Source organism: Diuraphis noxia, unplaced genomic scaffold, assembly GCF_037042655.1.
Source record: "Diuraphis noxia isolate RWA-SAM2 unplaced genomic scaffold, SU_Dnox_SAM2 contig0003, whole genome shotgun sequence".
NCBI classification, from domain to species: Eukaryota; Metazoa; Arthropoda; class Insecta; order Hemiptera; family Aphididae; genus Diuraphis; species Diuraphis noxia.
In genome coordinates, this window is record NW_028301713.1 from 48,076,482 (window position 1) to 48,220,660 (window position 144,179).

At 32.7% G+C, this 144,179-nt stretch overlaps 1 protein-coding gene across 2 annotated transcripts; it reads right to left on the bottom strand.

Annotated features, from left to right (window-relative positions):
- Positions 1-6,791: 6,791 nt before the first annotated feature.
- On the bottom strand, positions 6,792-87,922 carry LOC107164809 (zinc finger protein basonuclin-2-like). Of its 2 annotated transcripts, none has more exons than XM_015512768.2 (6): positions 87,126-87,922; positions 79,049-79,137; positions 65,220-65,369; positions 48,913-49,015; positions 12,005-12,243; positions 6,792-11,242 (listed from the first exon to the last, which is right to left on the bottom strand). In XM_015512768.2, exons 1-6 carry the CDS (start codon positions 87,199-87,201, stop codon positions 8,228-8,230), a joined length of 3,672 nt encoding a protein of 1,223 aa, XP_015368254.2. In that variant the 5' UTR covers positions 87,202-87,922; the 3' UTR covers positions 6,792-8,227. The 2 variants fall into 2 exon arrangements, with proteins under 2 accessions (XP_015368254.2, XP_015368253.2); XM_015512767.2 differs by having other exon boundaries at positions 79,046-79,137.
- Between the last annotated feature and the right edge of the window lie 56,257 nt (positions 87,923-144,179).

A 144,179-nucleotide genomic window follows, 5' to 3' on the forward strand; every position in this document is an offset into this window, starting at 1 on the left:
AACATGTGTTATATTTAGTATCAAACAGGACCAATACATAGCGACATATTTTTCAATATTTCACTTATCATACTATAGACGACTATATAGACGATTGTTTTCTATTCATATCGTAACTACTTCGATTAACGACACACTATTTAAGGTTATGGTTAAATTTCTATTGCGCGTGTTTTATTAAAATATAAGTTATATTCAACAAATAGTTTGAGATGTACGCACATGTAGACAACAGAAAATGACAATAATTTGAGTGTGATTAACTGATCCGACTTTTTAATTAGCGAAATATTAACAATACTTATACCTATATCTGTATATAATACAATCACTCGGTTTGAAAGGAATTGATTATTATAATTATGATTTAAATTAAAAAAACTTGATCATAGCAATAAATAATAGTGATGTATTGTGTGCATGCATATCGCAGTGTATAATATTTATAATTGTTGACAATTTGAAAAAAATGATTCCCTACTGTGTTAAACATTATATATGCATTACACACATCTTATGTGGTATGATGTGTTTTAGAGTCTTTATAAAACCATTTATACACTTCAAATGATTTTGTTTGCTAATGCGATTACATATATATATATATATATATCTTATATGTTTGTGCCATAATATTACGACGGTTTCAACATAATTCATAATTTTTTATTAGGTAGATATAGTGATTATTCTAGTACCTGATTGTATGTTAAAAAACGTTGTGCTAATATTTGCAATTTTTCGATTAACCATACATTTATATTAATTATTAGGTATTAAATATTGAGTGCCTTTTATACTTTATGCACAACATAAATAGTTTTAATTCAATCAGTAGGTATATGATAAAAATATAAATTAAAATAAAATATGAAAAATATTTGATTGTGCCGATTATGGTATAAAAATCTCAACTATGACGTCTATTATAGTTCTATATAATATTTTAATAGTATAATAAAAATTTATGTGATGATGAGACATAACACGAGAAAAACAATTGCATGCAGAGACTATATTTTTAGGTACAAAAACGCATCATTTAAACACTTATAATTTAAATTTGATTTATATGTTTTTACTTATCATCTGTTTATTTATTTTGTTAGAAATCGTTTAGGTATATCTTTAATTTACGATGTGTCAATTTATTATTTTATTAGCATCTGTATACCTAAAGAAACCTGTTGTATAAAAACTATAACTATAAGATGTATTATTATTTCTAAAATTTTTATTTTTTTATCGATTTCCTATTATTTGACATTACAATTTAAAAACAAAATTTTCGGTGATTAGTGAATGAGGAAAAATGAATAAATTTATTACTAGGTCATTATTGTTTATAAGTGATATTAATATCATTTATAGGCATATAGCCTACTCATATACTACCATTATATATAGGCGTAGGTAGGTACTTGAAAAAAAAATTACTAACCCGTCATTGCTTGAGTCGATTAATGTGTTCAAATTTACAATCACTGAATAATTAATGATAATCAATAGTGCGAGGAAATAGTCCTTTAAACATGATTTGCTATTCAATTTTTGTGAAATTGATAATATAATAAAAATTTATTTAATTTTTTGGTTGGAAGAAGATTTAAATATGTTGAGGGGGCTAAGGTTTCTCAAGCACCTCCTAATCACCATCTATGCCTATTGTTAAGGTATAAGATACGACAATTTATGATACCTCACATAGTTTACCTATAGATACAAAAAAGTTTTATATATTATGATTTTACATATTTTTAGCAACTTGTAATGTTTTTTATAAATATTACCATTGCATTTAGGTTGGGTTTTAACTGTTGGCTGGTAATTGTCTGAATGATTAGAAAAAATAATTTATCCTTTTAATAAAACTCTCAATCAAATACGTTAATACGTTGAAGTTTTTCACACCAAATTTATAGTTAACCATTAAAATCTGATAACATAATTGTCTAATAGCTGATGGATAATTGTATAAAATAATGTTTACTTATATTAAATTAGTGGTAAAATACTAAAATACGAATATACGTTCTACGGTAAATTTATAGAAATAAAAGAGATTTATTTTTTGCATCAAGTTTTATTATGCTTGTGTATATTTATTTTAAATTTTGATTTACACGACATGTCAATGAAAAAAATTAATTATTATGGTAATCGTTCATCAAAATTATATTAAAGTTTGAGACGTTTATTTAGTCCTGTTTTTTGATTATGTTCCAATTATACCCACTCGATATACTTGATGTACCTGTATACATTTCTCATTTGGACACAGATTAAAGAAATTTAATTAAAGAAATCGAACGATCAACGTGTAGCTCATCGGCAACTATAATTTAATAATAATATTAAAAATAGGTATTTATTTATTAATATTCCACACAGACACATTATTGACTGTTTATTTTTTAGAAGGTTTAAGTTCTAAGAGTATGGAAAAAATTCAAAATTAATTTAATGGTGGCAGAAAAAGTGAGTGAGAATAATAGTTCCCGGATTGACGAAATAATACATAATAAAATTGTAACACACGAGACACGACATATTATGACGTATTATGTTGTATGTGTACTTATTAGACGAATCTTTCAAAAAAGTGGCTTGTGCGCCGTATATACTTAGGCATATTATATTTTATATGTAAACCTATACTTATATGCTAGTTTACTTCCAAACGTCAACTAATCAATTTTATCAATCAACAGCGGTTATTAAAATACACGCAGGTACCCTACTTGTTATTTATTATTAGGGCTCGGATTTTAAAGGAAATGCTTCTTTTTATATATTCAAGATAGAAATCTAATTTTTATGCATAAATTCGTTTCACGTCAATCTGATTCCAAATAAAAGAATCTAGTTTTGCTGTTTTTTGTGTAAATGCTTTTTTTGCTTTTTATTGCTTTTTTCAGTTATTCTAACTGTGGCATTTTTATATGTCTGTTATGCTATAAAAATAAAAATAAGTTAAATAAATTTACTTAATGAGAAATGTGAAAACCCGCAATAATTACCGTGACCGTGCCATTAGTGCGAAACGTCCTTAAACGTATTATAGATTATCGATCAACAGATAGCTTATGGATCGATAGCTTATTATCGGTTATTGCATATAGTCTGTAGAACCAATAAACGCTCAGTACTCGTATAACATCGATATCGACATGTTCAAAATTTAAGTTTTATAGTGCTTTATAGTGTTGTAATTTATTAAAATGCCAAAAGTTAAAACGAATGCATTTTTAAAAAAAATTAGTGTTAGAATTTGGTGAAGAATTTTTTCAAACAGATGGATCGATTTTATATTGCAAACTTTGTGAACCAAAAGTGTCACATAAAAAAAAATATAATATACAACAGCATGTACGTGGAGAAAAACATGTTCAAGCTGTTAAAAGACACGAAAATGAAAAGTCTGCATTACTTTAACCATTTTTACAACAGTTCAACATTGGTAGCTACAAATATTCCAATGAATAAACTAAATAATAAAAATTTTCACGAATTTTTAACAAAATATTGCAAAAAAAATATTGCTGACGAGTCGACATTACGTAAAGGATATTTTAATTCATGCTATGAAAATACATTGGCAACAATTCGTGATACAATAACAGATCAAAAAATATGGGTGTCTATTGATGAAACCATACGGACTCTGTACGTCGTCGTAATGTTGCAAATGTAATAGTGGGCACTTTACAACCACAAAATCCAAGTAATATGTTTGTTATTCACACAGAATACTTGGAGAAAGTGAATCATAGTACAATATTCCAACTATTCGATAAAGCTATGCATATTTGGTGGGGAAATGGTGTAAAACATAACGATGTTTTGCTATTTGTCTCCGATGCGGCACCTTATATGAAAAAAGCTGGTGATTGTATAAAAGCGCTTTACCCAAAGCTCATACATGTGACTTGCTTGGCACATGCATTACACAATGTTTGCGAAGAAGTACGTGCACACTACCAATATGTAAGTAGGTCGGTTGATTGGAGGAATGAAAAAAACGTTTTTAAAATGTCCCAAACGTACAGCAATCTTTAATGAGAAATGCCCAGAATTGCCAAATCTACCAAGACCAATAACGACCAGATGGGGTACATGGATCAAATCTGTCCAGTGTTACTGCAAACATTTTAATGAATTAAAAAGTGTAATTGAAGACTTCGAAGAAGAATCCTCAATGTGTTAAAGTAGTGAAACAACTATTTCAAAATGTATCGCTTCAATCAAATAGGTATTGTGTATATTAGACATTAAAGGTAACTTTTAACAAAGTATTTAAACAATTTAACATCATAATACTAAATTATATGTATAATTTTAGGCGAATCGTTGACAACATGTATAAATATTGTCTTAGATGCAGAAAAAAAGTTAAATGAAGCTAATGGAGATATTGCAACTGTTATTTCGGGTAAGCTAAATCGTGTTCTTTTGAAAAACAAAGGCTGGAAACAATTACTGGACATTAATAATTTACTGTTTCATCAGACGAAATTAATTATCATGGGTTTGATTTAAACGAAACCTCTTGCATGAAGTATGCATCACCGATCACTTATCAGCTAGTGGATGTAGAGCGTTCGTTTTCTATGTATAAAAACATCATGTCAGACAACAGAGTCAGTTTCACTTCTGAAAATCTTGCTAAATACATGGTAGTAAATTCTTTTTTTTAATTTAAATTAATTTTTCAATTTTTTTTATTCAGTTTTATATAAAATTATAACTAATTTATGTTAATTTTTAGTATATGCTTTTTTCAAAAATAAATATTTTTCATTTTTGCTTTTTTTGTTATTTATTATGCTTTAAAATCTATTTATTATGTATAAAGAGATGTACATTGTGCATACAGGCGGTATGTAGGTACATAGCGCATATAGGTGTGTTGTACTATATACACGCGGCAAAAATATTGAAGGTATTATTATAATATAAATGATCGAAATTTCGAGTGGGTGATATTATGGTGTCGATAGTGACATTTATCAGACATTCGATTTTTTGTATGCGTGAAACTGTTATGTATATGCCTATAATATTGTAAATAATTTCAATACACATTTAGTATTATACCTTCACGTCATTGCATGCAAAATATGAGATACTACAGTGGTCTGCAGTGGCGTGTCCAGAACTTTTTTTGTGGATGGGCCACAAATATTATGTTCTGAATGGTTTTACCCCCTCCTCATACTAAAATTTCATTGAGCATCGGACTTACATACTAGTCTAGTACTTATATAAAAATGTGGGTGGGCACGTGCCCACCGGGCCCCCCTCCCCCTAAACACGCCACTGACAGTGGTATGATTACCACCTGTAATCATACACTTACCTGCAGTTGGCAAGTAAAGCAAATTTAGGATGCTTAGATTATATTTATGTATATTACTATAGTAAGTTATAGTGTAATAATACAAAGCCTGAATTATTAGATACCCTAAACAAATTTTGAAAAATTTATGATTCATTAGATCATTAATCTAATTTTTGTATAGAACTAGAAATCATACACATTGAACCGTAGGTATGATATTATATTACAAGCTGAGAGCATCTTTTATGTGGTATAATAGATACCAGTTTACATACTAATAATATATAGATATAAATATTAGCTCTGTAGTGTCTGAAGTCTTGAGTTCGGAAAAATAAATAATATTTTTACTGCAGTAATCATAAAAATATACATTGTATTTGAAATGTACGTAGTTTTCATCGTGTTCAATAAGATTAATATACATATATAAAAAGTTTCTATAAAAAATTTCAAAAATTTCAAAATGTCTAGTTTCATCTTATTTTTAGTAATGGTACGTAGAATAAAATACGTTGCTATAATATATAAGAGTCTTGCAAATTTTCGAGATGCGGATGATTTTATGATTTGTTTTCGTTGTTCGCGTACAGCAAATATAATATAATAATAATAGTAATTATTATTATATAGGTAGGTATATACTGGTTGTAAACCTTTATCCTTATTGGAAGATTTACATGTATCGTTATGATATTGCTCATTTATAGTGATATTACCTGTACGGCTGATATAATATTATACAGACACATATTTATTATTATAACATTATTTATAGGTAATATTATATAGTGTTAGTTGTGCGCATTTACGACGGTCAGCCGCGGCGGCATAAAGAGATAGGTACCTAGGTATAGGTAATTCGCGTTCGCCGAATCGTCTTTAATGGACTTCGCATATTATATAGTCGTCAGTCGGTCGCTGCTGCGACTATATATTATATAGGTAACCACTCCGGTCGTCATCACACACGCAGCTTATAAAATTATTATGTGAATATTATTACAAGTACCTACGTAGGTATATAATGTATATGCAGCTGTTGTGTACCAACATAGTTGCATATATTTTTTATCTATAAAACGAGTTTTTCTCCGCCCAAAACGTCCGTTGAGTTTTTGCGGGAATAAATCATAGTAGGTACGCAGTGGTATAGTATGATATTCGAACAATAAACCTGTTACGTGCAAAGTGACGAGACTCATCATCCGTTTGCCGGGCAATGTAATATAATAATATTACACAATAATTATATTATGTGACTTGCACTTGAAATGCACTCGAATCGATAATATAAGCAACAACTCTCAAGCATACATTTTGTAAGCAGGTTATATAGGCACCGATATAAAAATAGTATCATCGATATGTATATACCGATACGACAATAAATTATGTTATTGGTTTATGGAGTTTTAAAGGATAAAAAATAAACACTTGTATATAATAGTAATAATAATAATAATAATAATAATATATATTTTTGTCAATTACACTGCACAAAAACGTACGCACAATATATAAAATAATATATTGTCAAACGTACAAAGTAATTATTATTACAATAATATTGCCGTACCTACAAAATACACTCTAAAAGATAAGGACTAGTAAATATTATCAAATTTCTTATATCAGATATTTTTTTTGCATTTTTTTTTTGTTTTTGTTTTTGATTAAGTCGAGAGAGAAATGCTTACGCGTATCATAATTATATATACACACACGCGTGTATATTTATAACTTACAATGTTTGTATAATATGCCTATGACGTATTATATAATATAATATATAATATTTACACATATGCACGGCGACTGCAATGACGAATAACGCGTATCACGTGTAAAAACGAAACATATTTTATACACAATAATATAATAATTAAAAACTCACTATCAATTGTTGTTATATTGCGTAGTACAAGATAATAACGTATCTAAAAAAAAAAACTACTCATACCTATTTACAAAAGGATATTTCACTAGATTTATATGATATATATAAATATATTCAAACACAACCTTTAATATGTAAAAACAATGTACACAGTAGGTATATATTAAAATTAATAGTCGTATATTGTTTACGCGAACTTTTCTCTACTTTTTTCTAAATAATATTATATTATAATAATGAATTGTATTCTACGATAAAAAAAAAAATAATAATAATAACGTTCTAAGTAGAACAGCCACGACGATATATTAATCGTTTACAATAATATATAAATCGTAATAATAATAATAGTAAATATTATAATAAATATACATTAACAAAAATGAATCACATATTTTCATACATCGTATACATATATGCAATAATAATAATAATATAATAAAGTTTATATAATAAAAATTCGCTTCGTAAAACTGTAGGGGGGTTGAGGGTGGCGGGGACACGTTACATAATTAGTCAGATCGTTTAATAATATAGTATATGAGTATAGGATAAAAACATACCAGATACACACACACACACATCTATGATTATATCGTACACCACAGACGACGATGAGGTCAATCGTTTGACTTGAGCACCACAACGAAAATAAAAATGATTTAAGTAAAATGTGTGCGGCGGGGTTACGTGGCTTAACATGGAATATATATTATCATATGCGTACAGATAGCTCTAGAACCAAAAATTAAAAAAACATTTTATGACAGACTATCGAGTATGATATTACGTCATGATAATAAAATATGTTATACATAAATTAGTAGGCGGGAGACGAGCGACACATCGACAGGTTGGGAGCAATATAAGAGTATCGTATAATAAATATAATATTATATTATTATATATAGTTTACCGCGCCCGTGCGGCGTCTACCACCACCAGGGCGGCGGCACGGGAAAACGCTGGTGCGGCGAGGGTCGAGGTCACGACGTGGCGGCCTGCGCCCCGGCGGACAGAGACGGCTGCTGCTGTTGGTGGCTGTTCTCCACGTGAGCGTTCCGCCGGGTCCGCGAGCTGAACACCATACCGCACCCGGGCACCTTGCACCGGTGCATTTCGTGCATGTGCAGCTGTTCGTAGTGCTCGCGCATGCCGTTCTTGTCGGGGAACGATTTGCTGCAGAACCGGCACGCGTACATGCTGCCGTTCTCTTTGTCGGGCGCCGGAGGCAGGTCCTCGTCGGCCGAGTACACCAGCCGTGCGGCGGATGGCGGTGACGTGCTGCAGCCGTTGGCCGCGGCCGCCATGGCCATCGCTGCCGCCGCGGCGGGCAAGTGCCTGAACGGTGAACCGACGGGCGCGCCGCCGGCAAACTGCGGTGGCACCTGCATCAGGCCGTTGCCACCCGCGAACGCCTGGAACTGTTGTTGCGAATCGGCGTACAACCGGGCCAGGAACTCGGCGTGCATGCCGTACGGGTTGTCGGCCGCAGCGGCCATGATGTTGGCCGCCGTGGCGGCGGCGCTGCTGCTGGTGACTGCAGGTGCCGGCTGGGCCTGCGGGTGTTGCTGCGACGGTGCAGGCGGTGCCGGCGCCAGTGGGGCCTGAGGCTGATGTGGTTGTTTCTGGATCGGCAGCGGTGCCGGCTGACGGTGACGGGACTGTTGCCGAGGTGGTTCCGTCGACGAGCATGGCGACGACGTGGACAGCAGTTTCCGGTGTAGGTTCAGATTGGAGCTGTGTCGGTCCCGGCTCCGCTTAGACGGGAACGCTGCATTGCAGCCGTCCACCACGCACTTGTGCATGAGTTTCAGGTGCACACGCTGGTAATGGGACTTGACTCCAAAGTGGTTAGGGAACGTTTTACCGCACGCCGTACACGCACGCGGGTTGTCCTTGTCCACGGGCACGTCGTCTGTGGCCACGAACCTGCCGTTCTCAAACACGCCGTACACCCGGTGGTTACCATCACTGTCAGAGTCGCAGTCGTCCAAGTCGTCCCCGTCTTCGTCGTCGTCGTCCAAATCCAAGTCGTCGTCAACGTCGTCATCCAAGTCCTCGTCGTCTTCCAACAGACCATCGTCTTCTTCGGACAGCAGTGAATCCCTTGAGCCACCACCAACTCCTCCCGACGCTGATCTCCTGCCACTTGCATCACCGTCGACACCACCATCCCCCGCCGTCACTGGGCTGGGTGATGATGGTTTTCTGCTCAGGTTCAAGCAACCGTCGTCATCGTCGGTCAGATTGGATTCTAGCTTGCAAGCGACAGGCTTCACGTCGTTGTTGTTGTCCTTTGGAGACGGGACCGAACCGTAATCGTCCGTGCAAGACATACCTTCGTCGCTGAGGTCGGCCGCGGCTGCGAACCTCGTCGGGTTCATGCTCTTTCGCTTGTGAACGTTCTTAATGGCTACTATGGGTGGCCGATCATTGTTGTTGTCGTTGTTTATGTTGTTGTTGTTGTGGTGATGGTGGTTGTTCTGCGGTTCAGCGGCCGTGCTGCCGCCGTCATCTTCGGATTCTTCAGACATCCGCTTGCAGCTCCTGTCGCTCCGGTGCTCCGAGTCGTCTTCGTCGTCGTCAACGGCATTGCCGTCCACAACGATGCCATCTTCCTCGTCGTCCATGTACTCATCCATGTTGTCTGACGAAAATTCAGCCGAGCGGCGGAGTTCTTCGGCCAGGTGCAGGCCCGACGCGGAACTGTGTTTGGATCCGGTGGCTCTTAAGTCAGCACCACCGGCCAACAGTGGAAATGCCCCAAACGCCAGTTGGTTCATAGCAGATGCCTGTAGCGGAGTTATAACCATTGGGTGGTGAGCTTGTGAGCTGCGTCCGTCGTGTGGTGAGATTTTTCGACGTAAATGTGGCGAGTGGAGTTTGGGATTAGGGTTGGCGCTATGCCGGTTTCGAGAACGTCTTGAGCTGAACATCATGTTGCACCCGTCTACAGTGCACTTGTGCATCTCGCGTAAATGAACAGCGGAAAAGTGAATTTTCAGTGCTCCTTTGTCGCAAAAGGTCTTCAGGCAAACGTTGCATTGCACGCGTTTTTTGCCCGTAGCTGGGTTGATGAGTTGAGTGCCTAAATTCAAGGGCAGTCCCGCCGAACCCCACTGTCTCTTTAATGGTTGCGGAGTCTTGCGAATGTGGCCCCGGTGAGGACGTAATGCTTTCAGAGGAGTGTCTTTGCTGAGGTTCAATGCGCTCTGTGAATTTTCTTCCTCTTCATCACCGTCTTCGGAGCCGAAATCACTACTGCCGGCCAAACTGTCAGGTGGTCCGTACTTGTTGTTAAAGTCATTTTGTTGTGGTTGCTGCTGCTGTTGCTGCTGATGTTGTTGCTGCTGCTGTTGTTGCTGCTGGCTTGGGCGTGGGGGCGGTGGTAATAAGTCAGCCGATGAGTTGTTTGACCTTCGGCCAGAGGGGATCTGCACAGGCTTTCCACTGCCAAACCCAGATGCAGCTGACTGCATCTTCCGGAAGTCAAAGGGCTGCATATTTTGCAGCTTGTTGAGTGGTGACACGCTGCTGGTAGGGCTACCGGCGGGTGGTGAACCAGCTCCATTACACGCATTATTGGCGACTGGTGGGGGCTGTAACATCGGTAGTCCACCGGGTGGCTTGGCGAACCCGAACGCTGGTTTTGGTGGTGATGGTGGTGAACTTCCTAGTTGAAGTCGTGGTGGAAGCTGTGGTAGTGGCAGCGGCAGCATTGGTATTGATTGCGGAGGAGGTGTCCGTGTCCGGAACTTATTAATGTCAAATCCAGACTTGTGATCATTATTCAATTGTTGTTTCTGGCGTTCCATTAATCGTTTCATGTCAGTCTCCAGGGCTGGTAGAGCCCGAAAATCCGCACCTAAGCCATGCAACAATAATTGCTGTGTAACTGCTCGAGTTTCACCGAATCTCAAAAACTGTTGCAGCACAAGCGGCTCTTCTTCCGGGCTACATATATTCCAACGTTCCAAAATTCCACCGCCGAGTGGTTCCTATAACGATAAAATTAAAATAACATTAAAAAACCGCAATATACCTAATTATTATTAAATAGCCAACATCTATTGGCAACATATTTATAATATTAACATACAGTGTGCATCAAAAAGTTGATCGAATAATAACCTAAGTATATTCTATGTATAAAGGTATCGAGTAAAACGTGAAATTGTTTTTATATTTCGTGCCAATTGTCAATCCCCGGAGTCTGATTCTTGAGTTTAACGCCTGCCTGAGGCACATAGCGTAATGACCGTCAGTGGCCATGGTGAAAACAATAGTTAACGAAATAACATGCTTAGCCCCGTATATTCGCAAGACAGCTAGCCCCAGGGACTTTTAAATGTACGCTCATGTGTGCGTGTGTGTATGTAATTCAATCATCCATTACTATAAGTAACACATTATATATATATATATAACAGAGGGAGAGAGAGAGAAAGTCAACTTACGGATACGAGTCATGTATTACATAAAATTACTACAACCCTTTCGGGTCGGTTTGTTTATCCCAAGCCCTTCACACGACGTTCACGTCACGTATCCACCAACGCCACGGACGACCCCAAAAACAAACAGTGATATAGGGTCGTTTTGGTCGTTCATTAGGAACCTATCGATGCGTTTTTGTGTGTTTAACCCTTTTACCGTCCAGACCATACACACAAGCTTATATATATATAAGCACACGCACGCTGTAAATGTTTTATATATATTATAACTATGTGTATTAGTTATTATGACCATCACATTACCTGAAGTATATAACCTCTGGCGTAGTCTTCGTGCGTCCAACCGAACCCTCTGAGAACGGCGGACACTTCGTCTTGACGGAGAACGCTGAACAATCGATCTAACAAGATCTTAAGTCTTATCGGCAGGGCCTGACAGCCATATAACACTAAACTGGCGATGTCGAAAGCCACGTTTGGTTGAATGGGTTCCACAGCTCCGTTTCCCAAGGAAGCTCCACCAAATCCCAACTTGTCAAGAGCTGTTGAACAAAAAAATAAACATATATTCGTTAAAAATATTTATTTGATACATTTTGACTTTTACAAGTTATAATAACTTATATAAACGTTATAATAATATATTATAGGTAGGCACACAGGAAATAGTCATTATTATATATTACATCATCAAATTAATTATTAGTAAAGAGGCGGTTGCAGTTTGCACCATCTACACATATGGGTCTCAACGACATATACATATATATATGATATCAAACCTATATATACGATGACGGCAACAAAGATGATGACGGTAAGGATCCCTCTATATAGATCTTTTTCGATCATTACCCTGAAGTATCTACACAATATAATAATAAATGAAACACCCGTGGGATTGATGATGATGAACGCTGTTCAATGTGGTACAGATATTCTCCCGTGGCTTATATATATATATATATATATATATATATATATATTTATATAAAAAAAGGGACTAGACATCATTTTCTACCTGACCTATTCACCGCATACACAATGGGCTCCAGTTATTAAATATAATATTATTATATTATATAAATAATACATTTTTCAGCGGCACGGTGGCGTTTCGACGAACGCTAACAATAGATTTTTTTTTTAATTTGACAACCGATCATATTATATGTATTGCGTATTTCGGTTCGTTCGACCGTTAGATTGCGTTTGGTCCCAAAATCAATCCAACTGGAATGAAGCGCCGCAGTATCAGTTAACTAATAATAATGAGAAAAAACTTATCAATTGAAATATTCTGATCGTATTTCCTGTTGTTATATATATAATATATATTATATATTATGTATAATATGTATACAATATAATGTAGCCGTATACTGGTATATATATATAGGTACCTACTGTTATTGTTAAAACACAAAAAGATCAAGCCTCGACTTATTTATATCTTATATCGTTACATATAATACATTTTTTTCGTATACTGCACCACGGAAAATCCCCCCTCCTACTGTCAACATATATATATATATATACTTATAAGTGCCGAATCATAGAATTTGATTTCAAAATGGCTGTCGTCATGACTGCAGCAGGACTTACACTAAATACAGATTGTGTAGGCATGCACATATATTGTACATAATATAATATAATATATTGTTTATTATATACGGACGACAAGACACGAAGACATGAATCAACGAATGATTGTAATGTATTATAGGTACCTGATGCTATATATTATATATTATGTGGGATAATTTTAGCATTATTGTCAAGAATATATTATTTTTATATACAAAGACATTTATAATATATTCGTCGAATACAACATTTGTCCAATATCGTAGTTATATACTTATACTATAGTAATCTATACATAATATGTATAGATATTATATATTATACCTATGAGGAATGTATGTGCATACTTTATATAACATATACTATATATACCTATGTTTTATAGGTAGATATTTGTGTGTTAGAAAACGATCGGATGGCACATATGATTATTAATAACGATTGCCAGCCCTAGAGTACCTATATATATATATATATATATATGTATATATAGGTATATATAGGTATATATATGAACTGCAATTACTATACACAGTACACACATATACATATCTACGTATATAGTCAATACAACGAAGATGTACCTACATGTCTATAATTTAAAAACCGACTACTCGTCTACTCGTCGTCATATAGCGGTCGGTGATGGAGTGCAGCAGACCGCCAGAAGCAGCGAGCGCAGTGATTAAATGCGTATTTTTCTGATATTATGAAACCTGTCAACCGTATATATTACGTGCGCGGCTCATATCCATCGTTTATATACACATCATCATGCACATATATATAGTTTTTTTTATACAAAATATAGTCGAGCGCGAAGAGATTGAAAACTTCTGGGCTGATTCCCGGTGCGTATATTATTATATATTAATAGCGCGCATTGTGCTCGTCAGCCGCGATTGCGGCGTAATACACATATACTGCTGCAGCATAGTGGGTCCTGCACTCCGTGAGAGTGGTAGGGTGGGGGTGTAGTCATTATATTCGTCTCGTCATTGTTGAAAACGTATATAATAATCTACCGAGTGGTGCGTATATCGTATATATGTAAGTATATATATGTACATATATAATAATAATATGCACTTTAAGGTTTTCGACGATGCACGCGCAATGACGCGACGACTACATCGCGCACGTACACATGAGTACTCGGATATATATGTACCATGATGTGTATTTATATATATATACATCGGTCTCACAATGTGCTAATGGCGACCAGACTGTGATCGGTGGATGAGAGGGGGGTCCGAGGGAGAGCGCTTATATATAGAATATAATATACATGTAGGTACGATATTATATATCTCGCGATCGCGAAGGGACTGGAACATAATACGGGCCATGCACAAGTACACTGCCACGCACATCACACGCATTTAACAAGCGACCCCCTTTGGGAATAATAATAAAAACGCGTTTTCTATATTATTATTATTATATTATTATATCTATACATACGACGTCGATCCATTTTCGTATTATTATCATAAAATATAAATAATAATCCGTGGCGCGAGGACGATGATATTATAATGTACGAACGTCGGATAATGATAATAATAAAAAAAAAAAATAATAATAAAGTGTGCAGCTGCTACACAGCGTTTGCGACGACGAGGATTGCTCTGCCACCGTATTTGTTATTGGTTGGGGCCGAGGGGTCCCCGATATCGACTATATTATATTCTATAATATTGTATCGTATAATATTATTGTCGTGCGCCGTTTGTCTCCGAACGGTCCCCCGGGCACTGTAGTCGACCGTCGGCGGCGTCGCGTCTCATTGGTCGGCCGGCCGTGTCATACGCTGTGTCAACCACCGGCCGGCGCTCCGCCCACCGAGCTGCGACAAATCTCCTCCCACCGACCGGCGACGACGACGACGACGACAGTGACACACACGACGCACCGCACCGTATCATCCGAAGACTACATAATATTATACAAATACATAATGACGAATACACGTAGACGCGGTACAAAGGAAAACATTCGGTCCGATTGTGCCGGAAAAAATGGCGATTTGTTCGTATTCACGAAACATCTTGTAACAGGGCCATTATATATATACCTGAGATATTGCGTGTTTATGTATATAGACCGGTATGACGTATATCAACATATAGATATGAGATTATGTTATATGACGAGAGTATATTACCTAAGTTTTAAAAAAAAAAATTGTATTTTTCTTTTTACACAACTGCAAACGATCGTCATTTTTCCCATCGGTATACGGACGGTGTCGGTATATATAAGAGGACGCGCCAAACATCTGCTGCTCCTGTCATATACAACAAAAAAGACGCCGCGAACGATATTTCATAAAAGAAAAATTACGTTATTACAACGACCGTTTTTTGATTGCGTCGGTACACAGTGCTGTATTTTACTATGTATAGAATAGGTATATAAAGGTAGATACCCACCATATACATACATATATATATATATATATATATATATATATATACATCACTTACGTTAGTTACATTATTAAGTATTTTTATATGCAGTGATGGTATATATACATATATATAGGTAATTATAGGAAGCTGGAACGCCTCGTAGATCTTTTAGTATACCTATATATATATAGGTATATAACTTAAATAATATTTCGCGCTTTAATAATCCATATTATATACAAATATTTCTGTGTCAGCATAAGTTTATTATATTATACCTATATAGTATTAGATAATTTTCTCTTAGCTTGGAAATATACCTTTATATCAATTATATAAATACCTATCTATAGGAATACGATAATCACAAATATATATGCATATATAGTTGCAGTTGTGTTTCCTTTAGCGATCACAAATCGTACATTATATATAACCCACTAATATACATGCAGGTACCTATATAGATTTAGGCATATAGAAGAGAAACGTATCGATCCTTATAGGTATACAATATACATGTATATATTTATGTGACCACAACACCTATAATATTATCATTATCATAATATATCTATATATGAATATATATATAGGTTATATTATTTGTGATATAATATTATGTGTGAAGCGACGAACGATATATGTATATATATATATATACCTAGTGTCCTGTAGACTGCAGTTCACAGCCCTCATCGAGGCTGTTTTCCTAGCTAACTATATAAATATAGTTCGAAATTATAAAACCGGTCACATATACGCGTATTATATGCTTGTACCTATATTTACGCCTCGTTTTCTCACGGACAAAAATTACACACACGACGTATTATTACAATTACGACATTACGCGCCCATATAGAATGTCTACTGATATATACCAAGTCGGATTGTCGGATTGCTGCGGTCCGCTTGCGAACCGCAAGAGAACCGCAAATGAGGTGCGTGCTTTAGCGGTGGAGGCGGCGTTTTTCCCATCGTCCACGGAGAGACGCCCAATTTGCGTTTTATTTTAAAGTACCTATAGACATTATAATATTATATTAGGTATATGTGTACCTAATATATATATATATATATATATATACTTATTATATAATAATATATACTCAGCTATTTTTCGAGTTGATATATTACAAAAAAAAATCAAAGGTATTTTGTACGTCACCATATACAGGCAGTATATATCATAATATATAATCGAAATATATAATATAGATACATTATATACCTATTACCTATAATATTACATATATTGTAATCTATATAATATTACCTATAAATATAACCATAATTATGTTGCACAATGCACCAAACTATAGAATGTCATCACACCCTATACTATATGACCGCGCGTCTCTGTGCTGTGTCTGCATCATTGCAGTATCTACACCTATAGCTATGTAATATGTGTTTGTTTTTATTCGCATTTCTGAGAGTTTCACATAAGTTTTAGATTGCTATAGGTATATATTAAAACATCACGAAGGGCAACAAAATTGTGCAGGTGTACCTATATATATATATAATGGTAACGATGATAATGATGGTGCTGATGTGCAGGAATATTATTCAGAGGATTATTATTATTGTATTATATTATTATATATGATATGCAATGCCACTGCGTCATGACTGAGTGAAAATTTATTATTATTTTACATTGGACACAGAATGTCAATGCGCTGGCCTGAAGGCATCATCCACTGCATCTGCAGACGCGTAAAACGACCATCGTGACCCGGAGGCGACAGTGGATATAATAATGTATGCAAATTTAGTCGTTTTGATTCTGTGTGTGTGTGTGTATAAGAGTAAAATAGTAAATATATATATAGGTATATAGTATGCCGCCACTGAAGTCATGTAAATTATCAAACTATTGTATATATACTATGTTATATATATTAAATGTATATGTTTCATATAATATTATAGTTATAGGTACCTATTATATTTATAAACTTTATACATAGTCAAAACGACGCGGTTAAAACGGGATAACGGCCGATAAACGCGCCCTCGTTAGACGTAACTATATATATATATATGATGAGTATAGGTACGTATGGATACATATCTAGTCTCTATGTGTATCATTATAATATGAGGTATATATATGCAGACTACACACGTTGCTATATGATGATGGAGAAATCGTTGAAGAAGCGCGCGCGAGCAAAAATAATTGAAATACAACCGAAACAATAATAATAATAATAATAAGTCGCGTATATAATATATGTACATATAGGTACATACCGTATAGGTTATACGTTTCTATATAGATGTATATACATCGGTGTTGTAAAAAAAAAATAAAAAATGATTGTTTCATACGTACATGCGTATATAGCAGCTATATATATATATATATATATAATTACGATGTGTATGTTTATTAACTATACGTGATGGCGTCGGTCAACGGTCAAGTAGTATAAGTATGGGTACACCTATATATATCGCCAAGGTCGAACAAAGATTAAAATAATATATACCATCTCCTGGCGACGACAAAGCAGAGTTGCGATTTGAAAAACATGCGAATTTAATATGCTAGTAACTATTATAGTAAAGTACCTGCTATATCATCACAAGTATAAGTACTCGTGTAATTTTTTTATAGATCACTCGACACACATAAGCTGCCGGTCGTAAAATAATATGCAATACATGCATATTATTATACTTGAGCCGTTTGATATATATTATCTACCAGCAAACGATATATATATATATATTATACCTATAGGTTATATTATATAGATATACCTATATACCAATATACCTCGAAGTATTTGCTTGTCACTATGTACTTATAATAGGTCTATATTCGTAATAAGTATAATACAGTTATACATTTATTACGACAAATATGCACTAGCTATATAATATATAGAACATTTTCAAATAAATGGTTCAATATCTATTATGTCACGCGAATTACACACAAAAAATAATATATATCACAATAATAATAATATAATATTGTACAGATGTTTAAGTATTTTCAACCCACGGTCGTGCAGCGCTTAAAGTTCGTTGTCGACTTATGTATGTACTGCAGTACTAGCTCATACCTGATCTGTCATAACCTTGTATACGAGTGATGCTGCGGTAGCATTATTTTAATAATAACCTATATATAACTGCACAGTGCACATATATATTATGTCATTATTATGTATATATGTTAATACACTATATAAGCATTATACTTAAGTATGGTTAATAATTGGTTTTCATGGATAATTGGCTGGTGGCCCTCTGACAAATTTAGTTTGCGAGGGTCGACGAGGGTAAATGACAGAAAAAAACTTAACACAAATGTATAATATAATAATCGAAAACATAATATGTGCGGTTCGAACTTATTTTATATATAAATATATATATAATATTATGTATAATGGTATTTGAAAAGTGGCGTCTTGGGTTCGTTAATAATAATTGAAAATGTAAATTCCAAAGGGCCTTATATAAACGGCGACGATGAGCTCCATAACAAAGGTCTCTTTGCTGATGACAATGCTGGCCCGAGGGCAATTGAAGTAATTTAAAATGACACCCCTTCGCGTCCGTTGCTCATCGACGTTTCTAAACCGGGGGCTCGTCGTTGTCACCGCCGCGGGGGTTGTATTTTCAGCCACATCAAAGGGCAAACCCAACGTTTTGTACACCAGCCGTCGTACATAATCGTCGAAACATCGTGGAAACCTAATATAATATGTTATATGTAACGCGCAAGTTCACATACAACGCCTTTTTTTAGAGCAAAAAGAATATTTTAAATTTTCATCATATATATATGTGTGTGTGTATATAATATGTGTACATGTAGATAAATTTTAGTTATTATAATACACACAGGAAAAAGATCTTTTGGGAATTGCCGTCGTGACGGGCCAAGGACGTGCGATCCCCCACTCCGTGAATAAATCGAGCGTCGTCGCCCTTGAGATGCGAATTTAACTATATAATATAATAAGTACGCGAAAACATTTTCTATCCCGCGACGTTTTACATTTTATACACATTACACATATACTTCCGGTTATTCGCCAGCGAAGAATATCAAATTCGTTGTTTTCTTTTTTTTTTGTCGTTTCCGATTAAATTGCCGCCGACGTTTAATAGTATATAATGTATACCTATATATATATATATACATATATATATAATATTATAATGCTGCACAGATGGTTGATGGCCGGCGTGAGAACGACTTATCGCGGCTGTAGCAACGACCAACGACGACTGCATCAATTAGCAACACGAAATTATACACAAATGAAAATCGGTTAGCCGGAAGGGTAAACAACGAAAAAAAAAAAGCAAAAAACCACGTTTGTAATAATAATATGCATTGTGTCCGCAGCGGTAACAGAGACAGAGAAAAAGACGGTGACTGGTTTGTGTTCCGCGTATATAAATTATATATATTACTTATACATATGTATATATTTATTATTTATAGTATATATACGTTTATCCATCTCACTTGTGTATTTTATATGGCTTATTCCGACAGTCTGTTCGGCGGCGGAGTGTGTGCAGTGTATATAATAGTCGTCATGTATATATAATTTACGCCTATTATACATAGGTATATAGGATATTATCATTATGTGTTTATAAGAACGTGTAAATGTGTGCGGCGCGGTCATCGAGCGGCGGTGGACGCGGTCGCCTAATAAACCGTGACCGGCAGCGGTTCCGCACGATTTCGTAAACAAATGAACCTTCAAATGGCCGTCTAAAAGCGATCAATTAATCGATTGACGAACTATACGCCGCCGCGCCGACGACGATATAATAATAATAATAATGTACTGCAATGGTCTGTTTTTCTTTGATATTATTATTATTTTTATTATTATTATTTACCTATACCGTCGCCGCGTGTGACGAGTCCCGTTGTCCAGATATTTTTTTGTGATTTTTTTCATTTTAGTATATATATGCGTGTACCTAAGTACAAGCGTCGAAGAGCATTTTCCACCGCGTTATTTTAATTTGATTTTTTTAAGGACAAGAGAGACTGTTTACCCGATGACGACCGCAGTGCGACATCGCGTGAAACCGAAGCGGAATTTTTCACGCCCGTCCCGAAACGGATCTGCAATATATACATCAAGCACGCACGCCTACGCTCTTAAAAAAAAAATCTACGATCTGTAAACGCAACATTTTATTATATTATATACATAACACTAAGATAAAAATATGTCGTGTGTAGAAAAAATCGAATTTACGATCACGCCGACAATATATCTACTGTTACTTGACAATAACAAAAAAAGGGGCTTAAAAATAAGTTGTACCTATAAGCATTAATCATATAGGTAATAATAATACACTATTATAACTAATCGAACATAATATGAACCGTAATTAGCTTATTAAGGTAGGTAAAATTAAATTTATTGACAATAATGAGATCATGGATTTAACATGGATTTATACACGCTAAAATGAAAAAAAAACAGATTTATTTAATTGAATTTATATCATATATATAGGATAAAAAGAAAATCGTGTAACAAATTATACGTGTGTGTGTATAGTTCTGTAGATTGTTGTGATTGTACGATAACAATTCAATTTGTAGTTATTAATAGAAGTATATATATATAGAACATAATATTTTATGGAAATATTTCTAATAATCCCTAAATTAATTTTTAGCTCGTGACATAATCTCGAATGCGAATATTTTTTATACAATAAAATTGAAGAATATCAGTGGTAAAAATCGATTGATTTTATTCGTATGCAGCGACTTTTTTCGATGGTTTTCGAGAATTGATTAGACTAGTCAAATAATTATACGCTTTATATTTGAAAAAATATAAATATTAGGTATATGCTATATTACGAGCTGCAATTACCCATATTATTAGGTACATGCTTTTCTTTAACTCACAATGTTTCACTCATTTTTGTTGTCATCAAATCTGGCGAGTTCAATTTAAATCACTTCTACATGACCTAGGAGGCTCAAATTTTGTATGGAGGTCTAGGGTCGGTGACAATACATGACCCCGTTGTCAATTCTTGAAAACATTTTTTAAATAATTTAATTACATGTCTCTAAGTGAAATACCCGCTAAGTTATACTTGGTCAAAAAAAAGTTAAGGGGGGGGGGGGAGTGTCGCTTCTATATTATTCTATAATCTATTCAAAATAAGATCAGGCTATACGGAAATGGAAAGAATGAGAAAAATTAAATAATTTTAATATAGGTAGTCTTACATATTTACTTACTATGAAAACAAAAAATTTAATAAGCTAATTTATACTAATTTATAATATGCATATTAGAATGTACCGTAAATAAAAAAAAATTATGCTTTCAAAAAATCCTTTGCTTCTAATTTATTGTTATCACTAAAAAGTAGAAAAAAAAATTTTTTAAAAACATGCTTTTCTTAATTTTACTCAATGCATGAACTAAAAAAAATAAACTTACTTTTAAAACAATTTCTTAATGAAATTTCAAGGTTATCAAGATATTACTAAAAGTGTATCTAAAATGTATTTGTTGCAAAATTTTTAAAACTTGTGAATTACAAAAAACGAAAAGCATGGGGCTCCTATGAGTCAAGAATATATCTTACAAAATTGGAAGTATGATCAATAATTTTTAAAATACTTATCATAAAGTTTATCTAATGATTCAGTTGTAGAGTGACTTTACATAGGAGTTATCATAAGTGCCCCATGCTTTTCGTTTTTTGTAATTCAAAAGTTTTAAAAATTTTGCAACAAATACATTTTAGATACACTTTTAGTAATATCTTAATAACCTTGAAGTTTCATTAAGAAATTGTTTTAAAAGTAAGTTTATTTTCAACTTTTTAGTTCATGTATTAAGTAGAATTAAGAAAAGCATGTTTTAAAAAAAAAAAAATTTTATTTTTTTTATATATATATACATGTTATATTATCATGAAATCGTTTCGGCCAATATATCCTCAAGTACAAACAGTACAATGTCAGAAGCTGCGGCGGCGTGGTGTAGAGGTCAAAGTGGGCGCACACACGGGTATTCCTATATACTATACAGTCGTGGAGTTATTATTTTTGGATCCTACTTCACGGTTTTGGCCCTTAATGTAACTTTAACGAGGAAGATATATATGGTATAATATATACATATACACTGCACACATCGAGAAATACACATCACTCGGCGGTATATTGTCCAAAGCGCTCAAAAACTTATACACACACGTCGCGTATATTACGAGTATATATATTATATTATTATATGTGTTGTGCGTAAGCGCCATTGATCACAAAAACCCGAGGGGGGTCTAGCGTGCACGCGGTGATGGTATATATATATATATATATATATATATATATATATATATATATATATAGACTGAACGGATACGCTCGCGTTATATTATTATATATACACACAATCGTGTATGTCAATAACGCATTACCGCGACCGTGGTTTATGTAAGGTCGTTTATGAAAAGTATAATATATAGGTACCTCTGAGTCGCCGCGAACGTACAACTGATGAGAAGCATTTGTCAATTTTTTTTTTTTTGAACCAGTCGCGCAGTCATTAATATCTATATAAATAACAATATGTATATAATACGTACCGTACATATATTTGTTTATAATTTTTATTATTTATTAGTAGGTGCATATAGTATTGTATAATAAAATATTATATTATTTGTAGGTAAACGAATGTAAAAGGTTGCTCGCGGTTATAAAACTCATGATAATATGATCCGCCACGTTCACTGGTTATTATAACATTGAGACAAGACCCTTTATCGTCTCCGCTGCGTCGTCATGTATATACCTAATATATTGTATAAATGTAGTTGCAGCAGCAAAAGATCGCAGGTATAACATTTTATATTACAAGAACGGAAACATTAGTCGGCGGGGGGAAAGACCAGTGGAAGATTAGACGTGTAAGTGTCAAAATAATAAAAAGAGAAAAGGAAATCTTCTTTTTATCGGCCTAGGGGAAAATCGCGCGTTGTAAACGTTTCCCTCGGACGGATTTACCCTCTTTTTTATGTTCTTTTATTGACTTTTTTTGTACCGCGTGGTGGTTGTCGCTTGTATATACGAGGGGAAATAAAGTGGTTGACATTGCCGCTCACAATGGGGCACTTTTACCGTTTATAACTATATATAATGTAGAAGTACACTCACACACATTTTAAGAACACTTGTTGATACACCGCTTTAGAATAAAAAAAAAAACAACGACAACAATTATTACGCGCTTGTTTACTGTAAATGCAGCGCGTTATAGGAACGCGTGGCGTCAATTAGTCGTCGTTGTCACGCGTTAAAAACCATTTGTCCGGTATTAGATTTAGGGAGGATCGTAGAAACTTTCAGCAGATTTGAATAGGTACTAGTAATTTTGTTTGTTAACTATTTTGTTTGTTTGTTATATAGGCAACTATTATCAATTGCCATTACCATTTTGTAGGAGGGTGGTTGCAGGGATAATATACATATGACTAAGAAATAAATATATAATAAATAATACTAAAGGTTTATTATAGTGTTTCGAAATCCAATGAGCGACAACGACGACCTTTTAGCGATGCCTATAGAATAATATGTCTAATGTAATAAACAAAACAATATTTTCATCTTTCGTCGGATGGATAGTGCGTATTATATATATATACCATACACATATTATAATATTCATTATATTTACAAGAATAAGTATATAATATTATGTATGTATATCACGCAGGTCGATGCGAAATCGATTTGTTCTCCGCACCGCTACATTATAACGTTAGGTTCCACGCGCGCCATTTATTATATACACCACCACCGTCGATATGTGTGTACGTAAATTTCGTATGTAGGAAAAAACCACTTATAGATTAAAAATCGTTTATTTTTTAATCAACCTTCGCCTGGCGAGGATGAAGAGAGGCTATTTCGTTGGGTTTTTTTTTTAATAGCCCGACGAGCGGCGGCGGCGGCGCGTATTGTGTACGCGCTTATAGTGACACCACCGCCGCCGCCGCTGCTTTATTATATTATACGAGACGCGACGACCGTCTGCAGCGAGCAGGTAACGCCCAGCAATACGTGCGCGCCCGCAGACCGAAACGACACAATATTATTAATATTATTTTATTTTTTATTTTCCGTCGTCTCTCATCTCTCCCATGGTCCCTCCGCGCGCAGTCTCCCGCAACAACACCAACTGCATATATATATATACAGGTAGGTAGGAAGGTAGGTACACTCGCGCCGAGTCCTATTAATGCGGTTTCGAAACAATAAATAAACAGCGGGAATGACATGATTCCAATTTAAAAAGAAAATAGGTGCGGTCTCTTTGACGGCGGCGGCGGCGTCGGCGACCAACGGGCGCCCCCCGCGGGGTGGTGTGTCGCGCTGTTCGCCGCGGGAAGTCCTATCGTCGTCGTCGTCTTCGTCGTTGTCGTTGTCGCCCCCGCACACCCTTTCTGCTACACCGGTGCAGCCACGCCGGTGTGTGACAAGTTTGCCGCCGTCGACCGTGAGAGACCCGCAAAGACACGTCGTGACTATTCTATACATTATTATTATTGCTATATGTGGGTATGATATACGCACGGACGTTTTTTATTTTAAATGTTTATTTCGCGACCCGTCGCCGCCGACAATTATTATTATACGACGAAACGTAAATCAATACATAAATATTATACACCAATATACGCAGGTATACACGCCGAACGGCGTAAATGCGTGCGTATTGCACACTCGGCCCGATAGTGTGTAATAAAACCCACGTGCGTGTGCGTGTGCGCGCGCACAGATTGGATTTTTTTCTCGTGTGCGCGCGCGCAATTAAAACGCGCTTTTAGGAGGCCGCTGCGGGACATATTGTACGTATATAATATATATGTGTGCATACCGCGCGCGGTAATTACCGCAGCAAAGGCGGTGGGCAAACGGAGAGACACACACACACACACACACAGAACGACACGACTAGTTTTCTTTAATCTATATTAAGCATACACATAACACATATATATATATTATATGCGTGTGCTTGCGTAGGTATTATATATATTATTATAAAATACATAGTGACTTTTTCTTATATTATTATTATATGTATTATATAGGTACGCGAGTAATGATGACGGTCACAATCACGGCCGCGCGAGTGTGTGTGATTTTGATGTGTCCGGATCGTAAAAAATAAAAAATAAAAATAAAAACCGACTTCATATAATACCTATATGTATATATATATATAGATACGTGGTCACACGCGCGAGCTCGTGTGTGTGTGTATGTGCTGCCGGGACCTGCGGCCGCCGCATTCCGAGTAACGCGAGACCATTATTATTATTTGTCAAAGTCATAACGTTAATTACACGACGACTCGCCTCCGGGGTCGTACTCACACGCACGCACACGCACCAGCACACGTATATTATGTGTATAGGTACCACAGGTCGCCGTATGTGTGTGTGTGTGTGTTATTATTATACACGGACGGTGCCAGCGGTGGTATTAAAATACATAATATTATATACATGTGCGGTGCGACGACGACGACGGTGACGACGACGATGACGGCGATGATGATGATGATGATGATGATGACGGTCGGGCCAGCGGTCATCATCACGAACGGACCGGACCGGACTACGGGGCGCGACGAGAAGACCCGATAGTTCGCGGCGAAGGCGCGACGGCGGGCGTAATAATATCATGCTATCATACAACAGGTACGGCGGCGGCGGAGGCTGTGTCACGATCGGACGATTTTCTGCGGTCGGTTGTTATTATATTATTACTATTATTGTGATTACGTTTTACCGGCACCCATCATACCACCACCACAACGTCTACTATTCGCCACCTATGCTCGCAGACGATTACCGACGATCACGCGATTATTACAATTATTATTATTATTATCATCGTTATCATCGTTATCATCGTTCACGCGTATACCCATATCGCACGACAACGATTTCACGATGCATTTTAAACACGTTAGATTTTTCCATCAAATATTATATTATATGTATTTAATATCATATTCATGTGTACTATAATAGTTATAGAATTTTAAATTCAAACTAAAAAATTGATTTTATGAAAATCTCAATAAATACCTCGCAGTGTTGAACAATTTTTGGTCATATATAATATCTGAAACCTGTATGAATCTCGCCTATCAATATGTCAACATTTAATTGTATATCTACTATAAATATTTTTATAATTAAAAAATAAACACATAATATTAATTATATTAAACGGTGCGGTAAATCCACGTGAATCGCCCTGGTTTCATCATGTTTATTACTTAAAAATAACAACGGTACCTCTACAATATTTGTGAAGCGTTTATAGTATTTAGGTGTTTTATAACGAAAAAAAGGTGAATATAATACGGAATAGTTTACTACACGTATATTTATCTATTAGATGTCGGGATGAATGCTAACGACAATTATTTTTTGACAACTGAGGTTGATGAGGTAAACAGAAAATTAAAAACAATAACATGGTATCATCGGTCTGCACGGTAATTATATTCTGACGGTTTGTTAGGACTGCGGAAAGCGGCGTGATAAATGGAAACGTTACGAGTTTAGCGATTTTTTAACTGAAAACGGAGTGTCGGCTGCATTGGCGAAGTCCGTGTTTGAACTATTCCGGGCCGAGAAAAGACCAGCCAATCCGATAGAGTAGGTACCTCTAGCCTACCCATATACCTATTACCTAAGCAGTGTTGGTTTAAATAAAACCTTTTTCAATATTTAATATCAGATAGGTAACTGTAAATTGTATATATTTCATAACTATTATAGATTGTGCATTTTAAAAAATCAGCTTTATCCCCTCTTTGAAAAAACAAAATCATTTGACAGCCATTTTATCTACGATAGGATGATTTAATAGTAATAAATGGACATTTTCGCAATTTATTATAGGTACTTAATTTTTCGCTATAAATTATATGATACACCTATACAATATATATACAATATTACATTATATTATAATATGTTTCATAACACCGATATAATATTATAATATATATGTATATATATATATATATTATATATATATAAAAACGTAACGATTACAGGTTTATCCGCCTCCGCATACGACCGGACAACGAGGACTTGACAGAAATCCGGTCATACCACCGGAAGATCGAAGATTTAGGGACGAGAGTTGACGAATTACGGATGGAAAGGGAACGACTTCTAGAATCAAAGCGTCGGATACAATCGGAATACGCCCGCCAACGATGTGACGATGTCCAAGATTCGGACACGACTGACGACGAAACGTCTGATTGAAGCGTTTTCGTTTTATTATATTTCGTGCGATACACTCAGATATTATAATACGTTCATATAAGAAATGGTTTGGAAAAAAAAAATGATCACAGAAGCGTACATGCAAAAAAAAAACGGATTATGATGAATTCGGTTTTTTTTCTATACGTATATATAATATAGTATGATATATATTTTAGTCACATTATATTATAATGTATAACGTTATGAAGATTTTCACTTCGGGACCGAAACAAACGGTTTAACAAGCACGTCGAAAGATCATTGACAAAACACTACACCGCGCGGATCAATTTGACAGCGGCGGCGGCGGGGGCAGACAAGTAGACCGACAAAAGTAGTCCTCTCTTCTAATAATCTTATCGTATCAGCGCGTTGGTATATAATATTCGCTTCGGCCAATTACACGGTGTACGTATACACATATATATACATAATGTGTAAGGAATGAATCTATATTATATTTTACGTGTGCACCGCATCATAATATAATATACAATCTACACATGGGCGATCATCACGCGAGATAATCCGTCGCAATCTGCAATTTGCGCTCGTCCGATCAATTTTCTTTATTTCCATATACGTTCTGTTTTTTTCCCTTTGGTTTTGTTTCGTGATAAGTTCGTTTCCCTCGTCGGCCGTAAAAAAAAGACATTTCGCTCTGACGTCTGGTAATTTCTAAGAAGACGAAAAAAAAACCCTAACCATCATATTATAACAATGTATTGTATATTTGTCCAAACTTCGTCGACACACTAGCGCGCACGCTATTGTGTGACAATTAATATATATATTATATTATATATATAAAAGTACGCGTATCATAAAAAACGACGTGAACATATATATTGTTGTACCGTTGTAAATAAACGGATTCGGGTTAGCCGTATAGGTCGTTATAATATTATATATATGTACCAAATGTATCTATATAATATTATTTAGGTATTATTATAGTATTAAGTACAGACGCGTCGTCCATTCGCCTTTGAACACAATTTGTTTTTAATTTTTAACTGCGTAAAATTACATTTTATGCGTTGAGCCGTAAATCGTTGCGGCGCGCACTTAATAATATTTACATGCAATGTGTGTGCTAGCTGCAGTAAACGAGTTGTCAACCCCGAGACCAAAGCCATTAATAACGAAACAATAGATCTCGGGGGCCGTTAAAATACGACGACTGCGATGTATATATACATAGTAATAATGATGATGATAATAATAATAATAATTCATAATATATAGGTACAATGATAATATGACCCGCGGTGTACAAGTCGTCGTCGTCTTCTCGGCATTTGTCCGCTGGCGCCGGGCGCTTAATTAAAAAATATATATATTATATATATATATCCCGCATGTTGTAATATATATAGGTACCTTTATGTATATATGTGCCGAGATCGCTTTTGTTTCGGCGGCTCATACAGCATATTATAAAACATTACAATATATATATATATTATATTGGTAGGATATATGCGTAGTTGGAGTCTACACGACAAATGAAAATATTGTGCGCTTTTATGTGATGCGAGTGGCGCACCCGCCCGCCGTCACTCTGTCTTCGGCGTGACCGCGTCTCGCTCTATCTATCTGCGTGTATATAATACGCGTCTCTGTCGTAAGGTAAACACACACACACACACGGAGACCTTGAGGAATGACACTTCATTAATAATATTTGATATATTTTTTTTCATCGTTCTTTCTTTCCTCGACTTCCACTGAGCTCGCGCGTTATAATACTTTATACGCCTGTACACGGCACGTTTTAAAAAATATATTACATTACTATAGTGTGACTTGGTCGTCTTGGCGTGTACAATAAAATAATAATACTAATACATACTTACAACGTCATCTAATGACCGTGCGTGGAGGCGGCGGTGACAAATCGAGTCCCGAAAAGCCTCTGGTTCGCGGAGTACTTTTTATCCCCCCCCCCCACCCCCACACATGGCAGAGACCCTTCGGCGTCGATCATCACGCGACGTCCGTCGTCGATCAGAAATAGATTTCGTGACCGCAAACCGGTTTGTCCTGCAGGGAAACGAAGACGACGAAGACGTTATTATTATTACTTCACGAACCGTCGTCGTAAACTTACGACGTAGGTATATAATATATACATTTATATTATGTATGTATGTATATTATTATTATTATACACGTTTTACAATAATGACGACGATACCAGTAATAATAACAATAATAATAATAATAATAATACTAATAATAATAATCGCCCCGCGGGGTGTTTTTGACGACGAAACGTTGCCGCCGCCGCACGACTAAAAGCGCGACACGATCACGGCGTTTCTCTGCTCATCGTCTGTGATATTTTAAAACCGTAAACACAAAAAATACAGAAGATAATATTATTATAATGATATCGTAATTATTAGTATGATAATATTATTGGTATATTATGTCGAAAAGTATAGACACGCAGAGTCGTCAATTTTTACACGCCGCGCAGATCGTTCACTTTTACTTTTCCCGCGTGAATTTGGGCGCACGTCGTCACGACCACATGCGAAATAAATGATCGTAACAATGCGGTGTACACAGACATCGATCGTATTATAATAAACATTCGAACCGTATACCTCAAACCTCTATACTCGTGTAATAATAATAATAATAATATTATATTATTATACACCCTGCAGTCGCCTGCATGTTCTCTCGTCGGCAATATAATATAAGTGTGACACCGCCGTAACACCGGTTTGTTTTATTATTATTATTATAAGCTCGTCCCGACCACATTTCTCGGTTAACGACAACGCCTGAGGCCGATATTCGTGTGCTGCAGCCGCGCGCCGGACAACGGAATGTTATAAGCATAATATATTATTATAGGTAACGTCGATATGACCGTGCCGGATTCGAACCCAGTAATATGTTATTATCATGATGATGTAGTGTATGATGTGTGCGACGATGAATAAAATAATAAAATATCATCACAACCACGGTTGCAGTGGCCTATGACAAAATACATAATTGTTGCGAATTTCGTTATACGGAATGCAACAATGCAATTTAGGCATTATGTGTATGTACTCGCGTAATATATATGTTGACTAAAAAAAAATTAAATACTCCGTTAACGTTGGGTGGTGGCAGAAAGTTTCGAAGAGCCTTTGATCGACGACCTGTGAACACGGGCACCCGCCCTCAACGATAATATTAACATTCCACCGATGAGAGACACGTGGCACCGGACCTTTGTCCGTTTATGTATGTATAATTAATTTGTTGTGTTTATGCCTACATTATACGCGCAAACATTGCGAGTCAGAAGCGGAATTAAAGTATCTCTATTTTGCTCGATTCCCGGTTAAATAATTTTTTCTTCTTGTTTTTTGCTCCCAAGCAGCTCCTTTGACTCGAGCAAATTCTTTAACGAAAGTAATAATAACAGCAACAACGTTGTCGACGACGACGTCGAAGTTCGAGGGTGACCGACTAACCGGCCGGAAACACATTGCCTATATACGCGACGGCCGACGATATCATATTATAACATAATATGCATTGTTTAATAATAAAATTATATATGCGACTATTCGCACAGTTCGTTGCGTACCACTATGTATAAATATATGTATACATATTTTACAAAACATATTGCGATGATATAATATATTAATATAGAAATAATGTTTCGCAAGAATCCGGTGTATTAATCGTGTCGTGTATAGCACAGCAGGTTATTGTGTTATAAATCTGAGTACGAGATTAATATAAAATGTTTTCAAACTGTTTAAATTGAACAAATGTTACCCACATAACTGTTGGTACACTGCTCTGTGCAAATCAATTTTCTAATATGGTATAATATGTATAGCTTGTGTGGGGTAGCAATGTAGATAATGCTCTGCTAAGACTAATTGAAATACCTACAACAAAATCTCGCGAAAAGATCATGTCTTAAAAAACGTTGGATTGAATTATAAATCAGCAAATAACTTAAATTTCTACAGTTGAGGTATCTGCAGTACAAATAGTTCGTCATTTTACTTCAAATCGGTAAATTTAGGCTCGTCGCTCGTGCAAGTCAAAAATAATTTTGGAATCAAGCAATATATATTACATTTGTGTAACAGTGAGTATACACAATAAGAATATATATATAAGTTCAGGTATAAAGTTATTGGACTATTTGGGTCCACTATGATTGTTAACTGTGGTCTGTGATACCATTACCCATATATATCTTTATTAAAAATCTATTTTAAATAATGTAAATAGTAAAAAATAATCATTAATCATATATCAAATAAGATATTGTTATTGTAAACCGGTTGTTATATTATTTTAAATGTAATTAATATGTATTTATTTAATAGTATTTTAGATTTATTGCTAAACATTTAACTTTATAAATATATATTAATAACTCATTTATCCAACTATACAATCATATTATAACAACTATACTTATATTATTATTGGGATAAATTAACTGAAATGCATTGATATTTAATCTGTAATAGCGTATATCGATATACGTATTTGATTTCAATAAGTAAAAAAAAAAAAAAAACACATAATATATGGACGATAGTATTAGTATTATGTGATGATAATTTCGTGTATACGCGGCGGCGGCGGCGGTGTTTTCATCGGTTTTTCTTCTCGCGCAGCAGTTGCAGCTCATTCGATCTCCTTATAGCTCGCGCGAATAATCCGATTTTCTTTCGAGAAAAATCATTTTGTCAATACAATACGCATATTATAATATGCCCGCGTATTTACGTATGTGTTGTATTATAACGTCATCGTACAACAGCGGCAACGTGACTGATATGACCGAGTAGTTTCCCACAGAAACCGGTCGTGCCGACACAGACCGCACGAAAATGAGAGAATAAAAAAAAATAAAAAATAAAAAATTGAAAAAATAAAAAACCGTGGCTTTGGTACGTATATATATTTCGTATACCGCGTTACAACGATATAATAACAATAATTCGGCATGATGCGTATACGCGACCGCGAGCGTGTGTATAATATTATGTCGTGGATGTGACGGCGGCGGTGGTGGTGTCGACGACGAGTGACGAAGACGACGATGATCGGCGGGGCGATTGTTTGTCCCCTTGCGCCGAGTTTTGTCGTGATACTCGTCAAAATCCTTGTCACCGCGGTGTACACGACCGACCACGACGACAACGACGAAGATGATGGAAAAAAAGGCGCGCACACACACACACACTCACGCGCGCATTATAATATATATACCTGCGACCGAGCATGCGTGACAGACGACGGCATGTCAAATTATTATTCATGAGAAAAAGCACTATATATACATCGTCGACGACTATTATAATCGACTATAATATTATTATGATTGTAATAATATTATTATGTGTGCGGGGGCGAGGCGGCTCGTATATATACCGTTCACTCGAAAAACTCGTTGTCGTTATCCGCCGCGGTCGCTGCACGGATTGAGTTGCGAAATTTTTTTCACTTTTTAATATCGTATCCATTATTCGCTCTGCCCATCACAAAAACAATAATATTTATGAAACTAATCGGTTCGTATATAAATTAAAATATTATACAGATCTGGTTTGCGTCCATCTCTCGATTCTCATTACCACTTTTACATTTAATTTTTATCGTGATTAATGCTCAAAGCTGACACGTGAATTATTATTTTCAGCTCGGGAAAAAAGAATATTTTTGTTATTTATTCAAATGGTCGGCCGTATTGAAAACCTATTGGCTAATATTCTATCACTATTATAATAATAATCAGTAAAAATATGAAATTTTTTTACAAAATATATATTTATATAAAAACATTTTTTTTTTTTTTTTACGACGTGTGGGGTAGCTATTAGTATATAAACATAAACATAAACAGTGTGATATGACATTGGATTGTCGACATACATATATCAATATCAATATCCGTCTAACTGCCTGCACCGCTGAGATGATCGACATAATATTCAGCTATAGGTGACGCCGCAGACAGGCATCATCGTCTGACGCCGCCCTGTCCTACGTGAATCCGACAAACGCGTGACACAAACAAAACAGTTGGTATTTTTGCGCATCGCACTGCGACGGAACAGCGTGGTCACAATAGATGTCGCACGCACTCGTCGCACTCGCCGCATTCGCGTAGAACACTGCGTAAACGCCCGCAGCAGCAGGATACATTGGCCATTGTTTGTGTTTACTCGCGCGTGTGGCCGCATCACATTGTATTTGTGATATTTTGCATTAAAGGTTTATGTTCAATAGCATTACTGTTACGCTGTCCGGATGCTGTCCGTCTTCGCCAGCGACATTAAAGTTTTATAATAATATAATAGAGTTGCTCGTTGTTCGCGCAACCGCCAATAAAATACCATTTGTATGTCGGGTGCTATAATCGTACGCCGACTATATCACTCGTTATTTCTTGCGAGACCTAACCGTAGCAGGTTAGCACTGGGACGACTATAGACATTTCGATTTCGACGCGGCCGAGTGTACCACCGCGTCTCGCTGCTTGCTCACCGTCGCGAAAATTAGACACGAACACTGCAGCACGTCTTCCGTTTCCCGCTGATCTCCGCAGGCTCGTGCGTTACCGAAAATCGACTCGTCTGTCATCGTTACCTTGGTGCGCGTACGGTATCGGCGGTAACCATATATTATACCGTAATCAAGTGCTGTGCGCCGTTGTGACGTTACGCCGTTATCAGCATTATACTACAATAATATACGCTGTCACACCGCCGTCGGTTATACATTTCAACTACGTGACGATTTTTATTATATTGTCGTCATGCGGTCTTCAGGTAGTTAGTAAAAAAAAGCCACCGATCGACCATCACGTTTGATTGGGATCGCTTCTGACCACGTTGGCTCGTTATTAGGTATACGGCGATCATATTCATCGGTTATTATTTTTTTTTTTAAATAGATTTTTCATTAATATTATCACTGTTATTATTATTCACAGTATATATATATATATTAAACGGGTCCCTGAGGACATCCTCCTCCACCTGCTCCTCCTCCACCCCTGCTGTCAGATTCACCCCTATCGATTTATCGATTGCAGAACAACACTGCAGGACGACTGCAGACAAGCAATAACATATATTATATAAATATCGGCCGTTTTCGTCGCACGCGTGCAGTAATAATATAATAGGTACATTAAACAGCGTTGGGTGTCATCGTAATCGTGTTTGTAACGAGTTTCAACTTTTATTCGCTCGGCACTGCTATAAAACGTTTCTTCTGCACCATAATATAATATATATGCTGTATGATGCCCTGCACTCTGCTGCACTATATATACACACAAAACTGCAAGTGCGTGTGCGTGTGTGGGTCGTCGAAACAACCAGCAACGACGACGTATATATTATATACATAATGGGGTTTTTGTTTGAAATAATAATTCCAATAAATATATATTATATTATATAATAATATGATGTACAATAATACGTCGATGCGTGTGCGGCGTGTTCAGTCACCATAAGCCCGCGTGTGCACGGCCTATTGGAGATTGACAACGGACGAGGGTAAAAATAATTAATTAAATCGTATATAGCATAATAATAATAATAATAATATATATATATATTCGGGTCTGGTGATGGCCGTCGCAATTTCGCATTTTCCGCGGTTATGAACACGCCTGCATTGACCCAACCGTGGACAACACAAATGCGGTCCCGACAAGAGTCGACCTGGCGGTGGGTCGCCTCCTTACCTCCTTGTTTACTACTACTTTATAATACTATACAGATACGACTAATACTATTCTGCGACTCGTATAATAATACTATTATACCTGTCCGCCGCCGCGATATATCATCAGGGTGGTTTTCTTTGTTGCGTACCGATGTTATAATTACACACGCTGATCCTTTTCTATACATAACATACACACACACACTTGTATTCGTAAAAAGGACGACTACGACGACAACGAATATTGAAAGACGTAATCGATAAAAAATAAAAAATAAAGAGAAAAATGATGAATAGTTGGGTACCCTCTATACATGTATATATATATATATATATTATACATAGGCGGTACTTATCAATACCAACCGTTGCATCATACACAAATATCGATTAAGAATACATATACGAAATCATAACTCGGCAAGAAAATAAGGTCCTATTGTCCTCGCGCGCTCCGAACCGTCAAGTATACACATCTCGAGACCCCACAAAACGCGCCAAAAAATCGCGTAACTCCTATATACGATCGTTTCCGAAGAAGAATGCCCCGGAAACATGCCCTCTCGATTTCCTATAACATAATTATTATTATTCCATGCACCGCAAACGAATACCTCCCACGTGCACACGAGAGCTGCAGTGTGACGAGCGGACCAAATATACGATTCAGTATATCGAATGTATATGTCATGGAAAAATTATAAAATATTATATATAGAGTATATTTTAAAATGTATTTTCTGATATATGCGCACTAGGTATATAGCAAAAACACGTGCACCGAGATTTAATACTCGAATATATTCTTGCGGCAGCATAGTATATTTTTTGGTCGTTATCGCACACATTCGGCGCGATTATTGGCTATTTCACATCTCCACCACCACTACCACTGTCCGTACCGACAGTAAAGCTTCCTGTCACTAATGAGGTCGAAATATCATTACGTCGTATATTAAATAATATCTATGTATACGTTTTTTTTCGACACAAAAAACACAGCAGTCGGAGAGTGCGTGTCGAGACTACATAAAGAGGTCAACCGCCAATTAAACGTGAAAAATAAAAAATACCTTATTATTATCATCATATCGGAGAAAAATCGAGTACGGGTCGACATTGAAGTTGTTTATGACAGCACATACTGATAAATATACAATATAATAATATTATAATGATATCATCATCGAATAACACGACATAGAACGCGGTAGATAAGACTGAAGCGTAAGTATAATAGGTATAATATGTAATATGTGTTATTTTCGGAAAACAAAAAAAGTGCACATTAAACGGATATGGTGATATATTAATAATAATTCTAATCATCATTCATCGTCGACGTGGTGTCGGCATGCGGATAACCTTTGGCGAGTAAGGAGAACATTTTTATTTTTCAATCCAAGGTACGAACGCGGCGATTGCAGGTCGTCGGTGTTTGATGAGAACGATAAATATAATATCGAAATAAATAATCTATATACCTATTGGTGTTTCTGTGTGAACGCGTATAAAAGTTATAGCTTGAAAGCGTTAGTGTATAGGTACCTACCTAATACAATATAATGTTCATTTATATTATTATGAACGATCTGCAGACGTGCGCAGAGATAGTGACGTGATATATAGAGCGACACACGCGCGGTTGCGCAACGGCTTTTAATTAGAACTCGGACGAGAGAGTGAGCGAGAGAGTGATTGAGAGAGCCTGCAAAGAACGTACATCTTCTTTGGCGGTTCGGTAGCGTTGATAACGACGACGGACGACGAACGACGACAACGATGAACGCGACGGAGACGCACTACCGCGCCGCCACTGATTCAAAAGAAAACATCGATTTATCATTTCGGACATAATGGACTACTTATATGCGCGTGTAATAAACGTCACGGAAAATAAAAACCTCCCAAAAGTCGTACACGCACAAACCTTCCGTTCGTACACATCACACACATAATATGTATAATATAATATTATATAATAACGTTCTTAATTAACATTTTGACCTATTCATTTATATCATGTGTTATATATAATATTATCAAACGAAAACACTAGTGGCACCATTGTACACGATTTTATTTTACTTGAAAAAAATCTCCGCGTCGTCTATACAATATTATTATCATTATATTGTACCGTGAATAGTATAGTATATGGTCGTATTTCGATTGTTGTTTTTCGTATTTCCTATGGTCGCTCTTTTATGTCGGGTTATGTACTATATAGTCGACGCTCGACGACGACAACGACGACGACGACGACGACGATGACGATGAAGTCTCCGACGTCGTTCCCTGCTTCAACGGGTCGCTGCTATCATAGAGTTAATGATGCATCGCTTCCTCGTAAATTATATCGTAGTCGTTTTTTTTCCATCATTTTTTTCTCGTCTACGGTCCGCTCTCTTAACCGCACAGTGACCGTTAAAACGATTTCATAGAATAACGCTAGCGCGAGCGCGTCCGCGTGTATTAATCAATCTCGTACGTACGTGTCCGGTCGGTCGGCGGAAAAGAGAACGAAAAAAAAATGCACCGAAAACGGACTTGTACGACTTATACTATATATTATCGTATCTATATCGTCGTGTCGGGCGATTTTCGTTTTATTTCGAGCCTCTCTCGCCAAACATATATTATAACACAACGTAATTTTAGGTATGCGAAGTATAATAGTCGTCCCCGCTGTATAGGCATACTGCGCTGGTGGTTTTTTCTACGATACATACGCACGTGGACGGAAAACACGTGCTGAGAAACGTGAATTCATCATTGAAATAATATGTGCACACATAATATTATATAGACACGACATACCAAGATTTCAGCCATGATTTTGTATATTATACGCATAATATTATTAAAATATATATATACGAGGGAGTGCGTATAATATATATTATTACTATCGTCATCGACATCCAATTGATTTTTTTTTTTTATGGTATGAATGTACCCAACCGACGCAAGAACAAGAATAACATGTGTGTGCGTTAAAAACACATATTTTCAACTACGGCGATGGCGTTCGCCCCGGGTCATCCGTGCTCGTATTTTATTATATTATTATATTTTATATATTATTCTTTTTCTTCTTCTACTCCTTCTTCTCCGTCTTCGTCGTAGTCGTCGTCTTAGTCGTCTTAGTCCGTATGCGGCTTGTCGAAAACACCGAATGACCGGTCGACAGACGTCCTGCCTCTCGCGTGTGTGTCGTTATTAAGTGGCATATACGCGAGCGCGCGCGTTCGCTCTCGGGCAAAGTGAAACGGAGTAAAAGGGTACGCGGGGCCATAATGAGGGGGGCGGTGCTGACACATAAAACAATGCACGTGGCCAAGAATGTCAGTCTCCTGTGGCCAAAGACGTTCTCGACGATTCGATTATACACACTTGTCCTTTTCCTCATCCACCACATCACCGCATCGCACCATGATGGCGACTGTCGAAATGAGTGAGATATAATATAATATTTAAACATAGAGAGAAAACGATGTTTTAATATATTATTTTTCCTTTTGCCAGGCACGAGTTAATTAAAAATCTCTCGTCTAATTGGGCGGCAGTGGCGGTGTTTTCCGGCTCGCGCGACGAGTCGTATAATATATAATAATATATATAACGCGCAAAAAGTGCGCATCTCGCGTATACGATTTTCCCCTCAAGACTTTAATTATTATCGTCGTCCGTTGGAGAAAAGTTTTGAGTTATGTCCGGACTGCACACTGCGGAACACTATGCTCGCTTATACATATTATATGCCGTTCTCCTCGCACCCTTTCGTAGCTGATTAGTAAACATAAAACAATTCCGCCGCCGACAAAAGTTCCTCACATTTTCATTAAAATTTCAAAGTTGTGTGCAGCATGGCTAAAACTCCAAACGCTTGCGAGCGCCATAATATAGTTGGAACGGCGACCGTACAAGCGGATTGTACAAAAACAAAACCGGTTTATCCGTATAAAAAAAAATAAATATATAAATAAAAACCGAACGAACGAATATTACATTACGACAATTTATTACACGGTCGTTGTTGTTTTATAATATTCGAATTGGAAAACCGCACGGGGTAGAGGGGACGGCAGATTAATAATAATAATAATAATAATATATTTTTTTCTATCCTCATATACTCGTTTAGACGGCAGGTACCTGCAGCACAACAGCGCGAGATCCGTCGGATTGTATAATTATTATTTTATCTGTTAATGGACGCCGCTCGTCCGAAAAGGGGGCGGTGGCAGCGACGAACGAAATTACGCGGTTATAATTAAAATCATAATGAAACACACATAGGTACTCGTTTTTTTTTTTTTTTTTTTTGTACCGTGTCCCGAAAACCACAACAAATTATTATTTCAGAAATTACGATTGCGACTATCCTGCAGGGAGGAGGGGTGTGTGCGCGAGCGCGTGCAATTGTATGATATATAATATTCGCCGCCAACACGTGTACCTTATATATATATATAATATTATGTATGTATATATGTGCTTGCGTGAGTACGTGTGGGTAAGTGACATAATAACGTGCTAGCCACTGCCCGCGGGTTAAATTAAGGGCACTCTCGGTGCACACGAAAACCACTGACGTGCGATCAGATAATCGTCGTCGGTGGAGGCGGCGGCGGCGGCGGTAGGAATGACATTAAAGAAAAAGTTTTTATTGTTTTTTTTTTTTTTTATTGTGCGTCAAGCTTTTTTTTTTAAAAAAAAAGGAAGGGTCTTGAGGAGACGGGCAGGTGAATGTCATCGTCAAAGACTGTATAATGATAATATACATGCATTATAGCGATATAATGTAGCGCTTGTACAGCACACGTATATATTTGACGTGTCCCGCAGGAGCGAGCACTGCACGCTAACCTGTCACGACGATAGGTACACTGCGCGAGTAGATCCGATAATGACCGGAACGGGCCCCGCGGGGTTCGATATCGATCCGACGTCAACGTTATGTTATATGTGTAAGCGGCCACGAGCACACATTGATATATATTTTATTAAAGCGATGTCCGTCGAAAAACTAAAACGCGCTCCGCGACCATTTAAATACATATATATATATATATATATGAATATAAATAAGTTTTAAATTAAAAATAAAAGCTGTTTTTTCATATTATATATGCACATAATAGACAGTCTGATGTATAAAAATATATATTAATATGTGTGTACAATATTTGTTCGGATTCGATAGATTTTTCGTGAAAGATGAACAACTCCAAGTTCTTCGAATGTCTGTTTTGTCGGTCGCGTGGCCAAAATTTGTCTCTAAAAATATACACACACACACCGTTTACGAGTGGTGGCGCTCGCGCGTCTGGTTTGTGTTTCTTCCTGCGGGGACCCACTTGTGATAAAACCGCACTTGGGAGATGATCCAAATCAATTAATTTCTATATTTTTAGATTCCCGCGCGGCGTCGTGTTCGATAATCGAAATTGATGGCATAGTGCCTTTTCACTTTTTTTCTATTATTTTTTTCATTTTTGATGGATTCATTTTCCGGTGGCATACAGAAATCTTAATTGCGGAAGTCTTTGCTAATAATGAACAACGAAGAAAAAAAACCAACGAGAATGGAACAGCGAAGAACCGGAGGAAAAAAAAGATCCCGCCGCCCCGGGCTAATTTCATAAGGAACCGTCGTTTTTCTCTCTTCCGACGATTAACCCTTTTGTTAGGCCTTTTGTGCGTGTTTACCTCTTTTCCACCCATTGTACTGTATTATGTATATGCAAAAGATCCCCCCTCGAAAAGCAAAGCGATCCGATTAAATCGTCAAAACAACAGGGCATTTGATGTTTCAAAAGAAATCTCGGTGCGGCTGCACACTGCAGCTACCGCACAATGGACCGAAATTAAAAAAGTAAATAGGTATATTATAATATTATACATACTTATAGTTGCAAGATCATCGTCAGCTTTTGTGTACATAAATAATGGCAACAGTGTATTATATGTAATCATTTTACAGGGAGTAAAATTTGATAACAATTCAAAAAGAATTCGTTTATAACGCGTGACGTACACAATGTGTTTATACCTAGAGGATATACCACAAGTTGCTCGTTCTAACGAAAAGTTATTAATTAATAACATGCGTGTGATCACTTTTCGACGAATTTATCGTAATAAGTACGATGAACCGTAAATACAGTTTCTCTCAAACCTTCTATATGTTTGTGGATTTCGGTTGAAATAAACGACAAAATCACTGACACGCATCGCACATAACGCGACGCCGCGATAAGGACTATGATTATAATAAATACATCATAGTATATAGTTCAACGTAATCTTTTCGAGCACTTTTGATTCATTTGACCCGTCTTGGTCGCGCACACCGTTCTGACGGACCGTGACGAATGAGGGCGAAGGCGGCGTTTATTATATTAATATACAATATCGCCAAGGCGGCGGCGTGGCGGCTGCGAATATATTGTATACATGCGTGATGCATGTTGTGACACGTCATTTAACACTATACATATATATATATATATATATGCGCATGGACGTACAGGATTTTGCTTGCACACATATATATATATGTGTATATATATATGTGTATACGAATATAAGGGTCGTGTATATAATAACACGAGCGCGCACACATAGGCACATGGCAAGTATAACGGTATAATATTATATATAATGCGAAAAAAGGGCAACGGCGAGAGAAGAAGACGTGTTATACTATTATTATTATTATTATTATTATATACGAGCGGTGGCAAAAGATAAGAACCATTTCCCGGAGGACCCATCGATCGTCCGGCCAGTCCCTGCTCGCTCCTTCTTTTCTATTTTTCCCAATCATGCAGATTTGACCGTCAGGACTTGTGTTCATATTATTATTATTATTATTTCCGCCGGGTAGCTTCTCGCGTCATACATATATAATATTATATACGTAACCGTTGCTGGTTTTTTCCGTGCCGCAAAATGTACGACCGATATATATATATTGCGCACATATATACAGCTATATATAGTATACACACGCATGAAACCCGCGGATGTACGTGATCGTAATACCGGAGAAGAGGCGGCGCGATTGCCAGAAGGAAACGCGGTGGTGACTTGCTCAGCGAGAAGGACGAGGATGAGGATGAGGACGAGACGACGACGACGACGATGATGATGATGATACACGTCGTGTAAACCGCTGACCAACGCTCGTTTTCCCTCCGCAGCGCCAGTCACACCGCATACATATAAATGGAAACTTACAACCGCTGCATGTGAACATTAATTTTTGAAAAACCTCCCGAGATTTCATATAATATCACGTATGTATATATACTAAACGTGTATATAGTATTGCGACGTTCACGATTTTGCGGCCAAAACACATCATATTCGTTATAGTTATTGCTATACCCATCACCACCACACCTTATTATAACGACCGATTGTTTGATATTATTATAAGACTATTATATTATAAGCGCGATTTTCACTCAACTGAAAATGATACGTTTGGTGTCGAAAATCAGATCGACGTGGTGAGCCGAGTTTTGCGGTTGATAAAATCCCGCAGACTAAGATTATCGTATAGAATAAGTATAATACTATACATTTAGATATAGCTAGGTTCGTTTACCGCGACTATTTCGTTTCCGAATTTCTGACCCGTCGGCGACATGGTATAACTTGTAAATTGTAATATAATGTCACTGCAGTCAAAAGCCTACATTATTATATAGGTATTTAATACTTATGTTATAATAAGCCAACACAATGCGCAAAGAAATATAATATCATCTGCATTAACACTTTTTATAAAACTTATACACAAGAACTTAAACTTAGATTAGGTACTAGAAAACTGAATAAAAATCATTTCGAATTGCTGGCCAATAAAAATGTAGAATTACTGAGTTGATTGTACTTATACATTATTATTTCTCTCGAATATTAATAACAATATTTTGAACGAAATTATAGATAATTATAACAATAATTGTAAGTATAATCTAATACCTAATATACATAGGTACACCCGTGATGATTAGGATTTTTACACCTTTAACCGACCAATTCATCGTGTCAAGAGTTTTAAATAGTGAGACGGGTACATTGAAGTTTATAAAATTAAAAAAGAATAAAGATGGTCATACAGCATATTTATGGCACATTATATGTCAACATTGAATATTGTAGGTTATACCAATTAAAATCATAGCATAAACTATCGTAGTATTTGCACATCAATTCTGTATTTATTTGATTGAGACTTTGTGCGATCGAATTGCACGTCGTTACAAATATTTCACACATATACGTACAATAATAATATACACATTTGTACGCATATCAAAGTACACTTTGAAACTCGTAAATTGATCTGTTCGTAATCCACCTGAGACATGTGGCTGCGCTGACCGTTTCGGGTCGAAATATAATATATATATATACATAATGCGTGGTATATACGAATGCCGGCCGATATAATATGCGTAGGTAGTGCCTATTCGGAGAAAATAAATTGGATTTTTGTTGTAAATAACGTGTGCGGCTAAAACAAAGCCAAAGTGCATATTATATATATATAATATGATATTGACATTTACGTCAATCGCAATATAGTGCACGCGTACCTATATATAATATAGGTACCATACCACGCTCGAGTCGCTCTCGCGGATTATCGATTTCTGCGTTGTGTGTCAATAACTTTGACACCGATGATGTATACTTTATGAATTACGGACTTTCGTACCATAGTATTGCAATTGCGCGGTAGCTCTATATGATAACACGAAGGTCGTTGTCATCGTCGCAATTCTAACGCAAATTAATAACGATATAATATTATTAAATGGATGCGTGATGCGTCAATGCGATCTCGCCATAAATACTAATGTTTATTTTTGAAGGTGTGTGTGTGTGTGAATCTGTTTTTTAATTACTGTTATTGATGTTTATAATGTAAACTGTATAGGGAAGACGACGGTAAGACGGGAGTAAAAAACACGCTTATGGAAAAAAAGCATGAAAAAAAAAAACCGGAAATCCGTATAATGCACTTTATTAATTTATAATAATATTATATATTTGTGCGAATGCAGTAATTTGCTACAAATAGCGTTTTGCTTTGGTATAGTATGATGTAGAAGGGGTGGCAGTAGTGTGAATCTACAACGGGACGATGAGGACTCGAAAGTTTCAAACAGCAAAAGTCTGTGGCGATGGCGGGCAATGTGGCGGGGAAAATGTTTAACAACAAAAGCCGTGCAATTACAACGTAAACACAACGAGAGACGAGACGCTGACGTAAAACAAACAGAGAGCGCGTCGTCCTCCCGGTGCGGTGTTTGTTATGTATATAGACGGTTAGGGCAGAGATCGCAAGTAGCTTATAATAACAATAATAATGATAATAACATCTACCGAGAATTATTACGGGCAAAGCTAATATTTGACGACGATGACGACGACAACGACGAATATATTACTTATATATACATACGTATATATATAATATGTGTTATCGTCGAAGCGAACATAATTGAGTTATTAAAATATGATGTCTTATAAAAGGTACAAAACACAATGCCGTAATAGGACATAATATTGCGATCTGTAATATATCATCATAAGTTATAACGTATACGTGCAATATAATGTACGGAAGCGAACGAGGCGCATAAACTATACGCGGAGCTCTTTCTGGCCAGATTCACCGTACTCTCTCACTCTCTCTCTCATTCTAACCGTCCCTTCAGCCCCACCACCCCGACCGGACGTTAATTGAATCTTTTTTCGCTCACCCCTCCCCGCGCTCGCTGCAACCCTTCTCTTCCACGGGGTCATTGCCGCGCTGCAGCTATAATAATATATACGCGTATATATATTGTATACGGCGGCGGCGGCGGCTTTTCGTAATACATTATGGTTGTGTGCGTCCAGTTAGGAGCGTATATAATTAATCGACGGAATCGGCATTTGGCAGAGAGAGGTATAGATGGGGAGGATACAGGGAGAAGCAGACGGACTGAGTGAGACGGAGAGAGAAATCGAACGGGTTATATATATGGAACGGGGTAACCTACCATTAATCACGGGGCTGCTAGAGGTACGTCATCGACAGGGCCGGGCTATATATATATGTATACGATTACGATGAGGTGCGTAGTTGTGCGTGTGCAGTGTGTGTGTGCATGTGCGTGTATATACGGTTTATATTACGCCACCGACGTCGTATTTAAAATATAAATCGAAGGGCGTGGAAATCACTTTGTCATTCGAACGTGCTGTAGTGTGTAATACACTTCTGCAGGGGCTGGCTGAGATCGCGAAATATAATTATACGCATTTACACGCATTTTGGTCGTCTGCGGGTCCTGGTAAACGACATGGAGATTTCGATGCGTATATTTTACATAATATAATATAATATGTTTATGAGGCATCTCGTCGGTGCTGGTGTCTTTCTCGGTGTATACTCTGGTTGATTATCGTAGCGTTATTATATTATTATTATTATTATACTGTCGTCACGCTGTATATAACGTACCTAATACATGATTTAATTGGCCGCACGTATACATATATATAATGATATGAAAACGTATATCTCTTATGGAATATATTTACGATTTTCACGGTTTAATTAATAATTCGTCGTCGTCGGATTTGGTGGAGACTAGCTGCGGTCAGTCGCGAGTTTTTTCCCATTTTTTTTTTTACACGGGTGGGCGGGCGTTTTAATTGACGGAGGGAAAAAAACGGAATATGAAGTGATTTTCTCATAGCCGCGACCGCGGTCGTAGTAGAATGTAATAATTATAGAGCGCCATGGTACGCGTGTGGCCGATTTCTTTTGTTTGGACGAGATTCGTTGTCGTCATGGTCAAGCGACGACACCGGGTCGGTCAACTTCACCGCTGCGAACACAACACGCGAAACTCCACGAGCGGAGAGAATAATTTAAAATATAGGAGGTACCTATTTTTACCCGTAGTGTATGCGGTAGTCGGCCACACCTACAGCCACGTTAAGTCTTCGCACGTGACAAGCCTATATAACGTTATACATATAAGTATACGAGGCGAGAGCAAAATATTATTAGTATACTAAATAAACTAATTAATATAGGATACGGAGCAACAGTAGATAATTGGACTGTGCGAAATTGGTGTTTTGGAAAAAATAACCATCTGACCCATGGTAAATCTGTTGAAATTTCTCAAGAAGTTTATTATGTCCCGTTATAGTATTTATATTGTGTACGATATATCATAATATATATACAACATAACAGCCGTCTGAATAATATAATTTAAGTATACATTGCATGGACACACACCGTAAACGCGTTTTTAATCCGTCTAAACTATATAAATGAGGTATATATACACCAACTGGCAACTATATTATATTGTCAATCCTATTTCGGCTTGACGGATAGGCACCGTATTAAATTTTCAGAATGTCATTCTCTGGGCGGTAGCGGATGTCCCCTTTACAATAATATAATATATTATACATATAATATAAACACGAGCGTATATGGGGCCGATCGCGAGTAATCAATCTCTGCCGATCGCGCATGCCGTCATTTGACTACATATATACATAGTATACATCCTAACATTGTACACTTCGTATTAATATGTGCGTGTGCCAAGCTGCGTCCAATAGTCGTCCGACATTTGTCTGTGCCGAAGTGCGTGTTACGTATTCAATTGGCATGGAAAAACCTACACGACTATGTTCTCATATATATATATATATATACGTTATGTATCGTTTATTTATCCCTAACACTTAGGTATATATATACCTAGCCTTTCGGATGGCGATTTATTTATTACGCGCGCAAATATATGTAGATATAGGCATATAGCTGCATGAGCGCCACCTATTGTATAATATGCACATCTTATGAATGCACGTTTACATTATATTACATGCAGCGAATACAGGTATAGCCGTATAGGTACAATTTATGTATATGTATATATATATATATATATTTATCTTTCATTTCCCTATTTTCTCTATATTTTTACGCCTTTTGCAGCATTTGCAGGTTGTTTGTGCTGCATAACGCGTGTAAGGGTCGGTCTACGGAAAATCCACACGACCGACTGTGGGTCTGAAAACGTTCGAACGCCAAATAAAAAACAAAAGTATATTTATGCGGTTTTTATGCGGACCCAAAAACGTTATGCTAACGACGGGACCAAACGCGGACCAAACGCGGCCGACCGTCGGCTGTCTGCTCATTTCCATAACGGTATACCGGACCGCCCGATAGTGATAGATATTATAATATTGCACTGTAGGGAATCGGTTGTTCGTATATTATAGTTTTCCATTTGGTTAATTGCGTGCACCCTTGAGCCATTTCTCTCGATCGTCGCCGCCGTCGTCGTATCTTTGACACCGCCACCATAGAGCAACGACGTACATAATATACATAATACGCATATAAAACACAGTGGAAACGTCGTATATTTTGCATATATAGTATATAAGCAAAAAAAAAAAAAACAATTGATTTCGGATTCAGGTCACTCTTATTCTTTCTCTCTCTTTATCTGCCACCACTCGTTTATTATACCGATATATAGGCCGTAAATGATTATGCCAAGAGTAAAATTCGGGGGGCTGGCGGGTCGACTTTGGCCAAATCGATTTTCACTTCGTCTCCGGGGAACAAGCGCTACCCCCGCCACCCACCGTATAAACTGCATGTTTTATTAAACAGAAGCGTACACGGCTTTAGCCGTAAAGCAAAAACAGAAAAAATAAAAAAAATAGAAAGAAGAGAACAACGAGCGCAAAGGGTGTCTGGAAATATATTACGAGCCCCGCGGAGACTTCCGTAACCCTAAAAAAATAATAATAATAAAAAAAAGGGTCTTAGACCCACAAAAAGAGCCGTGTGATATGTTAGAGAAAAACGCGTCCACATATATATGTATACATAATATGAGTTCATAACGACCATTATCGGTTTGACCCCAGTCAGCCACAGCAATTTGTACGACATGGTTGTTTGAGAGAGGTCGTAGGAGTAGTGTTATATGGAAGCAACTTATATTATAATGAGATTCCTAAAAAAAAAATCTAAATTGGTTCACTTACCGTGTGGGACCCATCCGTGACCACAAGCGTCGCAGAATCGTATGTGAAGTTTGCCGGGCGTAAAACAATCGCACACGCATCCCGGTACTGTACATCTGATGGCCTGCGAAAAAGTAAATCAATAATTTTTTTTTTTTATATCGTAAAAACAACAATCATATGCACGATTATATTATGAATTATGTTATAACTATCAGCACACACGCTCACTCACCGTGAGAACGAGTGTATTAGACGAGGTGATTCGTTTTTTATATTTAATATCTATACATATACTATAGCCATACCACCACCGCGACAACAAAAGAATCGAAAAACAAACTGAGTTTCTTCACTAGCGTATTATCATTATTATTATATTATTTTTCTTTCTATCCGATTCGCCCTTTATTGTTCCAAACGTCAATCTGTCGTTTAATGAAGTCTCCCGAAGTCATTGTAATAGCACATACGCACATGGTAGATATACATGTGTACACGGCGGATCGGTTTTGGAATAGGTGTGAAAAATAATAATAATAATGACGAAACGGCCCTCTTATACCGGCCCTTAATGTCGTAATAACAGACCGAGACTAAGATGATGGGTCATTGTCATTTGGTATGTGTGCGGGGAATCTATTGTGCCCCTTTTTTCGTGTGTGTATAACTATCTATCCACCTCCGTATAATATATAGGGACTGTTCCGTCGCTGTAACTGTTCAATACGATTTTTCGTTTTCGAAAATCATCATCGTTAAATAACAATAATTCGATATCACGAGTATCACCTGTCACACACGCACTATAAAAGTATAAACGCACTCGGGAGGCTGAGACACAACGGTCGTCCCGCGGAAGGTGCGCAAACAATAGTGATGTGTACCTAAGTATATTTATTAATATAATATACCTATAGCAAACAGACCGTCGACGATGACTCCTAACGACTTACATGCTTACGATGTTTGTTATATATTAGGCTCTCGTGGTTTAGATAATTTATAGAAATAACTTTTTATCTTTAACAATAATTCTTTGTGCATATTATAAACGTATAAAGCCTCATCAAATATACAGTTGAATAGGTTAACATTCTATCGATGACCGATGTCATTAAAATTATCGATACGTGTTATGTATATTTAACGATCTATATATTTAATATTATTATAATGAATTGTATATAACAGTGTACTTATATGCTGAGTAAAAAAATATAGTGACAATTTTATTTGTGCGCTGGGTGAATGTTTCCTAATTTGATTACCTTTCTTGTATAATAATTAAATCGTTAAAACATCTATACACCATACGAGCGCTATGTGAATGGGTTTGTGATTTTAGTGCGACAGTATAATTAAAATTATTAAACTGCGATATAAATAGTTTAAAATAAACATCTTTGACCCTGTAGAATGGTGGAATTTTACATGTGTTTACAAAATTGTTCTTAAAATAATAACAACAAAAACGTAATTGACGTTGTTAAAAGTTTGCGTGTGTTATTATTTTGTATATTATTATGGCATTTTCTGGTTAAATATACGTGGAACTATACAGCTGATATACGCCGGAAATATCATGTACAAAGGGTTAGAAATGATAGTCTTAAACTCTTATATAGGTACGCGAGATATCTGCACAGGGGAATCTGTGGCAGACGTGGAGTGTTGGCGCGCAGCCCTCGGGGTGAGATGAGACTCTGGTGAATAGTTATAAAGCCAGTTTTCGTCGATATATAATAATACATAGTATTACTATATATTTGTAGGTGTATATGTAGTATGTACGATGCGTATAATTTATACGAAAGTTCATAAAAGAAATACGAAAACACGTTTATTCCTATTAAAAAAATTGTGTACGTTGTACGAGTAGTTGAAACGGAAAAAGATCGAATATCAGATATATCTGCAGGCTGAAGCTCGGTTAATAGATGTCATCTGCAAAGATGAATTGCAGAAAAACGTCAAAACAGATTATTAATCAGATCTCATTAACTTGTATATATTATATATTTACATTTATAATGAAATTTAGTACTAAGAAAAAAACGGCTATAAATATATCGCTATACGACAGTGGCAGTAAGTGAAATTTATTGAACACAACAAAATAGTAATAATGCAGTACGCTGCAGAGGCGTGTGTATCGTATTTTTCGTATAATATATTATTATTATTATTTTTATTACATGTATATAAATTGTCTAATATATTTATATACATATAACATACGCCATATTAGCGTATTATTATTATACGTACAAAGTCGACGTAGACGTAAGTCGGGGGAACAGAGTCGGTAAATTAAATTTCGTTATCCTTTGCACGTTCGCGCATCCTTTAACGCCGCCGTCGACAGAGGAATATAGGTATTAGTGTATAGTTGTGGCGTTACGCAAAAGTAATAAATTCAAATATACACATTTTATCTCTTTCTCTCTATCTCTCTCGCCTCACTACCTTCCTCTTTTGACGACGGTGACGACGGCTGCTAAAAAGTATAATCGTCTCGTACGCATCACGCAGAGGGAGAAAGATGCAGCGACGAGTCGCTTCATCAGCACCTCCGGCTGCAGCTATTTAATACACGCGGTTCAAAGGGACGCATTTTTATCGTAGCTATAATATATTGTTATTATTATTATTGCGTTTCGCGAGAATGAGACACGTCGCTTGCTCGGTTTAGACGCGTTTATTTCCGGGGTGGGCTACGTATATCATATTATAATACTATATTATAATATTACATATAAGTATATAATACTGCAGAGTCGTCGACACCGCTGCCCCCGCCACCGTTTCTGTTCTGCTCCCCGCATATCTTCTCGTCCTCCGACTATTCTTTTATATTTGACAGATTAAAATTACCCTCGTGGGGCGACCGTGACAGCAGCAGCAACAGCAGAAGCAGCCAACGTCGGAGAAACGAAAGCGCGCGTAAATACGTTTATATATATGAGGTCAGTGTCAAGTAAATGATGTCTCTTCTACCACCGCCGCTGCAAACCCCCGGCGCGTACGTTCCCCGGGGACTCGGCTGCTATGATTTATGCAAGTATATATTACGCAGCTATATTATGTGTGTAGAGGTTTCCGGATATGATGATGCGCGGCTCCTCTCGTCTTGCGGCTCCTGCGAAAACTATACACGGATATGTCATATATATATATACATAATACATGTATGCATCATACCCATAGTACCCATAGTATACACGTATAAGCTCGAGTGTAGTTTTTCAATTTATATTTCCATGAGGGATTATTCGGGGATTCGCGAAAATTGGCTGCAAAATGGTTTTACCGCGTATATATATAAGTGTATAGGTACTCGCTGTATTTATATACACGCGATCGCGTATGTGTAAGTATACATACATAAGTACCTGTTACCTGTGGTCCACCCGTCGCCCCGATGAACCTATATAACGTCCGATACCATCATAACATAGGTACCTATATGGTACAACTGTAGCCGTTCTCTGTATATAAATCTATATATACATAATGATACGATAATATAATATGTATATAATATTTAATATTATAAAATTAAATGAGTACGCACGAATAACGAAGACATCAGTCATCCACTGAACTGTGCATTTTTTTTTTTATGTCAAAATCGAATTTGGCTTTATAATAATTGCGATATAGGTAATCACCGATCCGATAAACGATATAATATACTTCTAAACGTCTTCATGCTTTTAGCGGTTGGAGGTATATCTTTAAGAGAGCATAAATTGATTAGTCCGTTTATGAATCTATAATAGGTAATACCTGTATAATGTAAAATCGGTTGTATCTAATATTGTACTTTACTGCATTATTATATTATTGTTACTTGGAACACGGAATATCGAAACTAAAAATATATAATATTATTTATCATATTCTTCATACTTTTCCCCTTCCTACGTACGTACAGGTAAACTGTAAATTTCATTACAGGCAAATGACGAATTGACTTTTTTGCAATCAACAATATGTATAATATATATAGAGTTAGGCATAATTGTAAATGAAGTTAAGTATGTATTTTATGATGTATGCCACCATACATCATGGCATTGGTGCGTATTTTTTATTTTTGCAGTTGTTTTCGAGTGGTGAAATAAAAAGCCATCGTCGATCCTCTCCACGCCAAGCAAGCGCATTAATGCGGGGATACGTTATTATATTATAATATTACAATACATTTTCTCATGGTCTGCATTTTTCCGGGACCCACTTGATGTGGCGGGCGTATAAAGGTATAAGCTGCACCATATTTGTATTATATATATATATTTATATATGCATATAATATTATACAGGGCCACTCGTTGTTTGCTGAACACTTCATCTCTACTACTCGCTCTACCGGCCACGGCGGCTCAACCCTTCGATCAACACTGTAATTACGCCATTTTGACTTTTGCCATATTCTCCTGCGTCCCCTCAACCGACCCCCCCCCCCACAACTTCAACTATCTCCAATCGGGGGATATACTTTTTAACCCTTTCGACGTGACGGAAAATCTACGATCCAAACAGACCCGCCATACAATATTATAATGACGGTTGTTTATTTTTAAAATTTACATTTTACCCTAACGCGTTCAGGACTTAGTGTTGGAAATATCCTAATGTGTTTCCAGAATGTAACGGATTTCTTACTTTCCCGACTGCATTTATAATGCGCGTATATCTTTCGGATTAATATACCTACATATATATGTTTATCGTAAATACTTAGCCACCGTATTATATACACCTTTAGACAATAGACGCAAGTTAAAAATAATATAATATATGTTATTTTAAAATTGGTAGATACGTGATTGCTGCCGCCGACACCGCTGATAGACGATTTGAGATATTATATTATATTAGCATTTATAATGTACGATGCAAGATAATCATTTCCGATATAGCTAGGTAGTTAATTCACTGAATAATTTATTAATATTTTATAAGCAAGTTAAGAGTATAATAAAACACTCAGTGCCAGAAACGTAGTTGTCGCGATATTATAATTGCATCGGTGATGTCAACCCATCCGTAATAAAATCTCATTTAATTCCCACGGAGACAACTTTTACAAACACGATTAGTTTATGCATGTTGGCCAATGCCCAAACCATATTATATAAACGTAACTGAGAAATGGACGTTTTGCAGCGCACAGCAAATATTATTATGTAATTATACTGTGTTTAATTTTTTTTTCTTACTACAAATCATTATTTTGTCAAACGATCGCGGTGGCCGGTGGGAGATGGCGTAACAATTGCAATATTTTTAAGTACGGTAAAAATCGGTTCACCTTGTGAACGGGACAATGTCATCTGCAGCCAAGGAAATCTAGGTGTGATGTTATTACAATATAACCATGTATATAATATATATAAGTATAGGTACGTGATGTGATGTCACGAGTATATACGAAAAGCGGAATATATTATATCATTTTTATAATTAATTTCAAATTTAATGTAAGTGTCGTTAATATTTAATTATATAGACCCTAATACGTATAATTTCACTTCGTATACAATATTTGACGTGGCCCTTCGGTGGAATACAACTAAGCGTATCATAATAATATAATGATTATTATTATAAGGTATGCTGCGTAATATATTATGTGGTAGCTGTGTATACATATACAAGGTTTTGGGTCGATTAATAATATTGTCCTCAACGTACGACCTTTTCGACTAAAAAAAAAAAAAAAAAAATGTCTTAAAAGAGAAACAAATAATATGCATTGAATGTATATATTATAATAGTGAGATGACGATGATACGAACAAAATATATAAACATATACGACGGTTTGATGATTTTCAGAAAAATCGAAACTCAATGTGTAGAAGAATGCAAGACGATCGGACACGGCTACTGAGCGACGGCGACGAATTAAAGGCAAAGGGAGTTGGGAGGTAGAAATCATATTGTTATACCATTATTGTATACATATATATATAAGTATATAGACAGGCACAAAGAGAGCTGACTGTCGTTCGACACACTCGCAGGTAGTACGCACAATCATAATAGGAATAATGTATAGGTATTATTATTATTATTATTATTATTATTATTATTTGTCGTCTGCACGCAGCGAACACCTCTATAACCTAACCCGAACGGTATATGTTTTAAGACGTAACGATTTGTTATTATAGGGTATCAGTGACCGGCCGAGAGCCACTCCACTCGATCGACCACGCTGCACATGAGGTGGCCGCGCGGGCGGTATTCTTGGTTCGAGTGCATCCGTGTGACGATCGAAATTGCGGCGCAGAGACCAATAGAGTCGAGTGATTGGCACATTTCTTTGTGTCACACCTATTGTGCGACGGTTCAGTGTATTATACAGTGTATAATGTATATATATATATATTAATACGATGTACTCGTGTCGACGGACTGGAGGCCCTGCAAAGGGAAAATCGAATTACTCGGGTCGTCATCATCGCATTAGCGGAAATCTCCTGCACCGGGGTGGCATAGGTGGCAGTCATCGTAATATATGTATACAAGTAGTGAGGTATCTGTAGAGGTACACGGGCAGGAGCGCTCCTGTATTATATAAATATAATATACACATAAATTGAAAGACCGGGAACAGGGGAATGTACATCATGCAGATGACGACAAAAGGTTGCAAATCGATGGTCGACATCGGTGATGACGATATTACATATTATAGGTACACGGCGGTTTGCAAATGTATATTATATAATGTGTTCAAACATAATATATTATGTATATACTATATATTGAACATATAGGAGCCTGTAACATATGATAGCCACGACACTGAGTGAAAATTTGTAAATTATTGTATAATATAATATCCTATATATATATATATATATATATAATAAATTCGTTTATTTATATTAAACTATAGTATATGGACATATATAGAATATATGTATACCAATACGGAATAAGAGGAAACATGTTCAGTATATATACCGAGTGTAAATAATGTAATGCATAATAAAGCCGTCCGAATGCGTTGCACTCACTCTGGAAACCATCATATCTCGCCCCACACAATCGGCGGGGCACATGACGAAGCTCTTTGCACTACGACGAACCTAAAGTATATATATATATATATTATGCGCTCGATATATTTATATATATTATGCGAGAAAGCGTGTTTGCCGAAACGCGTACGACACACACTCACACGAGAGAGTGCGTATAATATATAAATAATCGCAATACCACCGCATTTATATTCTGAATCACGGCAATGGCAACTGTACAACAACCAACGGAAATACGATGACTGAGCGTTATTTATGTACGTCGTATAATATATACTATTTATTAATGTGCAAGTATTATATTATGTGTGTGAGCGACTGACCATCGTCGGCTCGTTTGTGCGATTTTCCCAATTTAAACTATGAGCGTTGCTTTTTCGCGTGACAATTTTTACGATCACAGAACACCACCGGTTTTTTTTTTGGCGATAGACTTATGTATGGGCGTTAACGGTAAAGTTCGGGAAAAAAAATTTGCACGATGTAAATAATTGTTTTTTTTTTTTTTTTTTTTGAGGAAAATTGTATTAGGTATGTATATATCATTCACCACTTGTACAAAAACCGTCATATGCATCATACAATTCATACATGATACATATATAAAATGCATACCTGCACGCGGTATAATAACATTATTATTCTTCTTCTTATTATTATTATTATTATTATAATTATTACTATTGTATATACACGCCTGTAACGCTAACACTGCACGACACGTCGTTCCCCATATCCGCTTATAGGTATGAATATTATAATTTACACTTTCAGCCAGCTATATAATACTATTATTACTATTATATATACATCCACCCACGTTCCTATGGCGGAAAACATTTTCCGCCACCGTGCATGACACGCGCGACGACCGCCAGACCGGAATTAACGTATCTGTTTGTTTTCCGAGCCGGCCCGCAGGAGGATATTTTTTGAGCGGTGGAGGAGAAGGTTTTCGCATGAGGTGGTGGGCGGAGCGGGGCAATAAATTAAAATAAAGATTTTCCTAACCCTCCCCTCGGCCCCGAGGTGGCGTGTCCCAGTGCAGTTATACCCATACCATAATATATACGTTCATTATATGTATAATATATACGAGAGCTGTATATATATAATATATATATATATATATATATATATATATATATACATATAAAGGGGTACGAGTGGCCTATACGTGATATGGTCGGTCGCCGCGCTTGACACACAACTCACTCACTCCGCCGCCGTCGCAGTTATCTGCGTCGCATATATATTATACATTATAAATGCGCGTGTATGTGTATGCAGGTACAAACGACGCACGACACGGTAGGGCGGTCAACCCGCCCCATTTTGTAGGTATACATTTATATATTATATTTAGCAGGTTTAGTGTGTGTAGGCGTTAACTGCACCGGTGTATAATACGCACGTCGCCACGCGATTTCCATGTACTACACGTCGACACGACACGGTATCCGACGCCTCGTCCTGCCCCGGCGTGGGGTGAGAGGGTGTGCTGTTTGCGGGTTGTCGTTGTACGTGTTGTTACAAAACGGTCGGTGTGGGCCGATAACGCGACCGAGATTATAAATACATGTTTCGTGGTAAAATTTATACGTATTATATATATATACCTACGGTGAGCAAGCGGACGAGCGTGTGCCGTGTCGCTTGGGATAGGGTGATGTGGTGGCGGACGCACGAAATCGTTAAGTTGCGGGTTTTTGCAAGGAGAGAAATATATATTATATTATTTAGGTATGTTCGGAAAGCGTCCGACGAGAAACCCGTTGGAAGACGAATTGGCGGCGAATTCCATTAGACATTATACGGACGCGTAAGAATGCACCACGCGAGTGGAATGAGCGGATTAATATAATATTTATTATTTCAATATATTTCGTGCATATTATAAAGTTACCTCCACACACACGTTTATATTATAATATAGTATAATAACATTATCATAATCCCATTCACGTGGTGGTCAATTAACGATAATAACACGCGCTTTGTATAATAGAAAACCGAACTCACAATAATATAATAATATTATAGACCAAGTCATATATATAACAGATATACCTATGTATCATGTGCGCGAGCGCGAGGGGTCTACGTGCGCGAATTTCCTGGATAATCTTAAATGACGCGGTGATTTTCAATGATGGATTTTACATAATATAATATATTATCGAAACGAAATGGCATAATAACGTCAACACAACAATGTAGGTGGAAAATTGAGTGTTGTTCAAACGACATGCGCGGTCTCTGATGAAAAAAAAAATTAGAAGGAAAAAACCAACCACGGCTATATATATATATATAATATTTTTACTATATTCGTATCGTAGTGTGTGTATTGTGAATATTTTTAAGAGCGATTGTAGTTCCCTCTCCGCCAGTCATATTCGATATTTTTACATATATACAGTAGGTAATACCTACCTACCCAAATATTACGTGTATATGTTACGGGCTTTCAAAATTCATCGGTTATCCGTCGTTAATTACCTAGGACGTTTTCGTCGTAATATGGCTGGTAACCTACCTAACAGCTGACCTGTCTCTCTCTTTCTCTCTCTCTCTCTCTCCTATATGCATCGCAGAAGATCGCTGTGTGTGTAGGATTGATTTGTGACCGTTTTCGTCATTTTCTCACGGCATCAACATTCGGCGTACGCACATTGTGTACAATATATACATATACGAATAAGTAGGCCTACACACACACACACACACACACACACACACACAAGTTATTTTCACATCGCGTGACGACCGAACGTGAAACTATACATATAGGAAGAGCCTCATCTTCGTCATCGATACACGTTGTGTAATGCACGCGTATATTATTTTATTATACGTAGGTATATAATCGTTTTGGTAGGTTCTACGCGTATATATATAATATATATATATATATTATATATATAGTATATACATAAGTAGGCTCTAAGTATGTATGTATAATGTATATCTATTCTCGGATTAAAGCGCACGCGGGTGTGTAAACGACGAGATTATATTGTATGCATACGTTATATCCCACGTAAAAAATCGTGATTATGTGAATTATATATGGTAGGTACATGCGAGAACCGCGGCACACATGACGGAAGTATTCTCGGAGCGGAAATATTTTTTCGCTTGGCAAATAACAAACAGCGGTGCCGAGGACCCTCACTGTAGAATAAGTTTTCCGCCCAGACTTGCAGGTGGGTCGGCGAAGTGGATCGGGATGGAAGGAGATGTATGCGCGCTGCAGTATTTTAATGGCAGCTATAATATTCGTAATTAATCCCTGGAAAATTCCAGTCCCAGTCTATATGCGCATACATATATTCGTAAATAATGAGCCACGGGGGCATGCCCGGCGAAAGGCATATTATTATGTATACAAACGGATATAGGTAAGCGAATCGCGGTTGTGTACCGCATTAATTAAAAAATAAATAAATAAAATGAAAATAATAACAACAATGACGTCCGCCAGTGGAGAGTTCAAGTGGCTACGGCGTACATTTATGCTGTCGGATTTATACGCAATGATATTATGAAAAAAATCGTAAAAGCGTGGGTAATGTCGGTGGTGAGGGTGGGTGGGAGGGTCGCGCCGTTCGTTGATTGGCATTCACAGTGAAAATCGTATAATATAGGTACAGTGCGCCTACCTAAAGTCGACTGCATATAAATATATATACACATCACGGCGAACCGATGTAATTTATTCAAAACTACAACTACAAATTGTTTTTTTTTTTTTGGAAAGGGGGAACTTATCTATTTTGGGGGATTTCGAGTAGCGATTGTTATACGGATAATGAGTGCGATGATTAGCATATAATTTGAATTGTTCCCGCTGTCGTTACATTATGGTTAACCGAAATCCTGAGAAATGCGATGTGTGGGTTTTCTGTTGGACCAGCATCGGGTTTAGGTACTCGATAATAATTTCTCCACGTATAATATTATTGTCGTGCGGCGATGTCCAGACGAACGCGCGCCCGTACACACACACACACACACGCGCGTGCGAGCTCACCACTGTATCCCGCTCGGCTGACTGGTACCTCTGGTCGTGATCGCGTCAAGGACTCGTCGTGAGACGACCGTCTCTACGGTCTCCATGGCTTACGACGACCGATTCGTATAATGTAGACGCGTTCAAAACCCATATATATATACATATATATATATGTGTGTGTGTGTGTGTATAAACGGTATATAATAATGTTATGAATATTATACTGTATACGTAGCCGCGCGCGCACCTAAACGCGCTCGCTGTTTTTCCAATTAGTTTCGATTTGTTTTTTTCACTCGAAAATACGAGTCGACGATTAATTTAATAATATATCGCGTGTATTATACAACGCACATGCAATACGCTCGAAGCGTTCAAGAACCGGACGTAGGGTGGCGGACACCGCACAAATCAATCACGTGGTGACCGTGCAGCGTGCGGCAATGACGCAGATCGACCGAAATCTATTTTATTTTTACATTGATTTTTTTTTTACTCTACACAGTCACTATAATACCATGTACATCACTGCGTCTTCGACGTACAAAAAAGCTTCACTCACTTCACAGTCTCATCATTTACAATATAATATATACCGTCATACCGACATAATATTATATCGGCACCTGTAAACAGTAAAGCGTACCTCTTATGCGAACAGTCGTAAATTATACGATATAATGTTATATATTTGTTCTGAAAATATAGCCATGCATTTCCACGACGATGTAATGTATAATATTATGATTGCGGTGTAGGCCCCTATACATACAATGCTCAACTATATATATATACAGTACATTATAACATGTTCACTAGCACGCGTATTATATATTATATATATATATATATATATATATATGGTATGCGCACCGCAAAATGTAATTTCCATATACGTAAAGGGTTGCGGGCGGTGTCAACCCCCTCTGCTGATGCCGGCCGGTCGGTCAACCTATATATTGTAATTTGTATTATTATTATTACTATATTATCCGTTATTGTTGTGAGCGCGCGCGGAAAGAGCGTATATTATTATATGGACTGATGACGTGCGGCACAAGGGAGAGGGATTTGGTAATAGAATGAGAGGAACTTGGCGAGAGAGAAAGAGAGATACGACTGCGCAGAGTAACTGAAGCAGGATAAACTGGAATGATGCAAGATGGACGGCTACGCATCGCAGGCGATAGATTGGCGGTGCATGAGGTGGTTTCAGGGGGATATTGACCTGTCAACGCGGACCGGATGGAATTAATGCTGAACCCTTTTGCACACGTACCTAAATATGTATACATATATACCAAACACACACATATAGGTACGTATATACACACACATACACAAGTGGTGGTGGCCATCATGTGCCGTTGTACACGAGCGCGAGTGCAATATTACGGTGCTGTTTGTGGTGGCGGGTATGGGTAAGCAAGGGGGGACAACAAGCAAATTATAATCCCTTCAGTTTCTGTGCCGGAAGAAGGGTCTCCATACCCATTGCACACATAGCGTCACGAGTTTATGGCATAGTTGCTCTTACTAATACTAATATATTATTATAAATTATTATAATGCACATTAAGTATATTATATATATTTACCAATATGACTATATAATATATAATAATAATATATAATAATAATATAATATAATATATATAATATACTATTATGATGTATAATATTGCAAAACTAACTTTAAATTTATACGGTCAACACATTTAGATTTTCATTTCTCTCTTACATTGGATCTGTTTAGCGTTTAACTGTATAAGGGTTGTAGTAGTATAGTACCAGTGGAAGTAATAATACTAATAGTAGTGATATTACACGTAGTTAACATCGCATAAAAACATTCTCGTCGTTACGGTCGTAAAAATGTTCATCGATTATTTAATAAAATATTATATGTCTATATAAACGCTCGTGCGCGAGTATAGTTGTGATGTTATGATCGTTGCCGCTACGGCATCGGTTTTAGCGATGAGAAGAGGAGACAAAGGAAAAAAAAAGGGGGTGTAACGTCATATTTTGGCGGCGATACAGAAGAGTCGATGTGGCGGCGGCGGCCGCCGCCTAGAGATAATGATCTCCGAGCGACCGCGGGCCAAAGAAATATATTACATTATTTATACAAAATTGGTTGCAGGTGTTTCATCATTTTTATTATTACTACACACATATACCGCTTTTTTTTCTCCTCCTTCTGCACCTACCTATACCAATACCTGCAGTATAATATAGATATATATATTGCCCGGCAGTTATACGAGAGGCAATCTACGGCGGCCTCAGTGACAGACACCCTGTAATCAGCCCCGAGATGACAGTCACGTACCTTTTATGTGTGTTTGTGTGTGTGCATCTCATCTCCATAATAACATGGCACTACTACTACTACATAATACACTACCACACGCTTACACATTATACTCGCCGATCGATGTCCTCTCGTGCGCAGGTATATATACACATACTAATAATATACGTGTGCACATACCGAGTGCTTTGGTCGTCATCATAGTCGCCGTTGTCGTCGTCGTCGTCGTACGTCGTTCAACCGGTCTGAACACGGAGCTATAGTATAGAAATAAAAAATAAAAAATAAAAACGCCCACAGGCCTACCGGTACCTCTAATCATAATGTAATGTCCGGGCCACTCAAAATTGTTACTGTCATTGGCATACCCACTCAGACACATATATACGATGTCATAATGTCAATTTCGTATATATATAATTTCTACCCACCGTGCTCCGCCAACAATTCTCTCTCACCGAAGGTAAATCGAAAAAAAAATACTAATAATAATATCATAACCGCAACGCTCGTGAATCGAATGTTATTATTATTGGTATATAATATTTAGGTACTATACGTACGTACGGTGAACGATTGTCGTACACGATAGACGCGAGCATAATGATTGCTACATACGACAATAAGGTCCTAAGTATAGTAAGTAGGATAACCGCAAGGCCGTCGAATGCGATGGTGACGCGAAGGACGCACATGTACCTACGGTAAAATACGTATAATGTATAAATATATCATGTCGTAGCCAGTGAACACATACGGTACCCATCAAAACTCAAGACTGTCACATTTTAATATCGTATGATGATATTATGCACTATATGTACATTACAGCAGACGTTAAAAATGTCAAGTGCTTCCGCGTCGAATGTCATTAATCCCTATATATAACGATAATATTGTCGCGCGTCAATTAAAAACCTACTCGATACCGTTTTTCCATTCCATCGTTGTGTCCCATCACAAAAATAATAATAACAAACACACTCGCCCAACTCGCGTACACACACACACACACACGACTCCCTCGAAAATTACAAAACCCATGGCGTTGTGCGGTGCTAGGCACGATGACGACGACGTCGCGACGCTGTGTAATTGAAATTGATCGAGCCGATCGGGCGCGACGCCTGTCACGGCCCATTAAAAACGAGTGTAAATATATATATATATACAAGTGTAAGTACGACAAGGGAAAACGACACTATATACACGCGGGACACATACACATGTTACGCAGTCAATAGGGTATTATATACACAATATATATACGCCGTGAAAGTGTGTGTGCGTTTCTAGTGGTCGTTATCGCATTGTTGTGTATTATATTATTATTATTACCTATACATTTATACGATGGCAAAAGTGTGCGTACAAGTACGCTATAACACTATATTGATGCAGTAGGAGACGGGCGTGCGATGTATATACTTATAGTAAATATAATAATAATAATAATAGTGTAGGAAAACGATGTTTGTAAGTGTATTTAGTTTTATTTTTTTTTTCGTTTATTGTCTTGCGCGAATTTACGGAAACACCGTCGAATTGTTTTTAACGTATTATATTATGTCCTTATACTAATTTTCTATACACCATCGTCACGACCTATAGTGATAGTATTATAATATTATTTGTTATATTTTAGGGTATATACGAAATACATTTCACAATCGGATGTATAATAAATTAATAACACAATATATACGCGGCGTCAGTAGTACCTAAATTTATTGTATAAATTATATATATATAGGGCGAAATGGAAATTATGTAAAATAGAACGAGTGTATTATAATATTATAACCAACGTCGGACAGATAACACGCGGCGGAGGCTGTCAATATCGGCCGGCAGATCGATGGGTATATTGCCGTTTACCGTACACCGTATATATTATTGTAGTATATACATAATATAATATATATACAATATACATATATACACATCAGTCTATCTTCACTTCAAATGCAAATCACAAAATCCGACGTCGGGATTGATGGATGAGCAGCCTCCGAGAGGGGATGGGGTGCGGGACACGTCGACGACGAGTATACGACTATTACGAAGATGACGACTACACGCTATTACCGCGGCGGCGAGACGAGCGTTCCACTCTAATAGGTCCACATTTCATAAGAAGCTCCTCCAGCCGAAACTATAATACATAGGTACAATAATGTAAACGCGACGTGTACCTACATGTATTATACAGGAAAACCGATGGCAATTATTTATGTATTGTTATTCTTGGTATATACATATATATGCACATTATGTTTAATAATATTATAATATCGTATTCCGACCCGGACGAGTACGTGATATGCGTAGGTATAAGGTATAAGTATATAATACGATGGCGCATGATGTGTCCTATACGTATATCATCATCGTATACCGATTGACGGTCCGCTGGTGCAGCGAGCGGTGCGAAACGCGGCGCGCAACACGATTTTTTCGCACGGAAAAGCATAATATATATTATTGCATTATGCGAATAATAATAACGAAATTAATTTCGTATAACGGGCGTGTCGGTCGTGCGATGGGTTGTATATTATAATATTATGAAAACGACGATGTCGATATTATATATATTATATTATATACCATAAAGTATATTTTTATCGTATCTTGTGCGCCGTCGTGCAGAGACGAATATATCGCCGTACGTGTACATATATATACTATTATGCGCATGGCATAACGAGGAGTTATTGTTTTAAATCGTATATTATTATATATCATATATATCTATATTTTATGTATAACGTATAATATATATAAACGCCCTCCGCAGATAGTCGTATCGTATATAATATATATGCGTCACGTCTGCGGTACATATTGTGTGTCATAAAATAATGTTCGATGAGAATCGATCGTTCGTAAGAATATAATATAGAGAATAAGAACAGACGTGTACTTACGGTACATATGGTTGGTGGCATAGCCATTTGCGGGGGATCCGAAGACGTCCGAGAAGGTCGGATGGGCATCGGAGGTGGTTGCGGCACGATCGGCGGCACGCTGGCTCCAGCCATATCAGGCCGCAGAAACCACGACGCTACTGAAGCCCACTGGAAACAAAAAAAAAAACGCCACACATAAGTTTATAGTTAAATAAAAAAAAAACACAGTTAAATATTGTTTATTACTTTTTTTTTTCATATTATGAAAATAGAAATTATATAAAGGCGCACACGAGGTGACAATATTATTTTTTGTACTTATTATATTATATATGCATCGTACCGGGGCAAGCTGCAGGTGGTAAACCTATTTACGAGCTGTAATTATAGTTGTGTTTTTAAGCACGGTACATATTAAACGCTGACACTACACCGGTCACTGTGTTTAGATATAATACGATTAAATAGAAAATATGTACTTGTATTAATATATTATATAATAAATACATCGCTTACTAACAAGTTTCCGGCTGTTAAAACGACTAAATTCAAACGTCGGTTAATTAGCAAAGCGCGTGAAGGACACGCGATGGATCGTTAATTCGTTATATATATGGGTGTGTGTGTGTGTGTGTGTGTATATTATAATAGGTGTTATTGATCATATAGATATAATATATGTAATAAATTTGTTGTAATAAAATAGAATTCAATCAACTCGGCCAAGATCATTGACAATAATATGGTATTCATATCTCATAATATAATATTATAATCACCGCTGCCACTTTTATAGTTATTTTTTCCTTATTAACAGAGTCACTCGCTTGGGAGAAAAATCTGAGGAGAAACTATATATTATATACAATAATATACATATAATTATAAGTACGGCGAATAGTACTATGTACTCGTATTATTAATGGTATTAATGGCTACAACATATAATGCCTATGTCATAATTTTTTTTACACATCGTTAATTTACTAATTCAGAAAAACGAAATCGCCTATTCTTTTTCACATGTAAACAAGAATACTAAAACTTCATTTATATAAAATTGGTTCATTGTTTTTAATGTATAATGGACCTTCCAAACCCATTGCAAGTAAGAACTCACAATCATCACTCATTCCTGTGGTCTATTTATCTCAATAACTCAATCCTCGTAACAGTTGTTTTAAGATTTAAATTACATTTATTTCAGATATTAATTTTACAAGGTATACAAAATGTAGCAGGTATCACTGTCTTCCAAAGTAATATTAATTATTTATAAAAATCAGCTTTTTTTAAAAAAACATTCCGATACGAATTCATCTCTTCTTCTGTGAACGCTTTTTAATTCTTAAGCATATTTTACAGTCCTATGATGGTTACATTTCTTATCAGATCTCAGTATATAATGATATTATAGCACATTCCCCCCTCCGTTCGTGTTATAATTCCTTTATATTGTATCATCATTAAATGCCGTTCGTAATACTATCCTTGAGCAATAAACGAAAAGCTGTTTTAAATAATTCACAATGTTGTGCACAAGTCGTTAATATAATATGCATAATAATGTAATCAATAAACAATTGCAGCAATTAACCTGCAGTAACTATAAGACTTCCGCGTGATTTTTATACTGATACTTATTAACTCACTACTCGCACAATATTATGATATAACGTCGAACAATAACAATAACAATTTTATGTAACATTATTTCTCTCTCACACACATACACACAACACATATACCTACAATTAAGCTAAACCACGTTTATTTAGGTAACTCGTGCTAGTTTAATAGAGCTTTTACGTGCTATTAACAAGTAATTTTTCTATGTACATATATGCGTGTGTGTGTGTGTTTGCTGTGTACATGTACAACAATAACAACGGCAACGCGGCAATGGCAGTTTACCCGGTGTATATAGTGGCGGCAAAAGAATAGGGCGAGAGACGAGCCGAAACGGTCGCACAAAGCAAGTGTATATATTATAATATGTAGCTAATAATATAATAATAAAATATACGCTATAATATATATATATTAAGTACCATATACGTAAAATGTCGCGTGTCCGATAGGGGCCACAAAGGTCAAATTCGCGGCAACCTTGCAAGAGCGGCACGATAATAACGAAATAATGACAGCAATAAAAAGAAGAAAAAACTAAAAATAAAGAGGAAAGTACATAATATTATATACACCGCCGGACACGCAAAAAACTTAGAGAAAATATCGCTGTACATTATACCGTCTACGCCATTGCTGTTTTTGCTGACTGCTGCTGGCTGGTAATGGCGCAGACAGCACGACGCGTGTGTGTAATATTGTATCTATACGGCGGCATCGCGTTTATGATAACTATATGTTTTAGTTGTCGTCGGCAGAGGTCGACAGACCAAATTATATAAATGAATATAATATATATATATATTATATTATTACATATTATACCTATACGCGCGATGACGCGGTGCAGGGAGAAAAAAGTCTTTGAGAGCGTTTGTTTCTTTTTATTTATTTTTTTTTTGAAATAGCGTGTTTTTAAAATGTCAAGCCTATATATATGTATATATATATATATATAAACACATATATTTAGGAACTCGGGGAGGGGGTGAAGATATATAGCAAAACGAGAGAGTGTGCATTGTATAATAATATTATTGTTTATACGGCAGAGGATCGCGTGACTTCCGAAAAATTCCGTACACCAAAGACGAGACGCCAGCACGCTAATATAATAGAAATTAAAACTTATACCTATATTACTGTAATATACACCTCCTTCGGTGTGTACACACACACACACACACACACACACATATATATATATAATGGTACGACATTATACGAGTACGTTTAAAGGTATAGGTACTTTACAGCCGAATAAAGTGCATAATATATTATTTCATTCGCTGTCGTTATATCCTTTGTAAATAAAAATAATAATAAAACGTAGCCGATGACGACGCCGCGTGGTGTTTTGGCCACCGTTCAAAAAACGCACGTACACACACATACACACACACACACATACACACACACACACATACCCATAAACACATGTAATATTATGTTATACACATATTATCTATCTTTACATTCTATAATATCGAAAATCATTTATCGTCGTAGCGGAAAACACGGCTGCGGCACATTGATATTATGCGTACGTGTATACGTGTATATATATATACACACACCTACTAATCCCTGCTCGCCCGCAGCACTGTTTTCCGCGAGAGAGCAGCGATGGTTTTTCGTCTATTTATAATCCTTAGGGACCGGAGAAATTGCGGTTTTACGACACCCATAAAAGTTTGCGGCAACGACGACGACCACATGGCGGCATATATACGGCAGCGATCGCGCGCCCGTTCAAATCTATATACGATTATATTATTATTATTATTATTATTATTACTACTAGATATATAAAATAATGTACACACACGCGTATACATAATATAATACAACGACGAAGTGTATATACATAGCACAGCACACATACGCTGAATATAATAATCGACGAGGTCATCCATCCGTGTGTTTGGGTGTGTGTGTGCGCCTCCAAAGGGGCACTAATATATATATATATATATTGTTTGAATGTGTGTGTGTAAGAGTTCATCTGGCTAAAAGCTTCTTCCCGCCCCCTAACCTCGTCGCAGCATAGACTTCGTGTCTGACGTATGACAGCGGCCGGAAAAAACCGTTCCGAATTAATGAGCGAGAAAAATAACGACAACTACGCCGCCGCCACCGTCACGACCCTGCAGCTCACTCCATATCATTATTATTATCATTATATATATTATACACTGTATATACACTATACACCGATTTATGACCGATCGGCTCTCTATACATAAGAAATAAACTGATAAACGTTCCAATAGCACGTATAAAATACAATATGTATTTATTATTTTGCTGCAGTGTTCGTTTTGGCGCGCGTAAATCGATTTGGTGTGTGTACATACATCAAATTATTATTGTACATCCGTTCGGCGATCTGTGGCGACCTATAGATATAGAAACGCGCCACAAACGAGAGCGACTAAAGTACACGATGCAGTCCCGTCGACTCCGTCGTAATATAGTATTTTATTACATATTGTATTATTTTTTTTTTTTTGATTTAATTGAAAGTTATCATATATTTTCGTATGGACCATTTTATCATTATATACACCTATAATAGTAGGTATATATTAATATTATATTATAATATGATACCGCCGTCGTACGCGTTCAACACATTCGTCCCACGGTATAATTTATTGACGCCCCGAAGTCAAAACACACATATGCGTACAGCTGATCTTTCTTAAACGACCATCTAAAATGAAATAAACGGCGCGCAAACGTTGTTAAATAATTGTACCTGCGATACCCGGAGTAATAATAACAATATTAATTAACTTTTTTCGAAGTGACAAACGGCGCCGCGGTACGCTCCGTTGGGGTTACTCGAATTCCATTATAATATATTATATATAATAATATTATTATATACCCGAACGAAACCGTTTTGAAATCAAAGTAATTATATATAGTTTTCGGAGGTTATAGTGGGCGCGATTATAACTGCTCCACAGAAAGGTTTTAAATTTAAAGAAGAAACGTGAAAGTAGTTATTATTGTGCGTGGAGGGTTTCTGCTGTCCCAAACATACATTATATAATATATATAATTGGTACATCATAAATTTATATACACACACACACACACACACACACAGTTAAAAACCGTTTAACCGTTGCGAGTCCTTTAAATATTGATTAATTTATCGATATAGGACGATATATTCGTATACCTATATCGGTATACGAAGTACATAATATACGTTTGAAATGGAGAGGCAGTTTAATATACATTATTTTATATTTTGAGGATGACCTTATGGACACATATTACATATAAATGTAGTTTACATATTTATATTGGTATTACGATGTATATAATGTAAGTATTGCATAACAATGTTTTTGTGTCAGGTGGTACATGCATACATAAATATACTTAATAATATTAATATAATACATATGTGTATTAAAATATTCAATTGCGTACACAATTACAATATTAATATTATTATTATTACTATACAGCTGTAAGCAAATATAATAATAAGAACTGTGACGACTTATTCCGCGTGTAATAAAATAAAAAGATACCATCATGCGCAATGTTAATAGATGCATATTTAAATCTTTTAATATAGCTTTTACAGCATCACACAACACACATAATACAAACTAGGTGTATTGTAATGTATACTTTATATATATATATATATATAATATATACATATATATAGGAGTACAAAAATTATATTAATATACTATAATAGCGGCAAAAACTGATTGGCCTGTGCGGGTGTTGTAGAATGTACATAATAAATATTAATGTTACCTATCTTCGAAATTATCGGTTAAACTTATTTTAGGGGCTTACAACAAACGAGTCTTCTGAAATGACTTTTCAACGAGGAAAAACAGAATAAAATTGCGCTTATACTCACATTGCACTCTCATAATATACAAGTTCTATTATAGTACATAACGCAATGTACTCTGCAAGTGCATAGTTATAATATTATGTTAAATATCGTCGTTAAAATATGTATTATTATATTGTCTTGGCGAGCTGCGTTAATCTATTATTGAGATCTTTATAATATATATGATATGTGTGTGCGTTTTAATATGTATGATAATATGATATAATAATAATATATGCACGTATAGGTATAACGCTGAGCTGCCGCCGCCGCTGCTAATGGCTTGCGATATCTCCGCGCACACTCCGCACGGCTCTTTAAGGTCAACCATACCCCGAGGAGGCTCCTACTTAAGTCGTCTTGTCATATCTTTGTGTGATTATTATTACTATTATTATTATTATTATTATTTTCAATACTCGTTACTCGGCCCGCGTGCAGTCGATCAGTGACAACCGGTTCCCCCCTACACGCAGAGACCTTACCTCGGAAACGCGACAGTAACAAAATAATAATAATATATACGTATATTATATTCTATAAACAATCACTAAAATAATCACTTTATATATTTTAATACATAGCAATAAACAAATAATATATGTTTATTTTTATTATATCCTATAAGTAATAAATGATAATATTATACAAAATAATAATTATTATTTTACAGATACAAATAATATTTTCTAAGTATCATTAAAGCATTTAAAATCACAATATCTTATGTGTAGGTCCGCTGCTTCGTTTATTTTTTTGGGTACAAGCGATTATAATGTTTATTATATTATGCAGTTCCGAATGTTGTTATTACATTCGTATATTTATAATGAGGCACGCGCATCATGCACAGAGTAGATATTTATTCGAAAAATGACGGGCAAACAGCCACCGCCGCTGTTTTTGGAGGGGGACGATCTGTTACCTAGGAAACTAATTAACGGATCTCAACCCTATCGTTTTACTTTACTCTTCATGAATATTTATTATAACGAGCTACCGCCGCAGCTTCTTCTTCGTATCCTTCTTCTTGTCCGGATGGGGTGAACTCCACCGCGTGTATAGTGACGACGACGGCGGCAACGAAGTCTCAATTATTATTATTATTCAAAAGAGAGCCGTCTCGTCATCGTCCTCTCGTACTATATAATGTACAACATTATAATATTATATTATACGCACGCGAAATCGATACTTTGCGAATTCTCTCTGCAGTGAGGCTGTATACCTATATATTTATAATACTGGTACACGAAATACACTATGCTATCAAAAAAATGAAGAAAAATAACGAACAGAGGTGGGACGCGTTATAAATGATCGAGAATAGAGGGGGCGTCGTTTATATTTACGCACCACGACGTATATATTATATTGCTAGTTGATATAAAAAATTGTGCACCCTTTCCACCACCAGCAGCAGCTGCGTACAGTTCCGAGTCTTTTTTATTTATTTACTTTTTTTTTTTTTTTTGTGTACACGCGTCAGCCATGCGTAAAATTCTTCAAAATGCTAATATCGGAAAATGCACGAGAAGCCCGAAGTATGGGGGAACAAAAAGATCATAACGCCCCGACGGCGGTATACTTTAACCCCTTTTTTCACTCCAAAACTAACACAAAAGGAGGCTGTACCCCGGTGCGGGGTCGGAGCATCATTGATTCTAATTGGCCGGTCGACAACGACATTTGCACAGCATGTCCCCCTCTCGCATCCAGGTCGGTGTATACAGTACGCGGGAAGAGGGAGTTTAAACGCTAAATAATAATAATGATAATATAAAAAAGTAGGGCTGAACCGAAAGTTTGGGATTACGCATACACATTGAATGTATATATATATATAGCCATATAGGATATTGAAAATTGAATGCGGGGGAACTCTATTAATTAAATCGTTCGCGTGTGCAGTGCCGCTGGACGACGACTACATTATTATTATTAAACTTGTTAAAACATAACGCACGCGTGATTTCATTAAATCCGAGCCACGCCACATGTATATAATATTATACATGCCAGTGTGGCGTCGCTGGGTTAATCCGACGATCAAACAATGCGCGAAAACGGTTCTATATGCACGTGCAGCATCAAAAATAATAATATGACTGTATATAAATGATATATATATATATCAATGTCTGCAGCGTGTATATTTGTTCAATATAAGACGGTTGAATTAAAGTGCAAGATGATCTTGTATATATGATACAAGATGTGTATTATGTACACATTGCTGTCAGTACCAAATATCTTGATGAGAAAAACAAAAAAAATGAATCAACTAAACATAAATACAAAATTATGATCCGCGTGAAGGGAAATCTATTGCAGGAGGAGGACGATGTAACAATTATAGTAACGTATATTGAAGCATTCGCAATGATTCTATACAACGATTTTCACGATAGAATAAAAAATGATAAAATATGATAAAATGATTTCGAAATCTCCATACCGCGTTGGATATAAACACCTAAAGGCTAAAAGTGCAATGAGAATGACTGCGAATGTCACCATAGTTAGTATAGTAGGTACATCGGTTTACACACATAATTTTGAAAATGTTAGGGCCACTTAAAGACGATTGTGCTTATCTAAATATCCAAGTATGAAATATAAAATTTTTTGTGCTACACAAATAGTACAGATTTATTGCACTTTCGTTGTGCTGAATAAACCTAATAAACATAATATGTGAAAATCTAAAAATTCGTTCTAAAGACCTCGCATTCATAACTATAATATGTAGTAATATTATATATCTAATGTAGGTATCAGTTTTTTAGACACAGCTGTGTACGGTTATTTATAGTGACGATATAGAATTATTGAAACTTATTTATTTCATATCATATTATATAACTAACATTCATCGCTCGTAAATTACATGTTAATACCTACTTACAAGGCTACAACACATGTTGTGTATAATCACAAGTCACATATATTATGTAAATTAAACTATTCGTGTATGACCCTACGTGAGCACTGTGCACACGCGTACACAAAAACATACACCAGCGTGTTGTATGCATATCTATATATTTTATTATTTGTTGAATATATGGCGTACAACAAGCGGCAGGCAGTGGTCGCACATGCAGGATATAATAACAACCGTTTAATTACAGAAATATCAGCACGCGCGTTCGTTCCAACAAACGTCTTGCAGTCTTGAGCAGTCGCGTCCGCCGGACTGCTGAAGCGGTTTGACAGTGTAATTGCCGTGAAAACGCACACTCGCACGAAGTATAGTATTATACAATATCAATACAATATTATTATATTGTATATTGTGCTCTTTTGTTTGCCGTAGAGGATGACGCACGGGTCTATACCACCTATATCCATTTATACTTTGGTAGGTTTATATACCTAACTATACATACATTCAGGTAGATGCTATGGAAATGTGTCCGAAAAGAAATTCGACATCCGGCAAACGCATTTCGTGTAAAAAAAAAAATAATAATAATAATAATAATAAAACGCGACCTTGGTCACGATATTTTCGATTGAAAAAAATTGTTCGTACATATATAATGGTGCTGCAGGTACGATTGCGACTCACGAGTGTCAAAAAGACAGAAAAAATAAAATCATAGCAAGGTCAACCATGTGACCGAATTGAAAATATTTCTGTGTCAAAAAAAAAAAAAAATAATAATAATCTGTCATCGGTTTTGTACGCATCGATTTTTTGGCCTCCACGCGATGATGTGTACAATACTACAATAATATTATATATTATACATCATACGTACCATACACGTAATATCGACTATACGTTTAACGTGTACAATATAATTTATAAGTGTGAAAACAAAGACTTCAAAACTATCATGAGATGTGCGTTGGAATAACGACGACAATGATGTCTATATAATATATTATTATTATTATTATTATGCATTAGTGGTATAGGATTTGCAAGATTCTGTTATACACACACACACACACACACACATTATGTTGACATTTTGTAATCATCTACCTATATTGTTTGACAAAATAATAATAATATATAGATAAATAAAAAACTAGCGGAAAGAAAGGATAACACCGCGTTAACGCAGCGGGTATTCCACGAGGACGCGTGTAAACACGACGGCGCTGTTTCGACGTCGGCGGCTATAATATATTATTTAATAATAATAATAATATAATACCTAACGGCGGCGGCGATGTTGACTGTCGGGCTGTGGTTTTGTGTGTAGGTATACGACGTATATACCTCTATATACAGATGAATATATATACTTCTATATATATAAATACATGTTATTTTGTTTTAAACGGTCATCATCATGTTAAGTGTACTAAAGGGTTACAGTTTAAAGGAAGGCGGCCGTTTTCATATGATATATTATTTTTAGGAAAACGATTGTATATGCGTATTGTGTACATATATAATACGAAGTAAATTGTAGGTAGGCTCACTGGAAGATAAAAATGTAACGCGCGCCTATAATTTAAGAAAAAAAAACGAAATTAAATCGTTCGTCGTAGGATTTTTATTATTATATACTTATATACGAAAGACAATGGAGGCTTTTTGGATTCATTTTTATTATTATTATTATTATTTTTTTTTTTGAGATCCGTGAAAAAGAGAGCTATTATATTATATCTATATTATAGGTATTATGTTCACCACCGCCGCAGTCGTCGCTTTATATGATGGGTACATGCCAAGCTGGTATTTATTATATTAGTTACCTATATAAATCTTACATAATATACATCGTAGCTTGCAGTATCCACACAATACACAGTCATCGTCCGGCAGCAGAGTGCAGTGCGGCGGTTAATACTCGAGAAATACAACGTCGTTTGCGGCGCACTATAATTTTAAGGTATATCAAAAAAATAAAAACAAACCGTTTTACACGCAGAGGAAGAGGACCTACAAAGTTTATATATAAACATAATATGTGTATATAATAGTCATATACGGTTATATATATATATATATATATCATACTCGTATACTACCCCTTAACTGCAGTTCAACGGATTACGGGAGAAAGAGAGACACCATATTTAGGTAGTGGACTGTGTTCATCTAGATACGGAATGTTCAATGTACAATAATAATATGAGGACCGTGGTCGTGTGCATTCAAATTGCATTGATTTGATTAGTGGGAGGTGGCGAAATTACACGGTTGTTGGGTGCGTGTGCGTGTCTTTCTCTATACATATTATTATTTTACAATATAAAAACTAATTCTTCGGCCTGCCAGACGGTGGCGGCTGCGTCGTCGTCGTCGTCGTTTTGAACACGACATACTATATTACACATATTATTTACGTCGATGGCTGGAAAATTATAATGATAATAATAATAAAATACCGAGATAATTTTAGGAGTTTATAAAAAAAAAACCATTTACGGACATACCCCTCGAGAGACCGCCTCCTCCCTCACGTGTAATTACACCGTCGCTCTGGGAGAAACGTTTAATTTGTACAAAAAGAAAGAATAAAAAAAAATAAAAAAGATCGTGACACAGAGGACGGACGACCGGTTTTTCATGTATGTGTGTGTGTGTTCAGTGCAGTTCGCCTCCCCCGTTGAACAGCCGACGATATGACTGGTGTAATCTTCTCGCGCGGCGTGTAAAGGTTTTGGGAATTTGTTTTTACCGACTATATTATAAATATAATACATATATGAACACGGATGTATTATCGTGACTCGTCGACGACACTACCGCGGTGTGTATGTGTGTGTGTGTGTGTGTGTGTGTGTAAGAGGGTTTTTTTCTAACTCGACGTTAGATACAATATTATATACGGCAATGCGCTGTGTGTGAGTGTGTGTTTGAGAGTACACGCGTTTAGGCGTTTGGACGGGTTGTCGTGCGGACGCGATGTCGTGACCGGCGCCCATTACCGTCTTCGACGACGCCGCCGTCGCTCAGCGCCGAATAGCCGAGCGAAGCGCATCGATCGTCGCATGGCGGTTAACTACTACATAATATTATTATATACATATAGGTAGGTACTACGTACACTACTACACAACTATATATATATATATTCGTACTACAGTAAAGTGACGAAGACGACGCCCACGACACCGGATATATAGTCTCCATTAATATATGTATATACTATATATGTATCAATAATTTCATCCCCCTTTGAGTTGAGTCCATTAATTCACAACGAATTTCATCCCCCGGGTTTATATGAAGGTACCTATAACTACACGGTTTTCATCCTGCAGTAGGTACGCACCGTGGTATACAAATGATGAATATATTTTAACGCCCATCGGGAAAAGACGATAGTCATATATAGGTATAATATAGGTATATAACCTATACTCATAGATGTAGAGACTTAATATTATACTTTAGTAAATAAATTTTCTTTTATCCCCCTTGAGATTTGAGTTGTCAATAGTGATATAGGTGTAGGAATAATATATATGTAAAAGTTTTGGTGTGTAAGTTTTCTTGTTTTTGACGAATTATCTAATTACCTTCTTAAAATATGTATAGTCTATATTTATAGTAAATAAAGTAGGAATATAGTAGGTACTATTATAGTATACAATTAACACTAATTAAAATTATATCACATTATGCAACATATCAGTGTATAGTGTATACCTATTATGATGTCTTAATATTAAACTAAATATATGTGCTCTGAAAATATGTATATATATACCTATATATATTCAGCCAATATATTGTGATTGCTACAGTTTAATGTTATATATATATATATATATATATATATATATATGTATAATATAGGTACCTATAGTAAAATAGTAATAAGTTATAAGTTATAAAATATATACCTCTACTTTATGAAGTTTCAACTAAAAACTATGTCTGTTGGCCTGCTGCGTATAATGTTTACCTATCTATACGTATAATATTATAATAAATAATTGCATATACCTATGTATACTTAGGTACCTACCTTGCAGCACGCACGAATTACGGAGGTATCATTAAAATTTATATTTATGTATTTTATTCGATCATAGATTTGATAACAAACAATTCCATTTAGAGTAGTTATACACAATAGAAGTGGAAATGAAAAAATTATCAACGGTAAGTATAATTCCACCCCAACGTACAATTATGTAACTAAACCACCGAGAGTGCGCCTATACATTATATTTATCATAAAATTAACCGTATACTAACTAATAAGGTGTGTGTGTATATAGTAAGCATATAGGTTGTGGTACCTACGGCGATAAAAAATTTATGTAGGTATATTTTAACTCAATACGAAAATACCGTATTTGGACGCGTATCTAAGTGTTATAATACAGTGCAGTGGTGGGCGGTGTAGTAGGTTAGATACATGTGCATCACAATATACATCATGTATTATGCAGATATTTAAATGTAGGTACATGAAGACATATTATGCATATAATTGAGCAGATGTCTAATGTATTTGTGTAATGAGTATACCTCCTGTGTGTCGTGCGTGGCACAATTTGGACCCGGCATGGCGACCACCACTATTATACACGTACAATTCTAAACTATATATACTAATATATACATATGCAATACATCACAATATTATGCGGACATATTTTCGGTGCTATTATGCCTATATTTATTACACAAAAAAAGAATTTAAAAATATACTGCAGGAAACAATATTACAATATTACAGACTTTGCAAAGTTATATATAAAGCTATTTAAATGGCTATATAATGTTACTAATTTAAAAGCAGTTATTTTTAGATTTTGGAAAGTGTATTATGTTGATATCCTCTCACCCTCAGAGTCCTCCAGTCACCGTAAAAATATATACGTATATAAAGATACTTTGAAGAATGTAATATAATAATTATTATATAGGTATTATACTCACTGTCACTATGAAGTAATTAGAAATATCGTTAAATATTCGTTTTGGATTACTAACAAAATAGAGTAATATATATTATAAATTATACCTAACCTACCCTAACCTACAGGTGCATGCAGAAAAGTGTTATATACTTATATCTATATAGATTATAGACGAATATTATCTCTCAAAATATTAGTTATAAATATTTATATAACAGATTAAATGGTTTTGTGTCAACTACGACAGTAAATCCTAACTCAGCATTCATCCAATCACACAAACTTTTCAACTACAACCCTATTGGCCTGATATATATATTTTTATTTTTATTTTCATTTTTATTTTATTTATGTATCATATTATAGGATTATACATCTGAATACGGTAAGACGGGATCGAGTACGTTGGAGGTGAGGGGGTCACCGAAATATATATATTACACATATATATGTGCTACAAGCGATTCTATATAGAATGTCTTACCACCTCCATCATGAGTCCGGCACTAGCGGCGCTCGGCGATTGGTCTTCTGGACGGCGCATGCGTAGCGGGGCGCCGATCACTCTGCCATTACCTGTGTACAACAACAATGACAACGGTGAAATAAAATATATGTATAAAATGATAAATAAATAAAAACACTCACACAAACACACACATATGTATCCCATACCGTAACAAAGTAATCATGTATGGAAAAAATAATATATTAATGTAAATATAGATATATACTTAAGTTATTGTTATATTTATAAGTTACCTATAAATTATAACCAACTAATACCTATATATAATGTATAATATAACGTATAATGTACTGTGTTAAAATTGAAGTTACTTATAATAAATATTATAAATTAAATAATATAGAAAATACTGCAATTGGATATAGAGTAGTAGTACCTATATATAGGAACCAAGTTACCTCGTCTATAATTGGTATTTAGCAATATAATAAAATGTTTATATTTTTTATTTTAAAATCTCTATTCTTTTTACAATTATAATTTCTATTAAACCATATAATAATATTCTTGTGATTGTACATATACAGTAATTATTTAACAATTTAAAGTATTTATAGCTTTTTTTAGATGATAATATGATATTGTGTATGGTCTTTAATTTAAAAAATGCGTGAAGAACATTTAAAAAATTAAACTTTAAGGATTTTCATAATGATTAGAATACTGAAATATAAATTACATAACGATGGTGGTGTAAATTTAATAAATATATAATATGCACCAATCTATCTATAAGCTATATAATAAAAAAAATCCATATTTGTAAAACCGCATTAATTAGTCAAACGATTCGTTATTAAATAACATAAAAACATGAAACTATAAAGAAATTTCTTAAGCTTTTATTGCACCCTTCTCCCACACATCCTATAATTACCTAATGAATCGCAGAACCCCCGGAGTTGCGGTGAGTGCTATTTATATGCCACTCACTAAATATATATATATAGATATTTAATATGGAACTTATAAGTAGCTATGTAAATATTATATAGATAGATATAATTTCATATTTACCTACATCTATAGAATACTTTATAAATTATACCTGCAGTGCACGCATAAAAGTCTTGTTTCAATTAGCGAGTCCTATACCTGTTTATAACTATTTATTATATATTTTATCTCATAAGAAACTTAATAACGCATGTTATATTATTCGATTTAATATAGGTACACTATCGCGGCAGACATGATCACACGCTTCGGAATGTATGTACAAACATTTTGAGATGAAAAAAACGATATATACGGTACCTACTATTAATAATATTAAATTATACACAAATTTATATAGAATATTAGGATATACCTAGATAACGCGATCGTCGACCGATGATTGATATATAATTTATACCAATATCAATATATGCCATAGTTCTTGTTGTATATATTAAAATACACTTGGATATGGATTACCAATTGTATATAGATATCAACTTATTAAGTTATAAAGTATCAATGATGGAAAAGGAAATTCATTTACATTTTATACTCTTAGTTTTACAATCATTTAAAACAATTACTGATGATATATATATATTATCTAAATAACTTATGAGTAACGTTTGTCATTAAAATATTATGTATCTATAGTAAGTTTATTATTTAATTTATTCGAAAGACTTTTTTTTGGGAAAGAACGCTTGAGTTTATATGCAAAACGAAATACCATACCAAAACAGATTATTATCATCATTATAATTGTTATTATTCATAAGTCCGGCTGTCTAAATCGCCAGTTGCCTCTCTTATATTAAATAGTTTTCCAATTAATCGACACACGCAGTCCTATTATCTCATTATATTATATAGCACGCCACGGTCGACCACGAATAACATCTGTACCGATTTATTTTCCTGTTTTTTTTTTCTGTAGGTATAGGGTACCTAAATAAATTTGGACACGTTGTTAATCACAATTGTATACGACAAAAAAAAATAATAACCAATCATATTAAATATATAATTGACATAGAACAAAATAATTATAATTGACTAACATTGAAAAAAATTGGCTAAATAACGTTCATCTTAATCATGCCATATAAATATTTCTATATACATTATACATTATATATTTACATTATAATATACAGTTAAATTCAGTAGCTGCAGCAACCACAATATGACAATTTTATTAAAAAAATTAAGCCACCTTAAAGTTATATAGGCATCTTATATATTTAAATTGATATACCTAATTATATATAGTAATATCAATTACCTAGTATTAAATCAAAAATAAATCTCCGAGTTAATATTTTGTTTATTACAGCTTAAAAGTTCAAAACTTTTGTATAAATTATTTAAATAGTAGTTTGTGAAACAAAAATGATTATTTTTTAAAGTTTAAAAAAGAGGATAAGATATGAATAAGATATATTTTATTTAATTCTTTATGTTTCCTATAGTCATATAGAAAATCAAAATTGCAGACGAGGTTTGCAATTCGTATTCGCATATTGCGTTTGTAGATCCGTGATAGACATAATGTGCAATCGATCGTGGAAATAATAAAATTTGCAGTCATTCAAAATACAGAAATAAATAATATAATAATATAACAGTACGTTCGTATGCGCGCAGTTGAATTACTGCAATATTTTTTTACTTCCATTTTCAATGACATTCATTAATCTACAAAGCGTATTATATATTTATATACGCTCTCTATTGTACCTGCTTAATAGATATTAAATATGTATATATAAGATAGAGGTTTATAATGTACATACAATATCAGGTTATGACCGTTATGGATAAATACTTATAAACTGTTTTTGTTGTATCTATAATATGTATAACATATTTGGACTATATAAAGATATAATAAGGTATGCCATATTTATGTATATATTATTGGTACATAAGATCGAACTTAAAACAAAATATCGATATATGTACCTATATATATATATATATATATATATATGTACTGCTATAACATATAAATATAGGAGTCAATTATTTTTGTAAATATCTACACATATTATAATATGAAACGTAATCATACAGGTAAATCGTTAATACAATATATGTACTATATAAGTATAGGTACCTACCTATATACAATAATTTTGCTAGATATTATATAGTAAATAAAAATTAGTTATGAATGATTAAAAATATGTATGAACTTTATAGTAATAATTTTTTTTGAATTTATAAAATGTATAATAGTATGAACCAGCAGTATCAGGTAGATATATTATAGGTATAAATGTATAATACAAATTATAATAATACGTTACGGTGTGCGACCGTTGAATAACATGTCCTGCAAGACGATAAACGCAGATAATCGACACGTATTTAATTTAATAAATGCGTATATACATAGGTATTCTCGGTGGTGCAAGGGGGGATCACTCTATATATCAAACATAATATTATCCTTAAAAAACGCCGAAGGCGCATTCAAGGTGTATGCGCATTATTAGTTATTACGTATAGTAGGTTCCTCCTATACAGATGTACCTAAAATACTATATTAGATATATTATATCTGTGTACTTATACATAGTATATAAATGGTCGAAATGAATAATGAAAGATGACGTTAAAAACGAGCGCGACCTTCGCGCTCGAGTCATGTACATAAAATCGCCGTGTCAATATCTGATGATGTCTAGTTTTCAAAGCATCTATACTTAGGTACACATCATATCTATATATAAATTTAAGTAGATAATATAACAAAAATACATATATGTATCATATATGGTATAACCCTCTTAATTTTGACGGGGCAGCTGTCGTCTTTTCGTAAACAAAGCGTGTAGTATTATACCATCATTGTTGTAATAACCGGCTCCGGTTGTCCGTAGTCATCCCCCCGGATAGGTATATATAGGTACCTAAACTATAGCGGGTCTGGGGTAAAAAAAATATATATCAAATTATAAAATGTAAACACAATTTTCGTATTCGTATATAGTCAGATGTTGATGATGTGTATGGGTTACTTATATTAAACGACATATGTTTGATGGGTATACCTATAGGTATATATTATGTAATATATACGTGTGGGTTTTAATAAATTACGCGAGATCGAAAAGGTAGGTGGGTGGGATGACAATATTAGTTGTCATCCTCGTCTGATACGCGGGCAAGACGACGTGCGACAGCAATGATGGCGCCGAAAAATCCATACTCACCGCCACCGAAGGGGTACGACGGCCGTGGCCGCCGCTGCTGCTGCTGCTGGTGGTGCCACTGCTGCAGTTGGTCCATGGAACGGGTGGCGCAGGGCGTGCGCCCCACCCCCGTCCCCTGCTTGATATGTCCCCCCACGGGTTGTTAGCTGTGGGCCCGTAAAAAGGGGGGCGGTGGTGACGACTATAATACGACGACGACGGAGGCGTTGTCCGGCAAAGTGGGTCAATCGATCGAACGCCGGGCGGCGGCGCTATAGCGTAACGGCGATAGCGAACGGGTCTCGCGTTTCCGCGTTATAGGTGAATATATGTATATATGTATAATATATAAAGACATATATATATAAGCGGGCGTGCGCGCGCGTGTGCGTTTATAAATATAACAATATTGTGTAGAGGGCGGCCGTCGCGGTGGCGGGTGAAGACAGCGAAATGGAACAGACGCACGCTGAAAGCGGCAACGACGGCGCGATTCGTTTTCGCAGAGTGCGCGATGCGTGCGGCGGCGTTTTGTTCGTCGTCGACGGCACTGTTCTCCTGCACACGAGCGTCACGCGACAAGACGGTTACCGAAGTGTCGCCCGACCGGGATACTGTCCGCGCGCGCCAGGTATGTCTCCGACGCCGCCGCCGTGTCCCCGCGAGCGATTCGCATGCGCGCGCGCTCTCGTCGCTCGCAACCGTCCAGCCCCCCCGCGCGCGATCGTCGCGTCCGGGACCGCTCGTTCGACGTCTCCCCCGGACGCCGCGACAACGCGACACCGGACCCGCCCGTCCGATGGGGGACGCGTGCGGCGCATCCGGACCACGCCGGCGGGATCCGCCCACAGCCGTAGTCGCGTGACAATCGTGCGACACCGGTGGCGGCGGAGGTAGAGACGCGCGCGCACCGGTCTCTTTGTCATTGCGCGCGACAAAGTCGGCCTCCCCTTTTTTATATTCTTGTATTCGATAATATTATATTCTTATATAATATAGGTACGCTATCCGCGGAGTTCATATAATGTATCCGCCACGAGAGAATATTTATTTTTTATTTTAAGTTAAGATAGTTGTCTAGGTATCTAGTTACTTTTCTCACTTTATAATTATTATGTAGGTATACTTATAAAAAGCGTAAATAATGTAACTGTGTAAATATATACCTAATGTTTTCTTAATTTTTTCAAAATATCTATCTTTTATCATAGTCATTGCATGATTTAGTCTTTTTACATTTGATTATAAATTCGCATTGTAGATATGGAATGCAGAAAGACTTGAATTTAAATATTCGACTTGTAACTTTTATGACTTTTTCAAAATCTCAATAGTTATAGGTACCTACATCATTTAAAATAAAATTCATGCAATGCTTGACTAATCAAATATGTTACTAGACTTAAATATGATTCTTTTCAAATTTACACTTTATCTTATATCTTTATCACTTTATTTTTAATTTACACTTTATCTTTATTTTTAATTATCTAGGCATGTGCTATATAGGTGATTTAAGTTCATGATCTTGAATTATGATTTTTCAAATAGATAATAACTATTTATAACAATTTTAGTATATCGTAGGTATATATATAATTATTTTATAGTAATAATAAAGTATCGACAAGACACCAGGAGTTTCTCGAATAGGTTTACCTTTCTATATTTTCTTTGCAGGCACAATTATTAATAATTATGAAAATAATATTATATTGTTACGTTAATAATATGAGATGAGTGTGTGAATTGTATTTAATATATATAAATAGATGATAGATAAATTTAAAATCAAATTTAAATGTTAAATGTATACATCAGAATAATAGTGACAAAAAGGTAGGTATAGGTAGATTATATTATGTATTTTATAATATTATAAACATTATCAACATATGTTGACATTTCCATTTATAAAAGCTAATAAATATCAAAAAATAATAATATTTATATAACCATATAATATATCTACCTATAGATATTAATAGTACCTAATTTTAAATTAATTTTGATACAATATATTAATAATACAATTATATGTCCCAATAGACCTAATATATAGGTACCTAATTTATAATTTTACAAATAATTTAATTTTGTTGTAGGTCGACGTATTATACATAATGATATGGATTTTCTGCAATATTCAAATGTACGAGTATACCTAGGCACTTATTAGATAATAAAATTTTTTTTTATTTTAGAAAATATATTTCAAGGAGAGTCTTAAAAACAAACATAAGCTTTTTTTATATTTATTCATCACGATTTTTGTACTTAATTATTTATTAAGTGGATCAATGGATACATACCTAATATCATATTTTAAACATTAGAATTTAACACTTTGTAAATAAGAAGAAATGTGTCTTAATACGATAGATATCTTTATATTATTTCAAATTTTTTACCTATAAGTATAGGTATATTAGGTAGTCACTTGTCAATATGCTATTCATCGAGCTATTAATGTTCAATAATTGAACAGGTTTTACAGTATGATCTTATAAATTAATTTAGTAGTTATATATGTAGTTAAACACAAGTATAAATAAAAACATGCATAATATAATAATGGATCCTAATTTCAATGTAATATTGTATAGGGTACCTCTTTATACTATTAGTAAAAGTGTTGATTATAATATTATACGTTTGTAATTAAAAACTAAAAATGTCTAGGACATAATAATATAACAGCTTTTTTTATTTGTTTATACATATAAGTACCTACCATCATACTGGATTTTATACAAGTAAATAATTTTCAAATAATAAAAAAAATGCAACCAACATAGTATAAAAAAAAACTATTGAAAAATCATATTTTTTTACTTCAGTAATAAATATTTCAAAATTTGTGTGTGTGGTTAATATATTATAAATTATAATATATTCATTTTTGTCACACGAATTCGATTCGGACTGATACAGATTGCAGTAGTTTTCTATATACATACAATAATAGATAATGTAGGTCTATATATAGAGTGTTTAAAATATGAACGTCAAATCACACTTCGACTTCCAATACATCGTGTGTACCTATAAACCTATATGTATTATAGTAAATCCTACAGCTCTATATGTAGGTACATATACCTATCTTCCTAATTATATACTTAAATAAGGGAATATATGTATTTTATTTATTATTTAGTGATTATAATATTATGCAAAAATAATATAATATATTATATAATTGTTGAGCTATATTAGTTGAAACTTAAAGCTGTAATAATAATAATAATAAAATATATATATACTACTTATAGATACCTATTAATAACATATTATCGGCTCATATATATACCACAGGAAATCGAATTGTCTACATATTATTATATACTGATATTTGAACACAAAATTGTTTGTTTTATAATATACTATAAGTATTTTCAGGTGTATTATAAATTATAATGGGTAATTAATAATTACCGGTGGCTGATAGTTGTACACCAATATACAAGTATTGAAATTAGCTCAATTAACTGGCGGACGTTTTTCATCAAAACATAAACATATAATATATATAGGTATATGTGTTATTATAATAAATGAAAATCATAAAATTATAATAAATTAATTTACTGTAATATTTATTATTAGGTTTAATATAGTACCTACCTATCTATAGATTATAACTTAGGTACCTTTTTTTTTTTCCGTTCAATATACGCGGGGGCCTCTAACCACCCCGAAAAACTGGCCTTCAGCCCTATGTACCTACACTTATACGCTTATAAATAACGAAAAACCTATATCATTCTATCATTATATAATATAATAATGTACATAACACTTTATACTCCTACATTTTATAGATCGTACCTATCATACGTATATATATATATTATAGGCATAGCTGCATATGCTGCAATAGTTTTACTAACCGGTATTGTACAACGATTCAGTGGTCCGATGAATGTCGGCTGGAGCGATTCCCGTGGCGGGTCCGTGTATAACCATCAAACAGTCGAAATCGGAACACGCACGTGGAATTCGAGTGGAATATCACTCGGATAAGAATTCGGAATCGGAACTATAAACTTTTCTTTAATATTTTGAACCGTCCTGCAACACTGGTGCGGATGGTCGAAGTCGAACGATTCGCATTGGTATACGGGTATTAGCCGGTATAGGTGGGTTTACGGTACGTGCAACAAGCGACACGGCGACGGAAAAAAACGCACGAGCAAGCGAAACACGAACAATTTTTTTTTCTTTTAAAAAACCAAAATCGATTTGACGACGAATCCAAAAATTGTATTTTTTCCTCGAACACTACACAATAATTATTTTCATATAATAAACAACGAATTCAATATTATATACGGACGCGAATATATCGATAATTATCGTTTCGTGTTTCCGGTGTGAAGGCGGAGGAGGAAACGCACTGTAGGGGAATAATAACGCGACAACGGACAAACAAGCGGTGGCGGCGGTGACGACGACGACACGTTGTAACGACGTACGGCCGAACACAACAGACGGCGGACCGCGTACTGAAGCGGTGTGTGACTGCTGCGCGCGGCTCACAGTGGCGGCTGGTTGCTGACACTCACACTCTCACACACACACACACACACACACACACACACAGAAACGCGGACGACGACGACGGCGACGTCGTGTGGGCCGTGCGGAGTGCGACGAGACGATGCGGCGATGCGGTGGCGGCGGCCGGTGTGTCAGTGCGGCCGCAGTGTCGCTGCTGCTGCTGCTGCTGCTGCGGCGGCGGCTGTGTCCCCACATTGCGTCCGGACGGCCCCGTACGACCGATGTCATTTGTCGCTGGACGCCGGGTGGGCGGGGCGTCGTGTGTCACCGCCGACGTCGCGACGTTCGCGACGACGCCCAGAAATAATAATAATAATATTGTCATCGTCCGTCGAGTACTAGTGTACTCGGTAGTATATAGTAGGTATATATGGCATATACCGTACATTATGAATTATTATTTACACGTATATATGCGGATACCTAAAGACGGTACCTATTATAAAAAAAAATACACACGATACACCTATGTTATGGGCACTAATACTGCAGTAACACTTATTGTTTTATAAATCATTAATATAGCAGTATTATTATTGAACTATTTTTAGCGGGTGTGAATGTGTGATGCGGTCATTATACCACTTTTCCGTGTAAACAAAATCCAGATATACGACCACGCGTTGATCTGTTCATGGACTCGTGGTATAGCTTTTAAAGTATTATTATAATCATAATAATAATAATAATAATAATAATAATAATAATAATATAATAATATATAAATAATAATATAGTAATGCAAAAATGTATAATGTTACGGCTATTATAATAGCAATAGTGTTTGGCAGTAATCAGTAATAAGTGTACCTATATATACCTATACACAAAATCTAAAACTCAATCATAGAATAATATATAGTGGCGTCGATTCAAATTTAATATAACAGCAATAACTCGGAATAATAATATAAATATAATATTATTATGTATAAATTTATGTTACATGTTAAATTATTAAGTATTATTTATATAAATGCACCTATATTTTGTACAAAATTACAAAACAAGATGGTATAAATATTAAATACGAAATCCAAAAGAGACTAGCTATTATAGGTATGTATTTTACATTACTTATTCATGGGTGATATTCAATATTATATATATTTATCAATAATAGGTATTACCACATATATCACATGTGACAAAATATCGCTGTGCTGCATGTAGCGCTATCTCAATGACGAAAAAAATATTGACTTCTATATATACCGGCCAATTAATTATAATTCGAAATATATAGGTCGATGTCTGGTCGCTTATAAAACACTTGTTTCATCATTGCTAACAATATAAACATGCGCGATGCGCACATTATATATGTATACGCATAAAGCAAGAAAAAAGAGTTTTATAAACCTTACACCAGTTTTCATATATTATGATAATTGATTAAAATATATAAAGATTAAGAGCCTATATAGGTATACCTTATTTATAGGTATTTTTGTATTTTATTTCAATAGTTGCTATATAATTTTGTGAATAATAAATTTCATTATTTTGTATGATAGGTTGCGATACCTGAAGCGAACTGTGATATATAATAAATGGGTATTGTACTTATAGGTATCCACGCGAAAAGGAAATACGTATATATATGTATTTATACACGTTGTATCGCCTTCAATCGATACTTGTATATATATACACTATATATTATATTCATCAAACATATAAATATATAATCGTATAATTATTATAGCTAGTATGTATATGTTACAGTACCTATATTAGGTATATTATATTATATAATATAATATGTATATAGTTACCTATACCTAGTACAGTATAGTGCCTACCATTAGTATCTAACCTAACCTATATACCTATACGATATACTACACCTATATTATACTGCATGAATTAACAACACTGCTACTATACATGAATATTCTATATCAGTTGTAATAATAATATATATTATCATAATATTCGTACATAAAGATATACCTAATTGTAATCAGAAAAACTAAAATATAGGTATGCATATAATAATTCCAAAAAGATTATTATAATTTTATCTGTAAAAAATATAACATTTATGTAGGTAACACAAACCGTTAAAAAATAATTTTAACTATAGCAAAAATATGCATTTTTAGTATAAGAAAGAAATGTTTAAATTCTACATATTGTTTCGGTCATATAAACCTATAAACATATAGGTACTTACGTAAATGAGCTGTAGCACCTAAATAATATAAAGCTGCAGGTATCTATATGACTATTTATAATACAAAATCACACATGAATAAGAAGGATGTACAGTGGCCTGCAACGGGTCCTATTAATTAAAATATTAATATCCGATTAAAAATTAATATGAAAATATGCGTCCATAAATAATTATCAAAAAGCTTCCTGTAGATGAATATATACAATTACTAAATTAAAAAATACAGGTATACTTAAACTATACGCAATATTACGGAGCATTTAATTTTTTAAATATTATGTATATTATTGTTGTCATATGGCCGTTGTATTTTAATTTTCAAGCAATATATTGATATGAATATAAAATATTATTCTATTCTACGTACACGGCGTAAATCATGAAAGCGATATTCGAATATTTTAGCTGCTGCAACTGATGATAAGATTATATACATTATAATATCTAAATTCTAACGATATGACAAATATAAATGAGTATTTATTCATAACCTAGGGTTTTGATCAAAGTTAATAACTCTTTTTGTATACATTTTGACAATAATTGCTGTAATCATGAATGATTACTATTACTACCGAAGATTACAAAAACCAGCGCACAGAATAGGATAGCCGCGCTATCTTTTTAACCGAGATAAAACTTGCATCCATAGATTACATATATCTTGTATATATTAAACTAAGATAAAAACTTGTTTGCGAAGATTCCATTTAGGCATACATCATCATATACTTTATATAAATAGTTTCCGGAAGCACATTTTAACATTTAGGTTGGTAATCTATAGCTAGTATATCTGTATTAGTATACTTTTATAGGCATCAAATATACGAAATTTCCAATAATACCCACTATTCTCATAACAATTAGGAGAAACTAGCAAAACACAAAAGGAAAACTTTACCACTTATTTTTAAAGTTACTCAAGATACTTGATCTTTACATTCGTTTTATACGGTTATATATAGCTACATATTTTGTATATTTATTATTTGTATATTTTATATATTTAGACTACTCCGTTGTTCATTCCTAGATCAACCACTTATAGTCTGCAGTCTACGTAAAAAAAAAAATGCGTAAAAAATACACGAATAGATAGTCCCTCTAATATACGTTGATTAACAAATGTTCATTTACGTTTTTATATTATACCTATATCTGTATTCGAAATGTATCAAAATGGAAGCTATTGCAGGACTGTATATACATATATAGAAGCTGATGATAGAATACGCTATACCTATATCTTATGTAAAATACATAAAATATAGTATATATAAGTACTTATACACATTTAATACAAAAAGTAAACATATATTTATATACACACACACACACACACACACACACACACACACACATATATATATATATATATATATATATATATATCCCTTCTTACATGAGAATTATAACGTATATTCATGTTATGATGTATATAGGTATATAATATATATATACGTGATATCGTATATATATAGACAAAACTCCTACGCGCGCGCGATCCGAACAAAAACACACAACTATATTATAATATATATATATATATATATATATAATAAGAAGAACATTTCAATCCAACACTTATTATGCACGTCTAAATCCGACAACAATGCACAACCCTCGGATGTAGGTAACGTACGTCGTGAAGGACGCGGCTTGCGAGATAAATTCATCTAGAGCATCGCTATATACACAGTATACACACACACACACACACACAAACATATTATATCCATTCACGTAATATACATATTATACGTCAGTACCATGAGACATATACTATGTAGGTATTATATATATAAATACGTCCAAGCCGTTGACGCTCAATGGAACAGAGCGGTGGGTAAGTACTACATGCCGCCGCTGTCTACTCCGCACTGAATAATAGTGAGAAAAAAACACGGCTGTGCAAGCAGTGGCAGTACACTAGACAGTGGCCGCAGTGGCGACAGCGGCCTTCACAAAGCACTATATAATATATATTTAAACTATTTAATAATTATATAGTATAGGTACACATCATTAATTATTATTTATTGTAATATACTTACACAGAACATAAGTACTACAGCGGTCGTAGACTGTATATAGTCACGTACATTATAAATATATGTGACACGCAGCGCACATCGTTTGTACAAATCAAAATAAATAATAGTAAGCGATATAAAATATTAGAGGCGTACGTATAAACGTTAAAAATTAAATTATATATTAAAAATTGTAAAAATGTAGTTAAAAAGATACGGTATATATATAGGTACCTATATAGATTTTAAATGCAGTCTATATTATAGTCTATGCATGCATATTATCTATTATTATGTACGTATACACAATAAATTCATATAAATATAGGTACATAGTTTATGATTCATGGATAAATCATAAATGAAATCATATCTCTATTATATAGTACGTAGGTAAATATATAATGCATTAATATTATATATTACTTAAGTCCAGCAGGTACCGCGTGTAATCGATAATTACTTTATGTGTATACGAATAAGTATATATATCAATTATATCTTTAATTATATATAGGTAGCATATAGCATGCTGTATGCACCTATTTATAGTATTTTAGCAGACAGCAGTATACTCATATCATATGTATATACCTATAATACTTACGTAGTTGAAATTAAATGTGTTAAAAAGTCACTGATTATCACGTTTTTGTACAAATATGATCATATTATTTATGTGGATGACAATAAACTATAAGCTGAAAATTGAATAAAATATAACTGCATCATAATATATTAGAATTTCATGTAAAAAAGATTTTAACTTATATTATTTGTATATCTATTTTCTAAAATGATATTTAATTGTAATCAGTAATCACAATCGTGGTTATAAGTTTATAACAATACAATATCATCATTTTTAGTTTCGTTTTAGTTTTGTAAGTCGTGTTAATATAATGAACTTACGTATATATTTTAATAAACTTACGCATCGAAAAAACGATTTATTACGTAAAAGTAATAAAATCTACGAATAGTGCATACAATAGGAAACATATTTTATACAATATACCTATAGACTGTATATAGCTAATATGACATATTATGGCGTAAAGATAATACTTTATACAATTGGTACCTATGTGAACTAATTACATTAAATTAAAAAGGTTTAGAATGAAGAGTATTCAGAGATATGGATTGCTGTAACTATTATACTTCAAGGAAGAATAGAAGGTAAGAGGAGTGTTTGAAGACGAAGGATTCTCGCTAGAAAAATCTTCACTACTGTTATTGAGCAACAACAAATGAATTAATTCGTTCATCGTTAGAAATAGAAACAATATTCATTATAATTTTTAACATTTGAAATGGATAGAAATTTCAAGAAGAAGAATAAGGTTTAAGATTTATTATGTAACAGGGTAATTAACCAATTGTGTTCAACTCCATTTTTTTCATGTAATAATGAATTTATTAATTGAATCCTGATTTTTAGAACTTTGAAAAATACTTTATGTTTAAAGACCATATATGTATTTTATAAAGTTAAATTGAAAATATGCTCGTTTAGAATTTGATTTTCATACGTAAACATTTTCAGAAAGGGAGTGGATCTGAGTGGTATAATTTGAAAAATAGAAATTATTCCACGAATACTCCTTAAATTGTTCAAAAATTCTCAAGATTTTGAAAATGTGGTCTTTCTAAGTATTTAAAAATAGTAAAAATCAGATTTTAAATAAATACATAATTCAAGAAGAAAAAGGGACGATCATGCTCGTCGAATCACCATAGCGTGATTGATTTATCATAAAACACTCATTATTTCAAAAAGTATTGTCTTTTTTCAAAATATTTTTTTACATGGTTTCAAGTTGTTAAAAAACCAACGTTTTTATTAAAAAATTATATTTTTTATCCTTATCATTTTTTAAGTTTTTTATTTTTTTGAATGACAACATAGAGTTTTAATTTCATATTCCAAAGCAGAATATTTTTCTAAGTATTTTGATACATAGAAATCAAATTTGGGGCTAGTAGTTTATGAGTTATAAGTTTTTAAAGTTTAGACAAGCGGAGTAGTGGACAAACATTTTGCGGGGTAACCCCGTACCACTCCATTCTGCCAATCAAAACTTTAAATACTTATAACTCATAAACTACTACCCCCAAATTCGATTTTTATGTATCAAAATACTTAGAAAAAAATTCTGCTTTGGAATATGAAATTAAAACTCTATGTTGTCATTCAAAAAATTAAAAAACATACAAAATTATAAGGATAAAAAATATTTAAAAATATAATTTTTGAAATAAAAACGTTGGTTTTTTAACAACTTGAAACCATGTAAAAAAATATTTTGAAAAAAGTCAATACTTTTTGAAATAATGGGTGTTTTATGATAAACCAATCACCCTGATAGGTAATATGTTTTTAAAATACGTTAAGAAAAAATTAAAGTTGAAACATGTTTCGTCTATAAATAACTATCTAAACGTTATGTTGTAAGTTATAACTTGTCATTTATTTTACGTTAATTTATATTAAATTAATTATTAATATATTATATCTTAATTTAATATAATTGTCTAAGATAGACAAATATAATTTAAGTATCCTAATAATTGAAATATGTTGAAGTCCAATGAACAAGAATATATTATGAATATATTACAAGTGTATAACATTGGAATTAGTCGAGTGATCATGATGACAGATTATCATAAATATTAGCAATTGTAATAAAATACGAGATCTAACATTTTGTTACAGGTACTTGACGATTTTGACCGAATAGGATCTCAGCCAAAACTCGTTTCATGACCAAACCAAAATTTCCTTATTCATTTAACCGGTTTGATGTTAATATGTTATTGTGTTTGAAACTATTTAAATAATTTTCCAATGTAAGTACCTATACTCAACCGGTGACATAATTTTTTGATTGTATTTTTTCATAAACTTCAACACCTTTTTCATTTTAAAATCTGTGTATAAATAATTGATAATTAAAATTAGGTAGGTAGGCACGTTATATGTTTTATTAAAAGTAGAATGAGATTAAAGTCAAATACAAATATCAAAAATATAATAACGTTTCACAACTAAATACGTAGGTATAATGCATAAATAGTATATTAAAAAAGGCAATGTATTATATTATAAAATACATTCTTCACAGATTCAACTATATATATTGTGTTATATAGTTGCATAAAATTTATGTGTAATTAATCATACATAAAAAATATGAACAAACATACCTTAACCAAGTTTAAACATTTTTAAAACTATAAATTAAATAGATATAATTTACGGTTAAATTTAAAATAAATATTATACCAATATGTGGATGTATTATGTGCCTACCATTTTATAGTTATTGATTGACAGGCAGGTACATTTTGTTTTTGAGAAATCACTAAATTATTTTAATAATAGGTTCACTAATTTATTATTAATTGTACTTGTAAGAAAATAATAGATAACCACTTTTATATAAAAAAAAGCAAGTGTTCAAACATTGTTTTGATTACTTATATAATAGCAATACTGCAGCATGTGTATATCAATATCATATTATATGAATAATGAAACATTATATCCATTGTGAACTGTAATACGATACCAGAACAAACTTATAATTATATTTCATGAATTGTGACGAAAAGAGTTTAATTCTGATATTGTAGGTATAGTTACACACCTATTGTATGATTTACCTATCTATTATAATAGGTAATTAACATTATTTTTATACACTTTCATCAATATCTAGTTAAGTAGTTTATTTATACTAAGTATGTTTAAAAATCTATGCAATATTTTCGATATTTTTATTTTTAATAATATAGTAATAGTAGAAAACCCGTTAAAAGTAACATTCAATCGAGACACCACTATACTACTATACTATATACACAGAGGTATAGACGGTATATAGCATATAGCATAATGTTTATCAAATTATTGATTAAAATATTATGTTATAGTTATATTATACACTAAATAGTTTTTAACGAAAACACAATTGAAGACTTTGACATTTTTTATCATTTTTATAGAGAAGTTATAGAATATTTATGAACGTTGGACTTCACTGCATAGTTACATAAACAATTAGTAGTTATAAGGTGATTTAAGCATATAAACATATCATCATATGTCTCAAACATAATACATTCAAAGTATTAGTATACATTCATAATATATACAGGTTGTTTCTTTTAACAGAAAACATTATATCTCTCAAAAATTTGTAATTATAAAAATATTATTTTTATTTTGAACTACAACGTATATATTTTAAATCTATATAATATTTTAACGATAATTTAGATCAACCAAAAACCGAATTTCATGCGAGCAGTTGACTTAATTGCAGTGGTGTGCTGCAAATAATTATCATGATGTGAGTTGCCAAAAAATTGCTTATTTATATTTTACGTGTTCGAAGTATAAATGTATGATGTATGTATTATGACGTATTAGTAAAAATCACAGACAAGAAAACAATGGTGAAGATATAATTCAATTCTGAATTTACATTTAGATTTATGAATGTTACATTTTCAAAAATCGCTTAACCATTTTAAGTGTGTCGCTAATTTTTGGATCTACACTATAGTGACTTTGTAAAAAAAACTGAAAGCTCTATATTTTGGTATATGCATTATGCATTTAAAGTAGGTATATAGTGTAACGGAGTTGAGTTGCACAGGAGTACCTACTCTTGTTTTATATATATTTATAACTAAAAAGTATTTTTTCAAAATTTTATTTTATTAGGGCAAACATTTCAGAAAAAAATGCAGCTTTAGAATATGAAATAAAAAATATATGATATATCATTAAAAAAAACTCGAATAGGTACTTAAAAAATGATATAACTTAAATAGAAGGAATAAAAAGTAATTTTATTTTCAACGATTATTTTTCTCCAATTATTATAACTTAAAAATACATAATATGTTAAAATAAATAATGTATAATATTTCAAAGAAGATAGAAGAAAATACTTTTCGATAAATTGCAGAGTGATGCTTACATAGTTATAAAGTAATCTTTCTGTATAGTGTATACCTACTTAATGAATATACATGTGACCGTTTGACTCACGCTACAAAAAAATATCTATTGTGTATATATATATGTCAGTGTTAACCTAAAAAATATATATACATTTATTTAAATCTTTATATGGAATGATGTGATAAAATGGTGTAATATATAATTATTATAATTATTATACTGTAGTAAGACGTAACTACCTATATAATATTAATAACATATATACGTTGAAAGTATTCTTATCATATGTAGACGTATAATGATGAATTATGAATAATCAATATATATATATATTACAAAAACAGTAGTTCTGGGTTTGTTAATTCTTTATTTTAACGACTATAATTTATGATATAATCCATTATGAAAAATTGGTAAATAAATAATACAGTTATATTATCTTTGAAATATATAACTATATAATACATGCAGTAATTACGATAACCGTATTTAATTTTAATGAATTTCTTGCAGCTTTAGTATACAAATATAATTAGTAAAGTTCTGCTATAAAAATATTTGTTAATTAAAAGCTAAAATTATGTAGCTATAGGTAGGTACTTATGCCGGACGCCAGTGTATAATAAAAAACATAAATCCTTTCTTTTTTGTCAATAGATTTGTTCAGATGAATTGAAAGTAAAATAAAAACTCAAACTAATTATGTAATAACTATTTAACATAGCTTATAATATATTGTATCAATACAATATGTGTTTGTTGAAAATATTGTAACAATCAGCAGTTACACCTATATATATATATATATATATATATACATTTTACAACTATGACCATATTATAAAAGTTGTGAATTGAAGAAAAGAGTACAAAGTATGTTTTTAAATTAACTGAAAATATATCCTACCTATAGTCTACATTAGAATATATTTATGTGAACGTATTACATAACCTTGGACAGTCAAGGATTGATCTTATCAATCATACATAAAGTCACAACAAAATCATTACTACGTCATCTTGGAATTATAAAAAATAATTATAGTTTATGATTTACAGGGTGTTAAATACTAAGGACTCGGCCGTTGATACATTCACAAACATATTTAAAACAAATAATTTGAAGACGTTTTTTATATTCTCTGTTGTTGTACATTTAACATTTTAACTCTAAAGGTTTGTAGTATAATATGTGCTCTGGTAACAAGTTATAACCACTCTGTCACTCTGACGTAGTACAATACGAGTGTATTTCGTCATTGACTAAGTCACTTTAACGGATGTGTAACATTTGAATTCCATTTCATTCCAATACCTATATAAATAGCACAAAAAGAAACAAACTATTTTGAAAATCATGTAGTGTCTCGTAAATGCTAATTTAAATAATAGTTATTCATTTTTTTGATACAAAGAAAAAAACATATAAATTAAAATCAATACATTTGTCAATACACCTTTTGTTTTAAAGTATTTATGAATGATGTAATTTAATATATTACACAGTTAATTCAATCTTAAATAATGGTACATTTAAAAGTATAAAATACATAACACTGTGGCAAAAAGTTGAGTATTTCCATTTAAAAAAATATTAAAAATTATGCCCATTAATTTAATAATCTACTTTATTTTATCATTCATTTGTAGTCAAACATCTTATATTTGAAGAGTACTAGTCAGATAAAAAAACCAAATATAAACGTAATTATTTTGTGCAACGCCGTCGATTCAATTACCGATTAAAATGTTGAATTCATTAATTTTTTTTTAGTTCTAAGAGTATGTGTATATAAAAGTGTTTGGTTTTTACATACCGTCCTTTTATTGAAATAAAAATAAAATGAATAAAATTAATGATTATTAATTTCTTTCATAAATATGATCATGATGTATATATGAATAATAATATAAAGAAAATTTCATTTTATTAAATATTGAGTCTATATAATATCATAGACAAATTTAAATGAATCTTTATATTCAAATATGTATAGTTCTATTGATATTTGATAATATTAACATTGAAGGCATGACGATTATAAAATATATCATTCTTACAGTTATTGATTCCACATTACATAATATAGGCATTTGATTTATGTTAAATTAATGAATGTCAATACTCACCGTATTATTGAAGCAGACGATGACAATCGACATTTTCTGTAGTGATACCACAATAAACCTTATAAGTCCTAGACATATAATAATATAACATGAGCCGCTATAGGATTTCAATAATTAAAAAAATAATACATTTTATATTAATTCGAATGCCGATATTCGTAGGAACCTGGAACACGGTAGTGGTAACCTATGCCCTATAAATGTTTAACCGTAAAACGACTAATAAGTAATAAACAATAAGTGCGCAATACTATATAATGCAAAATATGTACCTATATAATATTGTGTGTAAATGTATCTGTTTATATTTTATTCAAACCAAAGAATCATTTATCATTAACTACAGTAGATGTCTGCATATAATAAACATCGATGTTTTTAAAACAATTTATGTTTTTAACAGATTATTTATTTTTGTAACATTAAATAAATTATCTTTATTACACAAATATTAGGTACAATAGGTACTAGATATAGTTGAAACAAATAAATTTCACTAATTAAACGGAAGTAGCTACATATATATATTATATATATATATATATAGGTACAATAATTTGAATAAAACAATACATAATACCTACTTATATTAATACCTCATCTGTTGTGGGAATCATGGTATTTTTAGAACTCGAGTGTGAAGAGTTGCAGTTCCTATATATCATTAATTATTCACAAATTAAAAATAATATCATTTCTATTAAAATTATTTTGTAATATATATATATATTTGATTAATTTATATAATAGTCGCATTAAATTGTCGAGCTTATATAGTTTTATACTAAGAGCTAATAAAAAAAGAATAATAGGTAATAAAAAAAAAAAATAGTCGTATTATTTAATGAAAAATATACTTATAAACAGAATGAAGGATTAAAGTGCCTATACATTCATATTTTATTGAGTCCATAGTCAAAATTATTTTTATATTAGTATATTTATTAACTATTAATTTAATTAATAAAAAATAGTAATTTTTATTTTTTATTTTTAGGGGGAACCCGCGCAACATAGGCCATTGGATGTGGTGTGGTATGGTGAGGGGTTATTTTTGTATATTTTTGTATATTTTTGTATATTTTTGTTTGTAGGTTTTTTGAGTTAGTTGGGTCGTAACACGTGTTTACGTATGTATGGCAAGGATATGTCGCTAAAAATCCTGGGTGGTCACCCATCTTGGAGCTAGCAACTGAGGCCGTTACGTACGCTCAAAGCGTTTCCGCAGATTGAGCGTACGACCGCGTCTCACCAAGCAACAAAAAAAATCACTTATAAAAAAATAAAAATGTTTTGTTAACAATGTATACTTTTGAACAGTGCAATCGAATCGAGGTATGGTTTAAGACTTACCTACAATCGATTAATGCCCATAAAATTGTTATGGTATCGTGTCATAATATTAATGATTATATTTTAATACTCGAAAAGTGTAACATTTGCCTTAGGTGTATGTAGAGCTGTCATACACATTATATAATGCTCAATATTAAATAAATTAGTCTATAATTAATATTGTAACATTGAGAAGTTTATTTACCCGATGAGGGTATAAATTAAATTAAATTTGTTACCGAGTTGCGTATTTTTAATCGTAAAAGTTTAATTATACGAGAGAAACGGTTGTTGCGCGAAAAACTTTTAGATATAATCTGAAAGTTTAAAGTATTAACCAACTTAAATAAAATGCTCAAGAATGGTGGTTATTTTAGAAAATAATAAAGCAGCAATATGTTAATTGGTACATTTTCAACGCGACCAAATTAAAAAAAAATAATTATAAACATAAATTATATGTATAAATGAAATTAATTTTATTTGTGACACACCTAAATACAGCGTATTTATATATGTATGTATGTATGTTTGTAATATAATTTATTATATTGTAATGTCTATACATAAATACAATTTATTACAGCTCTGAAATTTTTTTAAATTACAATAATAATTTGTATAAATATTAAATATAATACCTTCATCACGATACACCCTTATTATAAAATCAAGAAAATTGGTTCGATTATTGAATTCCACACAAATATATTACGTCATATGATTTATCACTTACCATTTATCCCCTATTGTAAGTATAATTTGTATAATAAGAAAAATTATGTTTAGCCATTTACTTATGGATATTATCTGACTCAGTTAGAAATCTTGGACTTAACTTGTACAAGCGCCTCACATGGAATAGCCATATCTGTATAAAAAAAACTACGAACGCTATACTCACAAATAACAAACACTCCAGTTTAAAAACTAAAGTTCTTATGTATAGAACATTACTCAAACCTCTATGGACATATGGTCTTCAACTATGGGGTACAGCAAAAGCGTCTAATACTAACAAAATTCAACAATTTCAGAATATTGCTCTTCGGAAAATTACTAATGCTCCACCCTTTGGTTCGAATTACACTATACATAATGACCTGTCAATTAAAACCGTGACAGAAGAAGCTATACGTTTCTACAAAATCTTTCATGCCCGGCTGCAAACACACAAAAACCCACTCATTAAAAACCTATCCACCCAAAAATTACCAAGCGTCGATTAAAAAGGAGCTGGTGCCGTGACTTGCTAGGGAATTAATATCAAAAATCAGGAAAAAAAATGAATCAGTATTTATATATATAGCTAGTTTCATACAACTTCCAGTCAAGTGCCATAAGTGGGTGGCTTCTTACTCGTGTACTCGTGTACTCGTGTATTATTGTAACCTTTATCAAATATGCTAATTGTGCATAATTGTACAGATTGTATATATTATTGTGTAGAAAAAAAAAAAACTTATGAATAGTATTATCCACAGGAAATGATAATAATTCAATAATAAAAGTAGAGGAATACTATAAAACGATATTGTGCCGATTTTTGTAAACGTATATACAGACGAAACATAATTTAAATGACTTGCACCATGACGTGTGGGTATTGTAACCGACGAACTAAATATTATACCATTATATCATAAAAATAACTACTCTGTTGTATTCAATATTCAGAAGATTCCCGGTAAAATATATCATTCATTCATGTACAAAATAATAATTTATTATTATTTACGAAGTGTTATTGGTAAATTGTATTTTTTTCTTATTTTTAGTAATAAACGCCAAATTATAAAAATTATAAAATGTATAAAAAAGAAACAAAAACATTACGAAAATCAATCAGGAACAAGAATGGCCTACGTATTAAAAAGTACAGCATTGTATCTATCTCTTCTACTTAATGTAACCATCAAAAATGTATCAGCCTGGTTAGATATGCATTTTTTGTGAATTTATCCTCTGATTTTAAAGCAAATATAGAGTGTCTTGTGTTTCTAGTATTGTCATGTATATTCGTGAATCTATATGACTATTTAATAGGACCCAAATTCAAATAAGCGTGTTCCAAAACTCTTAATCTGAGGAGTTTAGGTTTATATAAAATACGAATATCGTGATAATTTCATCTCGATTTTTGTGTCGATGAAAAAGTAAAAACAAGTCGTCTACGTTATTATATGTTGTGGCGGTAGCGCAAATAGCCAACAATTATATTATAATTTATTTTATGTATTAAATAATAGTTTATTAATATAAAACAATAATTAATACATAAAGATGTAGCGGCGTAGTGCGTTATATGATGATATAATTTACATGCCTACTATTTTATTTTTTGTTGTTGACAAAACGTAATATTTAGAAATAAATGTTAATTAGTTATAAATAGTTCATTTTATATTTTGTGAAAATGAACAACTAATAAAGTATAAAGATATAAATTATTAAAAATTTAATTTCAAAAACTAATCTTTTTAGAACTGTATAATATGTCTAAACAGATAAATGACACATAGGTACCTACTACTACTACTCGTAAGCGTTACAGGCCATACTGACTCTTGGCTTCCAAAACAATTCCTTTCCACTCGTCCTTATTTTTAGCAATACTTCTCCAGTTCCTTATATCTATCTGTTGATCTGTTGTAGGTCTTTCTTTATTTCGTCAATCCATCTACTCCTTGGTCGTCCTTGTCTTCTGGTCCCTTCCATTCTTGCCAAAATAACGCGTTTTTTGGGTATTTTATCTTCATTCATTCCTTTCCACATGACCCATAACCATCTGATCCTACCTGACTTTATAAATTTTACTATGTTTTCGCCTTCTAAAATCCGCTTTATTTCATTGTTGCTCTGTATCCTCCATCTCCCCTCTTCATTCACTGTTCCATATTATTTTCCTTTCAAATATTTTTAACCTGTTGGAATTTACTTTTGACAATGTCCAAGTTTCAGCTCCATAGTAGACTACAGGTCGAATAAGTGTTTTATATAGCTTCATCTTAGAAGTTTTCGACAGCAGTTTTGATTTGAGGAGTTTGATATTCGCAAAGTATATGCTCGGTTGCCAGCCATATAATACTTCTTTTAATCTCTTCCGACATGTTATTACTGTTATTAAGAGAGGATCCAAGATACACGAATTCTTTTATACCCTAAAAATTAGATAAATGATACATGCATGATTTAAACCCATTCAGAGCCATTTTTCGTCATTATTGATCAATTGAAATTTTTTTATGTTATGATAAGTATGCTATAGAGTCTATAGCATACTTATCATAGTATAGACTATCGCCCCACTAGATTATACCTTCATAATAATGTTTACGTAGAGGCACATAATGCTGGGTACAGATTTTTTTTCAACGTACCTATACCTTTTTACGAAAAATTGGTCAGACGTGAACAGTACAAATATACATAATATAACGTGTGTGGTATATACATATAGGAAGGTACGTTCGAATTAAAAAACTATTGGTAGGTATTATATGTACCAATGAAGTATGATATACCTATTTATACCTATACCTATATATATATATATATATATTTATATATGTTTACTGTATACATATATTAAGTGGATGAACATATTGGACTGCAACAGTTTTTGTGTGAATAAAAAAAAGATAGGTACGTTGCGTAAATGATTCGGCGATGGTTATAAGGATAAACACCACGAGTATACCCATTATGACATGTATATATATAGTCTGGTATATAGGTACCTATTTACATAATATAATATATTCGAACATAAAATATGTATACATGCGTATATATATATATATACATACATACACATATATTTATATTATTATATTATAATATACAATATGTACATTGTATAAGTGTAACTGAGATCAGCACATGCACAAGTGTAACGCACGTATGAATCGGCAATAGGCATGCCGTTTGTCCACGGTCCATACACTCATTATCAATAAATCCCGGTGCGTGTGTGAATTCATGCAGTTGCTCGCGTATGGAGGTATATATACTTCGGTCCCGGTCGATTGACCGCCGATTATATGCTAAGTCAGTATTACGAATTTGTTTCTTCACTAAATATGAAATTTCATCGTACTCGCGCCTCACATAGGTAGGTACGTATATACCTATATAATACACATACACACGTATATACGCAGTTATTCTATAAAATATTATTCGTAAAATATTATATTATAATATGTACGAGCCTCGTAAATGCGAATGAAGGTGGTCGCAGAGATTTGGACACATCGTATCATATAAATATAAATATATATTATACCTAATAGACGATTTTAATATCCAGCGACACACCGATATAATAAATTAAGATTAATAATTTTATTCTCATATAATAAATGCACATCCTAGGATACTGCGCGCGCATAGTTAGACATGTAAAGATATATATCTATATTATAGATTATTGTATTTATAATACATGTAGGTCCTTTATGTACACTTGACAATATGTTGCAAAGATTCTATGATATCAAGTTCTTAAGCAGATATTATATCGAAAAGATTAATTTTAAAATGAGAAAAAATCCACATTTATTGTTTAAGAGCGTTGTAGACGCGTATAAGCGATGTTAAAATACAGATGATTTCCACATATTTACAGCAACCATAAATGTCGAAAATACAAATGGAAATTTTTCATTAGAAATTGTAAGTTAACATTTTTATGAAATTATCAAGCCAAAAATGAGGATTTGAATTTTTTATTGTAATTTAAAAACCATTTTTCGTTCAGACATTACATTTTTCGCCGTAAATTTACTACTCAATAAGGAATTTTCAAACATATTTAGATTAGTTGCTTTTTATACATGATACCTCAAATCTATTAAATCTACTTCAGTTTTAATTTACAGCTTCACGGTAACATTACAATTATTATTATTATTATCATTATTATTACCTATATATGGTGTTTTTGACAAATTAGTTTAACTTAGCGTCAAACAGAAAATCGAATATCGAATAGCGATATATTATATTTGTATAAAGTTTCGTTGAAATTATTAACTTACATATCATCATATAAGCCGTATAGACACATATAAACACAGGATTTATTTAATCTAAACTTACTTACGTTCTTGGCGCAGTTTAAAATCCTTGTTAAATTTTAAATTACTTTGTCACTCATTCGCCTGCTGCCTTCTATACAAAACAAATAATACGGCCCTTTTAAATAGTCGGCAATATGTTATAATAAGTTTAAAAGTGCAAAAATTCCCAGCAAAAAGACAAACGGATAAAATTATTTTTTTTCTTAGAATGTATCATAATATTATGCAAATCGTTAATTAAAAATTATATAGTCTACCATAGCATATTTAACACTGAATAACTATGGTTTTTGGTATATTATATTAAAGGGAAACAATACCTAGTAGGTACACATCGTGTTAGAGATTGCATCCTATATGTTTCTCCCCCATTTCGTATTCATAGTTGAACTCTGATTGTTTAATTAACGTGACAAGGTAAATAAGTGACATTGCATAGAACATTGACCTTTGTTTTGTGAATCAATACCCGTTTAAACACAGGTATAGATGTTTTATTCGATATCACATTTTTTAAATTTCATTATAATGAATAATGTAACGCATAAAATTGATAGTAGCACTATGATGGCACAGCGATTCCAGATTATATTAAAACTGAAATTACTTCGATTTTAACATGTTCGATGTTTTGTTTGTCGTCTTAATCATATGATATATTATCAATATGCACGTTATTTCAAATGTCAGATCAACATTTGAAATGGTAGTAATAAGCCACTGTTCTCCTCCTGTGGAAACATTATTTTTAATTTTTAATAGAGATATGACATCGACGATAAAGCGACCATAGCTATCCAATTACGATTAAATAACGCGCGTGTATTATTTGGGTTTTTGTTTTGCTACAAAAAACGACGCTCAGGCATATATTACTTTGGCACTGATTCTTTTACAGTAGTTTTGCGCCATTAACTAAAAACGAAAAAATGTATACCCTATACCTATATAATCTTATTAAGCTATCATCACTTTGGTGATCCACCAAGCATATCCACTTATTGTTTTTAAAAATGTCACCTTCCCTTATTTTTCAGTATAGATTTTTCACTGAATTTTGTTAACCAATTTTTTTTTCTGTGTTATTCGTGCGAATTAGTTGATGTACTGGATTTAGTAACTACACTAGAACCTGCTTCATTATCAATATCAACATCTCTAATATTACCGTACTTTTTATTATTGGTTGATTTGATTTCAGATCGGGCTAGTAATTTACTAGCTGATAAGTTGTCAATTTTACCAAGAGTCATAGATATCTTTTGAACACTAAAAATCAAAGATCTAGAATTGTTACTGATCGTGGTCCGTTACATAAATTATTTGTACCGATAATTGTATACACCGATTAAGTGTAAAAGAAACATAATATTATTATGTTTAAATCACACTATACCTATACGCCCATGCCTATTATAGATACCTATAATCAAATGGTCACTTTTATTTTATAATTTTATCGTGTATAGTAGGTACATTTCACATATTTGTTATTTTAGACAAAGATAATATGTGGTTACATATGTTTATATTTTCATTATATTATTACCATGACTAACTTATACAATATCAAATGTTATTCTGTTGAAAAATATAAAATTGTCTGTAGTAAACATTTTTAAGGCTTTAATAAAAGTTTTTGTAAAAGTTACGAAACAAAGTTTTACCAGTGTTTTAATTCAGTATTGAATTAATATATCATAATTATATTTTAACTGTGATTTTCAGAACGCACAGGAACAAAACCACTGGAAGGATAATAATATACTGTTCGTTTAACATTTATCAAATAAATAAAAAAAAGTGTAAATATCTGTTTCTGACCATTCTATAGGTACGCTGCTATATTTACAAATTTGCATTTTAAAATGTAAAATTTGTTTTAAATATAAATTCGAAAACTATTCACAATAAATAAACATGTATCATCTATCTATTAATACTATAGGTATATAGGGAAAGGTGGGTAAAATGGGGACCATAAGGCGAAATAGCCTTCACCCCTTAAACTGTTGAACTTTATGAACTTTTCTAAACCAATAGAACTTTCTTTAATATGTATACTAAACATCTATGTAATTAAATTGTATAGTCATCTAATAGTTTTTTTTATTTTTTTATTTAAAAAAAAAATTGTATTTTGCCCCATTGTAGCCGAATGGTAGGTTAAAATGGGGTACTTGGTTGGGTAAAATGGGGAATTGTTAAAATGTCCTTAAAATTAATATTTCATCTCATTATATTCTTTTATTTAGTTTTAATTAGTAAACACATCATACATAAAAAAAAATGACTGTCTTAAGAGTTATGAAAACCAAGCTTAAAATAAAGTAGTTAAAAATGGGGTACCCCATTTAATTTCTTAAAAAAATGTAATAATCGTATTTCACATGCCTATACATAAATTATAACTCTAAACTTTAAACAGTCAAAATATTTGTACATAATATAAGCTATACCTAACTACTTATAACTCTTTTATTACATCGGCAAGTTAGATTGAAATTAATAATGTTGCAGCTCAAAAAAATAAAAAGTTAAAAATGTGATAACAATAGAACATAGCAAATATTTTTTTTTTCTAAAAATGTCAATAATATATAATACATAATGGGTACAATACTTTTACAAGTTGTAGTTAATTACTTAATGTAAAACGCAATTAATTCTAGTTCGATTTTGTTCTTACTTTCCTAGAATCTGTGTTCATTAAGATCTATAATTAATTTGACTATTTATTATTAGGTAGGTATAACTTATATTTACCACTTATTCTAAATATTCAAAAATAAAAAATAGGTAATACTTTGTATTATATTATTTATAAAATGAAAAATAATTATTTACTTGAGATAATATAATTAGGTAGTTATACTGTACTAGTGTAGACCATTAAACTGTGAAAAATGATATGTATATATATTATATATATATATATGTACCACTCTATTTAGTATACATCACCATTATACATATTCAAAAATAATTAATCATTAAACTATTAAAGTTACCTATCTCCTTCGTACATTTTTTTATCGACATTAATTTTAATCTGTCTTCTTTTAAAATAACAGGAAATGTAAATAGTGATAAAATTATGTTAATCATAACGTGAATGTTAAAAACTTAAATTTGAAGGTGCTCATTCTATCAATATATATTAAATGATATTAAATATGTGTATAAAAAATTAAAATTCGACCTATCTAAAATCGACAGAACTGTAAGAAAATAAATTTTATTTCTGTCGATCTTAGATAGGTCAAATTAATTTTTTTTTATACATATTTAATATCATACGTTATACCTACATATTATATATTTTAAACAATTTCATTCAGAAGCACAATATTAAACAAATATCAAATATACCGTAACTAATATTCTCAATATATACCTATATATATATAATACAAAATGCTGCATGATCACCAGTTCATTCACAATAATATAAGACGGAGAGCATGTTATTGTAATTCAACTATACAGTGAATGGGGAAAAAACTAGAACGAATGAATTTAATGCAAAAATATGTCGAATAAAATTAATATTTATTAATTTTATACGCCGAAGACAAAATAATTGTAAATCACGTAACTGATTTTATCGTACGATTCAAAGCTATAAGATTTTTTTTGTTTTAAATATTGTATTATAATTGAACATATTATCTTAAACTATGTTAACAGTTAATTTATTTTTACAGGTTGCAATAAATATACTCAAGTATATTAAGTTTAAGTATTATTACTTAGATAACTTTGTTGGATTATCATTTTTAAATATATAATAATGATTCACGGAAACAATAACTATTGTATAATAATTATGTTATTAGTAGGTATAGGAATTAGGTATCTTACAAATTTAGTATGGACTATAATATGTCCATATCAAACTGTAGACGACAGGTGGTGGTGATGATAGTCTTGAAAAAAAATATAACACGACACTTTATAATGACGTTTAGCGGTTATATGGTCATTTATTCGGTTTTATTAAAAAAAAATAAATAATCGTATATATTATTACCTTTTTGTTGAAATATATTAACTTATTAAAAAAGTGTATATGTAGGTAGCTAACATGACAGTTTGATAATTATATAACGGTAGAACATACATGACAAAACAAACACCTGTTGTGTAGGAGACACAACACATGTCGAAGGGTTTCCGCCGGACCGACCCTTTAAATAATACCACGGTCGAATGTCTTTGTGGCAAATTTGGCACTTTTATTAATTATTACTAATTCCATTATTATTAGCACACATTTCGTCATAGAACCATTGATTTTCATTTTTCACGGAATTAAAAAATAGTTTAGGTTGTTAATGTAATATTTATTTATTTTTTATAAATTTTAATATTATTATTATTGTATTATAAACGAATTATTACTATATAGCTAAATAACGTTCCCTCGTTATTCGATTATACCTATTCTAAATCAAAATTAAAATTGATATGCTAATGCCAGATAGATCTAGTTACATTATGATATTATGTATTTATGTCTTATATAATATGAGAAGAGTCAAATTTAATTACCGAAAATAGTACTTATATAGTATTATTATTATCTAAATAATAAAATAAACGATAGTGGCAAACCGGGGCAGACCGCAACAGTTATAATATTAGTTGGTACATAAACAGCTATGGTTTATTAAAAGTTAGCAGCTAAGTACCTATTTCTATAAACTATAAGGTACCTATACAATACGCATCTATATAAAATATGCAAATATTTTGTCTCCGAAAACAAATTATGATTTACTTGAACTCGAAATAAAACTAAATTGACGAATATTTTTGTATTTCTTAAAACAGGAGATTACCTATATGGAGCCAATTTTATTCATATGATTTATAATAATATTTTAAAAGTTCAAATAAATAATCGGTATTTAGTATTCTAATAGTTATGTTGATTTTAGAGTTCAGAATGTAACTGGCAGTTGAGATTATGCAGAGGTCCATGCCCATAATAGTATAATATATTATTATACATAGTAAACGGGTGATGATGTACCAGGACTCCGACACTGCAGGAGTGGACACTGTGGCGTGATGAGAACGAGCACACTTACTAAGCAGTAAACATGTTATACATTAGACACAATAATACGACCTATACTGAATATTATATGCTACCAATGCTACCATATATACTATACCTGCTGTATAATATATACGTTTCGTCGTGCCTATAGATTATTACGATTAATGTATTTTCGTCGACGTACATATTATACCAATATGGCTATTTACTGTTATGTAGAAATTGTAGATTTTGATTTTGACAACGATTTGGTGCGAGTAAACAGCCGCATATGTTATTATATCTACAATATAATGCTACATTCGATGATGTGCGTTCAATATTATACGTATATAGGTACAAACATCTACGACGAATGCACGCGCACACATCATCATGACGATGGACCTATAGGTACTGATTAATACGTTCACTATATACATTCGACTAACCAATTTATACGAGCGCGCTGCAGAGTATAGGTATATATAACATAATATATAGGTGTCGAGGTGTACACTATACATAATATACATAATACGTATAATATTATAATAAAGTCGACGTGCCCTAATTAGTCGTTGATTGACCGTAAATTTGAGATCCTAATGATGCAATCTCCGATTTCAACGTTATTTCTACAATGGGACTATTAATTTTGTACAACACCGCGTGTGTGTATATTTCAATAAAATAATATATTTATAATATTATTATGAGCCGATCCGACGGCGGCCGTTTAATTCGGTCTGCTTGTGTAGGTTACAATGATAGTACAATAAATTATTATTATAGTGTATACATGCGCGTGGATGCCGCGTCACCGTGGAGCACGCACTCACGGCAATGTCGAACGAGAAAAACATTATTATATATAAAATTATAATATATAATATATATATATATATATATATAGGTTTAGCTTTAGAGGAATCGCTTTTATTAGCGTACCGATGTAAATATTTCCTTTTTGTCGTCGTACGCATTGTATAAGGTTTTCCGAAACTCAAAGTGCGCCGACGCCTACTATATAGCGCGTCGGCTTTTATTTTTATTGCCGCACACACTCTAATAAAACGATTAAACTCGCGTTTTTATTATCTCGTCGACAACGCACGTATGTTTGTGTGTATACGTACATATAGTAATAATAATAGGTAATAAGTGTCCGATGTATCATAACAATATTAATAAAACATATAATAAACCAGACAGGGTTGACAAAAAAAAAATTAAAATAAAAATCTTGTAAAAAAAACCGAAGTCTAACTATAGAATAATATAATATACAGAGTGTTTCACGTAGAATACTCAACCCCATCCCCATTTTTTTTTAAATTTTAATGTCAAATTATGATTTTAAATCCTGATCGGAATTTATTGATTTTACTTGATTTTACAATGATGTGTTTTTTTTTTTTTTTGTGAAGTTGTCATCACGTTTCGGGACACTAAAAATGCTTCGATTTTCTTCAACAGCATCTTGTCTGGTTGGTAAATGAATCTATTTAGTTCCTTGAGGAAGGAATCAAAAATAAGAAATGGCAAGTAGATTTTAGTTTTCAAAAGTGTCAGGAAAAACAAACAAAATATTAAGGGGAAACTGAAATTTTTACGCAAAATAAATTTAAAAAAAAAAAGATTTTTTGTTATTGTATATCTGTAAATAACATAGAAAAAATTTCACTCGGTCAAATTCTAACAATAATAATAGTCCTTAAAATAGTTTCACAGAAATATAAATTATAGTTGTAATATTTGCTCTAGTATTTGATATACTCGGGCATTTATTACAAATTATGAAAAGTTAATTGATTGATATTTATTATTCATGTTATCAAGTTATTATAATACCCCTGCATCATCTTTCACTATTCTATATTATCCTTAGTACAAAAAAAAAAATTAAATAATTATAATCGTTTGAATTTCGATTTAAATATTTGACTCAACATTTAAAAAAAAAGTCATTTGATTAATACAATGAAAACTGAAAAACCTATATAGTGCAGTAGATATATATTATTATCTGAAACATAGACACGTACCTATAATGAGTAATGAGTGTAGGTAGTAACGTATATTTGCGAAAATATTGCTAATGAATCTTTTTTTTTAACTTAAAAATGTTCTTGAGCTAAAAACAATTAAAATATTCAAATATTCTAAAATACCATATTTTTATCTTTTAATGAGTTCTGCAGTAGGAGTAGTAGGACATACTTTTTCTCCACTGTTGAAAATAAACTTTTCTTCTGAAAATTGTAAAGTGGATTACACTTTTTGAACTTGTTGATACAATAATTATACGCTATTGGTTTATGAGTTATTAATATTTATGTGTACTGAGGATTAAATTCATAGTCTAAATTTTATTATTACATTCAATTTTTAAAATAGATATTTTTATGCTTGTACAATGTTCCAAAATTATAACATATCGCTGAACTCATATGAATTAGTATAATGTTCGAATTATTATAAAAGTCCCTTCTAAACATAATAACATGGACTATTAGGAATATAATATGTACCTACTATGTATTTATAATACTTGAAGATTATATATCAAGGAAATATACTCTTTTATTCGGATGTTAGTTTAAAATTGTCACATTAACTGTAGAAATTTTCTTTTCGATAACATTACAGAACATTATAGATAATAATAATAATAATCTAAATACAATTATGTTTAAATATATGAACCTATAATCTAGGTATGCTAAAAAATTCTAAAAATCGTAATTTGGATTAATTAATTAATAAAGGATAAACGGGGGTGGGCATATTTGGTCAGTTACATTGTGTATAGTAAAATAAACAACGACGAGAAATAAAATGTACCTATAGTTTAAATTATATTTTGATATTCATATACTATTTTCGAAAATATTGGATAGCTCGTTTCGTTCTATAATCATGAAAAAATGTTCACGAAATATATTTATATATAACTTGGTATATTATTCTTATGCTGTAGGTACACCACCTAACCTTTCTAATGTTTCCGAAGTCATCGCTAGGAAGTAAAAAATATCGCATTGTCTCCGTAAAAGTTACATCGGTCCGGTGGAATACATGTAGCGTAAGTATAATATTTGTATGCGATGAAAAAAAATATCGGTATAATTTTTTCGTTATGGAATGGAACACCGTGTCATTATTCGCTAGCAGAGTGAAACGATACACCTGAACCGTGACTCGGTAAATAGGCCTTGCACTAATATATGTGCATTTTTAATGTTCGATTATATCTTCAACTCCGGACATAAATCATAAGACAGTATTAATTCAAATATACAATAATATTAGACCTATACAGTATAGGTGTACTATGTATACGCTAGCCGTAATACACCCATCATGCTTCGTAAACAAAACGCACTAGACACGACGAAAATAAATGAAGACGATTTTTTTCCCATAATAACCGCGAAAACACAAACACACATACGGTCTTAATTTCAAAATTCTCGTCCGGTCCTCGTCACGTTCAACGTTATTATTCCCGTATGTTTATATTATATATATGTGTGCAAGTATGTATAATATCATTACTACAATTCTACCTATTTATTATTGTGCACTGCATTCCGTCGTCCCGTGTTGTACGAGTAAGTATAAATGCGGGTACGTAGTATAAATCTGCCTACAATACCTACGTATATTATTTTACTGTACGAAGGTAAGTTCTTAATAGAATTGTATTTAGTATTTACTATATTTTAGAGTATTAGAATATCATACTCATTTAAACATATATAGTTATTCACAACCTACACAGTTTCAGAATTACCGTTGGTACGAAACGCTTGTGTGCTATGTAAATGGGTATGTTATAGATAATATTTATATTGAATAATATACTTTTAGTTTTTTTATTTTAATTCACATTTCATCCATAGGATGATTATTAAATTAATATTATAATACAGAGGTATTCAAACTTTTCATCTGGTGGCTTCTTTGGGTGTTCACAAATTATTATGAAAAAATTGATACAACACATGCACGGATACAGTACGGCCAATTTGTTTGTATGATGGGTGATAATAACAGTGACTTTAGCACTAGAAATAAAACTTCAAACGGTCGCGTCTTAAGGTGTGTCGTTTTCATTTCCATAATGATTGCAAATAATATTTATAATAAGTATACAAGACCTAGGTATATTATGTTGGTTTCCGGTGCTTTAACGTGGCTCTCTTTGCAAACTCTCGCGACAACCCTGGGAGACATGACGCACAGTTTTTGTATACCTCTGTTATAATACATTTTTCTTACCAACTGGAAAGATTTTATTTATTTTAAGCACATGAACATTTTTAGGTTAAAAAAAAAATTAACTGTAATATTCTAGCAAATATACGTTACTATACCTACGGTTATTACTCATTCCTCATTATAGGTACGTGTCTATATGTTTCAGATAATATTATACACCTACATTATATTATATAGTTATTACTGTGTTAACAATGTTTGTTTAAAATGTAATGCCACTATTATCAATAATCATAAACATTAACCATCTATTAAGTATTTCGAATGGTTATTTTTTCGAGTGAAATTTTATCATACAGTGAAAGTTAGTGCTTCAGAAGATTTTTTTATTATTTTCGTGGGACAATCGAGAGAAACTCATTTACAATATATTATACAGCGATGAAACAATAATCTAAAAAATTCACCCACAATAATTTAAACAACATTAATTATAATTATAGGGATTTACCTATACAGAATTACAAATAAATCAAACAAAAAGACTTTTAGTATTATTAAAGAAATATACTAGTGTATCGTATATGATGCCTATATGTATGTATAGTGTATATACTATGTTTCAAAACAAAATAGTTTACAGTGACAATATTGACAGCACATATATTAAAAAATAATGAAACTGAAAATAAATAATCTTTAAAATATTGCTTATATTAGATAAAATAATACATAGGTATTATAATATAAATTTGATGTACCTATATCATATTGTGTACGATAAAAAATAAAATAATTTATAATTAAAGGTCGCGGAGTGTTCATATAATATAACTTGAAGATAGGTACGATGATATTCTATGACATTATTTATGAACAAAATAAATTATATGACATATTGTATATCTGGTAAATCTGTTTCGATTTGATTTATTTCGTTTATATGATAAACGTACCCACATAAAATAATTTGTGTTTTAAGACACAGAGGTACCTTACCTAGGTATACTTTTAATTATGCGTATGTACGTAAAAAAGTATTTATGTATGTGTGATGTGTACGGCGTGTGTGCCTAAGATATTTGTAGCCGCCGAATGGAAAATTAAAATTCACCAACTCTGTTGTGATAATATATGTGCAGATGCGAAAACTATCGGATACAATTATTATAGAAATATAAGCAAACCTATAATTTGTCAATACCAAATCTGATTGTGCGCAGTCCGACAATGCACGCATTTCTTCGAGACCAGTTTTATGTTGCAGCAACACGTGACGTTCGGAATAATATGGCCAGCGTACTTATATACAGTAATAATATACGCGTATACCGATTTATACATACACGTGCACATATATATATATACCTATATAATATTATCATATTGCATTATAGGGAGTAGACTCATCGGCGAGGTTTCAACGCGGCATATAGACACCGTATCCAATAATAAATTTCGTCGCAGATGACAGATTAAAAAAAAAAAAATATATATCCAAATACGAATTAATAATTTAATTAGAATTATAAATTTATTATTCAGCAGATCGATTATACTATAAATATATTATATACGTATATATTATAGTATTATACTACACCATAATATAATATTAGCGTGTTCGTTCAAAAAACGAAATCATTTAGGTAATCGCATCACATATCGTAATATATGCAGTGGATATTATATTATATTTAGGCACCTATATGGCTATATCTATGTACCACGTATATATGACACTGGGACGAATTTGATTATAAACATCGGATATACATATCAAGCACGCATGCACAATACACTGATATGTATATATATAGTATAATATATAATATGTACTACTTATATAACATATATATACACCTACTCCACGTGAACGCATGTTTATCCGATTACAAGACTTGTGAGTATGCGAATATTGTGATGCGTTATAATATCGGTGTTAAAACATTTTATTTTTTTTTCTATATCCCATTCGTTTGGCTACAAGCGGACGTAAATAACTGTATATCCATACGCTCATAGCCGCGGTGGCAAACGGTACACACATTTTAACACATATAATTTGATATTATAATACCACCTATATTATTATGCGTGTTACAGAATGATTTGTACAATTTTACACTGCTGCAGCGAAAGATGTGAATGGTGAACATTGAAAAGTATAATACATCATATTTATTATGCATTATTTTTTGACGTCAACGGTTTATCATAAATCATGCATGGTGTGCAATTTAACTGCGCTAATTAAATAAAGTACCTACGTTCTCAATATTATTTTATCTTATAAATTATTACACGTGACAATGATGTGACAGCGACACCCGAAAAAATAGTGGAATGACTTGTTCTGGGTACCCTGCCGAATTGTCGGGTAGATTGTTTTTAATCTCATACGTATATGAACCTGAATATTTTTCGTAAAATGTTAAAATATTGAATGCTATTATTTGTTCTTAATAAGCATTTACAGTTTAGAGAAATTTCATTTGCCAGTTATTAAGTTTATAGGTGTTGAATTAATTATTTTCAAAAATACGGTTTTCACAGAACGAGAATAAATTAAATTTATGAGTTTTGGCGTTTATACCTACTTTTAAAACAAAAACCACCTTACCTTTATCACGCATCAATATAATATATTTATTATTTTCCTATCATATTATATTACACTGATATTCGATGATTAAATATTATTGCGTAGAGTTAAGAGTTTTTGACTATATTCGGCTTATCTATAGATCTGTACCGTTTTCAATGGTTTAATGATTTATACTTTACACGTGACAATTCCATTCAATGCGATACTCAAATATAAAACAATGAAATAACGATTCAGAATCGTATTTTTAAAGAACCTGGAAAGGAATGTATATGAATTAAAAGAACAAATTACAGGTCTCGTTACAACACGAAGATGCTTTACAATAAAAATATATACGCACTCAGAACCATGATATATTAAACGTAAGCTATATTATGAAACAATTAAAACAGTATTTTATTTGAAACAGGAACACAAGAATGTATAAACTATAAACCGGAATGTCCATATTTTGTTTAATTAGGTGGGAATAGACGACCAGCATTTCCAGTGACGTCAGTACTACTGGGTGTTTATTATATGTCAGCACATTCATACGAACTACGAAGACAATAATTATTCTTATTTTTTATTTAAATTTATTTTTGTTTTCTCCTTCACTTTACTGGCTCGATTGACTAAGTATATTAGAATGGTGTGAAGAAGATCGATTAGGTGCACCACAGCACAGCCCACATACCCCAAAACCCTGGAAATTTTGCGCACACCCCATCTCTTTTATTTTCACAGTATTAATTTAGATTATAATAAGCACAGGAATGGATATGAGAGGATTATAATTATTTAAAGACAAAGATACACTTGGAGTTGTTTTAAACGATAACAATGTATATCTTATTTTATCAGTATGTGAGTGCTACGTTTCCGGTCAGTGTTTAATATATTTGTACTGGGTACCATATTCGTATACTCGTAGTACCTTTAGGCTATAATATTCTGTATTAATATCATTAATACAATATATTATAACGCATAGCTAGGTTATTATGATATTATTGTGTTTTTGTGCTCGACAAGTAAAGGAATCAAGAAAGTACATTGTAATAATATTACTGTTGTATAGCTGTACCTATGTGTTATTCCTATATGGCTATATGTATTATCTATATACATAATATCGCAGGGGGCTACAACAAGCACAGCCATGTTAAACAAATAAAACGTTTGATAATAATGAACCGATGTACCTCGAAGGTGCGGGCTTGATGGAAATAATGTATACGATTGATTTTTATTGTTATGATATGTTATGGTGCACCCATTTTATTTATTTATATTTTATAATATAACCTAGGTTAGGTTACAACTTAACCTGATAGTACTGTATAGTATATAGTCTTATATGCTCCTATCATAATATCGTATAGCACATTATTGGTATATCCGAGAAGTCTTCGGGTGGGTAGGTATAATTTTATATTTTTCCACATTTATTTTTCAATTAATTTATTATTATCACCCGGTAATTTATTATGACGTCTTTGTGCCTAATGACAATATTATAAAATATATGCGCCGTATTAAATTCATAGTGAATATGCATAATGCATATTATAATAATTATATGTAGGTTTAATTTTATGATTTACTTTATACTGTCATTTGTCAAATTTTATATGGTTTTAAAACTTATTGGTCTATAGACAAATAATAAGTGAGGTACGTAAAGTAACTTGTAGTATTAATGGCTCTTCCCGATGATACAATACTATGCGTTTTGAATGACTTTCATATTATAATATTTGAGTCCTGTCACACAATTCACGACCACCGGTTACAGATACATTTTAAATGTGGATCATTTTAACTTATAAACTTGTATTGTATTACTTGAATTTTAAATGTTGTGATATATTCGATATGAATGTACCTGACTATAAACGTATAATATATCATCATGTAAATTAATTTTTCAACATATTTTGTATATTATAAATATTGAGGGATGTAATTATTTTGAATTGAGTACTAATATTATATTTAATAAAGATTTATTTTAAATGATAGTAGTTATAGTATACAACATCCGTTTTAACAAGTTTAATATTATTGGCGATAATCCAACATCCGAAATACTTTATGGGAGTGTGAATATATAGTATTATCTTGACAGAAAAAATTATATTCCTGTAGTACATAATCCTGAAATAACGGTACGGTACTGGTAAAATAAGTGTGTGGACTCATTTAAGGTCATTTTTACATTTAAATATTTATACAAAAACGTTTATGCGATTCCTTACCATATAGTAACATGTTACTATCACGTAATAAACAATTTTTTTATGTGTTATATTATTTTTATTGTTTGAACAAACTTATTTTATTCAAAAATTTCATATTTCAGAATTAATCGTATATACCTATATTTTAATTTTAAGTTTTAAATAAAATAAAACGTCAACTTTTTCAATTACCTACGGAATAGGACAATATAGGTCATAGAAATTGTTTTTCCAATTTCCTGCTTTTATTTATATAATATTATATATATTAGGCTTTAATCTCCATGGTAATTAAAATATTATATTCATTTATTTGTTTTACAATTATTAGATTTTTTTTTAGATTATGACCGAAGCGATGAATGTATTGGTTTTAGAATGATGGTGTTTTTTTTATGTCTGTCATCACATTTTGGGGTAGTTGAAATGCTTCGAGTTTCTTCCACACCATTTTTTTTTGTTAGAAAGTGAATTTAATTGGTAATTTAAAGCGTCAAAAGTAAAATAATTCAAATTAAAAAATAAACAAAAATTAAAGAAAAGTAGGGGGGTCTTACTCAAAATCAGTTTTTGTAATAATCGATTTTGTTTTTGTGTAACTCTAAAAATAACAGTACCTATATTATATCCATGCCATTTTCACTAAATGTTTATTCAAACAATTTCTTTGCAACATAACATTTTCTAAATATTAGAAATCTAGTTGGGATATTTATAGTCTTTAAGTAAAATTAGAGTTTAATTTTTTTTTTTTTTAATATTGTTGATACTTATAAAATTTGTCTCTCGATCAAAAAACTTGAAATTTACCAAACATTCCTCATAAGTTGTTGTTAGTGGAAGTTAAAAAAAAATTAAAGCGTTATACCACAGTGATTTTTATGAATTTCTAAAGTAGAAAAATCTTTAAAATAATCATAATAAATATTTAAATTATTTTGAATTGAAAATATTCTATTTATATCTTATAGATTTTTAAATTGAATACATTAAGACTACACTTAAGTTTACCTACATTCTACAAATAAAAAAGTTTACTGTAATATTTGTATCATCGATACGGGTATAAATACTAATAATAACCTTTCTTTTAACATAGTTTAGTAGGTATGCAATTTTAATTCGATTTTAATTGTAAAGCAATTACTCAATACTCAACAATAATATAATACGGTGATAGGTACATTAATTTTGAATATCTCATTAAACATTTTTTTATTTATAATATTATAACAAACACAACCACAATAGTTTAGAATTAACTTAATTAAAATTAAAAATATTTTTTTTTTTTATGAATTACCTATATACTTGGCAACGTATTTTTTACTTTGATGATGGTCTAATGATTATATACCGTAATACCGTATACAATATATTTCATTCAACTGGGTAGTGTAGGTACTAGTCGTTAATAATTAACACGTTGAGGATGTAAATTAATTATATTCAACGACTTAAAACTATTAATAATGCAAAAACGGAGTTCATTTTGTATGAGTGAAAAATAATTTAAATAAATTAACTTAGGATGTTTGAAATCTATAATACGAGAACAAAATGTGTACAGTTTGGTCATAACAGTTTTAATAATAAATAAAACAAAATATACTTTTGACGTTTTGACCACTGAAAAAATAAAATAAAAAAGGGTCATTCTGATATTGCGTAATCGACCATTTATACCATTACAGTTGAAAGCATTTTTCTATAATATTAATGATGGCGTATGTATAATTTTTTGTGTAAAGCATGAAAACCCTACTGTAGCATATAAAAGAGTGAACCCTTTGATGCCCGGGAACACATTAAGAGATTGCATTTTTCAAAAGCTGGATGTAAAAAAAATAATAATAAATAATTTCATCTCTTTCATCTGTTTAATGACAGGTGTATTAGTCTAAATTGAAATTTATGCTAGCGACTGTATACGGGCAAAAATCTATAGCTGAATATGATATATATATATATATATATATATATATATATATATTTGTTCATGTTTTGTGCTCATAATGTTCTGCGGGATTTAACAAAGAAAAAAAAAAAACAAACAAACAAATGCAATAGGAAATATCATATTGCTAAGATTAAAGGTTTCGAGGTCAAAAGCCAATTTTCGTAATTGGCCTCGTCAACAGTGGTGAATAGGGTCCGATAAAATAGGGTATCGAAACCACTGCGCGTTACAAAAGTCATTTGCGCTGAGAAGCCAGTAAGTATGATATATATTTGAATATTGATAACTGCAGTACGCATGTGGCCAAAGAAAATAGGTATGGAAATAAAAACGAGAGTTCTCGTATACGATATTATTATACTTACATAGGTACAGTGCATGAGAAAAAAATACGAATTGCAGTTCAATCTGAACCGGAGCAAAATCATAATAATTAACGTCATTAAAATAATATTATTAATGTTAATAATATATAATAATATATTAATGTTATAATATTAAAATTAAAATTGTTTTTCGTCATACAAGAACATCTCGCGTATAAATTTATAAATAATGGAATATAATATTATCATAATAAGTATATAATAATGGTAATAATAATAATAATACAACTATTATATACGAGAAAAGCAAAATATATCTTCCATATATATGTAGGTATACATTTTTGGTAATTAAAAAGGCAGTCTTTGTCATGTAGATAATGTAATAAATTTAAAAAAAGTTACTAAATACTTATTTCAACTATAGTAAATTGTATAATTATGCTCGTGGAAGTATGCAATTTGTTTTGATGAATATTTAAAAATTTTCCATAGATCAATTTTTCTAGTTTTCTATACATTTTTTCTAAAGGCTTATGCGTAATACAATTATTGATGCTTTGGCTAGTACCTATACTATACACAATAGGTATCTTAATTAAAAATGTTTATTAAACATTGTGATGAGAGTAATAATAGTTAAATGTTTTAAAGCTATCGTAAAATACTTGTAAATACCATAAATGTATTTAAGTTGTAAGATTGTAAGATGGCATTATATTTTTTCAATGCTCCATAGTATTGTTAAATATGAAACACCAATTCACAATATTTCATATAAAACAAATTTAATTGACATTTGTGTACATGTAATTTATGTATAATATTATAAAATACCGTATAATATAATAATATAATAGTACAAACCTTTAATTAATTTAATAACTGCGGTACTTAAACTTTAAAGTATTTATTTTTAAATTAAAACTTTTCATAAGTGCAATTTAGTTTGTACCATGAAAAAGCACAAACGGGTTTTGGTCATCTGTTGCTAGACAATATATTTTAATAGTGTTTGACATAATTCATTTTGACGGGAAGCGTCACTCACTATGTGACGTAAAAATCATACACGGACCGAGTCATCGTTTGCCTAATTCAATTTAAATGAAGAAATTTAAATTGATGAGCTTGCTAAATTAATAATCGAACACAAATGTTAAGTGTGATGTTTTATACATGTTGTACAATATACTTAGGTAGATTGTTAAGTTAGGTATTAAAATGTAGTGATTGTAAACATTAAATCCCAATATAACAATATTTTGGTACAAAATTAATTTAATTTTATTGTTGATTTAAATTAAATAATTTGATAATATTACTTTTTAGAATATTGTAACTATTATTTTATGTTTGAAAGTGCTTATTACTAAAAATTTATACATTATCTAACAAATTTATTTTTATTTATTATTTTTTTTTTATAGTTTATTAAGGCTTCGACAACGCAGGTTTTTAGCCTACTTTAATCAAATGTTAAACAAGAAAAAGAATATATGTATACATTACAATTTAGTATGAATTTTACAACATTATTATTATTATTATTTACAGTGGATATTTAGTGTTTAACTAATACTAATAATATTATATCGTTATAATTATGACACCAAAATGATAGTTATTTCTTATTTGTTTACAAAAAAATACCCAACAAATAATTGATAATAATCGTAAATCATAATATCGAATAAGAAAAATTAATAACATACAATTCCTGGTACTAAAATAATATAAGTGAAATGTACTTGAATTTTATTTTTCGATATCATATGCATAACTAATTATTATGAACATATTAAGATGTGTTTTTCGATATTTTTATCGAACTATCTTATCATAAATTGTATTTTTAATTCAATTTTGTCCAGCATTGATACTGTTACATTGTGTTCATTGAAATTTGAAACATATATATATGTTTCAAATTTCAATAATAAATATATATATATATATAGATATAGCCATCGAATTTAATTTAAGCATAATATTATAATGCATATACTAGATAGGTTATAGCCTATAACTTATAGGTACCTACCTAACCCAGGCCTCATCTTTCAGGTGAATTTATTAACATACACGTACAACAGAGAAAATTAGGTATGCCTTGAAAATTATACATTTGTTTTAACCTAAGTCCTAACGAAGGACAACTTTAACGACCTCTGTAGTAAGTAGCAGATCATTAATTGAAGATTATTATTATAGTCATTATTATCGTCAGCAAAAAAAAAATGTAATAAATTAATATGTATGAGTTTCTGACTACACTGCCGGACGAAAATTTTTAGAATTCAAAATGAACCGTTGTCGTGAAAAACTACAATAAGACGAACGATTTTGTGTTTGAAATAATTATATACTTATAGTATCCACTAAGAAATAGCACATTAACTTCATAACTCAGCAAATGAATTGATCATTTTTTTCTTCTAAAACATAAATGATGAGCCGAATTATATGTGAAATGGTATATGTATATCTACATCAGGATCTATAGTTAACATTGCACCTAACAACCTAAGAAACTCGTGTCATCAACTCAAAATCATTAACTATTGTCATGTTGCATTATAACATAATATAACATGAAGATTTATTTTATTTATTCCAATTAAATATATAAGTAACTATAATTATTTTGTGTTCTGTTTTAGATCATAATATTTAATGTTTATTTTAAATAATAATAATAAACGCTTTTCGATAAATAGAACATATTTACACCTTAACTGACCTTTCATAAATTACTTTATTATTCCTGAAATAAAAAATTATTTGGCTAATAATCTCAGCAATTGAAGCCTGTAAATCCCTAAAAAAAAAAATATATTATTCTTTCATTATGTTATGGACAAGGATGTTATTTGGTTACCATTAAGACGATAATAATTAATAACGTTCATCAAGTAAAACACTATAACTTACTATAATATATATTATGTACAGCATATTATACCATAGGTACGTATATAGGTTTATTGTGTGTCGCTTTGAAAGTTTTCAATCAACACTTGTGGTCTAAGATACTGTGATTTGATTTTTCAACCAAATTGCTTTCACCATAACGCAAACCTTCATTTATTAATAATCACGAATTGAAATGTGGAATGTTTGTAACGTATATCGATATATTGAAGCGTCATTCGTCGGAAATGTAAGATTTATAAGCACAATTGACACAGATGCGGTTTAAGTGTTCCAAAAAAAAAAAAAACGTGTCTCCATTCCAATATTGATAAATAAATTTAAAATGTTTTTTATATTCTCGTCCTGGGAAAAAAATATGAATTAAATTTTTGAAATATGAATTTTCATCAGGTAACGCTAATACATTATACGTTATATTAATATATGCACATCATTCTCTAAAAATAGCAATTCAAACATTAAATTATTTCGATAAAAAAAAATACTTAATATTTTTAATTTCTAGGAAAACGTATAAATTTATATACAGTGGAACCTCTATAAGTCGAATTTTCGATAACTCGAAGGAATGCCTTGGCCTCTGCCTTACAATATTCAGTGGAATCCTGATAACTTGGACCTATATAAGTAAAATTTTCGATAAGTCAAATTTTTTTTCGCCCCCAACTAATTCGAGTTATCGAGGTTCTACTGTACATATTATATTCACAGTATATCAGGCATATTTCGGGAATAGTAAATATATATGACTATTACATAAATCAGATGTCACCAAAAGTCAATTTTGTGTAATAGGTATACTGGTACACATATAGATAGTTATTATAAAAGATTTATCTTCTAGATGATCGCGATGTTTGGACAGTTTCCAACTGAAATCTCACGTGTAGGTATATATTATATAGATGTTCTTAAAGTATATAATAACTGAATATCGTGATATACACATAAATCGAAAAATCAATAATACTTATTTAATTCAATAGCAATACCTCAATATTGCAACTGAAAATTAGATCGATAAGTATCAGATAATATTTATAACACGTTTAAAAAAGAAAAATCCATTATAATTTCAAAATTGTTTTGCGATTAATGAAAAAAATTCACAAATGTCTCATGTTATTATGTTAATAGTTGATACCTCTCTAGTTAAATTATCACATGATGACCTAAATAATTAAAAACATACCTTTTTTTATTCAAGTAAATTAAAATTCTGTATTTTAATTTATTATTATTATTATTATTTTTTTTTTATCCGTGGCAACATTTGTCATTTGGGTGTGGGGAAGGTACTGTAGGGTTTGAGATTGGGTAGGTTTTGGTACATGTGTGTGGTGTTTTTGTCAGAATTTCTAATGGGCTCCCGTAGATTTCATCCATGCCAGGGGGCTGCGGCTTCTATATTTTATTATGCTTTAAGTACAGTAGTTATATATTATTTTTTTTTTAACACTCAAAAATCATAATTTTTAAGAGTATTAATTTTAATTCGAACCTTGTTTTTGCTACAGCTGTCTCAAGAGCCATAATTACATCTATTGAATCCTTTATGAACTTATTAAATTAGTATTTGATTTTAAATACAGATACTCTGAGAAAATATAATACTCTGTCCCAAGTTTTTGTTTTTTTAAAGTATTTAAAATACATATTTGAATACTTTTACTCAAGTACTTTACAAGGCCGGTATTGGTTAGCCAATAAGTAATAACCCTCTTGCTTCATTTCATACCATTTTCACTGACTTTTCAAGCACAAAGTTAAAAGGTGGAAGTGATATTAGGTCTTCCTGCTTTAATCATAGAAGCATGAAAATTTGCTATTTTCATTTTGAAAGCCTCGTGGTGTAGTAAGCCGTCACCCTCATCTGATATTTCAGCACCTAATTTTTTAGACTACTTTCATTTAAATATATATCATACAATTTTTAGTATCGCATTTTTAGCATTTACAAATAATATTATGCATTGAAATTCAAATCCGAAAAAATATGCACAAAAAAAAATCAATTGTATCAAAACTAGGTGATTTGTGGATTTTCTCATATTTCCCGATTTACAACCGGGTTTATGATACTATAAGTGTATAATACTATGATTACTCTGTATTGTGAACTCATCAGTAACATACACAATACCTATAAGCCTTTGTTAGACAAATTAAATAATATGAATAGTCTGGCTTGCCAGGATAAATATTAGTGATTTGAAATTTTTGTGTAAATTTGTCAATGGATATATTGTACAGACGTACGCCATAATTATAGAATTGTTTTATTTTTCACGCCCCTCCATTATCAAACTAGATTCACTTAAATGTTTTTACATTCAAACATATAGAAATTGAATCTCTGGTGGCCCATGTAAATAGAACCATGAGATTAGTTAATGATATTCAAATTGACTCCTATAAAGTTTTTTTTGAATTGTTTATATATTGTTCTACGTTATTATATTTTCATTATTCTAACGTTATAAGTAGTATATTTTGAGTTTAATTTTAACGATATAAAATAATTACAACCCATACCTTGTCACTGTGTTTTTATTTTTAAAACTATTATTGGGCATTAATCCGTTTAAATATATATAACTACAAAACAAACAACTAATATAATAATAAACAAGTACAAAATACCATCGCCACGGAATTATTCTCTCTGTCTGTTTCACCTTTTCTGTCTGTCTCTTTCTCGTGCGATCGCCGAAGTGAGAGAGTGTGCAATATGACGCGAGCACGATTTTAATATAATATTGATATTTCCATCCAACGAGTGTGGTGCTCACCGACGAGGAGTGATACGAGTCCGTATTATAATATATAGTGTGGCCCCGAGTCATTTCCGAACCTGGATAAATTACCCCGCACCGGACAGCGCAGAGAGAACGTTATGAGCGCACAGCACCACTGCATGGGAATAATGGTCCGATCGTAAAAATCTATATACACACATCCCATTATATACGAATTTATCTGTCTCCGCATCTACACACACACACACACACGTGCGCGCGTACAATATAGAAAAATAATAATCAAGAAATGTATAATAATATTATGTATGGGACGTCGCGGTCGGAGCGAAAAATTATTGTTGTTATTATCGCGGCGGCAGAGTCTCACGTTTTAGATCGAAACCCATGGTCGCGCGCACACCGGTGCTGTTGGTGCCGCACGGAGACGTGTAATAAAGTCTCGAAATGGTCAATTAAAAAGCGAAAAAATTATACGAATATATAATAATAATACAATATAACGATAATACAACGAATGTATATTATACGACCGGTAAGGTATATATAACATAATGGACTATATATTCACAGTTGTATATAACATAATAGGCGTCTGCAGTATAGGTAGGTATATCTACGTTTATACGTATTGTGTGCACGGCGGAATAATAAACGACCGAAAAAACATAATATTATCATAATATGTATAAATAATGCATTAATCTGTTGCAGCGCGAGTGCGCGCACACACACACACACATCCACGCGTGGGGACAAAAATAATTATTGTGTCGGTCATGCGAGCGGTGTGTCTAATTACTTTGTTTGACCAAAGACTGTGGCGTTCACGAAAAAAGGTAAAAAAAAAAAATTAAGTTTACGATTCGCGACACGGTCAGTGATTACAAGCCATCGCGCGGGTGCATCGTGTACCCATATATATATATATATTATAAACATTTTATTTGCCGCTTTGGTACATACATATATATATATGATATGTCATGTATATACTGTAATACATATAATATAATGCATATTTTATATACTCATCTATGCGCATCTTACGTATATTCAACGACGTGGCGTAGAAATGCGGTTGACCGTGGGACTTGTCCGGCAGCTCGCGTATTAATTCTTACACACAATTAACTCATCCGCGCGCGGTACTCATATATGCATACGTACATATATAATGTGTGTATATATGTATTCGCATTTGGTATATATTATTATTTTACACATCATAATATTATATTAAATACGCTATATATATGTGTGTGTGTACGAACGCGACCCGTGAATCGTATATACACCAATATATATATATATAAATACTTATATATCACGAACGAGGGGGAGGCGACTGGTTCCGGTGACGGACTCGACTTATGTGCACATATATGCATGTATATAATCATAGAAACCGCCGAGCACAATATTATAATATATTCCAATTACCTATATTATATGTATACCTGCATATAGTACCTACACTTAATATATTTTATTATAAGCACATCCTCAACCGCCGCCGCTGCCGCCGCCTCAGCTCTTCTTTTTCTCCGGTCGTTCTGTACATCACATCCCGCGTATATGACTTCCTCTCATAAAATATAATAATATTATATTGCATATACATATATACTATGTACAACTACGGTAAATAATTTTTTTTAAACGTGTAAAGTACGGCGTATACCACGTATATAAAATTAATAATTATACATCGTATGTATAATAATATACGCACTGCCTTCGATTCGTTGTGCATTTATGTGCAATACGCATATATATATATATATATATATATAGAGAGAGAGAGGTACATAATATAGAACATTAAATTTAGGTATAATTATATGGAACGTAATGTGGCGTATTGTGTTCTACACGTCTTCTCATTACGCGCGTACGGTACAATTGTGATTTGTAAAATATTATTAGTGATTCGAGTTAGAAAATATCGTCCAGGAAACTTTTAGAAAAATAACATTTTCTGGACTATAATGGAGATTTTCTCTATTTCTTCTATTTGCAGTGATATTAAAAACTATTTTAATTGATTGCGGAATTATCATGGAATTTGCAGATTTTCATATGAAGTACCTACCTAATAAAACGCGATTCCCGTTTTTTTTTTTTTTTTTATACAAATCAGATTCTTCAAGTGACTGATTAAATGTCTCCATATAAGATGATTCGCAAAGATTAGTGATAACATTATATTATATAGCAAAAATTGAGAATGAATTATTTGTCATCGTTGATTGTTTATGGCTGTAGTTCAAAAATGATTAAATTGTTAATTCTCTATACTTTTTGTTAATGTATTTGGATCAAAATAACGACGTAAATATTTTTTATTTCAAATTTGTTTAAATGCATGTAAATGAATGAATGCATGACTGTATTGAATATTTTCTCATACTCTGACCATCGGTAGCTACACAATAATTAATAACTAATCAAATTAATTGTAAAACGTCTAAATTTGTTTGTTAGTTATTTCTAATTAAACAGTCTACCTAATTATAAATAACTATCAAACAATATTAAGTAATGAACAATAAATAAAAAATATAAAAAATAAAATATCAAACCTTTTTTTTTATAGATTTTAAATAAATTATGATTTTATTTTTTTGTTATGAAAGCTATACCTACTTACTTACTATATACGAATTTGTGACTATACCTACGTGGTAATGACGTAATGTCGTAATCTTGATGATAATTTGCATATAGATGTTTGAAGCAACTTCTGTATTGTGATGCTTATAACTTGGTTATAGTGGTTATGTATACTGCTATGTTAACAGTTTGTATCTTTGTTCAATTTATTTTATAGACATTAGACATTTACTTATAAAAATTGTCTCTCACTTTAAGTATATAGATATTAAACAATTATTTTTATTTTTCACACAAATGAAGTATTTCATGAAATTTTAAAATCCTAAAAATTGTACCACGTAGGTATTGTGTAACGATAGCAACAACGACGAAACAGAATTTTCGGTTGGTGCGCGCGAATATTATGCGCGAGATATCTTAGGATGCGTAATATATTCGACCTAGATCGAAGTATCTACGACGTTCCACTACAGCGCGCATGTTTCATTTACGACCGATAACCGAGACCTCAGACCGAAGTTTTGCAACTCGGATTTTTGAGCAGAAGAACAACTTAAATTGCAAATCTATAATATAATACTGTAGCTGGTAATACTTTGACCATTTTGTCCCTAACATTGCTGTTTTGAACAGTGCCAATTTGACAAGAAGTCGAACCATGTTCCGCTCCTTCCACAAATATTCGGAACACCTCAGATCCTACATCGTTACAAATTGAAGAGCTCAGGGAAACAACCAGAGTTGAACATAGTTATTTTTCAGCTAACTGTTAAAAATAATTAAATAATACGAAGATTTAACTATACACCTGATTGTTATAGATACTAGATATTGTATAAAAACGGTGATATGTCAGATTTCAAATTACTGATTCTTTAAGTAAATTTCAAACGTTACTTTTTAAAGGTAAAATTCCTATACTATAACATTAGTTGATACATTCCAAAATGTTTTCAACTGATGGATGTAGTGTTTTTTAGGTTTTTCATGGACGGCTATCACATTCTTGAAATAGTGACCTATATAACATATGCAGACGTACTTAATAAATCATGAAAACAATACTTAGAAAATTGTACTGTATTATTGTTTCAAACAATATGAAATTATAATAATAGTTAATAATTGAGAAATCTATATAGTATATATTTTTGAAATCGTACGGCAATGTGTGATTGCAATCGAACATTTTATTAATAGGTACAGCTAGTGGCTTGCCAGGGTCATGAAGTGTGAGCATGGGGGGAGGTTAGTGCAAGTATAAATTAAAATAAGTTTTTTTTTTACAGTTTTCGTATATAAGTGATATAAATCTGTCCCTCTCCAATGGCATTTCTCCCCCGGATTATATTACACACAAAACCCCTCTGCCATCAACGTTACTAAATAAATAAGTATACTAATATTGATATCTATAATAATTATTTCATACTGATTTTTTGTTTAACTTTAACTACCGATAATCTAAATGTCATAATACTCATAATATATAAATAATATTGCCATTCTAGATATACCTACTATATTTGCACTATAAGGATATAAATAAATAATAATAAGGTATAACTGCAAGGGTCGCTGTAAATTGCGACCAATTTTTAATTTTTTTCACATACTTGTAAGCTGAATTCCTATTGTGTATGAGTAAAATCTATGACTTTTATGGTATTATTAAAACTAAATAACGTTTATTATTTTAATTAGATAAAAATATTTCAAACAAAAATAAATATATATTATCATAAAATATTGCATTTTATATATATGTATATATATATATTCAATGAAAACTTGAACAATTAAACTCTTATTTAAATACGTGTGTTTAAAATTAAAATTAAAACTAAAATAAATTATGAAAGTATAGAACTTTACGTAATCATTTATTTCTATGAAAATGATTAAGTTTCTATATATATATTATATTTATGCGCTATAAAATTATCTAAGTGTAATAAACTAGTAGAGGAAAAAAAATAATCGGTTTTTAGCATTCGGAGGTAAATACTGTTAAACTGCAGTACCCATGTAGAATATATTATTATAAAATAATATTATTATTACTTTTTATGATGTTACTTGAACATTATAAATATTAGCATGTATTTATTTATATTTTACTATAACCTTCCGAATATCTTTAAAATATAATAATACCTATTGGTTATATTGATAATCTGATTAGGTTAGACTTCTGTGTAATGAACACTCTTTAGTATTTTTGTTGCTTATTAATTATACATTTATACCATAATAACTTATAGGTATAGTAGATATTTTATAACAATGTTATATACTAGACTTTTAAGGTCCTAAAACGTTGATTAATCGGTTTTATTGTTCATTTAAAATATGACTAATTTCTTAATGAAATTAGAAGTGTGTATCTACTATATATATTTAAGTAATTAAAAATACATTTAATATGAACAAAATAAATTTTCTTAGTTGCATAATTATTTATAACTAAGTAATATATATTATGCATTCAAGATATACGTAACTCGAAAAATGTATAAATACCTCTACTTTGATCCTATACGTTAATATCAAGATTTTAAATAAATAACTTATACGAGGTTTTAAGTATATTTTATTTTTCCAAGTATTTATGATTTTTGTTTTTTTATAATAGGCTTGTAACTTGTATAGGTACTCGTATAACGAATACTCAGGCAAAAATCGCATTATTTTTTTATTATTTATTTTAGTTGGGATTTAAATAAGTTTTGCCGAACAGAAATATTTTTAAAATTAAATTCGTATTTTAAAATAGATAAACACATCAATATTATTGTAGAATCAAGTTTCTATATTGTAATTAAATGCATCATACATCGCATAATTTGTATTATGAACAGACTATAAGTATTTATGTTTTAATAACTATAATATATGGTATAGATTTAAACAAATCTGTTCTATACGGTACTTATAGTTATAACTAAAGAGGTAAGTACTTACCTATATTAAAAATTATATGTAGGTATGTTAATCGAAAATATATTGTAAGTTTTTGTTGAGAAAATAATTTGCAAGAATTTTAGTTTGTAAGTTAATTTTATAAGTTAATAACCAGACGTAGATAATTTGAATTTTTCTTCAAGGGGTAGGTACTTTTTAAGTTATAACCTCATAAGTACCTAACCTATATAATTTTCTTGTTTAGCTAAAAATCAATATTTCCGATAAATAATAATAATAATAATTAAATAGGTAATTAATTGGAATTTAAAATTTGTGTAATTATTATCTTATAGTTATTTATAAGTTATATCAATAACTTAGAGCGTTTCATCATATAACTAATAATTTCCAAGGTGTAAGTGTAATTATTTACATATTATTTTATGCTTAATATTATTTAAAACTATTTTGATTTTAGGAATTATGTGTATTGCGTATTGCATAGCTATACTTCCAATAGGATTTTCGATAATAAATAAAGGCAATTTTTTTTCAACAAATAGGTACGTACCTATACGAGTTACAATGTAAATATTTCATCAAAATGAAAATAAAATAATTGAAATTGAATAAAAGAATTCAATTCAAACTTCAAAGTACATATAATTTCTCATATTACACCTACTAATTAAATACTGTACATTAATAACATACCAATGCAATACAAAATATGGCCATTGGTAGTAAACATATTGCAAATATTGTCGATTGCCATTTATCACTATTTAAATAAATACCTATATTGTCTACAGCGTGAAAAATAATCGTTTCCGGTCTTATTTTATGCTCGTGTTAAACAAGATATTATAGAATACCTCGTTCTTTTTGTCTCTTTTTTATATGGTAGCAGCTGTAGTCGTTCGTGCTAGGTCCAGAAATCTGGAATTTTGACCTCAACTGGGTGCGGAACCAGCTGAAATCTTAGTGGAATAATAATATTATGTTATTCGGTCAAAACAAACGGGTGGGGAGAGGTATCCCACGATTTTCGTGTTTATATATTTGCACGAAAAACACGAACGACCGAGCAGGCGGATGTTCGTTTCCGAAACGCCATACCTATATACATGAAATAAACAATATTATATTGTATCGGGTAATTGTACCTTTAGAATAACAGTAGCAGCGTGGAGGTATAATGTTAATCATAATAATAATAAGCTGATTCCACGCGCCCATTGAAACGGATATCGTTTATTGAATTATTTTCGGCTCGCGCTGGACCGGCCAAGGCACAATAACAACAATTAAACCGTTCCACCACCGACACGAGTGAGAATGAACGGGTTAGCTGCCGAAATCGTCGTCGTCGTTGTCGTCGTGTTCCGCTTCCGGCCGCGCGCGCCATCAATCACCGGCGGCAGCTGCCAATGCACCGACATCGCTGCGGCGATATGACCGCGCGTCACCGGAAAAACTGTGAAAAATCCGACCGCGACAATAAAACGACCCGTGAAATCGGTCTCGAAACAGACCGGACACGGTGAACGGCACACTTCGTTTGACACCGAAAACGACACAACAACAATAATAATAATAATAATAATAATATTATTATTAATAATAAGGATAATAACGAGTTACACACATCTATAGCTTTCTATTCAGTTGTTGTAATTTTTAACCATCCGAAACACTGCGCTGTGTCGGCTGTTTCTCGTCATCGTAACAATAATATATAACATAAATAATACAGTATGAAATCGTGTTCGGTACACATACCTATTTTTTGTCCATCGCACCTATATCACGTGTATATAAACAATAATCTAATACCTACCTGTTTATTATTAATGTCCCGTCACCGCCACGAAAAATAATCTGCAGGGGCGTCCCTAGACCTGAGGCCTATACTATAATTTGAAATTACATATTACAAAATGTAATATATTTATTTTTATATACGTCGTAGGTACCCGTATGTGTTGTCTCTGTCTTACAAACGCATAACATAAAACATTATAGGTTAATTTAGAATAATCTATATCCATTATTTTATTATAATAGTGAATTTACCCAAAGCAAGTTTTTTTTTATATATATTTTTTTATTTTGTATCAAGTTATGATGAGTAGCCGAGTAGGTAACAATTTTTAAAGTTTAAAAACAAATAAATCAATTTTAAAATATTTATAACTTGTTTTAAGATTAAATCATCAAAAAGTAGTCTTTGTGGGGCCCTAAACCGCATTGCATTACCTATTATATTTCTTGAATTGATAACAGATTAAATTATTGTAATTAGCAGCAGAAAAAATGAATTATTTAAAACATAATATAATAATTTGTCATGTTGGGCGTTTTATAGACGGAGACTACACATTGCGAGTATTTTGGCCTTAACAGGTAATATGGGTCTCATGGCTAGACAATTTTTACCGCTTATTTGGACAAATATATGTATAATAAAAACTAATTATTTGACATTTTAATCTACTGTATTAGTAATTACCAATTAGGTAGGTAGTAAATTATATATGTATACTATGCACGTTAACCATTCATTTACAATTGTATTAGGTAATATTTTATTGTAATAGAATCGGTTAATTTGTAAAAATATTGATTGGTTATAAATCCTGAGAGTATTTTTAATAAGCTACAAGGTATTGCCCCATTTGCCATCCCCCTTGAAGACGACCCTATATACATGCAGATAATATTATATTTTGTAATATATCATAACCGGTCTGTCGGCAGTGGCGGCGTTTAGTATAGAGGCGCGCTCACCAGGGGGGAGGGCTACCCGCAAGCCAGAACCGAAAAAAAAAAAAAACTCAAACTATGTTCAGACGACGACGATCACGGCAAAGGCGGCGACGACGACGACGACGACACCAGCCGCGACGACGCGGTCATCATTGTAGGGCGGTAGAGGTGGCGTGCGGACAGCTGGTCTCCGTCCAAACTACATCACAACGCTACAACGACCATAATAATATAATGATAATAATAATAATAATAATAATAATGATAATAATAATACTTTAAACTATGTATGTTCACGTGTGTGAGTGTATATGTGTGTGTGAAACAAGGTGTTTTATCGGATAATGATCGACAAAACGCTATTAAAAATACTCGGTGGGGGTGTAGTAGGGTCGCGCGGTAAAAAAAAAAATGTATTATTATTTTTGATATATACGACAACCACCGCATGTGTACCGCTCGTATATATAATGTTTATACATATATTATATATATATATACCTGCCTGCCTGCTTGCTTGCCTGACTGCCACACTACGTTACAAGTTACAACGTAATATTGCAGTTGTGTGAGTGCGTGTTTGCGGCATCGCACACCATAGCGGCAGTGGCGTATATTACACCTATATATATATATTATACAATATTATAGGTACGTAACGACAAGCGAAATCCATCCCCTAATAATAATAACGACGACGATTATTATTAATATACTGCCCATTCTTTTCCCTCTCAATATAACCGTGGTCGTATATTGTTATACGAATACGGAAAATACCGTTTTAGTCAAAACAATTTGTACAATGTTTTTATTTATTTTAACCACACTGACAGCTTTACGGTTACAAATTAAAACACACGTCTTATTATGATAATGCATTCGTTTTACTTGACTTTTTAACGATCTATAACTCCTTTGCGACCGCCGCGTCGCCGCTTTCGCCTAGGGTGACTGCAGTGTACCGCGAGCTCGTGTTTAAATCATCATATTTTAAACAAACGATTCCATATTGTGTCATAAGCTCACAAATAAAATGCACCTAACATATTTTCACTCCGAATTTTATTACCAGTTAATGTTTACTTAGGTACAACCATCATCAGTGACATTACACAAAATAATTAGCTATAAAGTATAAATTACAAAATAGGTATATTATGTATATCTACTGTAGGGGATAAAACGTTTTGAATTGTTAACATAACATTGGGTAAATTAAACACTTATTATCCACTTATTAGGGTTTGACATTTTAGAAGCGTGCAATTTTAAATTTCACTGAATATTAAACCAAATAAATATAGTAAACTAGAATAACTTATAAGTCTGTTATGTCTTATTAATCTTTAAAAACCTAACTTATATTAGTATAGATAAGCATTCCCATATCAATACTCTTGCCACTATCTTAGGACAAGTTTATTGAGTGTATTCAACATATTTATTTAATATAATAGTTGATTTATCCATAGCCTCGTAGGTACCCGTACCTCAGTATTATTTTTGAAAGGGATACATCATAATATTAACTTGAAAATATTTAAAAACAAGATTTTTAAATTAAATTTTCTACCATGTTCACCAGTTATAAAGTGTACAATAATTCATATGTATTCATATTAAAATTATATATATATATAAGTATAAATTTAAAACTATATCATAAAACATTAAGGGCAACTACCCCATTTTAAAAGTGTATTAAATAATAACACAAAATGTTAAAATTTTGTTATAAATATGAACTAATCTCTAAAAAGCTATACTTATTAAATAATACTTATTATAAAGTAATACTATTTATAGAGTTATCTTGAATTATATTTCACAAAAATATTTATGGAATACTATATTTAACAGAATAAATTGAAAAACTAATGAACTAATATTTGGATTTAAAAAATGTATACTATAATTGGTGAGAATAAAAATAAAACAGCTCGCATTGAATTCATTTGTTATATCCGGTATGAAAAACTTTTGGATACATTTTATTTTTATTTTTATACCCACTATAAAGCATAATATCATAATTTTATATTAACAAAGATTATATTGTTATGAAATATATTGTAAAATGTATAAAAAAAAAAACAGACGATATGGGACGCGTTGAGATGTATGGTAAAAATAATGGCACGTTTGTGCGGTGGTCCTAAAATGTTTCTTTCGTACCTCACTAAAATCTTAAACAATATTACACCGTGTTTCTAATGTGTTTTTAAATATCGTAGGGCATTGTTTCGTACATTTCAAAGGTAAAATGTTATCATTATATCCGTGGGATTACACGATAACGAGCGCGACGTTTAGAAAAATAAACTCGTTTTTTCGCAGTTTAATACGTCTCGAAATTCGATTGTATATAAAAACAAAAACATCACTGCTGAGAACAATAATATTATAGTGTTATAATTGTTGGTACGTGAGAGAGTGTTGTGGGTAGGTAAACGGACATTTGGTGTATACGAATTTTTAAAGACTCCTAAGCGATGCGACGACACGACGACCAACTTGTCTAAGTCTGTGTTCTATCGGTCGTTAAATCGCTGAACGGCACAAATCAGAAAAAAAACTCTATTCTTCCGACCGTGAAAATTTTTTATGTGAATATCTAGCGTCAAAAAATAAAAATAAAAAATAAAAATACCACTTATTGAGAAAGTAGGTGCTCGCGTATATACAAGACATTTTTTGAAGAATCTCTATAGGTACCACTTTTGATGAAATAATAGCTAAAGTGAGATCGTCGATATTAATTATTTAAAATATAATATTACAAATAAATGTTTTGCCCGAAGCTACAAACATTTTCAGTAAAGGTATAGGTACCGTAAGCGCGTCGACGGGAACACTTGCCGGGGTGGGGACTATATATACGATGGATACTTAAACTATATACAGTTAAGGTGCATGTGTGTGTGTATGTGTGTTGAGAACGTGAGACGGATGTGTGATGGACGGAAATAGTGCGCTGTGCGGGTACGGTTTCCGAGTACCGTAGGTTATCGTACTGTTTTTATATATATACATACGGTTGTCTAGCTGCAAAAAAAAAGTGTTTCACACGAGATAGGAAAACTGCGGCTGCCGAAGAACCCTACTGAATCGCCGCGTGGTATATGGACGTCGGCTAATGGCAGATTAAGCGACCTCGTCGTGTATATATATATCACTATTCACTATATATATATATATATATATTAGTATGTATAGAATACGACGACGAAGACGACGGACGTTTTAGACGAGTGCAGTGTGTGTAGTGCGCCAGTGTGTTATATGAGTGCTGATTGTGTGCGGTGATGGTTGCCTGTCACTGATATAGAGCAGAGTGCCGCAATTTCCCGGACAATTAACCATGGGCCGTCTAACACGAATGCGGTATATATATATATATATATATTATACGTGTACACGTCCGATGTTCGACGACTAGTGAAGTTTCTTCGAGAGCTTCTTCTCTCGCTCTTTCTCTCGATCTCTCTCTCTCTCTTTTTCGCTCTCTCCTCCGGACGATCGTCCAAGTCCCGTCCTATATATACGCGCATCATATATATATATATATATATATATACATACATGCGGGATGTCAATCGTTCGGGCAAGCTCGTGCAGTTTGACAGACCCTCGTGCACTATACGCTGCCCCGCGTTTTGCAGGGCTGAGGGTGATGGACGCGAGAGTCGTGTCTTTTATCTGTCGCTGAAGAATTTCGCGAGCGAATTCCATTTGCGCAGTGGTGGCGGCGGTGGTGGCGACGACGGTAAACCCTCGGCCGAAACTAATTGCAGCCCATTGTCCTGGAATAAGACAAATTAATCTCGCGATAAATGAGAAATTCAGCGTCCAATACGATGGACTATTATTGTATAGGTGTGTAGGTGCATTTATATATATTATTTTATCATCATCAACGCCTATACCTATATTATATATATATAATATACACACTTACGTTGACCGTGTGACCCGCAGCTACGCATTTAACAGCTGTGTCTTAACGGCCGTAGATAAACTGCACTGCAACAGCAGCGCCGCGACGCCACTGCAGTTCGCTAAATCCGTTCACGTGTAATATTGAAATGATCAGTTGAGAGATTGAATATACATTTCACTATTTCAGTACCGTAATAATATGTCTATACTAAATATGTTATAGTTCTCCTTCACAAAGTGTATAATATGCACCATAACCATATAATTTATCACTTATTTTAGTTATCCCTGACAAACATTAAAATAATACCTACAAGATTCAATCAATATAAAATGTATAAGACGAAAATTTCGTTTCTCATTTGTTCCTCCCTAGTTGGCTATACTATCAAATAATTATTGTAAGCAACAATAGAGCAAATAAACCTGCCAATTTTAGGTATATCTATCATATATATTATATAACGTTGATCTGATCTCACTCGAGGAAACACCTATAATATGAATATAATATAAAATAATTCAAATTTTTCAATGAATTCATTGAAGTTATTAAATCAGCACAACTCTTATTCAAAGTGTTAATTTTTTTTTTTTGAAATCATTAAATTATTAAATAATGTGTGTACCTACGTCGCATTAACACTTAATCAATAAATAATTCTATACAACTTTATTTTATCATTTATTCTATTCGTTATTTTTAACCTATTAATCTTATATATTTTTGAATTTAATACACTATGAAACCGGTAAATATGCATGTACGATGATTGATGAAATATATTATGAATTTACTCAAAATAGGAAATATGTGCCTAATATTTTAAAATATACAAAAACTTAATAATTTAATACAGAATAATTTGTATTGCTTAAGTGATGTCCATAAAATAATATGCATACAATAGATTAACTTAAAAAATAAATATTTTTAAAAGAACTTAATGAGCAATTAAATATTATAGGTATTGTTATGAAGCACTAATTCTATCATTTTTATCTCAAATATGTAATAAAAAGATTAAAAACAGTTATGGGCATTTATATATATACTTACATCTAAACATTTAAATATGTAAAAAGTAAAAAAATTGTGTCTTGAATCAAATTTGCATCTCATGAGTGACTACTCACTTAGGTTAATTTAAGTCAATATGAAGTTTGTTGATATACAAAATAATACAATTTAGATATATCGACATGATATCTTCTGCTACACATATCTTCACAAAATTATCAGTTCGGATCTTAATGCAATAAAAAATTTATTTATTTTTTCTAATTTGTACAATGAAATTTAAATATTTATAATTTTAAGTTTAAGTCCATATGTATGTATATAGAATACCCTAATATTGTGTTATAACATCTTACTGCCAGAACAATGGCCTGATGGTCTTTATATTTAATAATAAAAAAAAAATGAGATTCATAATTATATTAATATTTGTATACACTTATAATTATTTACGTAATAAGTATGCACTTTTATACAATGAGATTTTTCATATTATACAATTATTGATCTAAAACATATTTTATTATTTTTAAATTATAATCAAAGTAAATATAATAGAGTTAAGTATAATTACATATTACACACTTTGTATTATGTACATAGTAACATAGTATAATATTAAATAAAATATGCAATGATGACTGGTATATTATAATCTCTCTCCTGTCAGTACTTAAGATGTATTTATAAATCTGATACAAAAAATGATCAACGAAAAGAATTAGACCATACAAATGAATAATTCATTTTTTAAACAGATGAATAATATACAAGTCTAATACAATGACATTGTTAAAAAGCAAAATATTCGGGTGCTCGAAAAGAGTATGATGTATACACAATTATATATATATATTATACATTTATAAAGTCGCTTAGGCTTAATTTTGCAATTCTTAAGGTTAGGTTAGGTAAACGACAAATAATTAGTTGGTGAAATGGTGATTTATGACCAAATTAAAAAAAAATCATTTATACCATATTAAATTCTTAAATATAACTTAACAAAATTATGCCTCTAAAACGACATCTGCTTTTAATATGCTATGATATTTTTTCAAAAACCAAAGTATAGTATTTGTAATAATAATTCTAAATTAAACTATAGTGTTTCATCATGTTTTTATACTGTATGATAGAATAATTAAATAAATATTGGTAGGCTTACGATATTATAACTTTATAGATAATTTTGAATATTATTTTCATTCGTACAAAGTTATAAATACTTAAATGGTATTAAATGTATTAAAATTAAATTGCCTCGAAAAAACTGTTTAAATATAATAAAATATAAAACCAAATCAAAGACTTAGAGATTTACTAATAACTAATAAGTAATATCATTAAAACCATATAATATTCTATATGACTACATAATACCCGAACATTCGTAAAATGATAAAAATTAAAAAGTTTTATTTAATAAAAATAACAAAATCTATTTCATTTTTAAAAACAAATAATTTTTAATAATTAATATACAATAATAGTTTCCGTTTATTTTATATTTAAATTTCAAGCGAATCTTGTATTCTATTATTTCATATCAGCTCTTGTATGTTTAATAAATTTCTTTTAAATTATAGTAGTTACTATAGGTATCTAAAATATGATATTCCATCTTGTACGACTATTCAACAGGTTTGCAGCTCGCACGCGGGAACGCCTCATAGACAAAAAATAGGAGGGTGAGGCAAGAGCATACGATTTGTGAAATTTTGGCAATTTATCATAATTTTTTCATCAACTCGTCAAGACGAAAACAGTTTGAATTCATATTTAATTTTTCTTTGTTAACTATACTTTAAAGATTTTCATGTTTATTTTTAAGCACATTTTGTAAATTGTTTTCATAACTATAAAATATAATACTGAAAAATCAAAATTTATGCTACAAAGAATTTAACAAAACATTATTGAAATTTAATTTCGATGAATACCTACACGACATAGAAAATAATATAGAAATATCAAATATAATTAATGTGTAAATCAGCATAGTTATTAAGGTATATAAGGTATTTGCGATACCAGCTACATATATAGAAGCTCGGAATATTATTTTTATTTGTATCCATATTTTGACAAAAATTAAGTTCTGATAAAAGTTATTAACCATTTAATGATATTTACTTACATAATATATACTACATATTATTATATCAATTGAACGTTAGTTTTATTGATATGTTTTTTCCATTTTTATGTCCAATTTTTATGATTTATAAATAATAATCATCGTATAAATTTGGTGCTAGATGCCGAGTAAAAAAAAAAAATGTATGGTTTATCGTAAAAATTATAAAATCGTAGACCACGTATTAAAATTGACTGGTTATTGGTGTATTTCTTATCCTCCCACCCTACAATTCATTTTTAAGTTCTACCTTGCTGAAACGATTTGACACAAGTAAACAATTTTTTCGGAGGACATTTTGCTCATTGAGTGTATTTGGCATACTGAATTACTGAGCCTGCATAATTTCGTGTTTCGGTATATACCACGGTTATGTACAGGCACCTACATTATCTTGGTATAAACGCGCATCTTACGACGCCCGAGCGCGTGCGCACACCAGAGATTCACACGACCGACCGCCGGGGTCGAGAAAGCGATTTTTATTTTGTCATGTCCATCTCGATAAAAATCTACGGCGGACGGACACGGACGGAACAACGGGCCACCGCCACCCGCCGCCACCACAGCAGTCTTTCACCGTCCTATAAGATTTCCTACGCCCGTCGTATTATACTCTGTTAGAACAATGGGACCCATGCTATATATTATATTGTACTGCGTACAGTGTCTCGCGAAAACGTATAATTATTTATTGTATTTATGCAAATGTGGACGCGCAATCGTTATCCGGGGAATCGCAAGACCGGAAGGTAAGTATAATATATTTTTGAGGACACACTAATTAGACGCACTGCAGCACCACCACTGACGGTTTGGAAATACATATTATATATTATTATAAATGTAAACATTAACGATTACGTAACGCTTGTCCGCTCGTCCGCTTGTCCGTTGTGTGATGAAAAAAATAATGATAATAATATGGATAATGCTATATCCGACAGAGCTGGCGTGAACGACCAATGTTCGTCAGGGCCCTGCAGCATGTACATTGTGTGGGGCGGGTATATCAATATGGATATTTGTTTTAAAAATAACGTTATTTGATAAGTAATTATTATCGAATTTAAATCATTTCTTGTAGATTAATATATAAAACGTAGTATAACTAACAACAAACAAACTAAATGTTTGAAAAACTAT

Coding starts and splice junctions, on each gene's coding strand:
- LOC107164809 (XM_015512767.2), bottom strand. CDS start 87,201: ATGGTTATACACGGACCCGCCACGGGAATCGCTCCAGCCGACATTCAT. Junction 65,370..79,045: donor CCGGACTCATGATGGAGGTG/GTAAGACATTCT, acceptor TTTTGTTTCCAG/TGGGCTTCAGTAGCGTCGTG. Junction 11,243..12,004: donor CCAGAGGTTATATACTTCAG/GTAATGTGATGG, acceptor TTATCGTTATAG/GAACCACTCGGCGGTGGAAT.